The sequence below is a fragment of the Salvia splendens genome, chromosome 15 (assembly GCF_004379255.2).
Source record: "Salvia splendens isolate huo1 chromosome 15, SspV2, whole genome shotgun sequence".
Lineage (NCBI taxonomy): Eukaryota > Viridiplantae > Streptophyta > Magnoliopsida > Lamiales > Lamiaceae > Salvia > Salvia splendens.
The window spans coordinates 11,181,849-11,324,646 of record NC_056046.1 but is presented as its reverse complement, the minus strand read 5'-3'; the positions used below and the strand labels follow the sequence as shown (position 1 = coordinate 11,324,646).

The 142,798-nt window shown below is 39.7% G+C and overlaps 12 protein-coding genes and 2 non-coding genes across 32 annotated transcripts in view; 6 read left to right on the top strand and 8 right to left on the bottom strand.

Moving 5' to 3' along the window:
- Positions 1-22,607: 22,607 nt before the first annotated feature.
- Positions 22,608-22,693, bottom strand: LOC121769604. The gene has a single exon (XR_006043630.1). It is a non-coding gene; the product is annotated as a small nucleolar RNA SNOR75 (small nucleolar RNA).
- Positions 22,694-22,754: 61 nt separating this feature from the next.
- Positions 22,755-22,839, bottom strand: LOC121769642. The gene has a single exon (XR_006043662.1). It is a non-coding gene; the product is annotated as a small nucleolar RNA Z159/U59 (small nucleolar RNA).
- A 1,518-nt stretch (positions 22,840-24,357) lies between these two features.
- LOC121767849 (cyclin-SDS-like) lies at positions 24,358-28,111 on the top strand. Its single transcript, XM_042164172.1, has 7 exons — positions 24,358-25,418; positions 25,758-25,925; positions 26,199-26,365; positions 27,062-27,190; positions 27,334-27,514; positions 27,635-27,679; positions 27,803-28,111. Exons 1-7 carry the CDS (start codon positions 24,444-24,446, stop codon positions 27,830-27,832), a joined length of 1,695 nt encoding a protein of 564 aa, XP_042020106.1. The 5' UTR covers positions 24,358-24,443; the 3' UTR covers positions 27,833-28,111.
- Positions 28,112-29,530: 1,419 nt separating this feature from the next.
- On the top strand, positions 29,531-31,537 carry LOC121767551 (vestitone reductase-like). The gene is made up of 4 exons (XM_042163839.1): positions 29,531-29,769; positions 30,417-30,938; positions 31,021-31,216; positions 31,289-31,537. Exons 1-4 carry the CDS (start codon positions 29,619-29,621, stop codon positions 31,428-31,430), a joined length of 1,011 nt encoding a protein of 336 aa, XP_042019773.1. The 5' UTR covers positions 29,531-29,618; the 3' UTR covers positions 31,431-31,537.
- Positions 31,538-43,623: 12,086 nt separating this feature from the next.
- LOC121768642 (alpha,alpha-trehalose-phosphate synthase [UDP-forming] 6-like) lies at positions 43,624-47,886 on the top strand. Of its 2 annotated transcripts, none has more exons than XM_042165174.1 (4): positions 43,624-43,964; positions 44,074-46,382; positions 46,474-46,747; positions 47,507-47,886. In XM_042165174.1, exons 2-4 carry the CDS (start codon positions 44,374-44,376, stop codon positions 47,795-47,797), a joined length of 2,574 nt encoding a protein of 857 aa, XP_042021108.1. In that variant the 5' UTR covers positions 43,624-43,964; positions 44,074-44,373; the 3' UTR covers positions 47,798-47,886. The 2 variants fall into 2 exon arrangements, with proteins under 2 accessions (XP_042021108.1, XP_042021109.1); XM_042165175.1 differs by lacking the exon at positions 43,624-43,964 and having other exon boundaries at positions 44,678-44,819; positions 44,923-46,382.
- Positions 47,887-53,554: 5,668 nt separating this feature from the next.
- LOC121769341 (MACPF domain-containing protein At1g14780-like) lies at positions 53,555-58,080 on the top strand. Of its 2 annotated transcripts, XM_042166117.1 has the most exons (9): positions 53,555-54,005; positions 54,107-54,116; positions 54,162-54,348; positions 55,842-56,049; positions 56,139-56,216; positions 56,604-56,787; positions 56,898-57,067; positions 57,166-57,230; positions 57,371-58,080. In XM_042166117.1, exons 1-9 carry the CDS (start codon positions 53,730-53,732, stop codon positions 57,984-57,986), a joined length of 1,794 nt encoding a protein of 597 aa, XP_042022051.1. In that variant the 5' UTR covers positions 53,555-53,729; the 3' UTR covers positions 57,987-58,080. The 2 variants fall into 2 exon arrangements, with proteins under 2 accessions (XP_042022051.1, XP_042022050.1); XM_042166116.1 differs by having other exon boundaries at positions 53,556-54,005; positions 54,107-54,348.
- Positions 58,081-58,125: 45 nt separating this feature from the next.
- On the bottom strand, positions 58,126-60,731 carry LOC121769342 (aspartate-semialdehyde dehydrogenase-like). Its single transcript, XM_042166118.1, has 7 exons — positions 60,117-60,731; positions 59,236-59,322; positions 59,110-59,154; positions 58,902-58,997; positions 58,704-58,805; positions 58,429-58,583; positions 58,126-58,349 (listed from the first exon to the last, which is right to left on the bottom strand). Exons 1-7 carry the CDS (start codon positions 60,702-60,704, stop codon positions 58,268-58,270), a joined length of 1,155 nt encoding a protein of 384 aa, XP_042022052.1. The 5' UTR covers positions 60,705-60,731; the 3' UTR covers positions 58,126-58,267.
- Positions 60,732-62,035: 1,304 nt separating this feature from the next.
- LOC121768934 (phosphatidylinositol transfer protein 3-like) lies at positions 62,036-64,617 on the bottom strand. Its single transcript, XM_042165546.1, has 6 exons — positions 64,320-64,617; positions 63,988-64,243; positions 63,165-63,201; positions 62,726-62,843; positions 62,490-62,600; positions 62,036-62,375 (listed from the first exon to the last, which is right to left on the bottom strand). Exons 1-6 carry the CDS (start codon positions 64,389-64,391, stop codon positions 62,238-62,240), a joined length of 732 nt encoding a protein of 243 aa, XP_042021480.1. The 5' UTR covers positions 64,392-64,617; the 3' UTR covers positions 62,036-62,237.
- Positions 64,618-67,934: 3,317 nt separating this feature from the next.
- LOC121767507 (sec14 cytosolic factor-like) lies at positions 67,935-69,685 on the bottom strand. Its single transcript, XM_042163790.1, has 6 exons — positions 69,491-69,685; positions 69,173-69,428; positions 68,858-68,894; positions 68,615-68,732; positions 68,383-68,493; positions 67,935-68,280 (listed from the first exon to the last, which is right to left on the bottom strand). Exons 1-6 carry the CDS (start codon positions 69,560-69,562, stop codon positions 68,122-68,124), a joined length of 753 nt encoding a protein of 250 aa, XP_042019724.1. The 5' UTR covers positions 69,563-69,685; the 3' UTR covers positions 67,935-68,121.
- Positions 69,686-72,322: 2,637 nt separating this feature from the next.
- LOC121769316 (two-component response regulator ORR21-like) lies at positions 72,323-77,932 on the bottom strand. The gene is made up of 6 exons (XM_042166083.1): positions 77,519-77,932; positions 76,246-76,398; positions 75,772-76,173; positions 75,538-75,614; positions 73,264-74,385; positions 72,323-72,720 (listed from the first exon to the last, which is right to left on the bottom strand). The coding sequence occupies exons 1-5, from the start codon at positions 77,640-77,642 to the stop codon at positions 73,264-73,266; spliced, it is 1,878 nt and encodes a 625-aa protein (XP_042022017.1). The 5' UTR covers positions 77,643-77,932; the 3' UTR covers positions 72,323-72,720.
- A 21,578-nt stretch (positions 77,933-99,510) lies between these two features.
- Positions 99,511-102,193, top strand: LOC121767372 (adagio protein 3-like). The gene is made up of 2 exons (XM_042163627.1): positions 99,511-99,833; positions 100,459-102,193. Exons 1-2 carry the CDS (start codon positions 99,559-99,561, stop codon positions 102,062-102,064), a joined length of 1,881 nt encoding a protein of 626 aa, XP_042019561.1. The 5' UTR covers positions 99,511-99,558; the 3' UTR covers positions 102,065-102,193.
- A 1,718-nt stretch (positions 102,194-103,911) lies between these two features.
- Positions 103,912-110,935, bottom strand: LOC121767373 (phragmoplastin DRP1C-like). 2 transcript variants are annotated; one of them, XM_042163628.1, is made up of 16 exons: positions 110,707-110,935; positions 110,559-110,622; positions 109,685-109,789; positions 108,892-108,993; positions 108,328-108,378; positions 108,136-108,197; positions 107,309-107,399; positions 107,125-107,189; positions 106,793-106,987; positions 106,581-106,700; positions 106,420-106,490; positions 105,529-105,754; positions 104,878-104,928; positions 104,575-104,806; positions 104,353-104,492; positions 103,912-104,250 (listed from the first exon to the last, which is right to left on the bottom strand). In XM_042163628.1, the coding sequence occupies exons 1-16, from the start codon at positions 110,836-110,838 to the stop codon at positions 104,125-104,127; spliced, it is 1,833 nt and encodes a 610-aa protein (XP_042019562.1). In that variant the 5' UTR covers positions 110,839-110,935; the 3' UTR covers positions 103,912-104,124. The 2 variants fall into 2 exon arrangements, with proteins under 2 accessions (XP_042019562.1, XP_042019563.1); XM_042163629.1 differs by lacking the exon at positions 108,892-108,993.
- A 5,526-nt stretch (positions 110,936-116,461) lies between these two features.
- LOC121769066 (microtubule-associated protein 70-2-like) lies at positions 116,462-121,332 on the bottom strand. The gene is made up of 11 exons (XM_042165739.1): positions 120,778-121,332; positions 120,450-120,535; positions 119,687-119,752; positions 119,419-119,589; positions 119,158-119,328; positions 118,923-119,078; positions 118,673-118,819; positions 118,476-118,547; positions 117,862-118,392; positions 117,597-117,784; positions 116,462-116,958 (listed from the first exon to the last, which is right to left on the bottom strand). The coding sequence occupies exons 1-11, from the start codon at positions 121,025-121,027 to the stop codon at positions 116,919-116,921; spliced, it is 1,878 nt and encodes a 625-aa protein (XP_042021673.1). The 5' UTR covers positions 121,028-121,332; the 3' UTR covers positions 116,462-116,918.
- Positions 121,333-140,130: 18,798 nt separating this feature from the next.
- LOC121767594 overlaps positions 140,131-142,798 on the top strand; it is a 5,067-nt gene continuing 2,399 nt past the window's right edge. The window contains exons 1-6 of one of the 16 annotated variants that reach the window (XR_006043143.1): positions 140,131-140,365; positions 140,661-140,814; positions 140,894-140,940; positions 141,015-142,139; positions 142,217-142,345; positions 142,578-142,798. The exon at positions 142,578-142,798 is cut by the window's right edge and continues 56 nt beyond it. The gene's annotated coding sequence lies outside the window, so the exon portion shown is untranslated. The other 15 variants (XR_006043146.1, XR_006043144.1, XR_006043147.1 and 12 more) reach the window with 15 other exon arrangements.

Here is a 142,798-nt window from a genome sequence, read left to right as displayed (position 1 = left end):
GCAGTCCGTCTGAAACGAACTGCAATAAGCCAACGATTGTGAGTCCAAGCTTCCAAGGAGGATACAAGACCGCAATTCAGCTTAACAAGCACTTCGTCTGAAACGAACTGCAATAAGGGAAAGTCCGATCCACGCGATAAACCTCGCCGAATTAGGACGACCAAGTTCGGTCAAAGAAGTTTACCTCATAAGACCGGGGACGACCATGTCTGGTCAAAGAGGTTTACTGCATAAGACCACTTCGGTTAACTGGGAAAGTCCGATCCACGCGATAAAACTCGCCGAATTAGGACAAGGGAAAGTTCGATCCCGGCGACAAAAATCGCCAAATTAGAACACAAGCCAAGTCTGGTCAAAGATGTTTATTTCATCAGACCAAAGACGAGTCCGGTCAAAGATGTTTATTTCATCAGACCAAAGACGAGTCCGGTCAAAGATGTTTATTTCATCAGACCAAAGACGAGTCCGGTCAAAGATGTTTATTTCATCAGACCAAGGACCAAGTTCGGTCAAAGAAGTTTACTTCATAAGACCGAGGACAAGTACGATGAAATTTTTTCGCTAAGCTGTAAATACAGTGTTAGAAGCGAAAACAAAATTTCATTTTTCAAATCTTGTTCGGCATACAACTCAGCTACCCTACAAAATGGCGTTACGCTATTACAAAGGACTATTCTACTGTCCAGGGTTGCTGAAGTTAAGCCACCTATCTGCAAAATCCTCTGGAAGCCGAGTTCGGTTGTTCCGAGCAGATGAAGAATAAGCAGGTCGACGAGATGCTATCCTCGACCCAACGCCTCTTCCCCGAGCCCGAGAAGTCCTAACACCTCGGCGATGAAGAGTCTCTGCAATAATCATCTGCTGATCTTGCTCGCTCATAGTCACAACTCCTCGGCGAATGTCAGTCCGTCCCTGTCTTGACGATTCCGGTTGCTCCTGAGCCCGTTCTCGTCTTGACGTTTCCGGCTGTTCCGGAGTTCGTTGATGACTGGAAGTAGGATTTTGAACAAGGGAACCAGAGGCTTGATCTGGAGTGCGAGCATCTGTTGGCACGACATGCCGAAGGAATCTTTCTATGGAGGGGCGCCGAGAAAGAACAATGTCGTACCGAGAAGCCCAGCGCCGTAATGATTTCACAACTTGTTGGCAAGCCGAGCTCTCCAGCGCATTGTCCCTCCGGAGTACATGATATTCCTCCCACAGTTCGTCAACTCGACTCTGAACATCTGATATGGTCAAGCCCCCGCGCACACGGATGTAATCCTCGTACGCAGTCCTCTCAGCAATGGTCGTATTCAGCTCGGCCTCCAGATCCTTCTTATCGGACTCTAAGTCCTTATTATCGGCCTCCAGCTTCACTAAACGAGCCAGAAGCTCGTCATTCTTCGTCTGATCGGCTATAGCTCTTTTCTCAGCTTCGTCTAAAGCCGAAGAGTACAGCCGTTTCCAGTGAAGTATCTCCATCTCCTTGAGTACAAAGCAGCTATATTAGTTCGGCAGATGTACCGAGCAGATAGTAAAATACTACAGGAATAAAGGCGAGTACGAAAAGCTATACGAAGACAAGTGTAGAGAATTTTTCATTCACAAGGAAAATTTTTTACACTAGGGGGGCTTCAAGGCCATTTTACAAGGAAGAAACTAGACTAAGAGAAGGGAGACGAAATCATACTTCGCCAGCTTCGTCTCCGGCTCCTTGGTCTGGTTCAGCTTCTTTCTCCTGAACTACCTCAGCCCCGGCCTCGTCTCCTGCCGGCCTCGCCTCCGCCTCCTGATCGGCCTCCTTCTCCGGATGCCCGGCCCGCTCGACTTCGGCCTCCAGCTCCAGCGGCTCGGCCTCACCCTCTCCGTTGTAAGTCGAAGCGGGTGAAACGGGTCCCACGGAGGCAAAGATAGCCTCCAGGTTCTCGTCCCGATCAGCTCGACAACTCCGGACTCGGTCTGCAGAAAGCAGGACCGAGGATGAAGCGAGCTCCTCAAGGAGCGGCAGATTCTGAAGCCGAGCTGCTATCTCTCGGCTGTACAGAGGCAGCACGACGTCGGCCCCCTGCTCGCCCTTATCGGCAATTAGCCTTACCAGGCTACCGACAAAGGCCGAGAACTGGCTGCTCAAAAAGAGTTTCTCCGTGTAAACACGGAGAGCCTCCCCTTGGGCAACCACGGCAGCAGCATCGCTCCGCTTCGTCTGCTCTCGCTGGATGACGAGCTGGTTTTTGGCAAACTGAGCTTCATCCTGGGCCGAAATCCTAGCAGCTCTGGCCTTCTCAAAGTTAGCCTCAGCCTGTTCGGCCCGATGACAAGCAGCCGCCAACTTCCTCTGCATCTCGGCATAGTCATTGGACGCTTTGGAGAGTTCGACGGCGACGAGCTTGGAGAGCATATCGTTCCTCTGAAAAGGGATAAAGAAAAAAGTCAACAAAGGGGCCACAAAAAATACAGAAAAAAAAGCAAGGCCAGAAAATCAAGAAGAGAGTTCACCTCGGCGAAATCCGTGGGCCATAAAAACGGCTCACAGATATGTTCCGAAGGAGGCGCCAAGACCACATCTTTCTCTGGCACTCTCGGGGGCTTCTGGGCCCTCCCCTTCCCCTTTGCCGAAGTCGACTCCGCCTTCTTCGGATCCGAAGAGGTTTTTTGCCTTTTCGGAGTCCTCTCGGCATCAGACGCCGAGCTGGTCGTTTTCGGCCTCTCCGGCTCCTTGGACTCCGAAGATTTTCGGGTAGCCTTACTCAGCATGTACACTGCCAAAAAGCAAGAAAGCAAAGTCAGGTTTTCTTCGTTAAAGCAGTAGAGCATAAAGATAAAGAGAAATCCTCACCCTCGGCCTCTTCGTCCGAAGACGAGATGTCGAACACGACGTCGCCCTTGACGAGCTCAGACTCCGGGTATTGTTTCCCTAACTATGGGAATCTTGTTGAGCTCGCCATCGAGCTCGTCCAACGGTTCAGGCCGAGGGTGACGGATAACGGACTCCGGCCCTCTCCAGGGAAAACTAGGAGCCGCGGTCCTATCATAGTAGAAGAAGCGATTTTGCCACTTCGGCCACTTCGTTTTACAAAAGGCTCTAAAGGGCTGTAAAGGGATCAAGTAAAACCAAGACCCCTTCCTCTTAAATTGAAAGAATTTAAGGATCGCCTTCAAAGACAAATCCCTTCCTAACCTACGGAGTTCGGCAGCGAAGGCCGACAAGTGCCTCCAAGAGTTCGGAGTCACTTGGCCTAAAGGAAGCTGAAAAAAATCTAGTAAATCTATAAAGGCAGAAGGGAGGGGGAAACGAAGCCCGCATTCTAAGCAGGCCTCGTACACGGTGACGTAACCCTCCGGCGGGGAGTCAGCCCTGTGATCACCGTCAGGTACCACCGCCTTCCCCCCAGGAAAAGAGTATTTTTCGTAAAGGGATATCACAGTATCCTTACTCAAGATACTGTGAAAATACTCTACGGTCTTCTCCCCGGATTCTTTCCGGCTAGAAGACCCCTTACCCCCTTTCCTAACGCTACCCGACTCCGAAGAAGAAGAAGAAGACATTTTTCTTACTTTTTGAAGGTGAAGATAGTCTGAAAAAATTCTTGAAAGCGGAGAGAGAATTTTCGCAAGAAAGAGAGTATAGAAGACGCAACAGCAAAAGTGCTTCAATGATGAAGAAAGAGCGTATTTATCAGATACGGGAAAGATTTCGAAATCGTTGCGCCGTTTCGAATCCCACCTTTTCAGGAATCAACGGCCGGATTTTACTGTCGCATTTAATGCAGGCATGCGCTAGGCACGTCCCCTGACGTCAGCCTCCCCCTTACCGTTATCCAGAATGCCGAAGTGACTCACCTCGCCGAAGTGATCCACTTCGCTTTTCGGGGGGGGTAGTGATGGGGTACGAACTAAACCCTAATGGCAAGCCCAATAACAGTGACGGCCCATCAGCCCAGAGCCCAAGAAAGAGTATCTGTTCGGCACCAAAGAGTTCGGACTCAGCCTACAGCTCGGTAAAAGCCGACCAGTCAAGCTCTCCTCTCAGATCGGCAAGAGCTGATCGGTAAAGTCCAGCAGTTCGGTCTCAGCATTCGACCGAACTAGGAGTTGGTGGACTCACGAAAGGCCTCCACGACCTCCACTATACCCACGATCTATTTAGTGGTATGAAGCAGTTATTGAGCAGTTATTGCTCACCCACGATCTTGTTAGTGGGGCTGCAAACCACGATCCTAGTTCAATGTATAAATAGAACTTAGATCTGATAGAAAAGGGTTAAGCTCTCTAGAGATAAAATCATATAGCAAGTCTGTGTTGTAAGCTGTAATCCCAGATCAAGCAATACAATCTTGCCCTCCCTTCTTCCCGTGGACGTAGATTTACCTCAGTAAATCGAACCACGTAAATTCACCGTGTCATAATCTTCATTCTCTACCAGCATTTATTAACATCAATAATTCGCGGACTCATCAGTATGTGAGTTCATGTTTGAATTCAGACTTAATATTGAGATATATAATTAGTACTTCCCATGTCCCATTAAAGAAGACCTAATTTTATTTTTATTTTGTCCCACCCAAAGGGACTATTGCTATAAATAAAAATTTCTTTATTTCTACTTTATTCCATCTATCTTATTTTATTTTCTCCACCTAACACATAAAATAAAATTATACTGTACTATAAAATATCGTGCCGCTCAAGAAAGGAGTCATCTTTTTTGGGGTAGAGAGAGTAGTAAACTAGTAATAGTGTTTAAGAGATATGAGAGAGAAGGAGTGCGGCCTCAAAGAGAGGAAGTGGCGAGCAAGGTGGTCCATTTTTAGCCTGTACAAATAGAGACCAAATTGTTTTATAGTGGCGTGGGGGAATAATCCACTTTTTAAACATTACTTTGAATAGCTTGCAAAAAAAATCCATTTTGGCTTGGTTTACTTGAGAAAAAAGTTAGTGCTACAATATAAAACAGGTTTCAAAATTCTTAATGAGGACAAGGTGTATATTTACTTGTTTTTATAAAGAATGAAGCAATTTCATCTTATGTGATATGAGAAATGATGAAAATCGTTTGTGTTTTGAGGATGAGTGATGATATTTATAGATTAAATTAGATTTTTTTAAAATCCATTCATGTAAATTAATGGTTTTTGGAGAAAATCGTTTATTTTTTCAGCAAAGTTTTCCTCTAAACTATTAATGTGGATCCAATTTCTCTTAAATCGAAATGGTGAGTTGGTTCTGGTTTAATTTCTGGGTTACTATTGTCTTTGCCGATCGTGTGACATGATGAGCTGGTTAGACATATCACATTATCTTAAAACCATAACTTAACATGATTAAGCTAATTTGATAGTATTACATAATCGAAGTTCCAAAGACGAAACTTTTAACAGGTTATCTAGACAAACTTTTGAAACATTACACAAAAGTGCTAGTGACTTGACGGATGAACAATAGTTATCCATTTCGCGTGACAAAATTGAAACCTAATCTGCAGAGAGGAATATGGAATGAGTGAGCTACAACAAGCATAAAGAATATTAAATATATGACTACAATTCAAATGATTATACAGACATATTAACCCACTGATTTAGAGCCTCAACTATTTATATATCATCAATGATTTTATTTACTATGGCAGATTGATACTGAGTATTCTATTATTATTATTTTGTTTAGATATTATAGGCGAGTATCCCTTCTGTGGGCGACAATCAGGTGGAACCAAGCGGTGTGAGACGTAGGATGGTTTTGGCTCAGGGATGTGCGGCGCCTCCAGATTGTCGACCCACTATCCGTCGAATCCAGCCTGAACTCCAATTTGTCGATCCGGGCCATGATCTTCTCCAGTCCGGCGGAGGAAATCTCGCTCGTCCCCGGAAAGTTGCGCGGCGGATTGCTGCCCTCCGGGTTATCGCGCAGGGGCAGCCGCGGTTGGCCATCTCCTCGGCGGTTGATCGCCGACAAGCGACGCGACGGATCGCCGATCAATTCCTGTGGCGTCGAGCCTCTTAGCGGAGGCATCACTATATCCCGAATGTAATCGGTACTCGGCGGAACGCAGATTTGAACCCTCCATCCAACTCCGGTGTAGTTGCGTGACATGATGACGTTGAATGGTGGCAGTGAAGCACGACAGTGATCGGTGGTACTTTATTTTTTGGTGAAGAAGGTATCTTCTTTTTTTTATAGAATATGGAGGGTGAGATGCGGCGATGATGGTGGTGCTGCGGAGGGTGTGCGGAATGATTCCGTCGGGCAGCGGTGTGGATAGTTGTGCATGGTAGATTTCCATCGGGCAGCGACGTAGCTATGGTTCGATCGGTGTTGTGGAGGGTGAGCTCGCGAGAGAGGTTCTCGTCGGCAGCGGTAAAGACGGTTTCTTGATGCACAATTAATTGAGCCAAAATCGATAATTTCATAGATTGATTGACTAATTATTATGGAAGACTCCACACATATGTGTAGATACAAAAAAGATATGTTAAATCCCTATAATATCTAAACAAAATAATAATAATAGAATACTCATATCAACTCCCCCACGGTTAAAATCCACCTTGTCCTCAAGGTGGAAACCACGATGCAACGAAGAGTTGAAAGAAGAAGCTTTGGCGATTTATCTCCTCCTAGATCAAATGGACACTATCGTTGTTTCAATCTCCAATAACCTACTATTGCATATTCAATGTAAACATCCTCAACGAACTTCATCATGATCGTAACATGAAATGGCTTGTTATCAAGTTCCCCCATCCTCTTCACACCCATACAAGAGTATATTGACATGTCTTTCAACCCATTAACCGTATCTTCGCGAGCATCATGTAACTCATCTTTATACCGATTATGGAGCTTCTCTGGTATTGAAGGAGACACGAGGGACCATGTATCTGCATCCACTCCCTTCACAGATGCCTTTGCGAGACAACCATCGAAATCAAATGTTGCAATTTTACTTGAATCATGAAGACCATCATTGTCATCAATTTTATCCACCTCTATAGCTCATACTTCTTCGTCTACTAATTTCTTCTCATTGAGCCGCAAGTCAACTTGATTCAACACTTTTGAATCACCCTCAATTCCCAAGTATTTCTCTTCACAAGAAACAAGCTTCGTAACGGAGTGAAGGCTCGGTGTATGCAGGTAGGAGGGCGGGCGTTGGAGCAGGGGATGCTTCACAGTAGTGGGCAATTCGAGGCAGGCAGCAGCTTGACGGAGGTGAGTCGTAGGATGGCAGCAGGATGGCGATCGTTGCTGATCCATGTGCAGTGGTGGGGGCGGTGCAGCAGCAGGGGCCGGTGGCGCTGCTGCGCGGCGGTGACTTGGTTGTGGTTGTTGGTTGAGCACGTGCTGCGGCAGTGGCTTCTGGTCGAGAACGAGCTGTGGATGTGTGGGGGGTACGAGGGCTTAGGAATATGGGGTGCAGGTGTCAGTTCCGATTTTGGGGCTGCTCTCGCTGCTGGCCAGTATACGCACTAGGGTGAAACTCGTGACAGCACGGCTGAATCAGTGTGAAGAAAGCCCCAAGGGCCGAAAGAGGGGCGCGTCGTATGTTTTGACACGGGAGTGTCCGATGTTCCACGATGCGGCTGGCCATAGAACAGTTATGGTACAGACTGTGGCGGTTGTTCCGACAGCGGAGTAGCGCGAATCTCTCCCACACAACAACCAGATGTTCGGAAGGGCGGATCCCAACAATTCCGGCGACGCCTAGATCCGAAATAGAAGTCCACATAGTGCTGTTGTCCATATGCTGCTCTTGACGCCTGCAATTTTGTCACACGTCGATCGATTGCTTCCCAGCGTGATTCCAACCTATCGAACCGAGCAATGATCTTTTCAAACCCTAACGATGAGGCGTCGACCGTCCCCGCAACATCGCGTTGCTGGTTGCTGCATTCCGAAGTTTAGCGCGGTGGTAACCGCGGATTGCTATCACTGCAGCAGGTTACCATCGAGAAGCGGCGCGATGTATCGCCGCGAAACTCCTGAGCGTTGCCTCCGGTAAGGAGGCCGGCAGGCGAAGTGTTAAGGGTGTTTCCCTTAACAAGCACCAGCGGCGAGTTTCGCTCGGCGGCGGAGATAAATTTCCGGCGGCCAACAGGCTCGGCGGACGATGGCAGAGTTTCTGTGCGCGGGAGTCGCTCCCGTCGGACAGATAACTCGGCGGCTGATAGAATACTCCGGCGTCCAATTAGGATCGGCGGAGGGAATCCAAAATTAGGATTGGAAAACACACGTTATCTTTGGTGGAGAAAATATTTCATTAATTGATTGAATGAATAAAAAAGATAACAGTCTATCCTATTTATAATGCTACTGACTTAATGAACAAGAAAACAAAGATATAGAAAAAGATATGCTAAATCCCTATAATATCTAAACTAAATAATAATAATAGCTAAATCCCTATAGTGGTTCGTATCAACTCCCCCACGGTTAAAATCCACCTTGTCCTCAAGGTGGGAACCACGAAGCAAAAAGGAGAGTTGAAAGCAGAAGCTTCGGCGATTTATCTCCTCCGGGATCAAATGTAAATATGCACGGTCGCTGTATTCGAGCCAATGCAGATCCATTTCGTACCCCACCCTTTATCTCGAACTCCCATTGTGTTGGATCAAGAAGATCACCACTCTTGTCATCAAACACCGAATCAAATGTAAATTTCCTTTCATCAACAGCCAGTGAATCTTTGGAAAGTTTTCTCAACATCGCACCTTCATTTTCACCCCAAGAATTCCAAACATCATTTTTGGATGGCCCTCGAACAACATTGGATGAGTCGACGATATTCTTCCCTTCGTCAGTAGAATCGTCCCCCTCATCTTTGTCTAACGATTCCTCTTCCTCATTTTTCCTTACTCGTTTCTCACTAGGCAATCTAATGGCAACGTTTGATACATATCCTATATCCGGACTGACAGCAACACGATCCCCGGTCTTATTTGCTGTTGTCTCTAATATGGAGTCCTCGAAATCACCAAACTCCTTTTCTTCACCAATCTTCTCATCATATACCCCGACAAGCACTTGCAGCGGCGTATTGTCGGTCTTGACGATCTCTTCCATGGCCTCGTCGTTTGGAACATCAAGATTATCACCCCCATTGTTAGCGGCATTGTTGGGAACATCCTCAACTAGATTATTGTCATCAATATTCTCCTCAAACAATGCATTCACGCGGGCGAGAAGAGCGGCTTGCTCCATTCTATAAATCCGTAATTTCTCGTTGTAATCGTCTAAGGCCGCTTGTTGGACAGACGTGAGTGATCGAACCATGAGTTCGGGATTATTGGGGAGACCACCCTGTTGCCTCGAATCCCTAAACTGTCTGGACTTTTGAGGCAGGTTCACAGAGCCAGATCGGGTCCGGGCAGCTGCAGACAGCATCGTTGTGCGGTGACTCGGAGATTGGTCAAACTGCTGTGGCTCTCCAGACGGGTGCTAGCTGCGGCGGGGTTGGTTCGGCTGTTGCCAATCCAGGGGGTCGGTAGGTTGATTGGGTGGTGGCTGGTAGGATGGCAGATGGTGGCGCCGAGGCTGGCGGCTCACGTACGAGCTTCTATCAGGCTGATAGGGATATGACTTGTCCGGTTCCAAACAGGATGGTTGTTCCTCGCAGGTAGAACGACGCACGGGCAGTAGTGGACAACGACGATTAGTTCGATGTCTGGGCGGTGTCACGCCCGCATTTCCTAAGGATAGGAAGTACGGTGGACCGCGACTAGGGGAGGAAAAAAAGAAGCGGGGAAGAAAGGGGAGAACAGGAATATTTGACCCAAAAGCATTTATTAAAAAGAAGTTCACTTCAAACATTGTACTAAGAAGACATTTCTAAAGTTAATATAAACAGAGTTAAATAAAAACAATGTATCGGATTACAAGGCAGCGGAAAAGACCAAAAGACAGATGATGCCGGGTATGACGACACGACACCATCCAAAAGACCAAGTAAAAACACTCATTTGGCTTTCACTGCTCAACATCCGTCATCCCCATCGCCGCTCAATCTGCACATTAAGAAAACAACATGCAGGGCTGAGTACTTATTGCACTCAGTGGACACACGCCAAAATCATAGTTTGTCATGCCACATCAGTGTAACCTTGGGGTTTTAAGTGTAAGAAAGTAACCCAAGTACACAAAATATATTTCATAAATTCGACTGCGCAGTCATTTTCAGATATTGCCACCCTTATTCCCACTATCATACACTATCTGATCCAACCATGACAAGGGGCGTGGCCACACCCCGGGTCAACTAGACCGGCCAACTTGCTCTCAGATGGCTCCCGGTCTCGTGTACACTAGCCTGAGGGTTCGCAGCCCAACAGACCCGAATTCGATTAAACATATGTGGTAAACCACTTCAGATAGGTTTCAAAACAAAACAATTGGCAAGACAAACAGTTCACCTCCATAAACATTTCCGGAACAAAGTCCGTATTTAAAGATAACCCACATAAAAGTAGGGTAGAAAAGCCCACCTCGATTGCTTAGCTTTTAAAACAGTTCCCTTCAACCACACTTTCCTCGAAAAAGATCACCCTTTTGAAAGATAAATAAATCATGATTAGAGTCAGGGTAGACGATGTTTAAACGACAATGCATGATTCCTACGTGGACGACTTCAACATCTAGCACGTTACACGAACACACACTTAACAACATCTCATAAGCCAAACACACAAAGACACGCCCGAAAACACACCCCGCACGCACCCGACACGCATACGACGTACTCAAAACGCGCACACGACACACACACAACACTCAAACTCCTGGCATACCCTTACTGTGCAACGGCTCACTTGGCTCGGAAAAGGTTCGGAAAAAGCTCGGAAAAAGGATCGGCGTCTCGGCCTGGCTCGGTGTCTCGGCCGCCTGGCTCGGCACCTCGGCCGACCGTCTCGGCCGCCTGGCTCGGCACCTCGGCCGACCGTCTCGGCCGCCTGGCTCGGCACCTCGGCCGCCTGTCTCGGCACAGCTCGGCACCTGTCTCGGCACAGCTCGGCACCTGTCTCGGCACAGCTCGGCACTTGTCTCGGCACAGCTCGGCACATGTCTCGGCACAGCTCGGCACCTGTCTCGGCACAGCTCGGCACCTGTCTCGGCACAGCTCGGCACCTCGGCCGACCATCTCGGCCGTCCGGCTCGGCACCTCGGCCGACCGTCTCGGCCGCCTGTTCGGCACCTCGGCCGACCATCTCGGCCGTCCGGCTCGGCACCTCGACCGACCGTCTCGGCCGCCTGCTCGGCACCTCGGCCGACCATCTCGGCCGCCTGCTCGGCACCTCGGCCGACCACCTCGGCCGTCTGCTCGGCACCTAGTTTACACCCCTTTTCCTCTGACCCCCGATTCTCAAACCCTATACGACAAACACACCACGCATTCTACATCCCAAAACACACCCAAACACCTGGGATCATCCCTTCCAGACTCTCCACAAATCTGCCCTAGGCTGAACCCAACAACTCTCGGCCAACACACACGAAAACTCTCGAACCAAACACTGATTCCTCCGAGCCATCTCTTGGCCAAACACACCCACATACATCACAAAAGCACAACACTCAGAAACCCAACCATTGCACATGAAAACATCACCCAGAACACACCACACGCAGAACTGCGCAGTTTACTTGCAAAAATCATAGTAAAATCATACGACATCCAATGAAGCTGAAATTTACACACCACACCGAAGACACATCCAAGTTTATACGGTTAAAATTTCGTACCAAAAGGAGATCGTTTGCTCAGTCAAAACGGGGTCGGAACCCACTGTCAGTTACTAACAAAACATGCTCGACAACAACACATAATCATAAAACCTATTCAGCATCTAAACCTTCCCAAAACGTCCTACATGCATGTTTTTCGAATTAAACGAGAGTTGAGGCCTTGTATTACCTTTCCCGGATAGTTCAACGTAGTGTAAAAGCTTTACTTCCTCTTACGACTCCGATTCACGACGAAGGAGGGTATCACCTTGAGGAATCCAAGAAGATGATGAGAGGGAGTGAATGGAAGAAGGTAAAAACCGAGAGGGAGAAGGGAGGAAGCTTACCGGTGTTGAGATTGTGAGGGAGAAGAGAGAACCGATGATTGATTGTGATTGGGAAGGGAAAGATAACGGTTTTGTGGGAGTGGGGGGGGTTGAGAAGATCGTGGGGTGAGGGAGAGAACCGAGGGAGAGAGAGAGAGAGATATTTAATTTATTAATTAGGATATTAATTTGCTTTTCAAAAACCATAAACTAAAAATTCACACCCATAAATAATGTAAAACAAATAAAACATACCACACCATATCTTAAACAAGATATTCACAAAAAGCAAACACCCTTTAATTAAAAAAAACGGACATTACATTCCTCCCACCTTAAAAAAAAATTCGTCCCGAAATTTCCCTAGATTACTCAAACAGCTCCGGAAACTTCTCTCTCATCTTATCTTCTAATTCCCATGTTGCTTCTTCGACTCCATGATTCCTCCACCGTACTTTCACCGAAGCAATTGACTTATTCCTCAATTCTTGCACTCTTCGGTCCAAAATGGCCTCGGGCTTCTCCTCATAGCTTAGATCGGGATTTAGGACCATCATCTCTTCTTGGTGAACGATGTGTGTGGGGTCAAACACGTACTTCCTCAATTGTGACACATGGAAGACGTTGTGCACATTTCCAAAGCTTGGTGGTAGAGCCAACCTGTATGCTACCACGCCGACTCTATCCAAAATCTCGTATGGACCAATAAATCGGGGTCTCAGCTTTCCCTTCACTCCAAAACGAGTTATTCCCTTAGAAGGAGAAACTTTCAGAAAGACCTTTTCCCCGACCTCGAACTGTAACTCGGTCCTTCGAACATCCGCATAAGATTTCTGTCGATCTTGTGCCTCCTTGATCCTCCCACGGATTTGTCGGACAATCTCTATCATCTCTTCTACAGAGTCTGGTCCGAGAATTCTTCTCTCACCCACTTCATCCCAATAAAGTGGCGATCTACACTTCTTTCCATACAAGGCCTCATATGGGGCCATCTTGATAGTCGCCTGGTAACTATTATTGTAAGCGAACTCTACCAAGGGCAACACTTCTTCCCAACCTACGCCTCGATCTAGCACCACGGCTCGTAGCATGTCCTCCAATGCTTGTATCGTTCTCTCCGACTGCCCGTCGGTTTGCGGGTGGAACGCTGTACTGAAATTCAACTTAGTCCCCAACTCGCGCTGCAGGCTTGTCCAAAATCTAGAAGTGAATTTAGCATCACGATCAGATGTGATTGTCGCTGGAACTCCATGCAAGCGTATAATTTCCCGTACATATACCTTAGCCAACTGATCGGATCCATAAGTGGCACGAACCGGCACAAAATGGGCAGATTTGGTGAGGCGATCTATAATCACCCAAATCACCGTGTTCCCTCGCTGGGATTTTGGCAGTCCTACCACAAAGTCCATTGCAATATGTTCCCACTTCCATTCCGGAATCTCGAGGGGTTGCAATTTCCCATAGGGCCGTTGGTGTAGCGCCTTTACTTGTTGACATGCTAGGCATCTCTCCACAAATGCCGCAACATGCTTTTTCATACCGTTCCACCAAAACTGTCTTTTCAAGTCTTGATACATTTTGGTGCTCCCTGGATGAGCAGCGTATGGGGTTTCATGTGCTTCTCTCATGATTTCCATCCTCAGGCCTTCATCCTTAGGCACACACAACCTTCCCTTGTATGTGAGACCATTATCCGCTGCCTCACGAAAATTTCCGAGTTCACCCGTCCTCACTTCTGAGCGAATCTTTTCTAGTAACGTATCTCGCCGTTGAGCTTCTACAATTCTGGCTCTTAAGTCGGGTTCCATCACCAACGTGGCTACTATCCCTTCCACAGTCTCGGGCATTCTCACCACTTCCAAGCGCATCTTACTGAACTCTTGGATTATACTCTCCTCGATAGTAAGAAAGGTGGCCAGCTGAGATTGAGACTTCCTACTAAGAGCATCGGCCACTACGTTTGCTTTTCCCGGATGGTAATTTATACCACAATCGTAGTCCTTTACCAACTCGAGCCACCTACGTTGGCGCATGTTCAACTCCTTTTGCTCAAAGAAGTACTTTAGACTCTTATGGTCCGTGTATATCTCACAACGGACTCCATAAAGATGATGTCTCCAGATCTTCAAAGCATGTACCACAGCTGCCAGTTCCAAGTCATGCGTCGGATAATTCAGTTCATGGGGCTTCAATTGTCTCGATGCATATGCAATCACTTTCCCCTTCTGCATAAGCACACATCCCAGTCCCACCTTCGACGCATCCGTATATACCGCATAGTCAGTCTCTGGCTCCGGCACAGCTAGGATTGGTGCGGTGGTCAATTTCTCCTTCAACAACTGAAAGCTCGCCTCACATTCTGGCGTCCAAATCATCTTGACTCCCTTTTTCAGTTGTTGCGTCATTGGCCTTGCTATCTTCGAGAATCCCTCGATGAATCTTCGATAATAGCCCGCCAGTCCTAAAAAGCTTCAGATTTCGTTTTGTGTAGAAGGTGACTTCCACTCCTGCACCGCTTCTACCTTGGCCGGATCTACACGAATTCCATCTGAAGTTACTACATGTCCAAGAAAATTTACTTCCTTGAGCCAAAACTCGCATTTACTGAACTTGGCATATAGTTTCTCGTCCCTTAGAGTTGCTAGGACGGTTCTCAAGTGCTCTTTGTGCTCCTCCTCGTTCTTTGAGTAAACAAGCACGTCATCGATGAAAACCAGGACAAACCGATCCAGAAATGGATGGAACACGCGGTTCATAAGGTCCATGAACACTGCCGGGGCGTTCGTCAGTCCAAAAGGCATTACAACGAACTCATAATGACCATATCTTGTTCGAAAAGCTGTCTTGGGTACATCTTCTCGCCGAACCCTCAGCTGATGGTACCCAGACCTCAAATCCATCTTAGAGAAGACTCCTGCCCCTCGAAGTTGGTCAAACAAGTCGTCTATCCTTGGTAGTGGATACTTGTTCTTCAGCGTTAGTTTGTTTAGCTCCCGATAGTCGATGCACATCCTCATCGTTCCATCCTTCTTCTTTACGAACAACACTGGTGCTCCCCATGGTGACACGCTAGGTCTAATGAATCCCAATTCCAGTAGCTCTTGCAGTTGCACCTTAAGCTCCTCCAACTCTTTTGGCGCCATTCTATAAGGTGCTTTGGATATTGGTGCCGATCCGGGCTCCAGATCGATCGTGAATTCTACTTGCCTGTCGGGTGGGGGTCCCGGCAATGCATCGGGGAAGACATCGGGATATTCACTCACTATCGCCACATCTTCTATCTTCCTGTCTTTCTTCTCCTCCCCATTCAAATAAACAAGGTACGCTGGACATCCCTTCCTCATCATTGTAGTGGCTTGCAGCGCAGAGATAATGGACTTGCGTCGGCTCATTGGGACTCCGTGAAACTTCATCGGCTCTTTTCCGGGGGTTTCAAACGAAATTTCCCTTTCTCTACAATGAAGGGTAACGTGGTTCTCCGCTAACCAATCCATACCCAAGATTATGTCTACGCTACCCATCGTCATTACTTGCAAATTATAAGCCACTAAACTGAGTTCACCTATTCCAAAGTTCACACATGCACAAGATCGGGATATATCTATAGCCCCGCCTACCGGTGAGGTCACACTCATAGTGGGTTCGGTCTTAACAGTAGGTAATTCCAAAGTATCCACACAAGACGTTGATATAAAGGAATGCGACGCACCCGTATCAAACAAGACAACTATAGGCATATTGAGAAGTGTGCCCATACCTGCCAAGTTTCCTTGCTCAAAGGTTTCTTTCCCGTTTGCCGGCTGTTTCCCCTTCAAGGCGTACGCCCTTGCTTGCGATGGTAATCCTTGGCGGCGTTGTTGCGGTGGAGGTGCAGGTAGTGCCTGGGATTGTGGACGGAAACCTAGCTGGTTCTGTCTCGTTCCCGTTCCCATGTGCTTGTTTGGGCAATTTCGGATGTAGTGGCCACTCCCACCACAGTTGAAGCACCTAGGGTCTCGACACTCCCCGGCGTGGTACTTGAAGCACCTTCCACATTGAGGGTTCCTCGGCGGAAAGTTTGCCCTCGGTTGGAAAGTATTCTGTCTCCCGCCATTGTAGGGTGGGTTCCTCATGTGTTGTGGCCTCTTACCACCATACTGAGCCTGGTCACCATCCCACCTCCTCTTCTCTTGGTGGCCCGGCTGAGCTTGTAGAGGTGTCGCGTTTGTTGTTGCCACAACTCTTGGCTTAGGGAGTGCATCTTCCACGTCCAGTGCACAAGTCAAGATCTCCGAGTAGGAGAGTTCTCCTCGACAGGCCAATGCGGCCTTTATCTCATCTCTGAGCCCGGCCCGGAACTTCACCGCCCATTTCTCATCGGTGTCCATCAACTCGGGCGCATATCGTGCCATCTGCGCGAGGGCTCGGTCATACTCGGTTACAGTCATTCGGCCTTGGCTTAGTGTGTGGAACTCTACCACCTTGGCCCGTCTGTACGTCTTTGGAACATACTTGTTATCGATCTCTACTTTAAACTCCTCCCATGTTAGCGCCTCCAGGCGGGCAGGATTCATAGTTCTTTGCCGAGTCTCCCACCAGTAATCGGCAGCACCTGACAGTTGAAAGGTAGCACCAGCAATGCGCTCCCTATCTGTGCACTCCATGACCCTGAAGATACGCTCGAGGCCGCGTATCCACTCTTCCGCTTTGGATGGGTCTCCTTGTCCGTCAAATTTTGGGGGATTCTGCCTTGAGAACGTAACTATGAATCTTTCTTGTTGAAGCGGGGGTGGAGGTGGTGGTGGCGGTGGTGGTGGAGGTGGTGCCTCCACGTTGGGTCCTTGTCGTGGTTGGCGTGCACGTCTTGGCGGCATTCTGATTCAATATCCAAAAAGTGTTACTACAATTCTCATCCAAAATTACCACTTTCTCAAAATTTTCTTATAAAATCTTCATGTAGTATAAGATGCAACACATATGATATATATATCAAAATCCAAATTCTCATTAAAAGAAAGAAGGCCAACATTGTTCCCAAGAGTAGATCGTACTGAAAGCAAAAACTGAAAAGACAACGAACTATTCTAATTCTAGACTACGACTCTATCGTCCTCATCCATAGGCCCTTCCTCCGGGTCTTCGTCGTCGTCCTCCTCGGAGTTCCCTGGCAGAGCCTCCTCATAAACATCTTCATACCCTTGTTCACCCTCGTACATGCTCACATACTTGTCCTGATACACGACCCTCTCTTCCACCTCCTGTGGGGGCTGCTCCTCTCGAGAGTCCACCAGTGCACAATACACGGCTTTCCGAAAGCCAGCCATGTCACCCACCATGTCGTCGGTAGCGGGCTCATGCCACGTGTACCTCCTCGCCGTTCTTTCGGCCCACTCCTTCCAGCTATCGGGAAGCAAATCTATTAGCTTCTCAATGCCGTCATGCTCTGTCACTCCGAACTCCTGAGCTGCCCTCCAGAGGGTGTCGAAGTATGCCACGAACTCGATCAACGGTACGTGATCCTTCTTCCGGTACACTCTATAATCCCTGAGCACCCTCTGTGCCCTAAGTCTATCGCGATCACTCCGTCGCGGGGTTCGGAACATACGCGCCATCTATAGAAAAACAGAAACAACCGCCTCGCGTATAAAAACAGAGTACATAACCGAAGAAGAGAGAGAGAGAGAGTGTATGCACGTATCGCTGTTCTAACCCAAACCCGCTGGTGTTCAAAGGCCAAAAGCTCTTATCTATCATAGGTCCAAGAAGCACTAGTGAAATTCTATCACGTCTAAGTTCAAACATTCAAAAGGCCAACACATACTCACATAAAAGCTCACATCAACATTCACGTCATCATATCATCACACATCAGCCACATGCTTTCATATAAGTTCATCATCAACAGTTCATAACACCATAACAGTTCATAACTCAAATAATTTCCAACTTTTCCACATCACGTTGTACCCTTCCACATGTCTCAACATTTACTTAAACTTTACATAAAAATCATTTTCAACACCAAAATCACAATTTCCTCCACTTCCATATACTTTCCAAAATTTCGAAATTTTCATTACCTCATTTCAGGTTGAGTGCGATGAGTCGGATGTTGAGCCAATGACACTTTTGAAAACTTACTCCAGTCAGAAAAAGAATTTTTTTTTTTTTTTGGGTCCAGAGCAGAAAGAGAAAACCTAGGCTCTGATACCACTCTGTCACGCCCGCATTTCCTAAGGATAGGAAGTACGGTGGACCGCGACTAGGGGAGGAAAAAAAGAAGCGGGGAAGAAAGGGGAGAACAGGAATATTTGACCCAAAAGCATTTATTAAAAAGAAGTTCACTTCAAACATTGTACTAAGAAGACATTTCTAAAGTTAATGTAAACAGAGTTAAATAAAAACAATGTATCGGATTACAAGGCAGCGGAAAAGATCAAAAGACAGATGATGCCGGGTATGACGACACGACACCATCCAAAAGACCAAGTAAAAACACTCATTTGGCTTTCACTGCTCAACATCCGTCATCCCCATCGCCGCTCAATCTGCACATTAAGAAAACAACATGCAGGGCTGAGTACTTATTGCACTCAGTGGACACACGCCAAAATCATAGTTTGTCATGCCACATCAGTGTAACCTTGGGGTTTTAAGTGTAAGAAAGTAACCCAAGTACACAAAATATATTTCATAAATTCGACTGCGCAGTCATTTTCAGATATTGCCACCCTTATTCCCACTATCATACACTATCTGATCCAACCATGACAAGGGGCGTGGCCACACCCCGGGTCAACTAGACCGGCCAACTTGCTCTCAGATGGCTCCCGGTCTCGTGTACACTAGCCTGAGGGTTCGCAGCCCAACAGACCCGAATTCGATTAAACATATGTGGTAAACCACTTCAGATAGGTTTCAAAACAAAACAATTGGCAAGACAAACAGTTCACCTCCATAAACATTTCCGGAACAAAGTCCGTATTTAAAGATAACCCACATAAAAGTAGGGTAGAAAAGCCCACCTCGATTGCTTAGCTTTTAAAACAGTTCCCTTCAACCACACTTTCCTCGAAAAAGATCACCCTTTTGAAAGATAAATAAATCATGATTAGAGTCAGGGTAGACGATGTTTAAACGACAATGCATGATTCCTACGTGGACGACTTCAACATCTAGCACGTTACACGAACACACACTTAACAACATCTCATAAGCCAAACACACAAAGACACGCCCGAAAACACACCCCGCACGCACCCGACACGCATACGACGTACTCAAAACGCGCACACGACACACACACAACACTCAAACTCCTGGCATACCCTTACTGTGCAACGGCTCACTTGGCTCGGAAAAGGTTCGGAAAAAGCTCGGAAAAAGGATCGGCGTCTCGGCCTGGCTCGGTGTCTCGGCCGCCTGGCTCGGCACCTCGGCCGACCGTCTCGGCCGCCTGGCTCGGCACCTCGGCCGACCGTCTCGGCCGCCTGGCTCGGCACCTCGGCCGACCGTCTCGGCCGCCTGGCTCGGCACCTCGGCCGCCTGTCTCGGCACAGCTCGGCACCTGTCTCGGCACAGCTCGGCACCTGTCTCGGCACAGCTCGGCACTTGTCTCGGCACAGCTCGGCACCTGTCTCGGCACAGCTCGGCACCTGTCTCGGCACAGCTCGGCACCTCGGCCGACCATCTCGGCCGTCCGGCTCGGCACCTCGGCCGACCGTCTCGGCCGCCTGTTCGGCACCTCGGCCGACCATCTCGGCCGTCCGGCTCGGCACCTCGACCGACCGTCTCGGCCGCCTGCTCGGCACCTCGGCCGACCATCTCGGCCGCCTGCTCGGCACCTCGGCCGACCACCTCGGCCGTCTGCTCGGCACCTAGTTTACACCCCTTTTCCTCTGACCCCCGATTCTCAAACCCTATACGACAAACACACCACGCATTCTACATCCCAAAACACACCCAAACACCTGGGATCATCCCTTCCAGACTCTCCACAAATCTGCCCTAGGCTGAACCCAACAACTCTCGGCCAACACACACGAAAACTCTCGAACCAAACACTGATTCCTCCGAGCCATCTCTTGGCCAAACACACCCACATACATCACAAAAGCACAACACTCAGAAACCCAACCATTGCACATGAAAACATCACCCAGAACACACCACACGCAGAACTGCGCAGTTTACTTGCAAAAATCATAGTAAAATCATACGACATCCAATGAAGCTGAAATTTACACACCACACCGAAGACACATCCAAGTTTATACGGTTAAAATTTCGTACCAAAAGGAGATCGTTTGCTCAGTCAAAACGAGGTCGGAACCCACTGTCAGTTACTAACAAAACATGCTCGACAACAACACATAATCACAAAACCTATTCAGCATCTAAACCTTCCCAAAACGTCCTACATGCATGTTTTTCGAATTAAACGAGAGTTGAGGCCTTGTATTACCTTTCCCGGATAGTTCAACGTAGTGTAAAAGCTTTACTTCCTCTTACGACTCCGATTCACGACGAAGGAGGGTATCACCTTGAGGAATCCAAGAAGATGATGAGAGGGAGTGAATGGAAGAAGGTAAAAACCGAGAGGGAGAAGGGAGGAAGCTTACCGGTGTTGAGATTGTGAGGGAGAAGAGAGAACCGATGATTGATTGTGATTGGGAAGGGAAAGATATCGGTTTTGTGGGAGTGGGGGGGGGTTGAGAAGATCGTGGGGTGAGGGAGAGAACCGAGAGAGAGAGGGAGAGAGAGAGAGGGATATTTAATTTATTAATTAGGATATTAATTTGCTTTTCAAAAACCATAAACTAAAAATTCACACCCATAAATAATGTAAAACAAATAAAACATACCACACCATATCTTAAACAAGATATTCACAAAAAGCAAACACCCTTTAATTTAAAAAAAACGGACATTACAGGCGGATCCCAGCAACTAGGTGGACGCGGCGGTGGTTGATCATAATCCGAGTACCCCTGCGATGTCCGGTGAGGCGGTGGTTCCCAACAAGAGGGTTGTCGCGTCGGTGGAGGGTCATAGGGATCGAAATCCTGGAGTGATCGGTTACCGGGAGGATCCCAACAGGTAGGGTGGCGGATCTGGACCGACTCCATTTGGTGAGGCGGTTGCATATCCCGGTGGTATTTTGCACGGCGCCCAACTTCGGTGTAGCTGCGTGACATATGGTGGTGGTCGGTGTATGCGTATGACATGTTGATGGATTGAGGCGTGGCTGTGGTGGATGATATCGTCTGACTTCAATGCGGCACGCGGGAATCCTTCCCGTCGGGCGTTGCAGAAGTCGAGTTGTCCGGCAGACAGGCGGGACACGACAACCAAAGCAGTTGCTGTGCACGGAATGGTTTCCGTCGGGCAGCGGTGTAGCTTCGGTTCGAGATGGTGGGAGGGTCAGCTCTCAATGAAAGCACCAGTTGTTAAGGGTGTTTCCCTTAACAAGCACCAGCGGCGAGTTTCGCTCGGCAGTGGAGATAAATTTCCGGCGGCCAACAGGTTCGGCGGACGATGGCAGAGTTTATGTGCGCGGGAGTCGCTCGCGACGGGCAGATAACTCGGCGGCTGATAGAATACTCCGGCGTCCAATTAGGATCGGCGGAGGGAATCCAAAATTAGGATTGAAAAACACACGTTATCTTTGGTGGAGAAAATATTTCATTAATTGATTGAATGAATAAAAAAGATAACAGTCTATCCTATTTATAATGCTACTGACTTAATGAACAAGAAAACAAAGATATAGAAAAAGATATGTTAAATCCCTATAATATCTAAACTAAATAATAATAATAGCTAAATCCCTATAGTGGTTTGTATCACGAAGCCACCTCATCCGCGCCGTCCACTGAGAGCTCTGGATGAAAGAGCCAGTTGTTAAGGATATCAATCCTCAACGTCAAATTTTCCACACAATCAAGAAACGGTTGTCATCGTTGTCAAGCGCCCAACGTTTGGGTCGGTGACTTGAATAGCAAAAGGGGCGTCTGAGCACGAGATTTACTCGTCGGCAACCTTAGGAAAGATTTCTTGTTTGCTAAACAAGTGAGCCAAATAATGATATTTCGATTGATTGACTAATTATTATAAATATGTATGGGTAAAAAAAGATATGCTAAATCCCTATAATATCTAAACAAAATAATAATAATAATAATAGAATACTTGTATCACATATAGCGAATCAACTATGATTTACACCTGCGTTGCCTACAATAGCACAAACTGTACGATTGTACATTTTGAAGATTTTAGTTGAATTTTACAAGACTATATCATTAAATTTAAATGATCAACTTATATCAATACAACAGAAACAGTAACATGTCATGTTAACTATCATAGTAGTATCGGTACTAGAACTCATAGGATATCTGTAGTAGTGTTCGGAATCAAAAGATCAAACCAGATTAGATTAACAGAAATGTATATAAATTTGTTCCTTGATATGTCTAGTCGCAGAGAAGGCGAAAGTTTATTAATCATCAGAGTTAAATTTATTATACCGGCAACTTAAAAGCAATTAGAGCTAAATAAAAAAATTGATTTTCATAATAAAATGGGTACCATTGAACCTCTCAGACAAATGCCTCGAATTGTCATCAATATTGTTAAGAATGGACGTCAGACTCGTCATCTATGGTTCATCATCATTGAGAACAATCGAACCCCTTCAAATGTATAATAAACATAAAAGCATAAATGATTTAAAATTAAAAGCACTCTTCAGTTCAGGTCTCCATAAATCTTCCGCACGAAAAATTCTCAGAAGAACGAAAGTTATGTTGTAATCATCATCAGAGGCCAACACATAAAAGCAAAAATATCTGGAAATTTTCGAAAACAATAATATGATGCAAAAGAAAAAACTCATAATCCAGGATTTATATAACAAATGAATCTCCTCAGCTATGTAGATTCAGCACATAAATTTATCTCCTGGTCTTTACTCAAATACATCACCAGAGTAAGATCGAAGAATGAAGCTGAATCAATCAACGGGATTGAATCAAAGAAGAAATGAATCGAAAGTTGAAAGAGAAAGATAGATTGCGTGATGCAATGCTATAGAGTACTGCAATAACAAACCCTAGAACTAAAATTGATCATCGATTGGGCCGTTATGTTTGGCCCATGAGTAATTTGGGTGGGCAAAAGTGTTTGGCCCATGAGTAATTTGGGTGGGCAATGTGATTCGATTAGAATAAAGACCCAAACATGTTGAAAGAAACTATACCTCTTTTATTCCTTCAACATCATAACTTCAATTTCAAATTAAGTTGTTAATCGAATTTGAAGTTTGACTCTAAATTCCTCTCGCATCGCACGAATTACGCATCTATCTAAAAGAAAATTTATGAACCACACTCCACACACATAATATTGATGATGCTTATACAATTTTATTACTACTTCAAGAAAGACCAATAAAACGTGTAATATAGAAGCACAAGGCCACCACTCTTTACATATTGTTTTGTTTGGGTGATAGTCATTTTCACTCAATATTCATGGCACTTTCTACGTGAGCTATGACTACGAATATATAAGTGAGAATACTTACTAATTAATTGCATCTTTATTTAGGGATGGGTGCCTTATGTTGTTACATGTTATATTTATTCACTTCAAATGTTAACTAATTTGTTCTGATTTGTGCGTAGCATGTTTCATCTTATACTACTAATTTACATAAAACCTGTGTGGCGATGTTACAAGTAGTAGATAGATACTCCACTAGCCATACTCCTAATGGTACTAGTATAACATTGAATTGATCATGGATTGGATCGGTGGTTCAAGAACCAAGTATTAGATGGAAATGGATCAAATTAATGTTTTATTTCTATATATTACATTCAAATGAATGGAAAATGTAATAATATCTATTGTTTCTTTTTATGAAGCTAGTTTAGAACAAAGGGAGGTGGATCAGTTTTACTTTTGCCGTTCCAATCTTATCGACTAGCCTTTACTAGGCAAATTAAAAACAATTTTAAGCCTCATGCATAATTTATCCATGTATGGAATAAAAAGCAAGATTCAACATTAAATATCTTGCGAAATTTAGATGAGATAATAATCAGAAGTTGAACTATAGTAAATATATGGTACAATGCACTTAACAATCAAGCCATGTATTGTGTATAGGAAACACCATTAGTTCAACTAATAAGGATTAAATTAAATTAAATTAATAACAAAGGAATGTTATACTATTAACGTGAAGGTGGACGACAGTGGGGCCCGTCGTATAACCATTTCGTATAAATACCTCATCAACGATCCTTAACCGTCTCCCACAGCATTCCCCACACACAGGGGCACATTCAAACGCACGCGAAAAAAATATCTCCAGCAATTCTGATTCGATCACGTCTCTGTTGAGGCGAAACTCTTCCTTGATCGATGAAGCGCAAGCTCAGTTCTGATCATGTTTCAGAAATCGAATATCAATTGCTCTCGTTCGGACGGAAACAGCTCCGATCGAAGCTTTGTCGTCGGCGGCGGCTTCACATCTCACCTATCGTTGTATTTTCCGGAAATGATTCACATTTTGCAACAGTAAGTGAGGTCTCGGGTGACTCTAGCATCGGATCGGTGAGCAATCCGAATCCGCAGGAAATTCAGGACAAGTCTAGTAGAATTGTTACTAGATCATATTATAGGAAGATTTTTAGGAATGCGAGCAGAAATCACGATGAAACGGTGGAGTTATCGGATGTTTCATGCGTGGAATCGTGTTCAGGAACGAACAGAGACTTGAATTTGAAGAGTTCGAATGTGGAGGAACTAGAAGTTGAAGGAGTCGAGGTCACCAAATCTGAAGTTTCTAGTGCTTTGCGGTTTTCGTTTCCCGTCAACGACGCGACGGTGAAGGAAAATCAGAGCTCTGTTGGAAATGCTGTCGCCTTGGAGATTTCTGGCGTTGGCGAGATGTCCTGTGAAGAAATCACAAATTCCGCAGCTGAAAACGATGTCGTATCACTCGATTCCGCAGCGAATGCAACCAAAACTATTGAAAATGAAAAAGCGTCTGAAGAAATCCGACCTCCAAGCCTCGTCGCATTCGACTTCGATTTAGCTTGCTCGGAGCAGTTCTCCAGCGGCGCCGTTACTAATGGCTGCGAAGAAGTATATAATGAGGAGGAGCATAACTCCTCGTCGTCAGGATTTTTGTATGCGGTTTCGGATTCTGAATTTAGTTCCGACTATACGCCGTCAATCTGGAGTTGCACTTCCGGAAGTCAATTTTCCGAGAGGTCGTACGGAGACGAGAGTTCTTCGCCTACTTTTGAGTTATTCGGGCAATTTAAACAGCAGTTCTACAGATCGACCTTTTCCTTTAATGATTGTGATTATCATAATTCGGATGAAGTCAATGTGAGTTTCGAATAATTTTTTATACCACCTACCTTTAGATGACTGTCTTGATTTGCTGCTTCTGGATGAATCTCATATTATTATTAATCTGATTTTAGTTGTTTTTCGTATTTTGTGTGATACCAATGCGCATGCGCAGACATCGTTACTCTTCTGAGCAAATGGATCGATTTGTGTGCTATATTTTATACTATGATTTTAATTTAGGATTAGGCCTAATTAAGGGGATAATTTATTCATATCCATAATGAGAGGCATGCGAGCAGCAAATTAGACGTTAGCAGAGTTACTTTTCCGTTGCAATAATGATAATTCATTTGCCAATTGTTTGTGAATTAGGGATTGGGGCTAGAAGACGAAGAAGATGAAGAGAGCTTCAGGATGATGAGGATGAGAGAGAGGAGACAAGTATATGTGCATGATTATACAGAGGAATACTGTAATGATACTACTTATGGAGACCTAGTCATTCAGCAACGCTTGCATATGGTCCACTGGATTGTCGAGGTCTGTGCAGATAACTTCCGACTTTTCTTTGCCATTCATCCTCCATAACTGAAATTGCTAGAATTAGTAATAATATAAGTATGTTGGATTAATTATCTGTCTATCTTGGTTGGGAAATGATTTAGACTTTTAGGAGGTTCTATTTTTCAATCATAACTGTGAGGGGGCAATTCCATTGTATAATATGCCTGAATAAGTTCATATCAGAGGATTCTGCATTATTTTTTGGTGAATTATGTGGTCAATTATTTAATTCTGGACTTAATCATGCAGCAAGCTACCAAAGCGGAGCTTCAGCAGGAAACCATGTTTCTAGGAGTCAATCTTCTGGACAGGTTTCTTAGTAAGGGATACTTCAAAAGCGTGAGAAATCTTCAGATTGCTGGCATTGCGTGCCTCACTTTAGCCACCAGGCTTGAAGAAAATCAACCCTACAACTGGTAATGATTTAATGTGTTCGTTATTTTGTTATTTGTGTAGAGATTTGTGGCAGTCTGCAAAATTCCTTTCTAAACTTTAGATTCGATCATGTCTTTGACCGAAGATTGTTACTGTAGGACTAACGTAAAACATTACATAACAACAATTGAGTAATGAATAATATTCATGTCTTATACAGAGTAGTAAAACTTTCTCCAACAGAAAATATTTATCAGTACATATCTATATTTACTAGAATCAGGAGTCTGGTGTAGAAAATGTGAGAGTGTTTTATGGACACTGAAAATGTTTATTATCAAAACCAAGATAAGTGATACACTACAAACTCATGTTGCTTTTGTAATATGCCTCATTTAGGTTGTATTTCCTAGACTTGTAAAGTTCATATATATATATATGTATTATCAGCTATTTGGCTAATCAATCTTCTATTCCAATGTTGCTCTATTTTAAGAGTGGCAAGGAGATGGAATTGTTCCCAACTCAAAGCAGAACCTTAATAGATTTAACGCACTTTCATGTAGTATTATATTTTTATATCTGGATGAAGGTCTATGTACTGGATGTGACGATCTTTACCTTTTGTGTACATGACACACAAATATTCTGTTTATTAATAATGTAAAATCAACAGAAAAAGCTAAGCCTTGAGTGAGCACTGTTATGGAATTCTAACTTGAATAAAATTGTATCAGTGTTCGGAAGAAGTCATTTTACGTTGGTAGCACTGTTTATGCCCGGTGTGAAGTGGTGGCTATGGAGTGGCTAGTTCAGGAAGTCCTCAACTTCAAATGCTTCTTGCCCACTGTGTACAACTTCCTTTGGTACATATTTTTTTTCTTGCATTGTTTTCAGTTAATAGCCTTCAGATTAAGATGCCAGAAATTTTTACTTGGCCTTGTATCACTCTAAATCTTGGAAGCAAATTAGCATGTTCTCAGGCTGTATTGACTTTTAATGTGCACAGGTTCTACCTTAAAGCTGCAAAAGCTAACGAGAACTTGGAGAAGACATCCAAATACCTTGCAGTACTCACGCTGATGGGCCACCAGATGCTTTCCTACTGGCCATCAACTGTGGCAGCTGGACTTGTTACTATTGCTTCAATTGCAACTGATCAAGATGCTTCCTGCCACTTGGTCACAAAGGTAGTCATTCACAGTCTTGCATTTAACTCCTGAGTATTTAATTGTTTAATGTTATGAAATTCGATGGTTGTCACTATGATTAGAGTTTTTGTTGATGAATCTCATACCTTGATGATGCAGATTCATGCAAGTCACAATGATAAAGATTTACCAGAATGCATTAAGGTATTTGTTAAATTGCATGTACTATAAATTTCTCATAATTTGCTAGTATGGCAATTTGTTTTAGTTCTCATCATTAAGTTTCATCTTTCTGCACTTTATTCACACATTGTTTAACTGTGACAGAGTATGGAATGGATGGTGAAGTACCTCTAGTAGCTGTAGCATTCATGGACGAAATTTTGAGGGCCAATCACTCTTGTGCAGTAGTATCATTCTTTCTTGTACACCGATTGTCATAAATCGAGTAGAGTTTGTAAGCAACACATATAATTCTTACTGTAAGCAGCCCCGATAAACTGTAGGGTGATCTTATTCTTTTCAACTGATCATAAGCTAGTTACTTCTCATGTAATTGCAGTATTCCCAAAGGATGTAGTAATTCGTTACACGTTGTCATTGTTATGATAAAGAATGGCAACTTTTTTGTCTGTATGAAATTGTGCAATCTTCAAAATTTCTTCTGGAAAACTCAAACCAATAAGAACTGTTTGCTACTCACATAAGCTGAACTGACAGGAAGATCTGGAGACGGATGGGTCGTAACAACTGGCATTGGTGAATTGGGAATATATTGCATCCCCCTCTTTTCCTAGGCTATCTCTCTCTTCTCCTTCCCGGCCTTCTCCATTGCCATCGCCCCTACGTCCTTGTCTGCCTTTTAGGTGGCTATGTATTCCCTTTTGAGGCTATCCTTTCCCAGGACAAAGCCTTTAGCTAGCAAGTAGATCCTCACCACATCCTCAGTCTTTTCACAGCATTTACCTTTTACATGTTGTCACATTCATATACTATATGTTTCACATTTGAAATCTTGGATTGTGACTCTTCACTTCAACTTTTTATCTTTTGAAATCGCCACACAGACAACAATGGAATGAGATGCATCTCAAATCTCAACGAAGAGCAGAAATCTATATCTCTGTTTGAAGCATTTCCTAGTATTCGTGATTGGATCTAAGCTATCTAATTTCATCAACACTTCATATAGCTAGCAGTTTCACTGATCCATGAAATAAATAGTGATGCTCCCAGTTAGAAAGGCAGCTGCATCAGTTGCTTCACTTTCCCTGTATGCTTGTGAGACATTACTGACCTTAATTGTCCTAATCTGTCAATATCAGATAAAACTAAGCTCTGCTGAAACATCTACTGATCTACGACAAAACTAAGCTTATAGTTATAGCTAAACCAAGTTTGTTCGAGATACATAAGCCGCACATCTAAAACGTCAATTATTCATCCACGAGAAGTTGGCTGCAGTTCTCATTCTATTGTCTCGGTATGATCCATCAATGCTGCGCACTAACGTAGTGAAAAATAATTTGGAAAAATGGACAGAAATTGACCAAACGGATTCTAGATTCTAGAACTGAGCTAATAATAAACAATGGTTCACTGCGCTTATAGTAATGCATAAAATTGCGAATATGTTTTTCATTATATCGTTAAGCACAGCTGACCACACATAGCATATTTTACTTGTTTTAATTTCGAATTTTTAGTAGAAGAAAATTTGCAATTACCGGATCGGACAGTGCCAATTTTGCCGGCACAACGGTTGATTTTATTTTAAACACGGCTGGCCTGTATTTTACTAGTGTTCATTATAGTAAACTAGTAGTGATTATCAATTTATAAATTTATTCGTACTAAATTTTCCCCAAATCAATCCAAATAATGGGTCATGATCATGAATTTCATATTCTTTAGTCGTTACTTCACATGTCACAGTCAAAATTAAATGAAATCCATATTATGTTTTTATTAAAAAACATACATATAGATAGTACTATGGCTACTTACATACATTCATTTGTGGCAACAAAAAATATCCTCTTATCCAAAGCATGAATCTTCAGCCGGCTGGAACACTTGTCCAAGAGAAAAAGACACGTACGGCTCTCCTTCACCTCCCCAATATTTAAACATACATACATCCATGGCTCCATTTGAGAAAGAGAGCAAAATGATGAATGAAAACCAAAAAACAGTGTGTGTGACTGGTGGAACTGGTTTTCTTGGATCATGGACTATCAAGAGACTACTCCAAGATGGCTACTCCGTCAACGCCACCGTCAGGCTCCCCCCAGGTTCCAATTTCATATTCTAACAATCTCATTTTACAAAATTCATTATACTTACTAGGTAGGTAAGACAGGGACGGATCCAGGAATTTATATGAAGAGGGGCAAAAATATATATAGACAAAATTTAAGAGATTTAAGAGGGGCAATTAGTAAGAAATTAAAACAAATATATTTTACATGTATAGTTTATGTATATGTGATGAAATTTGAGGTGGGGCATTTGCCCATGCTAACTAGTAGCTAGATCCGTCCCTGAGGTAAGATGTGCTAACTTGATACATACTCCCTCCGTCCCCGTTAATTGTCCACTTTGGTTCGGGCACGTGTTTCAATAAATCTAAAGGAAAGTAGATTGAAAAAGTTAGTGGAATATGAGTCTCACTTTTGTATATTAGGTTTATAATAAAATGAGAGTGAAATGAGTTAGTATAATGTGAGACCTACTTACCATTTATGATAAAAAGTGAAAGTGGACAATTAATGGAGACGGACGAAAATAACAAAAGTGGACAATTAACGGGGGACGGAGGAAGCAACAAGTTATCTTGATTCAACATGTTAGCATAAAAAATGGCTTAGAGATACCATCTTAACTAAATTGTGCTACCGAATAGCTGTTGAGCCTAATATCTCATGTGATATTGTTTTAGAGGGCAAAAGGGACATTAGCTACATAACAAATCTCCCCGGCGCGGCGGAGCGCCTGAAGATCTTCAACGCCGACTTGGACGAGCCGGAGTCTTTCTGCCCGGCTGTCCAAGGATGCTACGGCGTCTTCCACATGGCCCACCCGCTCGACTTCGCCGACAACGAGGCCGAGGAGGTCAAGCTCAAACGAGTCACCTCCGCCCTACGCGGAATTCTGCGCATCTGCGCCGACACCAAAACGGTCAGGCGCGTGGTCTACACCTCCAGCATCTCCACCGCCGCCTTCAAAAGCGGCGGCGGCGTCACCGACGAGAGCTCGTGGACCGACGTCGAGGCCATCCGCAGCATGAAGATGTTCGGTGGTTCGTACATCGTGACGAAGACGGTGACGGAGAGAGCCGCCATTGATCTCGCGGCGGAACTCGGTTTAGACCTGGTTTCGGTGCTGCCGACGTGGATTACTGGGCCTTTCATTTGTCCTAATTTTCCGGACACCGTTTTAGCTTCGTTGGCGTTGCTCATTGGTATCAGTATTCTACAAACTATGTTTAATTAATAGAGTATCATAAACTAAAATGTTTATTTAATTAGAATAATTATGTATAGGTGAGAAAGGGTTCTATCGGCACCTGAAAGAATCGAGCGTAGTCCACGTGGACGATGTTGCTAGAGCTCATATTCACCTGCTGGAATATCCGGAGGCGAAGGGGCGATACATCGTGGCGGCGGCTGAGTTCACCATACAAGAGATTTGCGATTTTCTTTCTGCTAAATATCCCGAATATCCGATGCCGTCTCCAGAGTAATTAAATTAATTCTATAACTATTTCTTTTTTATTTACTTATTAATTAGGGATTATTAATTTATGGGCAGTTTGTGGAAAGATTTGACACCGGTGAAATTGTCGGGTCTGTCGACGAAGAAGCTGGAGGCAACTGGGTTCAAGTACGATAATGGATTGGAAGAAATGTTTGACCACGCCATTGCAACATGCAAACACAAAGGGTTTATGTAGTTTATATTGATGTTAAGGGCAATTGTTGAATCAAGTTAGTTTCTAGTAAAGTAAAAGAAAAAATAATATACAGAACAATCTTATTTACATTATTATTTTTTCTCTTATTTTACTTTCTCTCAACTTTACCTATTTATTATTATTTTTATGAAACAAGTGCGAAAAACGAAGTGGGACAAACTATCTGGGACTGAGGGAGTACTAGTAAATCATAATTCTCCCGATTGCAAAATTTAATTTTTGCATGCACTTAGCTTCAAAAAACCCCTCAATATCAATTGATTCAATTCCATTTATGGGTGAGCATTCGGGTTTCGGTTCGATTTTTTGCCAAAACCGAACCAAATCTGAAAAACCGAATTTAGTTGAAAACTCAAACCGAACCGAACCCGTAAAACCGAAAACCGAACTTCAAAAACCGAACAAAACCGAAAAAACCAAAATTTAAAAAAAAAACCAAAAAAATAGTATATATTAATATATATATATATATAATTTATTTTATTTTATAGTATATACTAATAGAATATAAATATATATAATATAAAATTAATAGAATATATAATGCATATTATATCAAATATATTAAAATAATATATATTATATATATGATATAATATAAATTAATAGAATAAATATATATAATATTATATTTACAACATAATTCGGGTTTTTTCGCCCGAACCGAACCAAACCGAAATACCGATTTTTTGTATTTTTAAAACCGAACCGAAAAACCGAAAAAACCGACCGAATTTCAAAATTTCGGTTCGGATTTTCGGTTTTTGGGTTTTTTGCTCACCCATAATTCCATTGAGAGGGAGAAATTTGGCTTGCCCTTGATGCAATTGTTATCTTGGGCCAACTATATGTTAGTAACATTTTGTAATCTTAATGATATGGTTTTTCTATTGTTCGTATATTTCTATTATATATAAAGCGTGCATCTTCTAATATTATTTAGGTTAGTTGGATCAGTAACAACCTATAAAAAAAATGTGAAATTATAAATTGTGTATGCAAAAGAGAGAGAAGACTTTTTATTAAAAAATGGGCTGAAGCCTGTTGATGAATTGGTACACCGTACATTTAAATTTATAATAGTAGTTCATTAATGAGATTACTTAGCCCAACTGCACAAATGAGCCAAGCTTGATACTTACTTGATTTCTTCTTTTTATCTTTTCTATAATGTGTAAAAACATAACTATCCGATGTTTTCTAGTTAATTAATTTGCTATGTGATAAAGACTTCAAATAAAATCCCATGTAAACGATAATCTCAAAGGCCAAAAGTAAAGTTGGTAGGAGTATTTAATATCTAACCATTTGATTGCCTTTTGTTTTTCTAACTTGCATAGCCAAAGGCCCAAGTAAACAAAACAATAATCCATGACACAATCCAAATTTTAGTAGGCTATGATTTAGTTTAGTTTTGTAGTAGTAGTATTAATTAGAACTGAGCAATCCAATTAGGATTTATAATTGTTTTATATTAAATATAAAAATTTTAATTAGATATATTTATGTGGGTTTATCATTTAAAAATCATCATATACTAGCATAATTTAGAAAATGGCTAATTGTCAGAAGAACTATAAAATTTGGTCAAATATTAATATCTTCGCAACTTTACAAATTAATTAACAAAAAATATGAAATTTAGATTTGATAAAAACTATCTCATCAAAAAAAAAATTGGTGAAATTATATTTGATATAAAAGCCGAAAAATCATAAGTAAATATTCGCAAACAAGTTAAATGCTTGCCAATTCATACGAAAACACCGCCATTTAGTTGAAAAACATCAACAATAATTCTATATTATACATAGACGATCAAGTATTTTCCTCGTAGAGTAATTGAGATCAAATCCAAAATTTATAATTTTCAACTGATATTTCAAGTTAAAAGACATAATACTAGAATCTAACCAAATTTCATATTTTATACCAATTTGATCATTAATAAAGTTAGTTTTTTTATAAAATAAATGTTAATTAACTTAATATTCTAATATTACTAATATTTATATTTCATCCGTCCTTGAAAAGTATGAATAATTTTCTTTTTAGTTTGTCCTTGAAAAGTACTCCCTCTGTCCCAAGATAAACGACTCACCTTTCTTTTTGGGACGTCCCAAGATAAGTGAGTCATTTCATTTTTTGGTATTCTCTTTCTTACTTTTTCTCTCTACTTTATTAACTCTCTTACTTTATTCACTTTCCACTTTATTAACAAAACTTCATTTCCTTAAACCTCGTGCCGAAAAGTTTTTGCTTACTTATCTTGGGACGGAGGGAGTATGGACATTCTAATTTTGAAATTTTTTTTATACTCTAATAAGATGGAACCCATTATCTACTAACAAAATTTGATTTTTTTTTTTCTATTTATAATTTACTTTATCAATTGTGTTAGTAGATAATGGTTTCCACCTTATTTTTTTTCTATTTATAATTTACTTTATCAATTGTGTATTAAAATTCATGTTAAACTAAATGTTTATGCTTTTTTTTTTGGACTAAGTGAGAATTTTGTAGTAAAGGTTTTTAAAATAGTGAAACTAAGGACATAGTACTCTTTGTGGTTAAGAAATACTCCTTTAAAGTGGATAGTTTAGAGCGGCACGCCCTACGCAGTATTGTTAGGTTGTCTCGATAGAATATCTATAGGTATAAAATTATCCAATATATTATACTCTTATCAACATGTCTAACTCACCTCCCATAAATTAGAAAAAACAAAATAGAACAAGATAAAAATGAAAAAAGTTTCCCCAACTTGCGGCATTTTCCTCCAAGTTAATAATGAATATAGGATACTATTATTTATGCGGTGACAGTTATCGGGACATGATTATAAATCGGATTGAATAATAAATATCCAACAACATAAAAAGAACTTGATAAGTATGATGGAATAATTTGTCTCGATCAAACCTAATTTCATATTCTCAATAATTTCAAGGATAGATTGCCTCCTTTTCGATCTGTATTAAACAGTATGTTCTTGCATCAAAAGAATAAGTAATACGATGAGAAATTTAAAATTTTAATATGCGTGCGCACAAAATACTCTTAATTAGTTCATTAACTTAATTAATTATGTATTAATTTAAATAATTAGATACTATTAAACGGGCTTCTCATGTGGCCCGCATGAAATGCGGCACACACAGGAGACCGATTCTAGATTAATTATGTGAAAGTGTGTATAAAGTAGATACTTATTTATATGACCTTTTATTCTTTTACATAAAGACAACTTACTTTTCAAATTTGGTCAACTTACAGTATCAAATTCTTACCTGTCTCAAAATAAATATCCCAACTTACTTATTAAATGGGATCATATCGGTAAAAAGGTACTTTTTTCAATTTTTTATTCTAATCAAACAATATCATTTCAAGTAAAAAAATTGAAATTTTGTGATTTAATATATGAGATTGATCAACTAAACATTATGATTTAAAAGATATTTATTCCTTTTAATACCATTTCTATTATTGAATAGTATAAGTGATTAAGAAGGCGAGAATATCTTTGTGTATATAGGTAGAAGATGTGAACTTGACACTGAATATACAATATTTACATCTGATTTATTTAACACACTTTTACATCCAATAAAGTAGTCATAGTCAAAGTCAAAAATCAAAATATCTGAAATCAGAAAAAGTAAATTAAAAATGTCATTTGCATGCTCCTTTTATCCAAACAAATCCTCAACTAGTAAAATACACGTGTCTAAAGGGCTTCCAGCCTTCCACACTACACACATGGGACATGAAATAGACCAATATCCATTATCCATTTCAATTACAGTTATATACATGTATATTGTAAAGAAAGTACTGTATTATACTAACCGAAGCCGAAGGCATACATACACACATAGGGTTGAGTGGATAAGGTATATTATACCGAAAATTTTGTATCGTTATCGTATCGAAAATATCAATATGAAAGAATTTCATATCGTTACCATATCGAAAATTTCAGTATACCGGATTTTAGTATATCGAAATTTCGGTATGGATAATATCTATACCGTTACCGTATCGAAATTTCGGTATATCGTACCGAATTTCGGTATACTGTTATGAACGGTATATCAAAACTAAATGGATATCTATTTATGATTTCAGGGTTTCCAATAAATATTTTTTGAATATATAGATAAAATAAATGGATATCTATTTATGATTTTAAACTTTTAACCTTTAAAAAAATATATTATTATTATAATCAGTATAAACGGTACGTAGCGATAATTCAATAGTATTGATTTCTGAAATATTTCGGTGTACAGATACGGTATTGTATCGTTACGAAAATTTGATATACCACAAATTCGATATTTTTCAGTACGATACGATCGATATACCATTTTTTCGGTATATTTATCCAACCCTATACACACATACCAAAAATATAATGTGATCAAGTCTTATTTAAATTTAGACGATTATAGTATTAATCTAGCTAACAGTTGAGACGGTCATATAAGTTGCCGCATTATTAGACTTTGTTTTTTCACTTCAATTTTAATTACTAGTCTTATACTACAATTATATATTTATATAGTGATATAGTTATAAGTACCAACAAAAACGGCTCATAGGGAATTCCATTTAAGTCCCAATTTCTTGACCATGTACTACTTCGACGCAAATTGGTCCATTGCGCTAGTCTTTTAAAATCGACTATAATTTGAATGAATGGTTGGAAAAGAAGTTTTGATCCAATGTACTGGGAAGGGACATTGTTCGGATTGGTGGGAATGAATCAAGACTGATTTCAGAAGCATCTTTGCCCCTTCATCAGTGTCATCCAAACAAAGTTCAAGGCTTTCTATTCGACATGGTCCATCAACCGAAAAAGCTCACAGTCGACGATCTCCAACTTCGACAGAAAAACAATGTGGGATCTCATACAGTTGATCCACTACACCTTGGATTATCGGTTCAAGAATACGGGTCCTTGTCGAGGTCGATGTCGAGGTCAACCTCCTTCCCTCCCACATGAGATCATATATTGTTGTCTAAATCAGTTGAGAGACAGATAATCATCTCTCATTATACTATGTTACTATCTATTATCCTAATCTTTTATCTACCTAAGTTTTATAGTATTGTTTTGCCGGTGTATTTCACCGATATTAAGCTCATTGCATGCACAATGGAATATGAATCCCGCTATCTTTTGGGAGCAGCTGCAGATTATGAAATTCCTGGTGATGATGCACCGTATAGTGTTTGAATGTGCAACTATTTTAATACCCACTCGTTTATTTGCTTAAGTTTAAGAATATTACCGAACTTTGGAAAATGTATCACTCTCTAATTACGTTGAAATAAATAGAACTCGTTACTTTTATTGTTATGTCTAAATAATGATAGTTCACTATCTACAAATGGAAGGGATTGGTGAGTGATAACATACTTGTCACACATAGAATTCTGATAGTAAACGAAGCACGGCATAAAAGAAGAGTAAGTTGACACCTTGAACTGGAAGTGTTCGAATACATATCAAACTACCCTCTAGTTACAAAATAAATTACACATGAGTTGATGAGAAAGAATTTAAGAATACAAATATGTGAATGTTGGGCCTCTCTTTTCGAGCCCAAGAGTCGTTCGGCCCGATGTTTTGAAGAAGCAGGCCGATGGGTCAGGGGCAACCAGCCCATGCCTCGGAAGGCCCACTTGGCAGCCCAGTTCTTTTTCCAAGGTCTGCAATATGCAAACAAGACAAATTAAATCCTAATGTACTAATATCAAGTTTGCCAAGTAAGAGAGGAATTTAGGAGATGAGACAACAATACCTTTCCAAAAGTGAACAAACAAACAAGACCGAGAGTTGCAATGAACAAACAAAACTAATAAAACCGAGAGCAAGTATACTCCTGCACTTTCACCCCCCAACCGAGAGCTGCAATGAACAAACAAAACCAATAAAACTCCTAAGGTACTAACACCAACAACCTCTCAAATAAATGGAATGGGACAACTTAGCCTTACCAATAAGAGGACTAAGATTTGCAAAAGAGGCAAGATCAGTTTGTTCGATTAAATCTTGGGCTCGTCAAAGTTAAACGACGTCGTAATTGATTCCATGAGAGGATTTGCTAATTAAATCCCGAGATGATAAATTAATTTCGAACAAGATACATGGAAAAATAAAGCTCCTAAGGTTAAACGAATAATTTCTTAAGCCTTCACAATAAATTAAATTTTCCGATTTAATTAATGATTCGAGGATCCTAGAACTTTTTCTAGAAAAATAAGAGAAAGAATAAATGATCACACACTTAGGATGTATTCATGTTTAAGTTTAATCGACTTCTTAAAGTCTAATTACAATATTTATTTTATTTTTTAAAGGGACGTCCTCGCACGTCGTTTAAGACCAAGTCAAGGAATTTTCGACTAAGGAACTAAGTTTTCGAGGTGGGCATTTCTTTCAAAATGTGAACTTTCCTTTTAACATGTTTATGTGAAAATTATGCTATTTATGTTTTGTCATGCCTTTTATGTTTTATGGAATACCTATCTGCTTGGCTATGCCAATTATGTTTAATCGAATTCGGGTCCCAGTAGGGCCACAAACCCTACTCGGACTAGTGTACACATATGGGGATCGTGAGCTAGCTTTCTAGTTGGCCTGTCCAGTTACCGTAGTGGAATGTGGCCACATTCCCGTTTCACATACGGTTCAGATATGGTATTTATGATGAACTTAGATTGCAATCGACTTTATGAACGAAAATATTTTAGTGACTCGAGCATTTTCAAGTTAAAACTCCGAGATCACTTAACTAGCTGACAAAACTTTTATGAAAATTATGTTTCGGCAATGTGCCCACTGAGTATACCAAGTACTCAGCCCCGCATGTTTCTTTTCTAACGTGTAGGTTAAACGTGAACGAGCGGATGGTGGTGTTGAGCCATTGGTGATAATAAGTTAGCATAAGATGTCCAATAGATCATGTCTTCATACATGATGTATTGTCCTGAACTCTTCCATTGCAGATGTATTTCCCTTTCATGTTAGGATATTCAGATTTTTGTCGTTATTGATCAAACACCAATATCGCTACTCTGATCTATTTTGTGATGAAACCCCTTGAGTTTGTCATGAACGCCCATTGCAGTCTTACTTGTCATATCAATGTTTCACTTTCACCTTTAACCTTATAATTAGTCATTATATAGCCAATCTTACCATAACTAGTAAGTGCGGCCGTGACAACTACAGAACTCACCAGAAATGTTAAGAAATCTTTTGGTGGTAGAACTTGGCTAAACGAGTGAAAAAACATGGTCAGATGAGATTGTGAAAGTCTTAAACTTTGGCATCCACCCGACGATCCTTGGGTGAAGCTGAACACCGACGTGGCCTTTATCACCTCGACGGGACAGGCAGGCGGTGGGGGAGTGGTTCGGGGCTCAGCCGGTTCTCTCTTGGGGGCCTTTTGTACGCCTCTCGTAGCTGGGTCGGCCTTCGAGGCGGAGCTTTTAGCTATTCTTCACGGGTTGACACTGGCTATGCAGTTCTCCTCGCAGGTTTGGGTCGAGATGGATGCAACAGCAGTGGTTGCGGTGTTCAGTTCAGGACGCGGAGGAGCAGCGGATGTGAGACACCACATGGCTCGCATTCGCACTTTGATCTCACAGCTGCAGGTTATGTTCTCTCACATCTATCGAGAGGGCAACCGGGCAGCCGATTTTTTGGCAGGTAGGGGGGTCCAGACCCCTGCCATCACCTTCTTTGATGCAGATTCAGTGCCTCGGTATTTGAAGTCGCTCGTGAGGATGGACCAGTTGGGCTATCCGAACTTCAGATTCAGATATCGAGATGGATGACTACTTCACATGGTTCGTGGTTTTGATCTATGGTTTTTTGCTTTCCTTGGGATTTTGCCAACTTTTGGCCATCATCCTTGTTTTTATTTTGATGTATTGCTTTGTTATGTTTGTTTTCTCGTTAGTTAGATGGTTAGTACCCGGTCTGTGGGGATATCAGAGTAGCTTTGTTAGCTCTTGTGATTTGTATCTCTCGTGCGGACCGAGTCACTTTTGGGCTTGGTTGATGTATGTTCCCTTGATGTTTTTTGATATAGACAGGTTGGGGGTCTGCCTTAACCCCCCTGCCGTGATGGTGTTTGAGAAAAAAAAAACTCAAAGCTACGTACAAAAAGAATGGATAAGCTAAGGTTTTGGAGGAACTGCATGGACTTATGGTACTTAGTATAAATGTTGTTACAGATTTTAACATTTTTTTTTCTAAATGCAGTCAAGTACTGAGATTCTGGGATTGACGGCTTGTACGTCCACAAGCCAATTGCAAATATGATCCCAGAGTTGGTTACTGAGGTCGTGCACGCGGTGCATGAAATGATAAATTGGTATAACTTGTAAATAAATTGATGTGTATGGGTAATGAGTTGGGTTAACTTTCCATAAATGAAAATGTCCATATTTTTATGGGACATATTAAGAGAGTGCACAAATTTTTATGGGACAGAGGGAGTAATTTGCATGCAACTATACCTTTTAAAAAAAACTCTTATATAAAGGAGGAAATTAGAAATGATGTCAAGAGGGCTCGAACTTGGCACCTCAAACAATAATGTCTAAGCTCCTTGTCACTAGGACAAAAGTTCTGGAATGCAACTATGCCTATTTTGTAAAACCACTATTTGCTAAGATGTAGTGGATAGTTTGATAATTAGGTAAGAAAAAGTACGACTGACAATTTTTTATCCGACACGATATTTCGACACGAATTCGCACAAAGTTAACCCGACACGAACACACACGTTTAGGATTTGGATCCTTGTAGGGTTGATCCAATAAGAACCCGAAGATAATGGGTTGGGTCGGGTCGGGTTTGGGTTATCTGTTAAGAATTCATTAAAAATTTTAAAATTTAATTTTAGTTAGCTTTTATCAATTAAAAAATATTATACTTTAATTTTATTTTTAAAAATAATTATTTTAATATTATATTATATTTTATTATTTTGATTTAAGAATAATTATATTAATTTTGTATTATCTTATTTTATCGTGTAATATCATGTTATAATCGTATAATGCAATGTTTTAGTCGTTATCATGTCGCGCCAAGCTACATTTTATAGTAACTTACTATCATTAACCGCGGGCAGACTTTTTTTGGATGACATGATAACCTGCACAAATCCGATACGAACCAGTTGGGTTGAGACCCGATAAAAACACGATGATTTCGGGTTGAGTTGAGTTTGACCTTATTGGGTTGGATCGATAACAAGTTGACCCGATAACTATCCAATCAGCACGATTTGACAACCTTAGAGAATAGGATTGAGTCATGTTTTAATGTAAGTGTTTTTTATTTAAAAATTTACTCTATTTTTAGAATATTCATTTAATATGCCACATTACTACTAATATTTTATTAATTGCATGCCAATTTTGTAGAACCACTATTTGCAGAGATGAAGTGGATTGATTGAGAAAAGGTTTGATATTCAGGTGAGAAAATGTTTGATTCATATGTTAATATACATCAAAAGATGGGGATGTATTCATTTTCTTTTTGTATCTTTTGTTCTATTGTTCTTTTTAATCTCAGCCCCACGATTTTGTCATCCGACGGTTAGATTGATGCCACGTGTTATTTAATAATGCAGATTTTTAGTTGAATAATGCACACCGACTAATAATGCACCATTATAGTGTAATAATGCAGATTTTCAGTTGAATAATGCACACCAACTAATAATGCACCATTATAGTGTAATAATGCAGATCATCACAACCATCCAATTCAAGGATCCAAAGACTGTGATTAAAAAGAATCTTGGACTGAAAAACTGCGAAGGACCTTAACACACCCCTTAAAAGATGTTCACTTAATATATTAGTATTTGAATATTGCAATGCTAGTATAAAAATTCTGTAGGACATCTATGCACATAGATGAATTGTGAATTGGAAGGTGCTATTTTTTTGATGGGGTAAATCCCAATATTGATGCTGATTTTTGTAAGAAATAATAATGTGATTGATTTCATAATATACATTGATAAATAGGTAAATGAATATTGTAGTTCATCCTCTTCGTCTTCCCCTCAGGCTGGGGTGGAGGCTCAAACGGCTTGACAACTTTCGCTTTCTCCTTCCCCTTACCCTCTTTTTTCTACTCAGTGTGGAGTGGGATTCTCCTTGGGAGTAGACGACTACATGTCCGACATCTCGTACTCGTCAGTGCTGAAGGTCGGATCAGCTCTAGCTTCGGTCTCCGGGACAATGTTGGAATCTCCCGAACCTGGGGGTACCAATCATGGTCGGACGATAAACTTTATCGCCGTAATGCAGGTCAATACCGTGTCCGTAGCAATAGTTGTAGAAAGCGGTTGTTGCCTGGGGATTCATGGGTCTCCCACCACCAAAGTAGGTTCCATGGAGTACGGCGGGGGCTTGCCGGAGCACGGGGAACACCGGAGTATGGGGAATGCTGTTGTATGGCAGTATGGGGAACCGCCGATGTATGGGGGACTTTCATCGAGATTCATTGTTTAATAGAGAGAGAAATATGAGAGAAAGAGAATAGAGGAATGGAGAGAGGTGAAAAATGTAATGGAAAATAGGTATGGAGGAGAGAAAAGTAGAAAAATAAATAAAAAATGTCGAGATCGGTGGTGAGATCAGCAGTCGCGCTTGCTATGGGCGTCGATCTCCCGCAACAGACGCGGATTGTATGTCAGGCTTTGGGTGGCCGCCGAGGATCGGTGCTTTCTCCGCAATGGGGGACGACTAAACCGCCGATCAATCTGCGGTTAGGATGTCCCCCATTGTGAATGCTCTAAGATGTCTCAACATTCCTGTTGGAGGCTGAAATCACACTTAGGCTCCTAAGTTAATTGACTTGTTTTTAATTCCGAACTAGTTCGCATGTGGGCCCAAAGAGATGAAAAAATAAATACCTACAAGTTAGTGAAATTAGTATTGATTGAGCATTAGAAATTAGAATAATTGATGTGCATAAAAAATCCGTTTACTCAACCCAAACCACAAATGCAATGCATTTGTCCACCACGTATGCAACATTTTCAACTTCAAAAGTTGCAATCAGCCAAACTTATGTTTAAGGCTACTCCACCACATCAAAATAGTTGATTGAAAATATTCTTGCATAAATAACATGTGGAGAACTAATCAAATTTGTTAGTTATTAAAAGTTTCAACCATTAGCTTCTATGACATCATGGCCACATAAATATGAATTATCTAGAGATAAATGTGTAGAGAAATCCAATTACATTGACATTAAGACTTCGTCTCGAATATGAATGTCAATTGGCCATAATCATTAATATTAAACTCAATCCTATTGGCTACTGTCAACAATAAATATGCTTTTCTTATATTTTTTTCTTCAACAGATTGCAACATTTGTGACGTATTTTTATACTTAAATGGATTACTACAATGCAAATTTTTTTTATAAATATTTTCTGACTAGTCACTTGATTGTTGTTTTGGATAGTAATAATTGAGTAAACAGCCCTACGAACATTTAAACAAGGCAGAACTTCTCACACAACACTTAATTCAATTGTATAAATTTTGATTTATTACACATAATTACGGTTTTAATGATTGAGTCCTTTGTCCGAGCATCTCCCATAGGGAAAGATATATTGAGAAGGTATATTTTTCATTTACCTTCTCAAAAAGGTTATTATACCTTCTTAAAAAAGTAAAGGACTCCAAAGAAATAAGGTAAATTAAAAAGGTACTTTTTACATTTTCTATCAAGAAGAGTTAAAGATACCTTCTCAAAATGAAAGAAGATATAATACCTTCTCAAATACTATTTCCATTTGAGCATAAAATTTTATAAATTAGAGGTAAATATGGTAGTTGTTTCTCTTTATCTCTTAATTTACACTTTCCCTTGAAGATAGCTCTCACTAAGTACTGCTCCATTTCGTAGCAAAATTTAACATATGGAAAATGAAAAACATTGGGAGATTCAAGAACAATTTAAAATTTTGTTAAGTTTTTTTTTTCTTGAATTTCTCACCCCATTTGAATAATAAGAGGAATCTAAGCTGCAACCGTGGACCCCAGCTATTTACTATAATTATTTTATATCTTTGTAGTATGGCATGAGATAGGTAGACATACTTCCGAAGTCCAAGCACATAATAAAATCAGAACCAAATTTTGATTGTTTTCTTTCATCAGTTGCACTGTACTATATTTCCAGTGTGTGTATGAAGATTTGATGCAACTCCACTAGAAATAAAGATAACAAAAAATACACAGTTTTGAGCACTCACCTCTTCCACTATTTTCCCATTTTCCCTTTTTCAATGCACTAGGGTTTCCCCCCACCTTTTATTTCTGGTTTTGTTTCTACTGAATTTGGATGTACTGGCTCTTGAAATATCACCAGTTGTTTGTCTCTTGCTATTCTTAGTGTCTCATCTTCATGTGGGATCTTGCTGTTTACTCCTAACAGATGAGGTATTATCTTCTTACTTGTCTCTTTTTATGTTTATCTGTTTTGTGATCTATTTCTTGAATTCTAAATCTGTGTTTGTTTGACATATATTTATTTACTTTTGTATTGCAGTCTGTAACTTGATTGGATCCTCATAAAGTTAAATCTTGAGCGCACCCTTCTTGATCTTATCTTGGTAGGCATAAGATTGAATACTTATTTCTTGCTCTACTTCAAATTAGAGAGTTTTTATCTTGGATGTTAACTGCTTGTTCAGTTTCAAGCATAATTTCAATCTGAAAAGGAGTCCCTTTTATGTTATTGAAAACTGATTTTTGAGAAAATAAGGCTTGAGGTTATTGGGGGTAGTGCTATTGAGAGAGAGTGAGAGAAAAAGAAATTTCACTTTGAGAGAGAGGGAGGGAGGGAGAGATGGTGTCTAGATCATACTCAAATTTGTTAGAGCTAGCTTCTGGGGAAGCTCCATCACCATCTTTTAGCCGTATGAGCCGGCGTATCCCTCGTATTATGACAGTAGCTGGGATAATGTCCGATATTGATGATGATGGTTCGGACAGCGTATCCTCGGATCCATCATCTTCGTCTTCTCATAAGGATAGGATAATTATTGTGGCCAACCAGTTGCCTATAAAGGTGCACAAGAAAACAGATAATAGTAAAGGTTGGACTTTTAGCTGGGATTATAATTCACTTTATCTCCAACTAAAAGATTGTTTAGGAGATGAAGACACTGAGTTCATTTATGTGGGGTGCCTCAAGGAAGACATTCATCCCAATGATCAAGATGAGGTCTCTCAGATACTCCTCGAGACATTCAAGTGTGTCCCGACCTTTTTGCCACCTGATCTGTATAGCAGGTACTACCATGGCTTCTGCAAACAACAGCTATGGCCTTTGTTCCACTATATGTTGCCTCTGTCAGCTGATCTAGGTGGTAGATTTAACCGCTCGCTCTGGCAGGCTTATGTATCGGTGAACAAGATTTTTGCTGATAGGATCATGGAAGTGATTAATCCAGAAGATGACTTTGTTTGGGTTCATGATTATCATCTGATGGTACTGCCTACTTTCTTGAGGAAGAGGTTTAATCGGGTGAAGCTTGGCTTTTTCCTGCACAGTCCGTTTCCATCTTCGGAGATTTATAAGACATTACCAATACGAGAGGAGATTCTGCAAGGTCTGCTTAATTCTGATTTGATTGGTTTTCACACATTTGATTATGCCAGGCATTTCCTCTCCTGCTGTAGTCGAATGCTGGGGATTTCATATGAGTCGAAGAGGGGTTACATAGGACTTGATTATTATGGCCGCACTGTTAGTATCAAGATTCTTCCTGTTGGCATTCATATGGGTCAGCTTCAGTCTGTTTTGAGCCTTCCAGAGACGGAGGCAAAGGTAGCAGAGCTCGTTAAGCAATTTGCAGGACAGGGGCGGACACTGTTACTCGGGGTTGATGACATGGATATTTTTAAGGGCATCAGCTTAAAGTTATTAGCAATGGAGCAGCTTCTACTGCAGCACCCTGAGAAGAAAGGAAAGGTCGTTTTAGTTCAGATAGCTCTTCCTGCTCGGGGCAAGGGAAAAGACGTCAAAGAAGTGCAGGATGAGATGTATGCAACGGTTAAGAGGATAAATGAAACATTTGGAGAACCTGGATATGATCCGGTCATCCTGATTGATCAGCCTCCTAAATTTTACGAAAGAGTTGCTTATTATGTTGCTGCTGAATGTTGTTTGGTTACTGCAGTTAGGGATGGAATGAATCTCATACCATATGAGTATGTTATCAGTCGGCAAGGCAATGAGAGATTGAATAAGATATTGGGACCCGAAGCATCCACCCCCAAAAAGAGTATGCTTGTTGTATCCGAGTTCATTGGGTGCTCTCCATCTCTAAGTGGAGCCATTCGAGTCAATCCATGGAATATCGATGTGGTGGCAGAGGCGATGGAATCAGCCATTGAAATGCCGGAGCCAGAAAAACAACTGAGGCACGAAAAACACTATAAGTATGTGAGTACGCATGATGTCTCGTATTGGGGTAAAAGCTTCCTGCAAGATCTGGAAAGGACTTGTAAGGACCATGTGCGACGCAGATGCTGGGGTATTGGATTTGGCTTGAGCTTTAGGGTCGTTGCACTCGATCCTAATTTCAGGAAACTGGCCATGGAGCACATAGTATCGGCTTACAAGAGGACTACAACTAGAGCTATTCTTCTCGATTATGATGGAACTTTAATGCCTCAAAATTCAATCGACAAGAAACCAAGCTCAAAAACACTTGATATATTAAATAGTTTGTGCAGAGACAAGAACAATGTGGTTTTTATCGTAAGTTCTAGACCGCGAAGCAAGCTGGATGCATGGTTTTCATCATGTGATAAGCTGGGAATTGCAGCTGAGCATGGCTACTTTATGAGGTATATAAGTTCACCTTATTTAGTGTTTTGGATTATACTTTCAAAAGTTTATGGCAACAAGGTTACTTAAAATGGTACATGGTTTTTCCAGGATGAAGCGAGACGAGGAATGGGAAACCAGTATTTCGGCAGTAGAATGCAACTGGAAGCAAATAGCAGAGCCAGTAATGCAACTGTATACAGAGACGACTGATGGATCAATGATTGAACTTAAAGAAACATCAATGGGATGGTGTTATGAGGATGCTGATCCTGATTTTGGATCCTGCCAAGCGAAAGAACTTCTTAGTCATCTGGAGAGTGTTCTTGCGAACGAACCTGTTACAGTCAAGAGCGATTCAAATTGTGTAGAAGTTAAGCCACAGGTATCCTGTCTTTTTTTCAAACCAGCCACTCATTTTCTTGTTGATGATAGAGAAACTACCTATATTCAACTGAAACACATCCAATAGTTGGTTTAGTAAGTTGCTAAAAGAATTAAAGCTACATGTCTCTTTTAGGGAATTTACATGATATAATATTGTCCACATGTCACATCGCAGTCTGCTTCTTTCGCCTTCGTTGATAATGTTTGGAGGCATGTAATTTAAACATTTACTGTTTATTTCTATACTCTGATATCAGTTGTTATGTTCCTTGCTTAAGTGAGTTGGTCTGAAAATTCTGCTAACTATTGCTGAATCCTATATCTTTCTGGAGGCAAAATACATTTTCTACATAATAATAGTCTCCCCCGTGACTGATTTTTGTGTCGAAACTATTATGATTTTATCAATGCTATAGTTTTGGTTGAGACTTAGAATAGTCATCCTCCCCGGCTGAGGCTTTCCGTGGCAAGGCCATAGCAACCTTAAGGCCAAATTTGCATAGGCCCTGTCGGAATCGGGATGTGTCGATTTCAAACATATAGTATTATATACTATATGTTTGATTTGTGTTAAACTACACTGACACAAATCTATTCTTAATCTAACCTTATGATATCTGTTTCAAATGTTGCCTCTAAATATTGCCATAAATCGTTTTGTTTAGCTACTTATCCCAATTTAGTGATTTAGGTGAGATATCAGAACCGGACTTAACATAGTGAAATTATCTCTTACAATTGTGGCTGCTGAATGCAGGGAGTTAGCAAAGGTCTTGTAGCGAAACGGCTGCTGTCCTCAATGCAGGAGAGAGGAATGCTGCCCGATTTTGTGCTGTGCATCGGAGACGACAGGTCAGACGAAGATATGTTCGAGGTAATTAGCAGCTCCACGACTGGTCCGTCCATAGCTCCGAACGCAGAAGTGTTTGCGTGCACAGTGGGGCGCAAGCCAAGCAAGGCCAAGTACTATCTGGACGACACGGCCGAGATAGTGAGGCTGATGAAGGGACTAGCTTCTGTTTCGGAGCTTATGATACCCATTTTGTAAGCATGCATCTGCTTGTCTCTCATTCCTGGCTTTGGTTGTTTGTCAATTGAAAACTATGGACTCGAAAAAAAAGGCACAAGTTTGTGGTATACCTCGTTTTAATATTTTGACATCGTTTGGAGAACTTTGGGTCTGCTGTATATATAAGAGCATGAATAACGCTACGGGCCGGGCCGCAAATCGCGAGTCCCGGCCCGTCCCACACGTTAGACGGACGAGTGGCATGGCCTGGGCCGGTCCCGGGGCCGCGTTCCCGGCCTGGTGACCGTTCCGCGGCTCGGGACGTGACGCAACGCGGCCCGGCCCAGGGTTATTTGTGTTCGGGCCGGGCCGCAACCGATTTTTAAATTTTTTTTAAATTCGAATTTTTTTTTAAATTCGAAATTTTTTTTATAAATACTACTCTATTTTCATACACATTCAACTTCAAATCACTTCCTATAATTTAAAAAAAATGCCTCCTCGTCAATGAATATTCGAAGATCAAATGTCCCGGGTGTTAGCAGAGTCGCTACCGGCAATCCAAGAAGAAATCAACAACGAAGTTGAACGCTACCAAGCTGCTATTCAAGCTTGAAACGAACAACAAACCCGAGTGCCACGTACCCGGATGTATATTCACCGAGACTGTGAACAAGCTGCCTTGTGGCTTTTCACGGATTATTTCTCTAGAGATCCGCGATGGAGTGATCAGATGTTCCGTCGCCGGTTCCGGATGCATAGGCCTTTGTTCCTACGCATCGTCAACGCAGTTGTAGCTCATGACATGTATTTCAGCCAAACTACCGATGCTGTGGGCGGGCAAAGTATATCGACGTTGCAGAAATGCACGTCTGCCATTCGTCAACTCGCTTACGGAACTACATCAGATATGTTCGATGAGTATCTCCATGTAAGCGAGCCTACTGGACGGGAGTGTCTCGCTAGATTCTGACGGGCAGTCATCGAAGCATTCAAGGATACGTACTTGAGAAAGCCAACGACCGACGACGTTAGGAAGTTGGTCGACATGCACGAGCGGGCCCACGGCTTTCCGGGGATGCTTGGAAGCATCGACTGTATGCACTGGCAGTGGAAGAATTTTCCAACGGCTTGGAGAGGACAATACACTAGCGAGCACAAGGGCACACATCCCACGATTGTGTTGGAGGCCGTTGCCGATTGCAGATTGTGGATCTGGCATGCCACTTTGGTGTCGCGGGGTCCAACAACGACCTCAATGTGTTGAACGAGTCTCCATTGTTCAACGACTTGTGTGTCGGGCAAGCACCGAACGTAGAGTTCACGGCCAACCACTGTCGGTATAGTATGAGGTATTATCTGGCAGACGGGATCTACCCTCGATGGCCCGTGTTCGTGAAGACTATCACAGCTCCGACAACCGATCGAAGGGCAATGTTTGCCCAAAGGCAAGAGGCAGCTCGGAAAGATGTCGAGCGTGCATTCGGAGTCCTCCAATCACGGTGGGCTATCGTGAAAGGAGCGGCCCATGGTTGGCAGCGGTCACACATCGCCGACATCATGTATGCATGTATCATAATGCATAATATGATCGTTGAGGACGAGCAAGATAACGTCACTTTGTGGAGCGACGATCTGCTCGCCAGCACCGGGAGTGACTACGTTGTCACCGAGCCGTCCGTGCAGGCCTTCCTCCCGACATCCCTAATGTCATGGCCCGTTCAGCTGCGATGCGCCAAGAGGAACAATACACTCGCCTCCAAGCCGATCTAATCGAAGAAATTTGGACTCGCACCAACATTTTCCAGCATTGACGATATTTTATTTTATTTTCAGTTTTAAAATTTCTATGTTGTACTTTTGCAGTATTCGGCGAAATTAAATTTTCCATGTTATAAATTTCCGGCGTTTTTAATTTTACGTTTAAAATAGGTTGGAGTTGTCAATAGTGTCATTTATTAGTTGCGGCCCGAGTTGCGGCCTACAGGGTTAGAGGAGTTGGGGCCTGGGCCGCAACTGTAGAGGAATGATGACGTGGAGGGGACTTGGGGCCGGAAATGGGGACGGGGTTATTCATGCCCTAAGCCTTAGAAATATTTTATTCTCTCTTTTATATCCATTGCAGCATAGCCTAATAGCTCTGATATTTATTTATGGGTAGGTCAAATCACTAAAAAAATCATCAAGTTTGGTTAAATTATTATCAATCCTTCACTAAAAAAATCATCAAGTTTGGTTAAATTATTATCAATCCTGTAATTTTAGTAAACATTCAGCCATATGATAACTTTGATATTTTTTTCTTAATAGCCTTTGACGAACAATTTTAACATGCTATGTGTCTAAATTTATTGACGTGGTGCATACATTAATAAAAATGAAAACCTGGACTGACTAATTATAGGAGTACTAAACGATATTGTTTAAGTAAGTGAACGTTTTGCTCACATAATATTTTTCGTTTATCTCATCATATTCTTAAATATGAAAATATGAGATAAATATCCTAGTTATTATATAATCAGCTATTTTTAAAAATTATGATATAGATCATAATTTGATCAATGTCATCATTCCAATTGCAGGAAAAATTAGGGAAAATCCGGTTAGAGAATTTAAAAAAAAGTGAAGTGGAAATTGCAAAACTGAGTATTCATGATTTTGTAAATAATAAATTTCAATTAAAGTTAAATATACAACAGTGGTGCATCATCAATTGATCATAGTTGAAATTTGAGCAGTTTGGATGAATTCTTGTCTTTTAATTTCAGTAATCTTGACTAGAAATTAAGATATGAAGACCAGGAGAGAAATAGAAAAGAAACTTTGTGTGTTCATACTTCATGATTGAATTCCAACACGTAAACGTCTCTTTCTCCTTACCCACACGCAAATGGCTCTGTCATCGTAAACTCTAATTATTAATTGCATTGATTAAATTATCAAGATTCAGTACTTGGTTTTTTTTCTAACATTCACACTTTTTTTTTTGGATAAAATTTTTTAAGTGAGAAATTAGAGGGGAGTATTTGGCTATGGCCTCAACCCTTATCCATATCTTTCTTAAAGTTTTATCGAATCCTTACGATTTAAATGTGAAATGAAAGAATTAGGCTAGAGCATGAATCATCGTGTGTGGTTGGTCGGAAGTGATAGTTTAGGAATGATTCAAGCAATAAATGGGCACGTTCTAGCACGGGTGAATTGAAATCACATACTATCGTGGACGAGTGGATCAATTTTAAAATGTCAAAATTAGGTATTTATAAAGCTTTTATTTTAATTAGTTTTAAAGGTTAGATTAAACATGGTTTACTTGGTTTTAGGCTAATTTCTCATGTTTTTATCTATATATCAATCAATAAATTGTTCTATTGAGTTTGCCAAGTTTTACACTAAAATAGAATACAAATATACTCCCTCCGTCCCGAGCTACTCGCTCATTTCCTTTTCGGCACGGAGATTAAGGAATGAGTGTATAGGAAAGTAAAAAATGACGGCTATAGGTGAAATTTTTTACTAAAAATGGAAAGAGTGCAAGTAACTTGGGACGCCCAAAAAGGAAATACATGCGAGTAGTGCGGGACGGAGGGAGTATCAAATAATATAATTAAAGATTTGGAATTCACCAAATTTGGTGTAAATTGCAACTTTGCAAGTGACTCGATTGAGTGAGACCGTGTAACCAAATCAATTGGCCGAGTGAGAGCCGTTTGAGAAGTCCGAAGAGCATCACTTACACATGATTTTCTTTGTTATTTGTCTCCGAGGAACTAATTATTTTAGATTTTGAACTTCAAAGTAATCCGATTATATTATTTTGATTATGAATATGTTGTTCAATTAAAGTTTTTTTTTTCTCACTCAATGCCTCCAATGTGTAACAGGCTTATAACTTTATTGGGCTTAATACACATGGGAATATTTAACATGTTAAGTCGGTCGAAATACCTAAAATTTAATTTGAGGGTATTGATCTTAGGTGCTACCTACTCTCTTCGTCCACCATTTGTAGTCTATATTGACTCGACACATGTTTTAAGAAATTGTTTGACTTTGTGAAAAAAATACCACTCCCTCCGTCCTAGATAATTCTCTCACTTTGACCGGGCACGTGTTTTAAGAAATGTAATGAAAAATGAGTTTAAAAGGTTAGTGGAATTGTGGGTCCTACTTTTATATATTAGTTTTATAATAAAATGTGAGTATGAATGAATTAGTGGAATACGAGGTCCACTACAAAAAATGATAAAAAGTGAAATGAGACAAATTATGTGGGACGAACTGAAATGGAAAAATAGGACAAATTATCTGGGACGGAGGGAGTAGTAAAATAAGTTAGTGGAAAGTGAACTCTACTTTTACATATTGGTTTTATAATAGAATGTGAGTGTAATGAGTTATGTGAATGATGAATCCCCTTATCTAAAATGAAAAAAAAGTAAGTGAGACTTTAAATTACCGTGATATCCCAAAGTGAGACATTATTTCACTACCAAACGAAGTATTTATTAGGTGGATGCATCTAGTACGGTAAATGCAGGTCACTGGTTTAGACACCCCCATCCCATGGCCCCATGGGGTTTAGAAGAAATTTAGTGACCGCCTTAGTAAAACTTGATGTTAATAAACAATTAGTTGATAATTAGCATAGTTATGAGCTGATGAAATCTAGAAATCTTTGTTTGAGTTATTCATCCTAGCATTTAGCCATTTTCTTAATTAGGTTTAGAAACCAAAATATCCAAATCAATGATTTTTGTCTATATATAAGAAGTTCAAATTGCAATACTTAAAATTAGATTGCAATCTATATAGCTAGGCTAGATTATAATCGCATTGTTCACTTATAATTGATTATAGACTACAAGATAGTGTATCAGTTATAATAGGGTAGAACATGATTAGGAAGCATGTAACATGTAATGAAATCCCGTCTTGCTCAAAATGTGTCATCTCTTTCAAGTTGAACGGTTTTTGCTATTCTAGGAAAAAGATGAAACATTTGACCAATCATGTACTATATATATGACAATAGTAGTATGAATTGTGATGTAATGCTTATGTTTCACAAATTAGAACTTCTGTTAACGTGGAATTTTGACTTTGAATCTTTTTTAAGTGAAAAAGAGTGATTAATTGTCATTCCACCTCACGTATTATACATATCAAATAGTCAAGAAGGAAAATCTCCATTGCATTTTGACAAATAATAGCAAAATTAGCAATTCAATAATTTTGAAATTGGACTTTCAATCTTAGAAGAAGCCTAACTTCTGAGAATTTGTTTCGGACCTTCGCGCTTATATTATAGCAATTGGGAAGATACAACAGAGAAATTAATCATCCGAATTTCCCTTGAGCTCATTATTAGCAATTTAGAATCTATTTTTAATTGGAGATAAAAAAAAAACAAATTATCAGCAATTAGTTGAGATCACAAATCTGTAGTATTTTATCATTTTTTGTTTTAATTTAATAATAAATGTATATGTAATATGATACTCCCTTTCACAGTATAAAAAACTAATACGAAAATATCACAACAATATCATATTTTGTCCCTTTCACGTCAAACTATAGGATTGCATACCAAAATAAACCCAAATTTCCGGATTAATTATAGCTTTGGCCAAATTAGCTTTCGTAGTTATTACACGCACGTAAAAAATCGTGGGAAATGACTAAAATAACCTCAGACAAAGAATTTATGTTTTTAAGTGTGAAGGCAAGTAGTTTACCGAATCAACAACACGGAAAGGAGACACAGTTTCATCAGTCAAACTTCCCATATAATTTTAAGATAAATCTACGCATTTCTTCAACCAAGACAAGAAACCGAATGTATTGCATTTGCATACAATCAAATCTCATCCAATTTTTAACTCACCATCATATTCATATTTATATGTATTAGCCAAACTCCCAACACAAAATCTCTGTGCACAAAATCAATCATCATCATATATATATGGTTGAAAAAGAGTATACACTTACTAATAAAAATAGAATGAACGATGGAATTGTGCACAAGGCTCTCTCCAGCCTCGGCAAAGGCTTCGATTTATCGTCGGATTTCCGGCTCAAATACTGCAAGGGCGACGACCGCCTCGTCCTCCTCAACGAGTCCGACACCCGGGAGCTTCGCGTCCCGGGCTTTGGATCCTTAGCTGACGTGTCCAACGACATAAAATGCGACAAGGGTGACCGTACGAGGTACCAGACCGACATCCTCGACTTCAAGCAGGTTAATCTAAATACTTAGTGCCTGTTTGGTAGGAAAGATAAATAAACAAACTCGGATTCCGGTTGTAAAAGGTCAAATCCTAAAATTAGTTATTTTTTTAGATGTCGGAATTTTTCAACCAGAAAAGCTCGGTGCCGGGGAAGATCCCGTCCGGGCTTTTCAACTCGATGTTCGGGTTTCAGAGCGGGTCGTGGGCTGTGGATGCTTCGAACACGAAGAATTTAGGGCTGGATGGATATTACATGGTGCTGTTTACACTTCATATTGATCGGTATCCGTTGATTCTTGCTGATCAAGTAAGAAATGCAGTTCCTTCAAAGTGGGACCCAGCTGCTCTTGCCAGGTAACTGGTTTACCTGATTTTTGGGAACTAATTACTTCTTCTTTAAGCAATCAATCCGCGTTAAAATGATACAGTTTAAATCAGTATCGTTATTAATTAGTTTTCAACTCTATAAAATTGATGGAGTTGCATTATTTGGCTTTATATATTAGTAATTTTAATATTTTAATTGCTAGTAGTGAAAAGGACAGTTAAAAATATTACTCTAATGAGACAAGGAAAATTGTAAATGTGCTGGGGCCTGGGATGATTATTGATGGTGATTTTGTCCATTTTAAACTTTATTTGGAGGCTAAATTGGACGGAATATTCGGTGGAAACTTCACAAGAAATGCTAGCTTTTCTTTAGTAGTTGGCTTGGCTGATTTTATGAATACAAGGGTATTTGGCTAAGCTTATTTTAGAGCCATAATTAATTTCAACGGCTTATAGGATATAATGTGTGTTAAAGGTTTATAATTTGTTCAAGATATTTCGTTGATTGAGTTACAATATAAGTAAGATAAGAGTAAGAATGAGTTAGAAATAGAAAATGAAGAGAGATGAAGTTGGACGAGTATGAGTTGTAACTAGCAAAGCAATTAAATTATTTTTGTAGATTGATTGGTGCTTATTAAACTAAATGTGGCAAAATATGTTGGGATAAAGGAACTTTTTTGGCAAAAAAAGCTATATATGCTTATTTTTCAAAGTAAACTACAGCACTTTTCTATTTATTTGAAATGTGGGACATAATTTTAGGTTTTTGAATTTAACAAAAATAAAAAGTAGAACATGTGAAAAAAGTTGAAGTCGTGTGAAAAAATAGAATTAGATACCATTATTGGATTTTCTCCAAATTTTGATACTTTTCCAGTTTACCTTGAAAACTTCTTACTCGTTCAATTGCTCTAGAAGTCGGCTATATCAATTTAAGAAATAGACACTACTCTAGAAAGCGTGATTAACATGATCATAATACAGCATTAAATTCATAATTGATTATTATGTAAAGATAATAACTATAGCTAGCTAGGCCTTTTTGGTCATTTTAGCATGGTTAACATTGACTGCAGTATAGTTTTTATACATATGAATTGAATCTAAATAAATTTTCGATGAGAACCTGTCAAACCAAAGACTTTTATACTAGTTTAAAAATTAAAAATTAGAACACTTCTTTATGGTTGGTGTATAGTACTATATAGTCACTGTGTATGACAATAACAACTAAAATCAGTGTCAGTTCGAAATGATCTTTTAATTGAATGGATAATCTTAAGACCAAAGTTCTCAAATTTAACTTTTTTTTATGTACATATAAGTTGGTAATATTTAATTTAATTTTAGTGTGATTTATCATAGTCGGACTTCACATGTTCTATATATATGCACAAAAAATAACGATAAAAATGCAAATTGGAAAATAATTGGTACATTGTTGTTGGGAGCAAATGATTGCCTTAATTAGTGGGATTATGGTGACGTTACTGAATAATTTCGGAATGTGACAGATTTATTGAAAAATATGGTACTCACATAATTGTGGGGCTGAGCATAGGTGGAGAGGATGTGGTGTTAGTAAAGCAAGAGAAATGTTCAAACATGGAGCCATCACAGCTCAAGAATCATTTGGATAATCTTGGAGATCAATTATTCACTGGAGCCTGCACCTTTTCTCCAAATCAATGCACCAAAACTAATAAAGAACAAAAGAACAAGGTTTATTTTCATTTAATTTCCTTTAATTAATCTATCTAATTTCCCTTTTGACATTGAGTTAAAGAAAAATAATTTGTCATCTAATCCAGGCACCCCAGGCTTTCACTGAGATCTTTGATCCACAGCCAAATCTCTTCAGCCACTACGCCTCTGCAACCGCTAAAGATGTAGGTTTCTTTCATTTCCATCTCCTCTAATTCTTCATGAACAAGTAGTAATTAATAAGTGCTATATAGTATTACAAAAAATTGAAATAATGCTAATTGAAATCCCTATGTTGATTTGGTGAAATTTTCAAGTATCCCAGTTGCCAAAATAAATGAATGTTAATGCAGCGCCCATAACTTGGACTTTGCATACATACCTACTCTGACATTTTATGTATATATAAAGAAATACCATCCACATACATGCATCTTGTAATTAACTCTACCAACGCAACACAATACAATACACTACCCCCAACCAATTTAGTCAATGTAGTTATCTTAATTATGTAGAAATATAAATTAATAATAAAAAATGTAGTAGTAATTGTTTTGGTATGTGTGTAGGGAATAAGTGTGATATGTTCAAGAAGAGGAGGAGATTCAACAGTGGGAACACATTGTGAATGGCTGCCGACAGTTGCATCAAAGCCTGACGCCATTCATTTCAACTTCATTCCAATCACTTCTCTTCTTCGAGGTGTCCCAGGCAGCGGCTTCTTGTCCCACGCCATCAACCTCTACCTTCGTCGTATGTTCATTTTTCTTACACAAACTTTGCATCTTTAATTAACCTAATTATTAATTAGGGATTTAATTAAATTTTCACAGTACACTGGTGTGATTAATTTTGATGGACAGATAAGCCTCCAATAGGCGACTTACAGTACTTCCTGGACTTTCAAGCCCATAAAATATGGGCCCCGATTCACAACGACCTCCCATTGGGCCCCAAATTGAATAAGGCTTTTCAAACACCATCTCTGAACTTCAACTTGATGGGCCCAAAGCTATATGTCAACACAACTCAGGTGAATTTAATCGCATTGTCCAATAAAATTTAGATAATTTATTTCCTAAGTCGAATGATTTATTTTTAGCAGAGGTCTCAAAATTACGTTGTGAATAGGTTACTGCAGGAAACACACCCGTCACTGGCATGCGGTTATATCTTGAGGGTATCAAATCTAACAGGTTATTTTCTATCATGAATTTATTTTCCAAATCAACTCTAAATCTTGAATTTATCACAATTTTAAAAGTACTGTATTATAAAACCAAAGTTTGAGCTATAATTTAAAGATGATAGTATGTTTTTGGACATGGCTATTCAGGTTAGGCATACACCTTCAGCAGTTGGTGAACCCGCCGGTGCTTCTAGAAGGCAGGATGGAGCTGCCGGGGATGTGGCGGAGCACGGAGGAGACACCGGATCACCACCGCTACCTGGAGCCAATCCAGTGGAAGAAATTCGCCAACGTGTGCACGGCCCCCGTGAAGTACGATCCCCGGTGGGTGAAACCGGGGGACGAAGCCGCCTTTATCGTGACCGGAGCCCAGCTCCACGTCACCAAGGACGTCCTCCACCTCCGCCTCCTCTACTCCAAGGTCTCCGCCGCTTACATCGTCCACTCCAACTGGATGCAAACCGCTTCCGCCAACCACTCCCTCAAGTCAGGGTTTTTCTCCTCCATCAGCACCACCATCACCGGCACTGCCGACAAGGAGAAGTCGGTGCCGGTGATAGTTGACTCCGGCGTCTACCCTACTGGCCCACCTGCGGCAGCACAGACGCAGAAGCTGCAAAAGTTTGTGGACACGACACAGCTGTGTCGGGGGCCATCAGATAGCCCCGGGCATTGGCTGGTCACCGGGGCCAAGCTGGATGTCGAGCAAAGGAAGATATGTTTGCGGGTTAAGTTCGCTTTGCTGAACCTGTCATCGCAATGACCGAAGCCAAACACTGCATTTGCATCTGTAAAGAAAACCATTTCTTCATTCTTTTATTACTGTCTATGTTTATAGTAAAAGATAAATATGAATACGGCCACTTTTTTTGTGAAACTTAAAAATAGATGATCGAACTAAATTTCCCAAACCAAAATACTCTGTATTGAAAAAAATAAGGCAGTAAACTACAAAACACAGGAGTTTTTGCTACATAGCAGAAGAAGTTAATCCACATACAAAATTTCTCACCATAATTTAGTAAAACAAATACAAGTACAATTCTACAGTAACAATTCAGCAATCTGGACGGCATTTAGTGCAGCACCCTTGCGTATTTGATCTCCACAAACAAAAATGTCCAACCTATTTTCACAAGAGACGGAGTTCATGTTGATATTTATACCACATTTCATAAACAAGTTGAATAGAAACTGATTCTTACCCGTAGTTCCCTTCTTGAGACACATCTTGCCGTATTCTTCCTACTGCAACATCATCTTTGTTAGAAACTTCTAGTGGTGTGGGGAAGTTGTTCGCTGAACGATCATCAATCACCACTACACCTGGGGCTTTGCTAAGAATCTCCCGTGCCGCATCCTAATGGAAATAAGAGGTTAGCAAAGAAGAGGAATACAAATTCTTGCACAGTATTGGTAGCTAACTGAGCTGCAGCAGCACCAGATGAGAGAGAGAATTATTTGAAGTGCCAAGTTTTACCTCATCTAGAGGCGTCGCGAATTGAAGATTCACACTCTCAGCATGAGCACGCATGACAGGTACTCGAATACAAGTGGCAGTAACTTTGACATCCTTATTGTTCTGCAGCAGATGATAGAAAAATAGATTACATAGCTGATATCATATGCTAATGCATCAAATCAAATCAAATCTGTAGAACTAAACCAAAAATGTTACCCATATCTTCCTTGTCTCTTTCACTAGTTTCATCTCCTCTTCATTGTATCCATTTGAAAGAATGGGTGCGTTATGTGAGAACAAATTGAAGGCATACTGTAGATTTAAGAAACCTATTAGAATAGTAACATTGAGCAGATGAAGAAAAATGGTTTCTGAACCCAATAAGAGTTACGATATACAAAAGAAGGAAGAGAGATTTGTTAACCTGCTGCCTAAAGATGTTACAGGTGGGCTCTTTGCCTTCCAGTACCTGTTAAATAACATGTTGTTTCATTCATCCACAAATTGGCTCACGGACTAGACCAAGACACTGGGGGGGAATGGAAAATACCTCACGAGTCTGCAGTTCCAGCTCTTCCATTGCTGCGGCGCCTGCGCCACTTGCTGCCTGGTATGTACTGACAACCATCCGTATTACCTGCATAGCATAATTAGTATAGTATCCAAGAATAGGACATATAGTCTCAACGAGAACATTTCTAAAATAATTGAAGTCAAGAATTTGGAAAGCATTCTAGGACCCCAAGAAAGGGTGAAGAAACACAAAACTGCCAAACAAGTGCAACTTAGGACAATATTCCAGGACTCTGCAGCAAATTTGAAGTTTCCACTGAAGCAGTAGTCCAGATTGTGCTGTTTTATTAATCAAATGGCACAACCAATCACTTCCATGAATCAGGATTATTAGCCTGATGTACACTTCTCTCTGATGTACATTGATCAAGATTAATAAGCCTGATGTAGACAACACACACTGTTCTCAGAGGCTGATGCACGATGCACTAACAATCTACATAAATTTGCTATTATGATCAATCATCATAGTCTTGTTCATCTATCGAGTTTTCCATGTAACGCTACTTAAACTGAACAATGTACCTATATCACAGCACAAAACCTGTTCAAGAATATCGCCCAAAGTTATAATTTGAGGCCTATTGCCAATAAACAGATACAAATTGTCGAAATTCTTCCAAACTCCTTTTACAACCAACAACAATACACCCCGCCCTTATCTTCATCTACTACCATACAATCTTCAAATCCCACTTCAATTCAATCACTGTTAAGGAGCTTTAGATTCAAAGCACGCAGCAAATTTTGGCGAACATTGGCATTAGTTATATGTCTAGAAACACACAGTTAGCTAAAACGGATTCATTTAGGCCATATCTCTCTAAGCAAACAGCACAAAAAGGGGAGGAACTATACATTTGCACGGCGATGCAAGGGCGTGGCAGCCATGAGACAAATAATCGTGGAACAATTCGGATTGGCAATGAGCGCCCCTTTCCCACTCCTGAGCTTGATTCCCTCCATAGCCTCCGGATTAACCTCCGGTATCACGAGCGGAACCCCCTCGTCCATCCTGAACGCGGAGCTGTTATCCACCACAATGGTGCCCTTCCCCGCCGCAATCGGGCCAAACTTCTTGCTTATGCTACCTCCGGCGCTGAACAGGGCAATGTCAACATCATCGAAGCTGTTCTCCGTCAATTCCTCAACGACGTAATCCTGATTTTCGTAATTGACCGATTTGCCGGCGGAGCGCTTGGAGGCGAGCAGCTTGAGGGAGCGGTAGGGGAAGTCTCTGTCTGAAATGACGGAGAGGAACTCCTGGCCGACGGCACCGGTGACTCCGACGATGGCGACGGAGGGGCCGTCCTCGCGGAGGGACATGCGGACGGCGAAGGGGGCATTGGCGACGGGAGCAGAGCGGGAAACGGGGAGCGTGGTGGTTTTGTGGAGGAAGGGAGTAGTGAGGTGGATGTGGTGGAGGGAGAGCGCAGGGAGCTTCATTTCTCACGGCGGCGGCGGCGGAATGAGGATATTGGTAGGTGGTTGTTGTTTTAGTAGGGTTAATTATAGATGCCCAAGGTTTTCGGTTACGGCGGTTAACCGCGAAACCGTAATCGCCGGTACCGGTTTCAAACCAGAACCGTAATTTTTTCTTGAACCGGAATCGCCATATTTTGAACCGCGGGCCGGTTCCGGTTCCGGTTCCAAATTTTACGAACCGAAACCGTGCCGGAACCGGCGGTTCTGGACGGTTCCAAACTGGAACCGTGAAAAACCGTCGGAAAACCGTGAAATCTAGTCGGAACCGCGAAAAACCACCGGAAACCGACGGCTCGGAACCTTGAAAAACCGTAAAAAACCGCCGGAAAACCGGCGGTTCGGAATCAGAACCGGAACCGTGAAATAGCCTCATGGTTCGGTTCCGATTCCACATTTCTCGAAATCGGAATCGCCGGTTTACGAATCGTGGGCATGTCTAGGGTTAATGAATAGAATAAACGACCTTAAATGGATGGAACAGTGGAACTGTGGAAGTGACCCTTTATATAAAAAAATTACTGACATTATTAGTAACCATTTCGATTAGGTTCCATTTTTATTTTATGTTGACGATTGCAGGCATATTCATGATTTTATAAAATCCACTCTTTTGGGCTTAGAGATTATCTCAATCGATTGGCCAATTCAAACGCGCAAAATTGTGAATTTCTTGTTATAGATAAGTTGTTTTATGTACTAACATTTCTTATAGACGCATATGCATTCACATACATGAAGTAAGGGATTTATAAAATGATATCATTCACTCTTAATTAATTGTGTCATTTTTCTATTTTGAGAAGTTCTAAGATAGTTGAGTTATTTATAATTTTAGTCTTTTTTAGTCTGTCCTACAACACAAGAATATACATTTTCTAATTGAAAAGTCTTTTCACCCTAATCTAATGAAATGAGATTCATTCTTCATTAACAATACTTTAATTACTTTTTCTCACTATCTCTTTCTTACTTTAACAATTTTACATTAAAACTCGTGTCAAATCCAAAATGTATGTCCTTTGAGGACAGAGGAAGTAATATTTTCTCATTCTTTACTTTCTCTTCATCTTCATTAACCTTATTTTTTCTCTTACTTAATATAGTTAATACTGTACATTATATTGCATTCTTTTTTTAATCTCCCATGCTAAAAAATTGACTCAATTACTAAATAACAGATGAGATAACTTTTTAGCCATTTTGCAATTACATATAGTAACTTTAATTTGTTACGTTTTCAATTGTAACACGACCCAAATAGCTTTTTGGATATATGTTACTCGGTTGCAATATAGGATAATAGGACCTCGTATTTGCATAGACATGACTTTGACAACATATAAATATACTACTACTACTACTACTTAATAAATAAGTGTGACTATTACATAATTCATCTCTTGATACTTGCATGCATTCCTATCTCATTCTTCTTCATAGATGGGAAGTAGTAAAATTAGCATGAGGTTGGATAAACTCAAATATGTTAGTCAGTCATTCCGTTAATGGCTGAAGCTCCACATCTTGAACAAGTATCAGCTTTGCTTTCCCACCATACTCCTCCGGCAACACTTCCTCTCCAACTTCCCTAACAAATTCCTCTCGTTCCTCCTCGTTTGTCACAATCACAATCTGAAAGTATATGGAATGCCTGTTCAGTACTTCTAAACAAGATGTCTACTCTAAAACCAGATGATTCCTTATTATCATAAAAGATTAGGCCTTCCTCATTATGCCATTCTATACCTTTTCCAAAGTTGCTTTTTCAATGAAGCGTGAGACCAGTCTCCAAACACGCACGAAAAATCCAGGCATGTGTAGCAGGTAACATTTGGCTAGGCGCTCGGGATAATATGCCTATGCAGACGAATCATAATGAGACAATCAGTATACATATATATGGTAGTGATCGTACCAGAAAATACTTTAGTTTTTCTACATGAAAAGATTTCAATCCAGAAAACAGTAACGGGAGCACTTACTTGCAAGAACTGAAAACAAGTGATTAAACCACGAGCATCAACGTTCTTGTACCCAATTTGTTGTAGATCAAGAATGGCAATCAACTTCTCATTTCCTATTTCTTTGCCTCTAAAGCCACTGAAATGAAGGAAATGACTTAGATTTCAAACATAGATCGTAGCCAAATGAATGCATTTCATGAAACATTGAATTTCTTTCATAACCACAACCAACTTAAAACCAACAGTAACGAATAACATTCATGGCCAGCAAATAATGAACGAGGAATATACTATCATAGGCATAGACATAGTTAGTGTGGCAACTCTCTTCTGAGTCATTTTCCTTCTCCAGGCCAGTTACTGGAATGCCTTGAAGAGAATTGCAAAATTAACTTTCGTATTTAACTCAGCTACCAAATTTATGGTTTCCTTGCCCGGAGTTAACTGAAAACTATACCTTGCGATGGTTTTGTCAAGCAGGTGAACCACAAATTCTGCACCACGAGAAACGTTTGCATCAGAAACACAGTTTTTAGTCACCTTATTCAGTAAAGGGTTGGGTTCGGAAGGTATTGACCATCCCTTAACCATTGTTTCGTTTAAGAATATATCTCGAAACTCATTCAATACAGCTATTGGTGTTTATCATTCTGTGCAAAGTAGGTTTTCTGAGGCACTACAGCATATAAGTATACAATTATGAGAGGACACGACATTCCCAAAATAGATCATGATATGTATCTCTCATAACATGTGCTTATGTCTAGCAAAATCTCATCTTGTAAAAGCACTCAATTAGGCCCACATACCTATCCAACAATAGTCGACATCCATTCAACAACCCTCTCTTAAACTCTCAACCAATGATCAGGACTACATTTTTTCCAAAGTTCAGCACATATTAATAAAAGGTATAGAAAGCTAGTCCAAAACAGCAACCTCCACCACCTATTCATGCACACAATACTAACTAATCGGCAAATAGCCTTATCATACCAAACCATCTATTAACAAAACAAGTCCAAAAAGTTCATCAAGATACTATTAGTAGGTGTTTGATTTTGCCTAATCATGGACATGGTAAACTTCTCCATAATTCTTTAACCCATCAATCCATCATCACCCCTCCTCAGCAACAAAAAAGATAACCTTAACTATGCATTAGGCCAGATCACAACACGAAAAAGCTAGGAAAATGCATCACCCCAAACTCCATGATCAAATCAATACAAACTAAGAAATCAAATTCAAAAACCTAACAGCAAAAAAAAGTGACCAACTCTTAAATTGAAGTGCATCCTTGGAAGGAAAATGCTTGTTAGCTTTGCAAATGAGCACAGGGTGCCCTTTTGTGGAGAGGCCCTGCAAAAATATCTTTTCTCCGCTGAGTTCATCGGGAATTTCAGATTCAGGGATGGAATTTAGGGGCACAAAGGAAGCCCTCCACTCCCTCCACTGCACAAACATCTTTGCAGTCTTGTCTATGTCGAATGATCTTGCAATCAAGAATCTCATCAAGGTTATATCTCCATATGTCTGCACAAAATTGATTATCCCTTTTTGTCAAATAAAAAAGTAATGATTTTTAATTTTGTGAGAGATGAAAGAGTACCTCAGTGGAAGAGCCAAGATTGTGAACGGCTCTCCTCAGCTGGGCTACTGCAAGTTCTTGATTTTGGTCCATTTCTTGCTCTTACACTTGAGTGTTTGCTGCAAAAATGCTACAAGCACCCAGTCTGTGAAGGGCACGAGAGAAAACAAGAGAGGGAGAGAGACCTCTTCGTTTTAATGCCAAAATTGCCAATAATCTCCATACACATACACATACTATATACCAGTATTGTACGTTAAGCCAATGTCCCTGCAAAATGTTAAAAATTATTTTGATTTTTCTTTCATTTTATGTTTTTTTGTGGGGCGGAATAAAGAGTGGAGTGTCATTTACATCTACCAATGAAAGGCTGAATAGTCTTATTCGAATTTAATTGTATTTATTACGTAATAATTTTCTTTTCTTTGTCTAATTGTAAGGGCGTGCGATTGAGATTGATCACTTACACAGAATACTACTCCATTGAAGTAGCATAATACGTGGGACTTGCGTCTAAATAAAACTCTATTACCAATGCAATAAAAAAAATCGGATGGTCATCATTTATACTTATACTATTAATGTTTTATCGGATGGTCATCGTTTATACAGTTCATGATATCTTAGACTATTCTTATAAATTTAACTACAGCACATCTTAGACTATTCTTTTATACTCTATAAATTTAACTACTACCTCTCCACGTGTTTAAAATAATTGGATTTTTAAACTTTGAATAGTGCCGGAATGTTTTTTGTGTTCAATATTATTGACAAAAGTAAATAAGGATCATTGAATTTTGCGTTTTCCAATAGTAGTAAAGTTAAATTCAACTCAATTATTAGAATAAGAATCACTCTCTAAGAGCATCCGCAATGGCGGACTTCGCCGCGGAATTCCGTGGCGGACGTCCGCCATTAGGCACGAATGGCACGAATACGGAATTGAGCCGAGGACGTCACAGGTCCGCGGCCTTCCGCGAAATTCCGCAGGGACATCCGCCATTGCTTCGACTCCCGCGGAATTCTGATTTTTTTTGGTAATGTCTATATATACGGCTCGTTGAATTTCACTTCATTCGCACCACTTGTTTTAACAAGTTCCTCTCTCTCTAAATTTCTTTTATATAATGGTAATGGCTGGTAGTAGTAGTGGTCATCACGAAGACCCTATGGCTCAGATTTGGGCACATGTGCGGGAGGCCGCGGCGAGAGAGGAACAAGCGGCTTTGGCGCTGGCAGTGCCTCGACCCATCCATCGTCGCACTATAGTATCCCACGACCATCTCGCGGCCCACCGTCGGTTGTACGATGACTACTTTGCGCCGGAGCCACGGTTTGGGGAGAACCTATTCCGGTGACGGTTTAGGATGCACCGGCCGCTGTTTATACGTATCGTTGGCGCTTTGGAGCGTCGATACGGGTATTTCAGGGTGCGGGAGGATTCAGCGGGTAAACCCGGCCACACGCCGATCCAGAAGTGCACTGCCGCAATCAGGCAGTTGGCGTACGGAGGTGCGGCGGACATGTTCGACGAGTACCTCCACATCGGCGAGTCGACAGCCCGCGATTGCCTGAAGTATTTTTGTCAGGCGTGAGGGAGATATTAGGGGATAGGTATCTTCGGAAGCCTATCCCCGAAGATTGTCAGGCTCTGCTGGATATGCACTGGTCTCAGCACGGCTTCCCGGGGATGCAGGGCAGCATAGATTGTATGCACTGGGAATGGAAGAATTGCCCCGCTGCCTGGAAAGGGATGTACACTACCGGTTTCAAGGCCAAGAATCCTACGATGATCCTTGAAGCGGTAGCTGACTACCGGTTGTGGATTTGGCACGCCTATTTTGGAGTAGCCGGGGCGAACAAAGACATCAACGTCCTCTAGTCGTCGCCCCTTTTCAACGACCAGTGCATGGGCGTCGGTCCGGCCGTCAACTTCGTCGCCAACGGCAACCAGCACGACATGGGCTATTATTTGGCGGATGGAATATACCCGATGTGGCCCGTCTTTGTGAAGACAATCAGATGCCTAACGGATGAGAAGAAGGTATACTTTGCGCAACGTCAGAAGGCAGCGCGCAAGGATGTGAAGCGGGCATTTGGTGTGCTCCAAGCTCGATGGGCGGCAGTGAAGGGTCCGTCACAGCTGTGGTATGTTGACAACATCGCCGACATCATTTACGCATGTATTATCATGCACAACATGATCGTCGAAGATGAAGGCCCAGCACTGACCGATTGGGCCAATGATGATACTGACGCTGCGGGTCCAAGCCATGGCGTGGCCACGAGCAATGTACGCATGGGGATACCCCATGACGACGTCGATCGAGTCCGTGCATTTGCCGACATGCGCCAAAAACAAGCCCACGTTCGACTCCAGAGCGATATTATTGAAGAAGTGTGGCAGTCTAGGGGTCGTCGTTGATGTAGTTTGTAATTATTGAAATGTATTTTTTTATTTGGTGAAGTGTACTTTTCTTTTTTTAATGGATTTTTTTCCCTATTCGCGTCGAAATTTTTTAATGGATTGAAGATTACATACGTGCATTTAGTAATGTCTACGTACTATACCCTAGCCCCTAAGCTTATTAAACCCTTAGGGGAAACAAGAAACGTGTGTCAAACATCATAACATGGTACATCTTATTCGTATGCATTGCAGTTCACATATTGTGCATTATATAGTTAATAACATCCATTACTCGTGACAATTTGGTGAATTATTCGTATCGTTTTATAATTTGTTATTAATGCGTACGTACTATACCCTAGCCCCTAAGCTTATTAAACCCTTAGGGGAAACAAGAAACGTGTGTCAAACATCATAACACAGCACATCTTGTTCGTATGCATTGCAGTTCACAAATTGTGCATTATATAGTCAAATATATCCATTACTCGTTACCATGTGAAGATTACATACATGTCTACGTACTATACCCTAGCCCCTAAGCTTATTAAACCCTTAGGGGAAACAAGAAACGTGTGTCAAACATCATAACACAACGCATCTTGTTCGTATGCATTGCAGTTCACATATTGTGCATTATATAGGCAATTATATGCATTACTCGTGACCATGTGGTGCATTATTCGTAGCGGTTTCCAGCCATTATTAGATTACTATTGTACCCTCATAATGCACAAAATAGGACAAATAATGCAACACGGGATTAATTACCCAATGTTGATCTTGACCGTCCATTTCTCTAATCTAATGGTTGATATTAAGAAGGAAAAAGGAGAAAATATAGGAAAAGGAAATGAATACATCCCTATATATATATATATATATATATATATATATATAGGATTGTGATCAATACCAAACCACTCTTAAACCTTAAACGGTGAACAACATCATTATATGATAACCTGGAGTTCATTATAATGAACTAATAACAAACTTATAATGAACTTCAGATTTCTAAACTATGCATGATGATGTCATTGTTTTAAATCTCAGAATTCCCTATAATGAACTACAAATAAAACTGTAATGAACTCTACGTTATTATATAATGATGTGTTTGGCGTTTAGTGTTTTAAACTAGTTTAGTATATAATACAACCCTATATATATATATATATATATGCTTACCAAAAGTGTAGTACAAAGATCAATAGTTTGGGTACATAGAAAATAAAAAGAGTCACTTCATTAGTAAGCAGATTTTACTGATGAGTCACCATTACATCTCTGTATATATATATATGATCATCTTCATCCTCATTAATTTGTTTGGCATACATTGCATTGCAGTAGAATGAAGGGTTATAGGCATACGTTAGTTAGAGTGGCGATGGAGAGAGACTATGATCAAGTGATCAATAGAGTTTTTTCTTCCGAAGGCTTATCGAGTTGAAAATCTTGAAGAAGGGTGAATTTAGCTCGCCCACCGTACTCTTCTGGCAAGGCGTCCACGCCAACTTCCCTGATCAGTGCACGTCGTTCTTCTTCATTCGAGACTATCACAATCTGCAGTGGATGCCTCAAACTTAATGGTCTAGTATGTGAAAATCATATGTTGTAGTGAAAATATGAGGCCATTTGCTCTTCATAAACATGGGAATGAAGTACCTTTTCTAAAGTAGCCTTCTCAAGAAAGCGAGAAACCAATCTCCAGACGCGCACAAAAAACCCGGGCATGTTTAGCAGGTAACACTTTGATAAGCGCTCCGGGTAATAATCCTACACAGACAAGAAGAGTGCTCACTTTATCAGAATCAGTAATAGTTTTTGGCCTAAACAAATTGATCAATATAAAAGTAAATCTTAATCGAGCATTGAATCGGTCTGTTTGTGAGCTTACTTGCAAGAACTGAAAGCCAGTGATCAATCCACGAATGTCTATGTTTTTGTATGCAAGCTTTTGCAGATCAAGAACGGCAACCAACTTCTCGTTTCCTACTTCTTTGCCTCTAAAGCCACTGCAATCAATGTATGCACAAATCTAAATCAGAACACGTGTGTATTTACATCACTTGTAATAGCTATTACAATGCCTATGTTTGGCAAGACCAAAGCTACATAGCTGAGTTTCCTATCACATTACCTTGCAATAACCTTGTCCAGCAGATGAACCACAAATTCTGCAAGACGAAAAAAATTAGCATCTGCGTAACCACAAAACCTTACGATGTGTACATCAATTGTCTTAGGCATCCAGTAGAAATATATCATGTACTAGTATATTAATTAGGCTTAGGCTAATTCTACAACGACACATCAACATGTATCTTGAAGAGTTTAATTAGATCATTATCTCGAATGGTAGAAGCCAAATACATACACTCCCATGTTGCAACCAAAATGTTCTTTAAGAGAGCATGATTAGTAAGCAATCAACAAAGCCAAAAAAAAAACATACTCTTGAATTGGAGAGGATCCTTGCTAGGCACATGCCTATGGACTTTGACAGCAACAACAGGGTTGCCTCTTGCTGCAAGCCCCTGCAAAAATATTTTATTCTGTTGCAGCTCAGCAGCAACTTCAGAGTCGGGAATGTAACCGAGGGGCACAAACGAAGCCCTCCAATTCCGCCACTGCACAAACATCTTCGCAGCCTTGTCAATGTCGAACGATCTTGCCACCAAGAATCTGATCAGAGTTATCTCTCCAAATCCCTGCAATCACCACATGTTCATCATTTTTATGATTCCACCTCATCTAATTTTATTGTTATTACCTCTGTGGAAGAACCTTGCTTGTGAACAGCTCTCCTCAGCTGGGCTACTGCAAGCTCTTCCTTCTGGTTCATTTTGATGGAGTTTGACAAGAAATGGATGTATGTAGCTGTTATAAATATAATTAATCAAATTGAATACTATACAGAAGGTGGTGAGTTTTGACCGAAGAAAGACATCATATAATATGAGTGTACATTATTATTCTTGGCGTTAGATACCATTATTATAAATATTCAACTCAGAGAAAATATTGTTGTTCAATTTTCTATTTAGGTTAGGTGACGAGAACTGACCGCTGTTTTAGCAATATATTTTCTGCAACGTTATTTTTTTTGTTATTTATGTGGTGCAAAAAGGTTTTATTTTTATCATTTTTTTATTTTTTTATATTTCTTTCGCAGGACGGCTTTGTATATCAAATAAAGTAATTAACGATTTTTTGAAAATTCAATATAATGAGTCAATGACATTAGTTCGTATAAAAAAAATTCAACAGAATCTGTTCTTAAGGTCCATTGTGGCAACTTAATTTATAGCTCCGTCATCGTGGTGTTAATAAATAAAATAAAATAAAATAAAATAATTGATGAGTCAATTTTGATTTCGTGAGAGAGACATTTTGGGCAAAATGTTGTTATTTTTATGCAGTTCTATATTAGTATTAGAATATTTGTGTGAATGGATGGTTGATAAAGTTTTTAAAATGATAAAGATAAACAATCAATAGATTTCAACTGAAACGGTGGAGATACTGATTGATTAATATATTAGCAAATAGCTAAATTAGTTAATAATCTAATCAAAATATCTCTCAAGAACAAATAATTAGATATTTTGGCCTAGTAATGCTTGTTAAAAGTAGCTATTATAATTAGTTTAGTACTCTAACTTTTTTAAATATACTAAATCATTTAATGTCCCTTAAATTTTCAACCAAATTTCCTGTCAGTCTATGACCGATGGTTTATTTTTATTCATTTCAAAGAATATATTTTTGTTTGGTTTCTTTTACTGAAACGTGTTTGGTTCTTGATTTCACATCTAAAATATTTCATGATTTTCATCTCATATTCCAAATATACAAATAACTTATAAATATATGTTGATAAACTCGTTGTCACGAAATATATGTTCTCTCATAGTAACTAGTACTCGTAACAAAAATAATACTTCCTCCGTCTCACTCTAGATGTTCATCTTTCCTTTTTAATTTGTCCACTTAAAATGTCTATTTTCTATATTTAGAAATAAATCTCTCTATCCTCTCATTATTAAAATATTCAACTATATTTTTCTCTATACATACTCCACCTAACATTTTCACCTAAAATTCTATGTCACTCAAATATATAGACATCTTGAATGAGACGGATGAAGTATTAGTGATAACATCCGGTTAATGTTCATCAGTTCATGGTCAAGAGAAGTGAAAGAAACAGTTCTAAATTTCCAATACTACTTAAGTCGCCAACTTTTAAATTTTTTTTGGTTTGACTATGTTTAGACGGAGAGTTTTCCCATATGCTGGAGAATATTATAAATATGAATTTTAATAAATAAATAAAAATTCCCCTCTAAAATTAACGGATTCAGTGGTGTAGAATTGAAAAAAAGGGCAAAGTACTAAGTATATTACTACTAAGTTTTAGTCAATAGTGAAATAGGCATCTAAAGCATGGAAGAAAAATAATAAAGTCAAGTTTGCTTCTGATTATTTAAACTGGGGTAAATTAACCAAAAATAAAATGCGTAAGCTCGTGATTCGCTTTGATTTTGTATATGGATTTTCGATTTTTTTTTTCAAAATACACAGAATATACGTATTTATTATTATAATTTTCACAATTTAAAATTTTAACCATTGACTTATAATACCAAACCACATCGAAATCTTGTTAGTTTTGATTTAATCGTTTTATCATGTTGCAAGAAATGTAAAGTTTATGTGTTTTGAGTAATAAAAAACATGGATATTAATAATACTAATAATGATATAAATTTTATAGTTTGAGATTTCTTGATTATTCTAGACTCTAGAGCCGCCTTTCTAAGCTAGAAAATAAAAACAAAAACAAATCAATAATTACCCGTTAAGTGGTGAGTGCCAAATCCTAAAACTTAGACATGGTTGTGGGTACATGATGTGATGGTCGCATCTTGTTTCTTCTTTTCAAAGAGTGAATGTATCAAAAGAAATTGAAAGGAAATGAAGAAGAGAACGCAAGAAAATACAATACTTTCATAGAAAAATAAAATTCCATAACGCCGGAAAAGTTATTCATGTTGGACTAAAAACTAACGTACATTATATTTAATTAATCCTTTTTCTTTCCTCAACTTTGATTTTCGGTCCATGTTTTAATTAGTATTAATTTTGTATTTTGGTCCATGTTTTAATTATTAATTTTGTATTTTGGTCCAATTATTAATTCCATAACACGCCGGTCCATATTTTCGGTCCAACTTAGACCATGGAAAATTATTGCAACGCCTTCTGATGGATAGCAACAAAATTAGTTTTACATATCACGTGGATACATTATAGATTCAAATACTTTCCTACATTTGGTAATTACTACTATATGAATAAAAATATAAAATAAAAGTAAAATGAGGAGTACCATTGCATGTTAGTATTTTAGAGATTTAGCCAACAGAAGTGGTGCCATAAGCCATAAAGCCAAACACATGTTATGTTTCTCTTCCTTTCCTCATCTCAAGTCTAAACCCACAAACTGAGATTATTTACTTATGCAAAAATTATCATCTTCCAGTATACACACTATTTTTTCTTTTCTTTTTAAGTAGATATGTAATTTTAACAGCAAATATCATACAATATAGATCCTATCCAATCTTAAAGAAAATTGATAGTTCCCTTCAACACATGATATACGGAAGTCTGAAAGCCTAGCTAGAGCTAAACTATACTGCTACCGAATAAGTAAATGAATAAATTACAAATTCTAAGACCAATATCCAACCCAGCAACTACACACTTCACAGCCGGCTGCTACAAGATTAATAGGAGTATATATAAACATTACAAGCTAGCGAGATTTTCAATTTATTCCCTAAATTATATAGGTGGGAAGCTATACTTACTTGTGCATCCAACATATTGTGTTACTTCACAAATCCCACCAGGTTCTAATCTCTGCCAATACAGCACTCGGCTTCGTCATGAAACCTGATATTTCGTTCTGATATGCCTTCACAGCCAAATTACCTTTTTTCAAGTAATATCAGCTAGTCAGTCTACTACATAGTAAGCAAACAAAATGGCATGTTCTGGCTTCAGCAGTTCAGCGGCATAGATAACAAACACACAGCAATAGGTTGAAGGATCAGAGATGCCAAACCATTTTGGCAAGTAGTCTTTATGGGACTAAACTAGCTGTTTTAATGGGTTAGGCAGTTATTCAGGTAAAAAGGAGGTGATCTGCTTAGGGGTCAGGATCGGGGATTAAGTCAATCCGATTATTTTAGCTTGTATTCATTATGTTGTGAGGAGCTTGATAAGCTTGGTAACTATATACATGTCAAATACACAAAATGAGCTAAGAAAGGCTTCAAATCATGCTCAAGTATTGAGTAGCAAGCTCAAACTCAAGCTACACCACCAAAACCTAGATCATGACACAGCATACAGATCTTGCATTTTTTAGTTGCTGTAACAAATGATAAGAAACACAAACTTCAACATTTTTACAAGATAATCAAAAGTTTTTATAGATCTAGATATAATGATTAATGCAAACAGAAAATTTACCTAGTCCGAGAAAACACTCATCAGATCATTTTGGGAAAAGTGCTGCTTTACTGGGATTCCCAATTTAACATTTTCCATCAGATCCATATTTGGCTCCTGCTTCACTTTGTTGCTACTACTCTCAACATAAGATCTCACTTGACTTACGTTGCACATTCGCAATTCTTGTTCATTGACAGCAAAGCGACTAGGTATGGACGTTCCTGTACCTATGTATACAGGATTTCCTGCTGATCCTTGCACCAAATTCAGTTTACCATTGTAAGAACCTTGCAAAAAGGTCATGTTAGGGGGCTGCATGACAGCATTGATCGCAAAGGGTGAGCTCCGAACTCTTTGACAAGAGCTTTCTTGTATATTTATTGAGCAAGATGATGTAGACGAAACAGAAACTACAGCCCCAAACTCAGAAGGCACACTAACTGCTTTACATTCCGCTCCCAAGACTTGCCCAATATCTAACAAATTATTTGATTCAATAAAGGGATTATTGTAATCAACTGCAGAATTTCTAGAGCTGCAATTTTGATTGATAGAAGCAGGACTATTTCCTGTTTGATGATTTGGTAAAGATTGGGACGGAACTACTAGGCAAGAAGGTTGCACATTGATTGAACGACTTGGTTCTGGCATCATAGATTGTTTCTGGTGTTGCTGTACAAAGCTTAACAAACTGTTTGTTTCTGCTACTGTGCCAATATTACAGGCTGGTACCATGTCACCAAGGTTCTTTGACGGGTAGGCTGCAAATTCTGGTTGCACATCGCCATTGGACCTAAGAGGCTGAGGACTTTGTTTTCCGATGTTGGGTGAACATTTTATCAGAGGTTGATCCTGAGCAACCCGATCGACAGAAACACATTTAGACCCTTGAAGGGAGGCATGTAGCAGAGTTCTCTGATCCATCCCTGGCAATATTAAGTTTCCGGTGGGTCGAGAAAGCTCAGCATGTAGAGCTGCTAATGTCTGTGGAGGAAATTGGCCAGAAGCTGCCAATGCTTGAAACTCTATCCTTCCAAGTGAAGCAAGTTTCAGGTTCTGATCTACTGGCCCACAATAAGAAGCAAGGCCAGCCTGTTGATGAGCTACTCCACTCAACCTCTTCAAGTACAGTCTAAATTTCTGTAGATTGACATATAAATAACCAGAAATGAGATCATTATAATGGAAGTCATTATGCAGAGTTGTGGACGTGAAGCTCTGACACAAGAAATTTCTTATGAGACAAGATGCAACTGATCATATAACAATGGTAAAGCAATGACCATCAACATCAGAAAAAGTTGTCTGAGATATCATACCGCACTGGCACAGATTTTTCACAAGTGACATAAATTTTGTACAAATATTTGTTTTAGATGACATAATGCACCCAGTCCTACAAGAGATTGGAATCATGAGTCAAGGATACTAATGAAACAGACTACATTCTTTTGCAATCCTACTACTCAGCTCAATTTAGGAGATTGTATACTATCCTTCAGAACGGCTGATGATGACATACTTCTGATTCCCTCAGTTCTAATTCTGGTGGTAATTTGCCAAAAAGGATATACCCCCAAGCTCCACAGTGAAAATGTAATATACAAAAAAAGAGGAAAATATGAATGAATATATATAAATTCGTGATTGAGAATAATCATTTGGAAAGTAACATCTGCTGCATTACATGGTTATATGAGAAAATAAACCCATGACACCAGAAAAGGTGAAATGTTATACTTCTTATGTCCACAAAGCAATGTCTCATTCTGCCATTTTGATCCATCCACAACTTATTGTCTCGTCCTATTTTGAGTAACTATACCCCAACAACCCACCTAATTATAACCCTCAATATTATCTCTTATTTACCAATATAGTCAGTATTGAACCCACAACAATTATTATTACTACAGTAAAAGTGGAAATCATATTCCACTCAAAACATATCCAACCAAATTAATCAGTTTAAATTAAAATAATAGTGGGACCCTCATTCTACTCCAACTTATACAAACAATTTATTACAACTAGCGCCAAACACAAATGAGACAGTACATTGTGGACGGAGGGAGTATATGATTATCCAAAAATCGGAAGTAAATGATGGAAAATATATAAGCTATGATTACCAATGACAATATTTAGCTTTGAAACTAGTCATTGAATAGTTAGAGATAAGATGTTCGCACTTCAAAATTACCTTTCTCTATTTACAAAACGTGTAACAGGACAAAAATATAGAAGACAAAAATAGGTAAACAAAGACTAGATGTGAGGAAGTAATGAGACCTGTAAATGACTAGCGACATTTTCCCTCGTCAACCCAGGAACATTCATCAATTCAAGAATTCTCTTTGGTACAGCCTCTGAAAAGGATCCAAAGATGATAACCAATGTCAACAATTACATAGATAGATTCATAAGACAATATTCTTCAGAGAAAATAATGATCTCTATGTGCAATTAATGCTCCAGTAAGTTTAAATTTTCAAGAATATAAGAAGACAAAGTGCAAGTCCATACTGTCAATCCCAAGCTGATTTACAGCAGTGACGAATTGCTGATGGAGCTCTACTGACCAGACTACACGAGCCTTCTTTGATGTGGTAGGGTCATCATTATCTGTTTCATCATCTTCATCTTTAGAGTCTCTTCTTTTCTTTTGTGCTTTGTAAACCTCATCAGCCCCTGCCCCTTCATTCACAGAAGAAGCATATTCAGTATCATCAATTGCTCGTTTTGGACGATCATGGTCGTCCATGCTACACGAATGGTCATGTTCTTTCATTTCATTCTGTTTTTTCCTAACAACATGCTGCCAAATATTCTTTAATTCTTCATCCCTGATAGGCTTAATTAAGTAATCACAAGCTCCGTGTCTTACTCCACGCAAGACCAGATTAGTTCTTCCATCGGCTGACATCACTGCACAACAGTATATGATGTCAAGTAATGATAACCAAATTTGAAGCCTTAGCCACATGAAGCATTACTCACTTATTACAGGAAGACCCATTTCCAGTCCAACTAGCTCAAGAAGTTTGAAGCCATCCATGTCAGGCATGTGAACATCACTCAGAACTATATCAAAAGAGCCTTTCCTTTCCCGCAATAAGTTCAAAGCAACTGTAGCTTGCGAACAGCTGGTAACTGCAAGGATATCAGCACTTTGAGATAAATTCAACTGAACCCACTGCAATGCTGAATCATATAACAATATATTTGCAGAAAATTCGTATTTACAAAATGAGTAAAGAATCATAAACATGAGTGGTGAGATCGTCTTGACAGGTATAGATTCTGCTGTCAGTTCTACAAAGTCATGATTGGGGCTAGTATCAAAAAATTCCCTTCAAACAATCAATGGCCACATTAATCAGCAGATAATAATAACTCCTCCCTTATATAGGAGTTAATTTTTGAAAAAATAATAATAATCAGCAGATAATAAGGGAAATTAACTACTCCTTAAACAATAGCCCAGACTAGTGGAGGCAATAAGAATTATCTAGTATGAATTAAAATAGTTTAGAGAGTTAATGGCAGGGGCACATGTCTATCCTAATAGCTGTAACTAAGTTAAAACTGGAACGGGGGAAACAGAATAAGAATTCAATAAATGTCAGCAAATTAACCAAATCTGAGCACATTTAATAGCATCAGCTGTTTGCAGAAAATTTTCACGTTTTACACATAAAACCAGGAGTTCGGAACATATAGATCATAGAACTGAATTTTAACCAATATCGGTTGATGGGTAAATTTTGTGTGTATGTGTAGCATTTTGCTGGCCAGGAACCAATGCCCTGGTTTTTATGTAATGGAACGGAACGAATTGCAAATCTGTGCGGGAGGGTTATCGGTGGGAGTGTCACCGCATACGTGCAGGAAGGGGTGAAGGTGAACGATGAAGTAGCTAAGACAAAGTAGTTGGGAGTGAAAGGAACCCACCACACTTGTCCATGTTGTCGATTTGCAGGCTCAAAGATAGTTTGTAAGCATAATTATTCACATCAAGGATAAAAGAAGGAGCATAAACAGACAAAGTCATGTGCTCAAAATCTGAATAAGCATAAAAAAACTAATGCTCTAGCCTGCTCTGAATTAATTAACAGAATAATTTCAAAATTTTAAAAATTCAAGTCAATGATCTGGAATAAACGCACTATATTTCCACAGCAAAGCTCACCACTCACTCAGCGTTTCTAAAATCGAAAAGCACAAATCAGCAGCACAGCACACGCAGACGAAAATCCTCAAAATTACTAACCATTATACATGCACTTCCGTAGCATTTGCTCCACAACACGGAGGCAGATGACGTCATCATCGACCACTAAAACCCTCAGCCCCTCCGGGAACTGCTCCGATTTACCACCGCTCGCGCACGCCATTATCTCCCCTGCCAAAACCCTAACTTCAATTCGCGCGCGCACGCATAACCGAAACCGCTAAAAGATCATTCCGCCAAGCGCCGTGGTTAGTATTTGGTGGCTTATGTAAGTATAACGCCTCCGCAAGAGAGAGATCTGGAGGCGGAAAGAGAGGCAATGATTGAGGTAGGAGTGGCTGAAAGGGGAATGGATTTGGAGGGTAAACTATAGCAGAGAGAGAGAGAGAGAGAGAGAGAGAGAGAGAATAATGGTGGAATTGAGTAGGAAAGATTTGAATATGAAAATGGATAACGCGGAAGGAAACTGCATTAAAGATGTTTGTTTTTTATTCTAATTCTATACAAGCTTTGTACGTATCTGTGTCTGCCGTCATTATTGCAATCTACCCATAATCATAATAATCAAATTTATGACTAAATCTAAATGCATATAAATATGGAAAAAAGGGAATGTCGGGTTAGATGCGGCCATACATTAATCACATTAATGTTTAATTCAAATCTAATTTTAAATTAGTAAAATCCTCTCTGTGCTTTACTCCTGATTAAAATAATGTTTAGCATTAATTTAATTTGGAGAACCATATTTTAAGTTATTTGTCTTTTTCAATAAAATCTTCTTCCTCTCCCAAAAATACTTCACTTGTATTGTGCTTATAACGGGACATTTTATAATGACATGAGTATAATTTGAGACAAAGTTCACGAAAACATAAGTATTCCATTAATCTTATGATAGTTAGAAGTGTATTTTTTTGTCCCATTATAATTGAGAGCATCCGCGGCGGGCGTCCCGGCGGACGTCGGACTGGCGTGCTGGACGTCCACCATTAGGCGTGTGACCGGCAGACGAGGACGTCGCTTGCGGACACCGGAGTTTCGCGGCTTTCCGACGACGTCCGTCCGCCATTGCGGTGCCACGACGAACGTCCCGATTTTTAATTTTTTATTTTTAAAAAACTCTATATATACGGCTCGTTGAACTTCATTTCATTCGCACCACTTGTTTTAAACGAGTTTCTCTCTCTACGTTTCTTTTAGTATATCCAAAATGGCTAGTGGTAGTGGTAGTGGTGCGGGTGGTAGTGGTGCTAGTGGTGGGGGTGCTGATGACTTACGCCGGCGAATTAAAGAAGAGGTGAGTGTCGTTACGTCCAGGGAGATAAATCGCTTGATATAAGCTCCCTTGCAAGAGCAATAGCAGCCGACGGTACCTCGACCCATCCATCGTCGAGCTATAGTACCTCGGGACCACATCGCTGCACACCGTCGGTTGTAGCCGGAGCCGTGTTTTGGGGAGAACATGTTCCGGCGACGTTTTAGGATGCGTCGTCTGCTATTTCTGCGTATCGTGGACGCTTTACAGCATCGATACGAGTATTTCAGGATGAGGGAGGATACGGTTGGTAAACCCGGCCACACGCCCATACAGAAGTGCACTGCCGCAATCAAGCAGCTGGCATACGGAGGTGTGGCCAACATGTTCGATGAGTACCTCCATATCGGCGAGAAGACTGCCCGCGAATGTCTGCGGTATTTTTGTGAGGGCTTTAGGGAGATATTCGGGGATAGGTATCTTCGGAAGCCTACCCCCGAAGATTGTCAGGCTCTGATGGATATGCACGGGAGTCAGCACGAATTTCCGGGAATATTGGGCAGCATAAATTGTATGCATTGGGAGTGGAAGAACTGTCTCACCGCCTGAAAAGGGGTGTACACTACCGGTTTCAAGGGCAAGAATCCCACGATGATCCTTAAAGCGGTAGCTGACTACCGACTGTGGATTTGGCATGCGTATTTTGGAGTAGCCGGGTCGAACAACGGCATCAACGTCCTCTAGTCGTCGCCCCTTTTCAACGAGCAGTGCATGGGCGTTGGTCCGTCAGTCAATTTCGTTGCCAACGGCAACCAGCACAACATGAGCTATTATTTGGCGGATGGGATATACCCTTTGTGGCTCGCCGTTGTGAAGACGATCAGATGCGCAACAGACGAAAAGAAGATCTATTTTGCGGGTCGTCAGGAGGGAGCGGGCATTTGGTGTGCTCCAGGCTCGATGGGCGGCAGTGAAGGGTCCATCACGACTGTGGTATATTGACAGCATCGCTGATGTCATGTACGCATGTATTATTATGCACAACATAATTGTCGAAGATGAAGGTCCAGCACTGACTGATTGGGTCAATGATGATGTTGATGCTGCCGGTCCAAGCCACGGCGTGGCCACCGCCAATGTACGTATGGGGATAACCCATGAAGAGGCCGATCGGGTCCGTGCATTTGCCGACATGCGCCAACGACAAGCTCATATTCGACTCCAGAACGATATAATTGAAGAGCTATGAACGCGGAGGGGTCGTCGTTGATATTTATAATGTAATTTGTTTAGTATTTTTTTTGTTGAAATGTACTTTTTTTTATTTAATGAACTTATCATTGAACTTTCTTCGTCCGTATTCGTGTCAAAATTTTAATTCCGTAAATTGTTTAATTCCGTAAATTGTTTAATTTGGTGAATTTGTGAATTTTTATTATTGTGGATGTCCGCCGGGATGTCCTTGGGGATGTTCGTCATTGTGTAGTGGGATGTCCGTATGACGTGGCAGTGGGAGGTCCTTATGACGTGGCAGAGGGTGTTTTTGGTAAGTCCGTCGGGATGTCCGCCGGGACATCCGCACCACTGTGAATGCTCTTATGTCAAAAATTAATATACTAGTATTTAATTTCTGCCTAACCTTAAACTCTATACACTTTTAACAAAGTTATCAAGGAAACCACCTCCTATAATATCATTAATTATTATGTAATTAAAACTTCCACTAATTTATTTTCATTGGGCCGAAGTGATTTAGCCTGGCCCGTCAGCAGTGACACAACTTGGCCCAATTCGGATGTCAGCATAAAATTGAATAAAATGTTTATTTTATTTTGTTTTTTTTAAAAAAAAGCATTAATACTTTCTTAATAGAGTTATTTTTTAGTATATTAATTTGATAAATATCAATTAATTTGATGCGCACACATTGTATTTGAGTCCAAGTAGAAATGGAATAAGCATTTCATTCGACATTCATGGATATCCATTTCTCTACTAGACCACCAACTCATCATAGGACAGTCATTAGTTATTTAGTCATATATTGTGATTTGTGGGTGATGAATAATTTTTAGTATACGAGGTTTTTAAACCTAAAATATTTTTGTTGGTGCAAGGAATGAATTCCGTGGGAAAGTAAAATAGTTGCTGTTGAACTATTTGACATGATCAATATACTGAATTATAATTTTCACTTAATTTGGAAGTTATATAAACTTGTTGAAAGTTAAGAATCCAAAACCTCATAAAGTAAAATTTGAAAGTTATAAAAACTTGTTTACTTGTCTAGAAGGTGTCTTGTAATCAATATGGGCTGAGTGTTAGTGAAGGAAAGAAAATGGGTATTACCGATGGGGTAAATCGGGTTTATAGGGTACTTTACGTTTAAAATAACGTAAATGTACTCATTTTGTTATCTCTTCCATATATGGGAAAAACGCTACCCACATTGGTGTGTTTATTAGTGAAGACGCCACCCGCATTGGCGTTTTACAATTTAGAACCGTATGTCGTCGTATTGTATTGAAAATGCCTTCTCCGCTGGCGTGTGATAAAAATGCCTTCTCCGCTGGTGTGTTTCAATATATAGAGACACGCCTTCCGTACTGGCGTTTTTGGTTGGACACGCCAACGAACATGGCGTGTTTTGTTAGACACTCCAACGTCACAGAAAACCATTGTTCCAGTGCTTTCCATCCTTTGGAATAGGGATTCTCGAATGCGTCAGACATTAAAGAAGACAATAAGAGTGTCCACAATGGTGGCCCTTGAAGGCCACCATTTGTGGCCCGGCCACCATTCGTGGCTCTCATGTGGCTTCCGTAATGATAAAGTCAACAAAACTATCAAAAATAACAAGGGCCACCAAATGTGGCCCTCTTTAAAAAAAATTAATTTGTTTATTTTTTTAATATTATTTTTTAATTTAAGTCTAATAAATTTTATTAGTTTTAAATTTATGATATTTATAAATTTAATTAAAGTAAAATAATGTGGATTGTAAATTAGAAAATTCACAACCTAGAAAAAATGTAACTCTAGATCTACCGCTTGTTGGAATTGTTCATCGTCGGAATCCATAATTGCAAGGTTAAATTGAAGTTGGAAGGGAAGATTGGAGGAAAATGGGAGTAAAATGGAGTTGGAAAATGGAGTGGAAATGTAGTACGATTCTCAGCGCTTGCAATGGGAGGGCCGCGGCTCACACGGCTCAGTCGCGTGAAGGCCGCGGCCGCGGCTCAGCCACGCTTCTCGCCTCTCCGCCCCGGCTCTCGGCCTTTGCAATGGGGGGCCGCGCGCCGAGCCGCTGGCCGCGGCTCCCCCATTGTGGACACCCTAATAAAGAAGTTACGTATTCGCAGAGAAGCTGAAGCTCGTCTTCGGACAAGTGCCCTCTTTCACCTTAGCTATCCACTGGTCCAAATCCATCCCCTTTTCTAGATAGAAATCGACTGAATCTTGATTCCGGAAGGATTTTACAGTGAATCAAGAACAACGACAATAAATACGTGTATTGATGAATCCGCGAATTTTTGAGGGTGATGAATGCTCGTAAAAATAAAGGAAGATCAACACACAGAGATTTACGTGGTTCGATTTACTGAGGTAAATCTACGTCCACGGGAAGAAAAGAGGGCAGAGTTGTATTGCTTGATCTGTTTTCTACAGCTAACAATACAGACTTGCTATTTGCTATTTTCTCTCTAGAGAGCTTAACAGAAGTTAACAGAAGTTATTTATCTGACCTAGGTTCTATTTATACATTGAACCAAGATCGTGACATGCAGCATTTATTAGGTAGTGGATGTCGTGGAGGTCGTGGCGACCTTGCATGGGTCCACTATCCTGTATGAGTTAATGACTGCTTGACACCACTAAATAGATCGTCGGTGTAGCGGAGGTGGAAATCTTGCATGAGTCCACTATTTCCTAGTTCGGTCGAAAACTGAGACCGGACTGTTGAATTATTGCCGAGCAGCTTTTGCCGATCTGAGAGTAGAGCTTGATGCCGACCAGAGAGCGGAGTTTGATTGGTTGGCTTTTACCGAGCTGTAGGCTGGGGCCGAACTCTGTGGTTGTGCCGAACTGAACTCTTGAGTCATGCCGGACTGATACTCTTTAGCCATGCCGAACTGATACTCTTTCTTGGGCTTTACTGCTGTTGGGCTTGTTTAGTATTTGTTTAGTACGTACTCCATCACTACCCCCCCCGAAAAGTGAAGTGAATCACTTCGGCATTCTGGATAAAGGTACGGGGTAAGTTGATGTTTGTCCTCGGTCTGATGAAGTGAACTCTTCTTTGACCGGACTTGGTTTGTGTCCTAATTTGGCGAGTTTTATCGCTCGGATCGAACTTTCCGTTGTCCTAATTTGGGGATCGGACTTTCCCTTGTCCTAATTCGGCGAGTTTTATCGCGTGGATCGGACTTTCCCTAGTCCTAATTCAGGCAAGTTTTATCGCGAGAATCAGACTTTTGTTGCAGTTCGTTTCAGACGAAGTGCTTGATTCTTAAGCTGAATTGTGGTCTTGTATCCTCTTTAGAAGCTTGGACTTCACAATCGTTGGCTTATTGCAGTTCGTTTCAGACGAACTGCTTGTTTAAGCTGAATTGTGGTCTTGTATCTTCTGTAGAAGCTTTGACTCACAATCGTTGGCTTGTTGCAGCTCGTTTCAGACGAACTGCTTGTTTAAGCTGAATTGTGGTCTTGTATCTTCTGTAGAAGCTTTGACTCACAATCGTTGGCTTGTTGCAGCTCGTTTCAGACGAACTGCTTGTTTAAGCTGAATTGTGGTCTTGTATCTTCTGTAGAAGCTTTGACTCACAATCGTGTGCTTGTATATGTTCTAAGAAGGGGATCAGCCTTCGAAGAACAAGATACCTCAGTAACATTTGTAAGAGACGACACACACAGAGACAGACAAAACACACAGACAAAACGCACAGAGACAAATAAAGACCAAGCAAACAAAATAAAGCACATTGAGCAAACAGGACTCAAGACTGACTGACCGGACTGTCTCTTACAAATGGAACTTTTTGAGGTTGGAAATGTGCCATGTTCGGGGTACCTGTTCTCCTGACATGTGAGCCAATTTGTAAGACCCTTTGCCGAGGACTTCTGACACCCGATACGGACCTTCCCATGTGGGTTCGAGCTTGCCCAGCTTTTCTGCTCGGCTTACTTCGTTGTTTCTCAGGACGAGATCTCCCACTTGAAATTGCAGCTTCTTCACCCTTTGGTTGTAATACCGGGCTACTTGCTCCTTGTACTTGGCTGCTTTTATGCATGCCAATTCTCTTCTTTCTTCGGCAAGATCTAGCTCGGCTCTCAGTCCGTCGTCATTCATTTCTGAGGAGAAATTTAGAGTTCGGGGACTGGGTACGCCGATCTCCACCGGAATCACGGCTTCAGTGCCGTATACCAGACTGTACGGAGTTTCACCGTTGGAGGTTGTGGGTGTAGTTCGGTAGGACCATAGGACTTGAAGGAGATTTTCTACCCATTGTCCTTTGGCTTGTTCTAACCGAGCTTTTAACCCTTTCACCAGGATACGATTTGTTACCTCCGTTTGTCCGTTTGCTTGTGGATGAGAGACCGAAGTGAACCGCTGTTGAATATTCAGCTCTTGGCACCAATTCTTGAACGTCTTGTCGGTGAATTGAGTCCCGTTATCCGAGATGAGGATGTGGGGTATGCCAAATCGGCACACTATGTTCTTCCAGACGAAATCCAATGCCTTCGAGCTCGTTATCGTAGCTAATGGTTCAGCTTCCACCCACTTCGTAAAGTAGTCCACGGCAACGATTAGGAATTTCATTTGCCGAGGAGCTTGAGGAAGTGGTCCCACTATGTCTATGCCCCATTGCATGAAAGGCCAAGGGCTCTGCATAGTGGATAGATCGGTTTGCGGCATCCTTGGGATATTTGCATGGATTTGGCACTTCGGGCAGGTCTTGACGAGCTGCACTGCTTCTTGTACCAAGGTTGGCCAATAATATCCCCATCTTAGAACTTTTTTAGCTAAAGCTCTAGCTCCGATGTGGCTGCCGCACGATCCTTCATGAACTTCTCTGAGGATGTAGTCCGTCTCTTCTGGTCCTACGCACCGCAATAACGGCTGGAGGTAAGACTTTCTAAAGAGGACTCCTTCATGAAGTTCGTACCGAAGTGCTTGGCACGTGATCTTCCGAGCTTCTCTCTTATCCTCGGGCAATTGTCCTTGATCCAGATACTGCAAGATCGGCGTCATCCAGTTCGGCGAGCTGGATACTGAATGTACCTCGGCTTCATCAATGCTTCGATGCATTAATTCTTCCGCCTTTGAGCTCGGATCTGAGGCCAACTTACTTAAGGTATCTGCTCGGCTATTTTCCGCTCTGGGAACGCGGATTATCCGAAAATAGGAGAAACTTCGGCTGATGCTTTGCGCTTTGTCCAAATACTTCTTCATTCTCTCGTCACGAGCTTCACTTGTACCCAACATGTGATTTACTATGACTTGTGAATCACAATGGACTTTGAGAGATTTGACGAGCAGACTTTGCGCTAACTGGAGTCCGGCCAGGAGGGCTTCGTACTCGGCTTCATTATTAGTAGTGGGGAATAGGAACCGAAGTGAGTAGGTTACCTCGTGTCCGTCGGGAGCGACGAGTAAAATACCAGCTCCACTTCCCATCTTGTTTGAAGCTCCATCTACAAATCCGCTCCAGCAGTCTGGCGGCTCTACTTCGGATTCCAAGGGCTGTGCTAGTTCGGCATTGGCAGACTTTTTCTGTTCGGCAATGACAGGGATTGCTTGATCGAACTTGGCTTCTGTAAGAAAATCTGCCAAGGCTTGTCCCTTGATGGCTTTCCGAGGTAGGTACTCGATTGAGTGTTCTCCCAGCTCTATGGCCCATTTGGCGATTCTGCCTGATGCTTCTGGCTTGGTCAAAACTTGCCGAAGAGGCAGATCGGTTAAGACGCATACCTTGTGAGCATAGAAGTATGGCCGCAGTCTCCTTGCTGCATTTACTAACGCCAGAGCAATTTTTTCCAGAGGTTGATACCTTGTTTCTGGACCTCTTAATGCTCGGCTTGTAAAGTAGATGGGAAACTGCTTTAGGCCTTCTTCTCGTACAAGCACCGCGCTGATGGTTTGATCTGATGCCGCTAAGTATAAGAATATTACTTCGGCTTCGGTTGGAGCAGAGAGAATAGGAAGCTCGGCTAGATAACTTTTGAGCTCGTCAAAGGCCTTTTTCTGCTCGGCTCCCCACTCGAACTTTGGTGCCTTTTTCAACACCTTGAAGAACGGCAGTTGCTTTTCGGCTGCTTGGGAAAGGAATCGATTCAGTGCGGCTAGACATCCGGTTAGCCTTTGCACGTCATGTATGGACTTCGGCATTGCCATGTTCTGAACGACTTGAACTTTTGAGGGGTTTGCCTTGAGTCCGTCCTTTGAAACCCAACAACCCAGAAACTTTCCCGAATCTACCAAAAAGGTACACTTTTGGGGATTAAGTTTGAGGTTGGCTTTCTTGAGCACGTTGAGAGTGGACTTGAGGTTGAGCTCGTACTCCGAAGTGCTTTTGCTTTTGACGACTATATCGTCAACATACACTTCAACCTGCTTTCCGATTAGGTGCCGAAAAAGCTTGTCTACCATCCTTTGATAAGTTGCTCCGGCATTCTTTAAACCGAATGGCATCTTTTTATAAGCGAAAATGCCGAAATCGGTAATGAAAGCTGTTTTCGGAGCGTCGCTCTCATCCATCAATACTTGGTGATATCCTTTGTATAAATCAAGAAAACAGAAAATTTCGAAGCCGATCAAAGCTTCTACTTTTTTATCTATATTCGGAAGGGGATAGCAATCTTTAGGACAGTGCTTGTTTAGATCGGTGAAATCTATGCACATCCGCCATCCTCCTTCCTTTTTCTTGATCATGACAGGATTGGCCACCCACGAAGGATACTTCACTTCGAATAACACATCCGCCTTCAATAATTGACGGACTTCGTCATGGATGACTTGACTTCGTTCTGCCGCAAAGAGTCTTTGCTTCTGTTTTATCGGCCGGACCGAAGGATCAATATTTAACCGATGAGTGATTACCTCGGGGGGCACTCCGGTCATGTCCAACGGAGACCATGCAAAGACATCTTTATACTCCTTGAGGAGCTGGATGGTTTTTTCCCGAAGTAGGGGCGTTCCCGCGAAGCCGATCTTAACCGTTCTGGATGGATCGTCTTCGTACAGCTGAACTGTCATCGAGTTCGGCTCCGGTATGACTTCGGTCATCGCCTCTGACTCCGGCTGCTGTGATTGCTATGCTTGGTGGTGCCGATCTGACTGCTCGGCACTTTTAAGCGCAATTTGTAGACATTCCTTTGCTCTCTTTTGGTCACCTCGGATGGCCGCTATCCCTCCTTTAGTAGGGATCTTGATGGTGAGGTGATAAGTAGAGCAAACGGCCCGAACTGTGTTGAGCCAGTCTCTCCCCAGGATGATGTTGTACGGGGACCGAGCTTTCACCACAAAGAACTCGATCATCGTATTGGAGCTTGTAGGCGCTTTTCCCACCGTGATTGGAAGGCTGATAATACCTTCAGGGCGGGTGTCCTCCTGGGCGAAACTTTTCAGAGGAAGCGGAGCCGGACTGAGTCGAGCTGGATCCACTTCCATTTTATCGAAACATTCTTTAAAAAGAATGCTGACTGACGCTCCTGTATCCACAAATACTCTGTGGATCAGTTTGTTTGCCACTCCGGCTTGAATGACAATAGCGTCTTGGTGAGGAGAGATGGCTGGGACGGGATCGGCATCTGAAAATGTAATCACTTCGTCTTTCTTCAGCCTTTTATGTGTTGGCTCCTCTTGATTGGAACCTCTGCGTTCTGCTTTTAGGGACGACTTAGTCTTCCCGGCAGGGAGAGCATCAATAGTCAGGATTACTCCATCGTATTGCGGCTCGTCGTCGTCTTCGGGATCCTCATGCCTTTTCGGATCTTGAGGATTGCAGTTCGCACCTCTCTGTCTTTTGTTCTTTTTCGGCTGCTTGCTTTGGTATTTTTTTAATGTTCCTGTTTTCACAAGAACATCAATACCTGCAGCCAAATCTCGGCACTCCTCGGTATCGTGTCCGTGGGCTTGATGGAAGGAGCAATATTGATCCTGAGGTCGCCGCACGGCTGATTTCGTCATCCGCTTTGGTCTTTCGAACATATCGGAATGTAGTTCGAAAATTTCCGCTCTTGACTTGTTCAGCGGTACGAACTGAGCGGGCGGCTTCTCGGGGTTGAGACGTGGTCCCAATCTGCCTTGTACCGGTGCCCTTTGAATTCTTTCAAAAGGAGTTCGGCGAGGAAGCCTCTGATCGCTATGATCGGGCTTCTTTTCGTCTCCTCGGGATGAGCTGTCTAAAGACCGTTTTCGACGGTCTGCCTCATCCGCACGGGAAAACTGGTCCGCAATGTCCCACATTTCTTGAGCTGTTTGCGGACCGCACTCCACGAGCTTTCTGTAGAGAGCTCCGGGCAGGATTCCATTTTGGAATGCCGAAATGACAAGTAGATCATTGAGATTATCTACTTGTAGGCATTCCTTATGGAATCTCGTCAGGAAGTCGCTGATCTTTTCGTCGCGACCTTGACGTATAGAAAGCAGCTGAGCCGAAGTGATCCGGGCTTCTGCTTTCTGAAAGAACCTCCTGTGGAAAGCATCCATTAGATCTCGGTAGGATCTAATGCTGCCTTGAGGAAGGCTGTCGAACCACCTTCTGGCGTTCCCGATGAGCAGCTCGGGGAACAGCTTGCACATATGGACCTCATTGAGACCCTGGTTCGCCATATTATATTGATAGCGTCCCAAGAAGTCATGAGGATCCTCTAGCCCGTCATAAGTCATTGACGGTGTCCGGTAGTTCCGCGGCAAAGGAGTTCGGGTGATGTCGTCCGAGAACGGAGTCTTTAATGCTCCGTACATGGCGAACCCGACATCTCTTCGGTACGGAGGAGATGGAGTTCTCCTGTGGTTCCGGTACCGAGGAGGAACTGGAACATGTCGGGGTTGAGGATTCTTTCTCCTGGAAGACACGTCACTACTGCGGTAGTGACTTTCATGTCTGGATGAGGAGGGAGAATCCGCCGTTGTCTTCTCCGGCTGTTGGCTCTTCTGCAGGAAGGTTAAGAACTCCTCCTGCTTCTCGGCCAAGAACAGCTTGACAGCTTCATTTAAATCGGGCTGCTGGGAAGACTCGGTGCGATGACTCCTGGAGTGGCTTGTTCCTCCTTCGTGAGAACCGGAGGTAGATGTCTCCCGAGGCCGTTTTTCAGACCTGCGAGCTGGACTAGCTTCCTCACGGTGATCACGAACGGTATTACGGGTGGTATGTGATCTGGTATGCATTTTTTTGGGGTGGAAAAAGGGTAAAAAATTCGCTTTATCACAAATTTGGTTCTCTGATTCCCACAGACGGCGCCAGTGATGAATCCGCGAATTTTTGAGGGTGATGAATGCTCGTAAAAATAAAGGAAGATCAACACACAGAGATTTACGTGGTTCGATTTACTGAGGTAAATCTACGTCCACGGGAAGAAAAGAGGGCAGAGTTGTATTGCTTGATCTGTTTTCTACAGCTAACAATACAGACTTGCTATTTGCTATTTTCTCTCTAGAGAGCTTAACAGAAGTTAACAGAAGTTATTTATCTGACCTAGGTTCTATTTATACATTGAACCAAGATCGTGGCATGCAGCATTTATTAGGTAGTGGATGTCGTGGAGGTCGTGGCGACCTTGCATGGGTCCACTATCCTGTATGAGTTAATGACTGCTTGACACCACTAAATAGATCGTCGGTGTAGCGGAGGTGGAAATCTTGCATGAGTCCACTATTTCCTAGTTCGGTCGAAAACTGAGACCGGACTGTTGAATTATTGCCGAGCAGCTTTTGCCGATCTGAGAGTAGAGCTTGATGCCGACCAGAGAGCGGAGTTTGATTGGTTGGCTTTTACCGAGCTGTAGGCTGGGGCCGAACTCTGTGGTTGTGCCGAACTGAACTCTTGAGTCATGCCGGACTGATACTCTTTAGCCATGCCGAACTGATACTCTTTCTTGGGCTTTACTGCTGTTGGGCTTGTTTAGTATTTGTTTAGTACGTACTCCATCATGTATGTAGATGGAGGGAATGGAGCGGCGATGGAGGCCGGGGGAGGGAGATATTTTGATTTGGAGCTAAAAAAAATGGTGAATCTAATCAATTTCAACGACCCATTTAGATTCAGACGCCCTCATTTTCTTATTTTTCATGTTAATCACATTCGCAGATTATTATTTTTTTTTGCGATTTAAAACACATTTTTTAATTTTTACAACAATCGAGAAATTGAATTAACTGCATAATTGAAAAACTGTGGCGCCATCCACAAAAATTGCACTCCATATTTATTTGAACATTTTTTATAATTACTAAAGATAGCTAAATTATTTTCTTGAAAATAAAATATTCATTGAAGAAAAGGGCAACGACTATCCTTTTTGAGAGTTTTGTTCCAAAATCAAAATCACGAAACTGGGCACCGGCCGTGAAAGTAATCTTTCTGCTCTCAATAAAATCTATGGCTTCTCCGGAAATCTCTTTCTCTTAGACTGAAGGTAAGCTCTCTCAACCTCATCTTGATGTATTAAAATTGGATCTTTTTAAGAAATTTTCAGTTTAGGGATAGATTGAGACGTGAAATTGAGACACGCCTATACCGTTGGCGTGTCAATCAAAAACGCCAATACGAAAGGCGTGTTTAACTTGTACTATTCAAACACGCCAGTGGAGAAGGCGTTTTTATCAAAACACGTCACCCAGCTTGGCGTGTTTTAACAAATACTGTATTTCAATACAATACGACGACATATGGTTCTAAATTGTAAAACACCAATGCGGGTGGCGTCTTCACTAATAAACACGCCAATGTGGGTAGCGTTTTTTCCATATATGGAAGAGATAACAAAATGGGTGCATTTACATTATTTTAAACGTAAAGTACCCTATAAACCCGATTTTCTCATTACAGATGGCCCGAAGACAAAGGTGTATCATGTAAAGAACAAGGGCCAATAGTGAGTGTTAGTGAAGGAAAGAAGATGGATACTAGAGATGGCCAGAAGACAACGGTATCCAATAAAGAACAAGGGGTACAACTGTATCTAATAATTCAATAATATTATGTTGAAATCTTGTCTAGTAAGTAGATTATATGTTATCAAAATGGTCAACCGGTAGGACTTAGGAGCCTTCAATGTTAAGGCTGAATGAGTTGGTTAGATTCTCATTCACCCATATTTTGCATGCCAGTTGTTTTATTTATTTTTTACACTTTTCTTTCTTATCCTCTTATGACTTTATATTTTAATTTTTACTCTTTTTTAATATCAATCAACTTCTTTTCAATTTTCACATTTTAACCACTTGATTTTTATTTTCTGTACACTTCTTTTATAATGGAGTACATTTTTCTTTCTTACACTCATGTAGCTCTTTCATGGCTTCGTTTTCTTTAATTTTTATTTTTTATTGAAGAATATATATTTTAAAATCAAACTTTTCCTCGATGCTCATTTTATAATCATACATAAAATATGAAAATTATTTTTAACGTAAAACATCAGAAATAAATTATATAAAAATGGTAAGGATGCATTATGTCTTTTTTTTTAAGTAATTGAAGTTTTTGCCTCAAATAAGTCAAAAGATGATTTTTTTAATTAAAATAATACATTCTGCTAAATTTTTTGTTAATCCATTTTTATATATGATGAACTTTCTTAAACAAAAAATTAAAAACAAAGATTTTATTTAAAATCAAAATAAAGAGAAGAAAATTGATCTTTTAGATTTTAAAGTTCTATATTGTTGTAATAATTAAACGCATCCCCAAACTAAAAATCCTGGATCCGCCATCGCCCGAAGAAGTACAAGATTTAGGAGAAGATCAAACGAAGGCAATGACACGGGATTTTTCGGCTGCAACACCGGCTCGCCGTCGTCTCGTCTCGATGAGGCGAGTTGCGTTGCCAATGCTCTTAGGATTATCGTAAATCTTAATTGTGAGACGAATTTGAAGTAAATCTTAATCATGAGTTAGTATGGTAAGGAATATGAATCGTAGATAGTCAAACAAATATATATATATATATATATATATATATATATATATATATTGAAAAAATAAATTTGAAGTATCTAATGTACAAAGGTGAATAATCATCAGTGTCTTTCCATGTTACAATATCAAATAAACAAATTACAACTTACTACAGTATTTATCTTTTGCCCTAATCTAAACCATGTTCTATGGTCTATCTATTCCATGTTTTGACACGTGATTTCCAGTTAACCCAAAATTTGAAAATATTTTCATTTCATAAAGTGGTACTATATGGTTTCTCGCTCGAATAATTCGCATTGTTGATGAATTTTAATTTCATTATTTCAAATTTTCAATCTATTCTAAATTGATCGGTACACATTCGAAATTCACTCGAAAAGATATAGCTAGATAACTCCATCAACTATAGTCCCACAGTCCACAGACCATTTGCAATCTTAATAAAACAAAATGTATATTTATATGTTTTCAGAGTGTTATATATATACCCCTATATATAAGGACCACATTTATGCAAAAGTCCCATTGTAAGAAATATCCCAAAATCTCTTTCCAGAAACTAGCTATTCCATATTGATATAATTTCTTTCCTACTTGAGTAATTGTGCAAAATAACAATTGTATGCATGTTTTTGGTACACGTATATGAATTCAATCGTGTTGATACACAAACACAAAACAAGTGGACTGTGGTGGTAAAATTAAATCTTATTAGTATTATGGATTGAGACATGTGGTGGTAAAACCGCATATGCCTCAAATCTATTCAAATATTAAATATATTTTTGGTAAGCTAGTAGTATTTCAAAAAATATGTTTCTACCAAATATATTTTAAAAAAAAGACCACCTAAATAATCAATTAGGGTTATCACGATTAAAAAACAATTGATTAATGTTCGGTGAAACTATTAATCCTATCTGGATAATCAAGAGTGTTGGCAATTCTAATTTCGGATCGAAAACCGTTAGTTTCGATTCCGACTAGTTTTTTATAGTTATTTTTTTTATAGTAGTAACAATTAATTTTAAAATAAGTAAAAAAAAAATAAATCCGCAATTTATTAAATTCGTGTTTACACTCCAATAAAATATCTTGGGTGGTGACGTGGACGATCTCATGTTCTCAATGAGATATTTTTGATATTTTACACCCAAACACATGTGACAGTGACACGACACACAACAAATATCCCAACCTTCGTCCTCATTCATTCCATTTCCACCCACTTTCCATCTTCGGCCCCACAAAATTACTTCTTTACCCCTCTACACTCCACCTATTCACCAAATTAACCAATTCCCCGCCAGTTCGGTTATGCACTTTTTTTTAACTATAGTACTCCTATAAAAATGACTATTTTTGTTATTCATAATTGTACGATCAACTTAACTCAAATTTGCTAGCAGCAATGATGATAAAATAAAATTATCGAGGTGATATAATATGTTGCCGTTTTATTATTTCATTCATACTAATATTTGGACGTGACGATATTTTTTTCGAATCAAGTCAATAAAAATAAAATTATAAATTGATCACATTTGATGAGATGATTTGACCACTAAACAAGACTTTCCAACTTATGCTACAATAAGTCTTTCAACTCAAATAATCTCAGTAGTTCAACTGCACAAGTATTAAACAAATTCTCTTGATTAACAATGGAAATGATGATGAAATTAAACTAATAAAGCATTTATAGTAAAGGCATGCAAATCAGTTTTATTTTTAGGCAGCAATTCATTTTTTCTCTGTAACATTAACATTTTTTATTTCTGCATTTGTTTTTATGTCAAAATATAATCTATCTAAGAAAATTGATGTGAATTTATTTGTTATTAACACACCATTTTAACCAAACATCACAACACATTCTATTATCGTAATGGAATCAGGTGGTACCATATATTTTCCATAAATGTAATTATTGACATTTTTAATGCACTTTATGCTCCATAGTTTCACTATAATTTCCTACATTTTTCGTAACAAGCATGTGGTCTGTAATCAAACTCTTTGCACAAAAAATGAGCTCTTTCCAACCTCTACTAATAATAAGTGGTGAAAAAAAGTGGGCAAAATAATTTGAGGCCGGAGATAGAAAAAAGTATATACAAAATAAATTTAATAAATCTGCCGTAAAGTTGTTGTATTTACTAAGTATTAAACTAAGTAAGAAGATACAGAAGTAGTAGCTTAGAAGTAAATCAAAGCATCATAGTTGGGGGTGTGACATTACCAAAGTTTAGTTAGTTTTTTTTATTGAAATACCAATTCAAGCAAGTATCGCGCTCACATGTGATCACTATCACGTTTCAATTAATTATGCATATCCAACTATGATAATTAAACAACCATTTATTTCGGTTGTACTCCTATTTAATTAAGCAACCACCTACCAAGTCCTATGTTTCCCCACTAATTCTACTCTATCAAATGTATTTTATTTCTTTATTCAATATACATGAAAGTGTGATTGGACGGCACAACGACAAATGCAACGGCATCTCCAGTTGCTTTCGCCCAGCAATAGCCCAGTCACAAACTTCTCATGTCATATCATCAGGACAAGCAAATAGCCCAGCAATAGCCTAGCCACATCACCCCTAATTATATAAAACAAATAATTGACAATCACACAAAATACGGAATTAAATTTACGACACAGATACGGGAAAATCTAATTATTTTATTTAAATTTTTAAAAAAGTACATTTTAAAAAATTACATAATTAAAAAAAACTAACGCCGTGCAATCCTCCGCGCCCACAACTCTTCAATTAAATCCTTCTGGAGTCGAATATGAGCATCCGTTTGGCGCATGTCGGCATGTGCTTGGAGGAAGCCGGCTTCATCGTGCGGGACCCCATTTCGTACGTTGGGGGCGGGTATGTCGTGGCTTGGACCGGTTTCATTATCGTCGTTGGCCCAACTACTCAGTCGTACACCTTCATCTTCGACAATCATGTTGTGCATGATAATACATACGTACATTATATCAGCAATGCAGTCGATATGCCACAAACGCGTTGGACCCCTAATTGCCGCCAATCGAGACTGGAGCACACTAAATGCGCGCTCCACGTCCTTGCGCGCCGACTCCTGGCTTTCCGCAAAGTAGGCATTCCTCTCATCCGATGCGCATCTGATCGTCTTCACAAAGACGGACCACCTAGGGTATATCCCATCCACCAAGTAGTAGCCCATATCATGCTGGGTTCCGTTGGCGACAAAACTGATGGCCGGACAGACGCCTTGGCACTGCTCGTTGAAAAGGGGCGACGAGTTGAGGACGTTGAGGTCGTTGTTCGACCCGGCTATCCCAAAATACGCATGCCAAATCCATAGTCGGTAGTCAACAACGGCCTCCAGGATCATCGTGGGATTCTTTCCCTTGTAGCCGGTCGTGTAGAACCCCTTCCAGGCAGCGAGACAGTTCTTCCACTCCCAATGCATACAATCTATGATGCCTAACATACCCGAGAACCCATGCTTCTCCCCGTGCATCTGCATCAGATACTGACAGTCTTCGCGATTAGGGCTTAGAAGGTACTGATCACGGAAAATTTCAATCACGCCCTGACAGAAATACTTCATACATTCAAGGGCAGTCGACTCACCGATGTGGAGGTACTCGTCCCACATGTCTCCCGCGCCTCCGTAGGCCAACTGCCTGATTGCCGCAGTGCACTTTTGAATAGGTGTGTGGCCGGGTATGCCAGCCGTATCGTGCCTGAAGCGGAAATACAGATATCGCTGCTCCAAGGCGTTAACAATACGCATAAACAGGGTTCTGCTCATCCTAAAACGGCGCCTGAAATGGTTGTCGTTGAACCGCGGCTCCTGTGCGAAGTAGTCTGCGTATAGGCGCTGATGTGCAGCTACATGATCACGTTCAATCACTGTTCGGCGGTGGACAACTGGCCGTGGTTGAGGTACCGCCTGCTGCAAGGCCTTCTGCAGCAGCCGATCAATCTCACGGTTCGTATAGGCCTCTAACGCTTCGTTCATTCGACGATCGTACTCCTCATCATCCCCACCACTACTACCACCAACGTTGTTCATTTCCCGTTGTTGATCTTGAACAGAAATTAAGATAGAGAGTACTCGTTAAAACAAGTGGTGCGAATGAAAATGACATGCAAATCGCGTATATAGTGTTTCGAAATTTTTTTTAAAAAAAACATTAAATTCACTCGCCGATTGCTCGCCGGTCCTGAGCCTGCAATTGCGGCGAGCTCATCGGCTAGCGCTCGCGAATCGGTCAGAGCTCGCCGATTTTTTCACCGAAATAGCGCTCGCCGGTTCCAATGGTTCGGCGAGCGCCGGAAATCGGCTAGCCTGCCCGCTCGCCACCATTGGAGATGCTCTTACGGAGCAAACCTGAAATTACACGTAACATTGGTCGACTAATGCTAAGGCCATCCACAACGCTGTTCCTATACCGTTCCTAAACCGTTCCTTAAACTACTATTTGCGCTCCACTGTACTTTTTTACACCATTCCTTAACTAAGGAACGGAACCTGCAACCCTCCGTTTCTTATCTGTTCCTTAACCGTTCCTTAAATTACTATTCATTCAATTTCATTTCTTATTTTTATTTCCAACCCAATTCAATTAAAACAAACACACTTTATTAAATAAAATAAACTTACAACATAAAATTCGTAAAAAAACATAATTTAATAATTTCCTAAAAAATAAAAGTACACAATTTTAATAATTTATTCCGCCAAAGTTTGCCCAAATGTGCTCAATTAGATCCTGTTGGAGTTGGGTATGGGCGCTAGAGTCGCGTGTCCTTGCACGAATAGATAACCGTTCTTGTATAGACGGATGCGCTCCACTTCGAGGCGGACTACTTGCGGTTGAGCTTCCAGGGATTCAGGGTCGAACCAATTTCCCGCCTCGGGTCCTTCGTCTTGGACAATCATGTTGTGCAAGATTACGTACGAGAGCGTCGTTGGGGCGGCGCAGCTTCTTCCGCCTCCCATCGTTGATCTTCTTCAAGTGATTGTTCCAATATTTGACGCATTTGTTCAAAAGGATCCATTAGTTTGATTAAATTTGGGAGAAGAAAAATAGAGTTGATTTGAGATGAAAATTGGGGTGGAAATAGAGAGGATTTGAGAGGAATAGATGTGTGTTTGTGAGTGAAATTAGTATGAAATAGGAGTATTTATAGAGTAAATAAATTAAAAATAAATAAATAATAAATAAAAACGGATACAAATAAATGGTAACAATACCGTTGCAAAACCTTTTTTTTTATTAAATTTGATTTTTTTTAAAAAAATGAATTATTGCGTCATCGTGGCGAAACCCACTCGCGGGGCAGCGGGTGGGCGTCACGCGTCGAATGAGAGCCTGCCACGTCGCCTCGGCGCGTGGCGAAACGTGTCGTGCCGCGTGCCGCGGCAACGACACCCGAAATGGCATCGGCACCGAATGGCGGCTGCAACGCGTGCCGCCGCGGAACCGTTCCTCCGGAACGGCATAGGCACCGCAACAGCACAGCGGTGCGGGTGCTCTAAGACCATCCACAATAGGAATAGCCCAGCAATAGCCCAGCAATAGCCCAGCCACTGCCACATCAGCAGCACTAAAAATCCTCCTGCCACATCATCAAAACAAGCAAATAGCCCAGCAATAGCCTAGCCATAGCCCAGCCACATAATATCCACATCACTATTAACAAATATATACAAAATGAAATAATTAACAATCACACAATATGCGAAATTTAATTTACGACACAAAAACGAGAAAATTCACTAATATTAATAAAATTCAAAAAGTACATTAATTAAAAAAATTACATAATTAAAAAAAACTAACGGCGGTCAATCCTCCGTGCCCATAACTCTTCAATTAAATCCTTTTGGAGTCGAATATGAGCCGCCGTTTGGCGCATGTCGGCATGTGCTTGTAAGAGGCCGGCTTCATTGTTAGGTACCCCACTCCGTACGTTGGGGGCGGCCACGCCGTGGCTTGGACCGGCTTCATTTTCGTCGTTGACCCAATTGGTCAGTTCGCCACCTTCATCTTCGACAATCATGTTGTGCATGATAATACATGCGTACATGATGTCAGCAATGCATTGGACATCCCACATACGCGTTGGACCCTTAATTGCCCCCCATCGAGACTGGAGCACACCAAATGCGCGCTCCACGTCCTTGCGCGCCGACTCCTGCCGTGCCGCAAAGTAGGCCTTCTTCTCATCTCCTGGGCATCGGATCGTCTTCACAAAGACGGGCCACCTAGGGTATATCCCATCCGCCAAGTAGTAGCCCATATCATGTTGGCTGCCGTTGGCGACAAAACTGATGGCCGGACCGACGCCCTGACACTGCTCGTTGAAAAGTGGCGACGAGTTGAGGACGTTGAGGTCGTTGTTCGAACCAGCTATCCCAAAATACGCGTGCCAAATCCAAAGTCGGTAATCAGCTACGGCCTCCAGGATCATCGTGGGATTCTTTCCCTTGTAGCCGGACGTGTAGAACCCCTTCCAGGCTGTGGGACAGTTCTTCCACTCCCAATGCATACAATCAATGCTGCCTAACATACCCGGGAACCCATGCTGACTCCCGTGCATCCGCAACAGATCTTGGCAGTCTTCGGGGGTAGGCTTTCGCAGATACTGATCACCGAATACTTCTATCACTCCCAGACAGAAATTCTTCAGACATTGCAGGGCAGTCGTCTCACCGATGTGGAGATACTCGTCCCACATGTCTGCCGCGCCTCCGTAGGCCAACTGCCGGATTGCCGCAGTGCACTTTTGAATAGGTGTGTGGCCGGGTCTGCCAGACGCATCGTGTCTGAAGCGGAAATACAGATATCGAGACTCCAAAGCGTTGACAATACGCATAAACAGGTCCCTGGTCATCCTAAAACGACGCCTGAAAAGGTTGGCGGTGAACCGAGGCTCCTGTGCGAAGTAGTCTTCGTATAGGCGCTGATGTGCAGCTACGTGATCCCGATCAATCACACTGCAGGCGGTGGACCACGGGGGGAGGTCGAGGTATCGCCGGCTGCAAGGCACTTTCCATCCATTGGTTTATCGCGTTGGTCGTATAGGCGTCCAACGCCTCGGCCATACGACGTTCGTACTCCTCAGCATCCCCTCCGTTACCACCACTACTACCACTAGCGTTACTCATTTTGCGTTGTTGATCTTGAACAGAAATTAAGATAGAGAGAGTACTCGTTAAAACAAGTGGTGCGAATGAAAATGCCGAGCAAAGCGCGTATATATAGTGTTTCGGAAAAAAAAAAAAAAAATTTCGCGCTGGGCGGTGCGCTGGGCGATCCGGGAGCTGCAATAGCGCCGAACGGACCGCCCAGCCGACCGCCGAGCGCCACGCCACCGCCCAGCGCTGCGCGATTTCTCTCTCCACTCAGCCGCTGGGCGGCTGCAATAGACCGTCCAGCGAACCGCCCAGCGCTGGCGCTCGGCTGGGCGGTCGCTGGGCGCCTACTGTGGATGGTCTTAGATAACGTGACAATGCCACGTAAAATCCACCATCTTTATGGTGAAGACAGGCATTTTGGTAATTAAGCGACGAAAGAAGCCCAATCTGATAAGCCACCCGGAACATACATCTACATTGTTCTTCTCTGTAGGAAGCGACAGAAGAATACAATTTTAGTGAGAGAGAGAGAGATGAGAATGGATGATAGCGAAGAAGAGGAGGAACGCGACCGCATGTTTCGGAAGAGGCTCAAGTGCGGCGACGAGCCCGATTATATGGAGCAGGACGCCGGACCGGATTTATTTCCATATGCGGCTGCTGACCGACTGTTCTACTCGCCGGAGCTGTCGCCGACGTCGATCGTTGTGTCGGATGTGATGGAGCCGGACTTCCCGGTCATATATGTCAACAGAGTCTTCGAGTTCTCCACTGGATTTCGCGCCGACGAAGTCCTTGGTCGCAACTGGTAAATCAATTTTGTCTCTGTCTGTGTGTACTGTTCATGTATGTTGAGGTTTTTGATTTTAGGTTTTCATGCGTTGCTTTTCTGGAAATGGAACTATGCTGTTGAGAATTGAAAGTTTTGTTGCAGACGTGTCTCTTAATTTTGCCTCCTGGAATTAACTATTTTCCGTCTCTTTCCTTTTAGACTTAGTACATTTTTCGTTGGGATGAATTGCTGTGGTTCTCCTCTGATATTCCGTACACTTTCTCTGTTACTATTTAGGTTTCGTTAAATGGAATTCCTCAAAAATTAATAATGTCCTTATATTACACGGCTTGTTAGTGAAAACATATATGCGATTTCTACGGAGCTACGTCTCCTGAAATGACTGGTAATCACTCTTAGTTAATTAGTTCGATTCATTTTGTTATCAATTTTCTGATCTAGATCTGTTGCTTTCGAATTATGCGTAAAATGTGGGTTTGGTAACTTGAGCAAACTTGCGTATGTTACCATCGAGTAGTTTATAGTTGCTATCTTGGCATCTGTTCAGATTCAGAGATTATGAATAAACGTCATTTTTTCAAATTTTCTTTGTCATGGATGAATTAAGAATCTATACTGACATTGACATTGTCTTGACCAGCCGCTTCCTGCAATTTAGAGATCCACGCGCCAAGAGGCGGCACCCTTTGGTTGATCCAGTGGCTGTGGCAGAGATGAGAAGATGTCTTGAGGAAGGTATTGAATTTCACGGAGAGCTGCTTAACTTCAGGAAAGATGGTACTCCTTTAATCAACAGCCTAAGACTCATGCCAATTCACAGCGACGATGGTGTGGTCACACATGTTATAGGAATTCAGCTATTTACTGAAGCCAAGCTAGACTTAAATAATGTATCGTATCCTGTGTTCAAAGAAACATATCAGCAACAAAGCGACAAGTTAGTCGAACCCTTTCAAGTGGGCGCGGGTATGCTTCGCAGCAATCAACAAAAACAACAAGAAGTATGTGTGCTTCTGCAGCTGTCTGATGAAGTTATAGCTCAAAATATTCTGTCACGCTTGACACCAAGAGATGTTGCTTCAATTGGGTCTGTCTGCAGAAGAATCCGGCAGTTAACCAAGAATGAACATGTAAGGAAAATGGTATGTCAAAATGCATGGGGAGTAGATGTCACGGGCGCACTGGAGTTGATGACGAAGAAGTTAGGATGGGGACGTTTGGCCAGGGAACTTACGACTCTAGAAGCAATTTCTTGGAAGAAGTTCACCGTGGGAGGTGGAGTAGAGCCTTCTCGCTGCAATTTTAGTGCATGTGCTGTCGGAAATAGGTTGGTTTTGTTTGGGGGGGAGGGAGTAAATATGCAGCCAATGGATGATACATTTGTGCTGAACCTTGATGCCAGACATCCCGAATGGCGTAGGGTGAGTGTTAAGTCTTCTCCTCCAGGGCGTTGGGGCCATACACTCTCAAGCCTGAATGGTTCGTGGTTGGTAGTTTTTGGTGGTTGCGGAAGACAAGGATTGCTGAATGATGTATTTGTTCTCGACTTGGACGCTAAGCAGCCAGCATGGAAAGAAGTCGCTGGCGGAACTCCTCCACTGCCTAGATCTTGGCATAGTTCTTGTACACTAGAGGGTTCTAAATTGGTCGTCTCAGGTGGATGCACAGATGCAGGAGTACTTCTGAGCGACACGTTTCTGTTGGATCTAAACATGGAGAAGCCAACATGGAAGGAGATCCCGACTTCCTGGACCCCATCATCCAGATTAGGCCACTCACTATCGGTTTATGGACGGACAAAAATATTGATGTTTGGTGGCCTAGCAAAGACGGGGCACTTACAGTTGCGGTCAGGGAGTGCATACACCATCGATCTGGAGAAGGAGAAGCCAGAGTGGAGGCAGCTTGAATGTGGGACAGATGTTGGAGGACAGAACGCTGTGGTTCCACCTCCGAGACTTGATCATGTTGCTGTAACGATGCCCTGTGGACGGATCATAGTATTCGGCGGGTCGATAGCGGGCCTTCATTCTCCATCGCAGCTGTTTTTATTGGATCCATCTGAAGAAAAGCCGTCGTGGAGGACGCTAAACGTGCCTGGGAAGCCACCGAAGTTTGCTTGGGGGCACAGCACGTGCGTTGTTGGGGGAACCAGAGTTTTGGTCCTTGGAGGTCACAACGGTGAGGAATGGGTTCTGAATGAATTGCATGAATTGTGCTTAGCTACAAGGCAGGATTCTCCATGACCATGACTCAATTACTTCTTCATATTCTGTATTAGCTGAAATTGGTTGTGGTGTGTGTGTGTATATGTATTTATATGTATGCTATTGTTATTCATATTTTAGCCAGGCCCAGATTTGGTGGTTTTGTGAGTGGCGTGTATTCTTCTTCACCATCTTTAGGGTTCGTTTGTTACCCATGTTGGCCTAACATGGGTTAAGAAGATGTAATATCCAATAGCAGGTTTAGTGATGGAGTTAGTAATCTTTGCCCTATGTTTGTTTGGACAGACACATATCCCCACCTCCGTAAACACGGTGTTTGGTATGCATTTGCGAAACTAGAGATACACGTGTGCATTCCCGGTTTTATCCTCATTGTTTTTTCATAATGCCCATATTGCCCTCATCCCCCATTTTGGCGCTGAAATCCAATTATTCGTCAACGAACACCCGGGAACAAGGCGTTCGCGTCCTTGAAGCAGAGAATTGCGGGTGTGCTAATATATGACGGGAAGGTTCAAAACTCATCGGATGCATTTTATTAGTCGACTGCGACACACTAAATGGGATCTCTTCATCCGAATCAAGGTCTATCTTTTCTTCAACTGATCCCATCTCTAGAAACACTCAGCTGCAGAAACTGGTAAAACAAACTACAGATTTCAAACAAACATCAATTTGATTTGAGTTAAACCATTGGCAGATAACAATGAAACAGAAATTAGGGGAAAAACAAGCATTTGAGTAAACACCTAAAAATAGGCACATTTACACACAGATCAATCAACATCCTCTAAATCAGCCCACTTGAAAAAATCCAAAGCCAAAACAAGACAAACAAGTGTTAAAGATCGAAGCTTTCACCTTATTACTAAGTAGATTTCTGCTTTTTCTACTGATGCAAATGGATTTGAACTCAGAAACTGTCTCAACTGAAGCAAAGTATCCCAATTTTTTAGAAATTAAAGAAGGGCTATAGTCTTACTCAGAAATTATATATGTATGACAAAAGCAATCGATTTTGAAAATCTTCAGTAGAAAATTAGGCAGATATTTGAGATACTCAGATTTCTTATGTCCAGACTTGAAAAGAATCAAATTTCACTTCAGTGGGCGAGATATGAGGAACCAAATTTCACTTCAGTGGGCGAGATATGAGGAACATACCTGCTGAACAGAATCGTTGTCGGCCATGGCAAGCACGGTGTTCGAATTACCCAGGGCATTAGCTGGCAACCTACAAATCGACGCAAACGCGGTCAGAAAATCGAATTGGTTAAGCCCATTATGAAATTATAATTCAGACGACCACCAACGGCAACCACGATGTTCGACCCAACAATTTTGTAGATGAACGCGTCGCCTAACAGCAAGTGCTAGTTGATTGGGCAGGAATTTTGCCGATTCATGGAGTAAATGGAGAATCAATGTCAGGGGTATTGAAGTCAATTGGGTGAAATGCCAAAGCTTCAACGAATTTCTTCCTCCCTATCGCATGTGTCACTAGAGATTGAGTTATCTGTATTTTGGTTTCCCGTGTCTACGTTTCAGTCGGGTCATGGGATGGAAGAACCGGGTCAGGTAGATAGCTAACATGCCAACCAAACAAGGAAGTTGGGGTAGATGGGAGGCCTAACATGGACTAACATGGGTAACAAAAGAACCCTTATAGTTGGCTTTTTCCTACAATTTTTTTGTATCTAGGAACATAAGATTTCTCCATATTTAAGTTCATTTCTCTCCCGTTATTGATTATTTGATTTATACAGTATACTATTTGTGACTCGTAATTCAATATTGTGCACGTGATGTCTAATAAAATAGGAGCAGAGTTTTAGTGTGTGTAAATCTAAAAACAACTACTACTATAAAGAACAATATAGTTGCCTCTTTTCATTTCTTAAACGTCACAATACAACTGAGTGTCGGAACGGAAGGAACATACATAATTGCAGAGTAAAGGCTTTTCCGGTGGCAAAGCCTGTTCCCCCCTCATCTCAAGGACTATGCCGTGAATCTGAGTGAGATTCAGGGACATTGGCATGAAAGAATGATGTATATATGAGAGATGGGATGGTTCATCATTTCCATGCAACTGAGTCTATTTCATCACGTGCTGCCTTGTATAGTTTTAGCCTCTTGGCTATGGATTCCCTTTTTGCCATAAGCCATGGATCTTCATTCAACATCTTACCCAGTTGCTCCTTCTGTGAACATTTATTAGAACACATTACTCTTTCTTGTTATATAAATTAGGCATTATAAAATTGAACTTTTGCATGCACGAACTAAAGTTTATGACCAAATACCTCTTTCCTTCCAATTTGAGCATAGAATTGATTCAGCAGCGATCTTTTAGCCTCTCGAACTTGACAATGAACAACGGCCTTTGGAAGAGTATTCTTCATCGTATCGCATACCATATTAACATACGCAGACACATTTGTACCTATTGTCAAGGATTGAATTGCACACGTCGCATATAACATGATAATAATTAGTCCAAGACATAGAATTTAGTGGAATATTACCAATTCTCCGTAAATGATTGTCAGTATAGCGGTCTGCATTTGGACCTGGTGATGGATTATTGCCTTTCTCTCGTTCTGTGTTTAGCTTCCTGAAAAACTCTACTGTCAGATAAGATGACTCCATTTCCACCAGCCGTGAAACTGTTCTACGACTTTCGTCACGAAATCTCTCCAGTGCATCATTTGCAGCTGCTGCTATATCAGATTGGAGTGACGGGAATCGTTTCAGTTCCTATATGCCCATTTACTGAACATTAGGAAAGAAACCTTTGGGCTAACAATGTTCATAATTGAAAAGCTAACCTCTGTTTCAGCAATCGACTTCCTTACTAGTTCTTTCAGAACGAAATGCACCTACAAAAACCACTATTTGACGTTAACATCACCTTTGCATATACTGCAGCACACGACAACACATAATTCCTTAGTAAGAGCGAGTCATGCTCCCAAGATTTAGAAAATCTATGGTCATCATGATATCAAGATTTAGAAACTTCTGTTTAGACATGTTTCCCAAAGATCAACTGTAAAGCTTCACACTCATCCATCAAAGAGTAGATAGTATTGTAAACCATTTAAAAATAAGTGAAGATAGAATATAGTAGATGAATCCAGCTTACATATTTTTAGGAACAAGGTTCATAAAGGAAATTTTGTACTATATGGTATACTTTCTCCAAGTACATGAAGTATAGCTAACGTATTGGAATAGCTCTTAATGATCAATATTATGGAAGTGTAAACTTAGGCATATAGATGAATATTGGGCCGCCTAAGAGAGAATGAAGCGATACAGAAAACCAAAATAGTGTTATTGGTTCAAATAAGGCAATGAGGAGGTGTCAGGCCAACAATTTTCAATTATACTAAATTAAGAAGGAAAAGCAACACATATATCATAAAATCTTATATCATCTGATTATTAATTTATAATAAAGAGATCAACGAAGGTACCGCATCAACTGAAGCATCAGCTGGCCCTTTGAAATAGCCAAGTGATCCCTCAATCAGCCTCCTGTATCCTTGCTCCGGAGCAATCAAGTGAGGCTGATACCCATCTGCTTCTGAAATGACTTTCTTAACATTACTTTGAGATAGATGTCGATCAAATGGAAGTTTCTTAAGAGCAGCTGGTAGTTGATGATTAAAAACGCTGTATATCTTATCTCCACCTGGCCTCCTGTGAACAAATAAATAAAAAATTAATACCTTAATGTTTTCCATGAAAGATGTAGAAAGAACTCACGAAGCCACTGCAGAAACTTGCAGATTAGGAACATTAATTTCTAGAGCTATGGAATCTTGAATATTACTATCCCTTATAATCTTATACTGCACTTTTTAGTTATATTCACAAAGTATTAGGTTAAGTTATACTTTTCCTTCGAGTCTTGTTACATGAAATTCAACTCAGTTTGGCATAGCATGTAGGTTAAGTTGATATCATCCAGTTGCCTGGACATTACTATCCATGTAACCATATATTAATAAACCTTTTCATGTCCTACTATGATGCAGATAGCATTGTATAAGTCAAGGTGTCCCATTAAAAAATTGAATCCTTGTTCCATGAAGAAGCCAAGTATTGCTTTTATCATATATCACTAAATGATGGGAGAGATTTTGTGACACTGTCACTTCTTTTTCACCAGGTATCTAACTAGATATATTCCACCAACTGGAAACTCAATTTTTGTACGGTTCTCATCAAATAAAAATAAATAGCCCAGTAATGAGCTCTTAATCAACTTAAAAAACACCCAGTGAAGTGTGTTTGATCATATGAACTCTAATGGCTATAATTCTAGGAGACCCTGTGCACATAAGAAAAACATTAAACCTTACCCTCCATCCAGATGTTCTTTAAAAATCCGATCAAAAGCACGGCACATTTCCAGAATTGTGTAGAGCTGCGCCTGAGAAACAATGCAAAATATTAATTAAAAATTACAGAGCGTTCAATCTCATCTTGTCTAAAATCATTTGAATATGTTTTTTGGTATTACCCCTCCATCCACCCCAACGGGCGTGCCTATTCGGTCCAATTCAGCATTCAGCTCGTCGATTGTCTTATTTATTAAAGCAATAATGCTGGGAATGCGCTGCCTGATTACCTTCTCCAAGTGCTGATGTACGCAAAAGGATAATGAACTTTAGCTACCAAAACGTTTTGTTCACTAATAAAACCAGAGGACAAGATAATTGTAGGTTTAAATACCTGAGACAAAAGTTTTGCCAAATACTCTGCACCCATTTTGTGACTCAAATGTCCATACTCTGGGCTGGACTCGAAATATTCCCTTTCCTTCTGACGGGCTGCTATCATGTCAACATTCTTATTGATATCAGCTTGTGAACGGTTCACTATGCCCACCCAGGGATACACAAGCCTATACGATCTCCCTTCAATTACCTTACCAAAGAAAATATTAAGTACTATATCAAAGGGGCATAATAGTTGCGAGAGGTGGAAGCTGGCAGAGAATGTCAACTCTCGAATGATGAAAATAAGGTTCTATTTAGTGTGCGATAAGAAAGATAAACTCATACATCAAGTGCATTAGTTCCTTTATCCATCAAATCAAGTTTAGTCAACACTCCAAATGTCCGTTCACCTGAAAGTGAAAGAAGGAACAGATTTACCTTTAGTTTTTGCACTCAAAGATTGTCCAGAAACACCACATACACACGGACAAACAAACAGAGAATGAGCTCGTAAACCATTGAGTGGTACCTGTTGCATCAACTTCTCTTGCAAGCTTTATAGCATCGGAAGTTGCAATATCTTGATTAGCAGGAGAGATAGCCAATATAATGCAATTTGGCTGCAAAACGACATTCAAAGAAAATATGAAAGATAAGTGTAAGAAGTAGAGTGCTCACTCAGTTGCAAGAAGAGAAGAAAGAAGAGAATCTAAAGGCTGATCAAGGAAAGAAGCAGCCTAGAAGAAACTAGCCGTTGGAGCAGCAGTTAGTTAGTTAAGATGTAGCAGTTATTCTTCTTGGTTTCTTGATTCTTGGGGTAGTTAGTTAGTAGCAGTTGCTACCTGATTTGTAGAGCTTTAAATAGCTCAGATTCGTTTTGTATGTAGCTAGATGAATTCATTCAATAAAGAGATTCCAGTTTCTCCAAGAAATCACCTACTTTCAATACTAAAGTGTTAGTGTGAGTTTTCTGCATAAGTGTGTGAGTACTTCACATTACAGTGAGTGTGTGTGATCTATTCAAGAGTGTGTAAGCCTTGTGTGTTGATCCTAACAATAAGGAAAGAATTCAGGTTCTCACAGTATTTCATTATCTTTAGTTGGAAAGGTGGAAACCTTGATCAAGTACTGTTAAAACAATATGGTGCTTTCAGAAGTGAGTTAAACAAATTTTCTTCCGAGCAAATAAATATTACACATGCATATTTGATGCAGTATGTCAGAAACCTTAATAGAAATATTATGAGTGGGGGGTTGAATGGCTGACTGCTGACAGATCTAGCCATCCTAGTTTAAAGAAAGCACTTAAACAAGATATTATGTGCTCAAAGTACGGATGTTAGTTTAGTGTTTTACCTTCTCAACATAAGAACGAACCATCATTTCTATATCTTGAACGATACTCTCTGGCTGTCCGTCTGGAAAGTAAAGAGTTTGTCCCACTCAGTTTTTAATTTTATCACAAAAATATAGAACCCAATTCAGTTTTTATATACACGTTATATACTCATATATTATATGTATATGTATTGGTGATTTAGAGCTCACCTACAGCTACCTTTGTCAGTCCTGGAAGATCAATGAGGGTTAAATTTACAACTGCAAGAGAAACAGAACGTATGCTCAAGGTGTTGTCAAAGCAAAAAAATGATTAAGGAGTGAATGACAGAGAATGAACAGAGTAATAACAAATCAAAAGAAAATCAGTAATTAATGCAATTATTCCAGGAAGTATCTGAAACTCGAGCAGTTCAAAAATTAGACTAGAGGATGATTGGAAAGAGTATGTTAATTTGAGTATGCTAAAAGTAATATGGTACTTATAATAAGATGATAATGTAGAAAAAATTAGATCTTTCACCAGTCTCCGTGATACATGGATGCATAGAATAAGCTACTATTTAGAGCATTCATAAAAAATCACATGCATCTGTTCTTCAAGAGTACGAGTATAAGTTGTTGGCTAGCATTAAATCAGGCTAAACGTAGCACAGAAATTCCCCCTCCAGGTTCATGATACTCCTATAACAGATTTACAAAAGAAATCATTTTCATCCAAAAGGGGAAATAGGCGTGAGGCCAAGAGAAGGAAAGCAAAGGCAAGCGACAAACCATTAGGTGAATAAATGCTCAACTGGATAGGAATATTGGAAATTTGTTTGGTTTGCCCTGTTATGCGATCTGTCTCATCTGCTATCTCTTTCCGAACAGCAGCTGCACCACCCAACAATTCCTATTAATGAATTACGATCTTGAGGCAATATATTGTTCAGATACTTATGCAGTCCAAAAATGAGAAATCTGAACAGAAGTGAAAAGGTACAAGCAATAGCTGATAAAATGCAAAAGAATCATATCCGGAAACTGCTTTGAGAAACCTGCCCGAGTATTATATCTTAAGGCAGATGTATCAAACACAATGGTATTCTTTACATGTTCCTTTGGTGACTCTCCACTTCCTTGTACTCCATTTTACATCAACATTACATCTTGGTACTCTGTATGGTGTGAAAGGGTAAATGTATTTGATTATGTCTCACCGGTTTACCAACTATTTACCAACTAGAAAATATCTCATTAGATACAGACCATCATAAAAAATCAGGACTCAGTAGTTTCCTATAGTATTGCAAATGCCTACACGCATGCCAAGAAAAGATTTAAAAATTTAAAGGCTTCTGTAAAGGTGACCGTGCTGTTACTATACTTGAGGTTCTATACCCTTCTAAGCTCCCCAAACTACGCAGAAACAGAATCCTCCATGAAAAAAGGAAGAGAAAATAGAAGAAAAGTGAATGGCGAATAACTTGAACTCTACTCTGACACAGAATCTAAGTTAATGGAGTTATACGATAAAAGCCATAAATGACACTAAATAAACTTTTCTTTCCAGAACTGGACATACCAAAGTCAGCAAATTTCTTCCTTGGGGCATGTAGAAACTCTGCATAGTCTGTCCCTCCCTCCGTTTTATGGAGTTGTAACACCAATGGCCTCCTCGTCACAATGCCTTAATCACAACAATGAACATATGAAACAATAGTTGTCCAAATGATACGCCTGTATAACAATTCTATATGTTCCAATAGCATAAGCTGCATTTGAGTTCAGCACAAAAGTTAAATACAATACATAATCTCTATACAATTTCAAGGGTTTTCGGTACTTCTTCCCTCTATGAGACAAGATAAGTCATGTGATGCAAAGTATCAGTCAGCAAAGGAGGGTAATATAACCTACACAATAATGTCACCTCAAATCCAAATAGTATAAACATTAAATTTGCATTATCGTAATAATTGATCTCTTAATGTTCTTTCTCGTTTTGCATAGTGGCGTGGCATAACATGAATCTCCTTTAATACTATAGGATTGACACAAATTATACAATATCGTAATGCACAACCCCTCGATCGACCATGGCATTTAAGCATAAGAAATTATACATCTAAAACGTTGCGCAAAAAGTTCCTGCTGAAAATTTTACCAATCAAATTACAACATGTCCAGCTTTAAACTGTTCTCCTAGAGAGACAAGACAAAAATGGAAACTACATAATGTAGAATCGACAATGTCTAGTACTTATAAGTTCAGTATAATCACTATCTTAATTGCTTCCCCTTCCAATTCCTTATTCAGCTCCACAAATCATAACATTAATCAACACGCATTATGACCACTTATTTCATCACTTTCATGTCAGAAATCAGAATGCTGATCGGTGCACGGCGTTAAGAAACGAAACACGAATAAACAAGTAGAACGTTAGAGTTTTTACCCGATCCACGAGGCAGAAAATCTCGCCCGACGACGCTCTCAAGGACCGATGATTTGCCCGAACTCTACATTACATCAACTTAAACACTAAGGAAACAGGAAAACATTCAAAACAAAATCTGATAAAGTCATATAGATATATGAAATACCTGGCCGCCGACGACGGCGACGGAGGGGAGGGCTTCCCACAGAGACATGCCTTCGCCGCCGTGATCGCCCAACACAGTGCATGCTCTTTGAATTCTGTTAACTAAGCCGATTAAGCTTTCCATCGTCGCCATGTTTAATCGGAGATATGGCAAATTGGAAGTGAATGTTGTGAAATCGGGATCCGATCTTCGTTTGGACTTGATCACAGAGATAGAGAGGGAAACACGAAAAAAAAACTAAATATACGTTTATACATATATTTTTAAAATGTTTGTTGTTATTTACGCTAAAATTTAGGGCTGACAATTTTTGACATGACACGAATCCGCATGAAATTATTGGGTTTGGATCATTGGGTTCGTATCCTTATCAGGTTGACCCGTTAAGAACCCGATAATTCCGGGTTGGATGCGGGCTTCATGCGGATAACCCATTCAGAAATAATATTGTTATTTTTATTATTATTAAAAAATATATTTTACTTTAACTTTTAAATTTATTGTAAATCGGGTTTAAATCATATAAAACAGATTTTAATCGTGTAAATTAGGTTGAAAAATAAGGTTTGATCATGTAATATTAGATTTAATCGTGCAATATCAGGTTCAGGTCGTTATCGTGTCGTGTCAACCCAAATTATATCGTGTCATTAACGGTTCGTGTCGGATGCGGGTCGTGTTCAGGTTTAGAATTTTCTTAACAGATCGGATTCGAGTTAGGCCTTATTGGGTTGGGTCGTTATCAGGTTGAGCCGATAACGATCCAATCCGCACGATTTGCCACGCCTACTAAAATTAATATTTGACCACTACATAGATCTTTTTTTCATTTTTGCTCTAAGTCAAATCAATATATTCCAATCGATCGGATCTTCTACAATACGATTCGTGTCATTTTTGTCAATAGTAAAATAACCCTTAGTATGTGATAAAGTGAGGACAAAAATTTAATTTACTTGAATAAAAATACATCCAAAATATTCGATAATAATAGAATTCGACTAAAAAAAGATCAAATTTTCAAAGAAATGAATGATACAGTTGCAGCAATCTTGATTCAAGATGGAAGGAAACACATATATTTAACTTCAACTATCATGCCAAAAATGAATAAATTTGATAAATGATCCATAACTTTGGAGTTTATCAAACAAATGATCCAATTCTTTAACTTCGTATGAAATGGGGCTAAAAGATCATTAGTTGATCCTTATTGTAGAAAAGAATGATAAAGTTTCACATTCTAGATAGACAATGTACAACCTATTGTATTAATGGTTGCAATGTTTGAGAAAATTACATAATCTTTAGGTTGATGAATGACATTGATATGATATAACACTAAAATGGTTTACAAATAGAAACGTTTTTCATATTGCTTGTTGGGCCAATTTGTTTGTCAAGATCATTTTGAGCTATGTGAAATAAAATTGAAAAGGGAAAAAGAAGATCTAAACTCCAAAATTTGAAATTACGCTCCATCATCTTATTTGTAGTTCTAAACTCAACTTATTAATATAAACTCTCTTTAAACTAATTTAAGCAGATCTAGTATAGAAAGAACGGTGCATTACAAAATATCTAATTTTATCTGATTTTTAGTAGCCGGCTTTTGAACTTCATAAAAACTATGTATCCAAATGGTGATATTTTCAGTTGGAAGGGAAAAACTCACTTATTTTAAACCCTCAATCTCTACAAAGAAGAGCAATCACTTGTTGTGAATGCATTTCGCTATATATTTCCTGAAATTTCATATTCTTGAATGTCACTAATAACTCATTTTCTAGGGTCCCAAATTTAAATATTGTACTATGCAATTTGGGAATGAACAATATGTTTTCTCTAATTAATTAGTCGGAGGTTCGAATACTTAGGTGGCGTTCGGTTGCCATGACTAATATCATGAGACTATCCATCTAGGATTAAGTTGTATGATTATTTTAGTTGGAGGGGGAGGCTATGCCTAATTATCATGAAACTATCCATCTAGGATTAAGTTGAAGGGTTCAATCTTATGAACCAAACATGATACATATTTATTCATGAGATTTAATCTTGTCAACCGAACACCGTCTTAGTACACATGAGTATAGGTGTATGTGTAACTCTTAAAACGAGTTATGGGTTGTCTACCAATACATCCAACAACTCAAATAGAAGTTTTGCATAAAATATTAAAAAATTACCCAAAATTTAAAGAGTGTGTGGCCCAATTATGCAGCCTAGCCCAAAATTGAAATGGGTCGTCCACAAAGCCCAAATAAATTTTCTAATATACGTTCTGGTAAATCCAATTGTAGATATAAGTTGGAAAGAAGCCTGAGCAAAAGTAATGATTGTTCTGTGTGAATTTAGGCAGCTGTTATTTTGGTTGATTTGAAGCTCACCTAATATTTAGGCATTGGAAATCATTAGAGCATGGACTCTCTCCAAATATAGATACATATATGCTCAAATCCATGTGCAACTTTGGACTTATATTGTACATTTGATACGAAAGCATTACCAGAATTTCAATATTCAACATTGTATTTTCATGTCATTTGTGATTACGATGGCGTAAAACATTATTCTTTTTAACTTTTAAAAAGCACTATACAAAGAACATGAACTTCGAAGGCTTAGAAACATGCCAGTAATTGGTTATACTACAAAACATGTTAGTAATTGATTATATTAAAAAAATGTAATAGCTGAATGAAACTTTTTTCTAAGAAAAGAAGGGTAATATATTACTAGTATAAAAATAAATTATCTGACCAAAGGTAAACTAACATAGAAAAGTTACGATAATTCACATTTGCTGGTTCATATTCTAAATAATAAGAAGCATTCTTATGCGAATTCAAAATAATTAGCGTACAATTGATTCGAAGCTAATCGAAATAAGCCTTATTTAATTACGAGATACTTCGAGGTTCATGAGTGTAATGAGCTATCTAAATTTAAATTACTTAAAATATTAATTTTTAAATGGATAAATTATTTTATTCACTCTAATCTTGCAATAAACAAAGTTAGTTAGAAACTTAATACAATTATTATTAATAATACTAGTAAAAACACAATAAATATATTTATTCCAGTACTTTTAGATAACTAAATGACTTGAAGCATAGTTTGTTTAGCTAACAACTCTCACTAAGCTATTTCACAAATAGATAACTAATTTACAAGGTCATTTTTTTCCCATCGTCATTACATTTTACCATTATACCAAATGAGATATTAGTATGAAGTTATGAACGAGACGAAGCTCCCCCCGTGTGAGAGAAAATCTGAGGGTATTCTCGTAAATGTACATATGATCCTTAAAAATTAATGCACATTTAGGCCATATTTGGTTGGCGGGAAAGTAAAGTTGACAAGGAAATGATTCCTGGGAAAATGAATCCCGGGAATATGATTTCTAATAACTTTACTTCCCGTGTTTGGAAAATATCAAGATTTGAAAGTATATATTTGATTTAAACACTAAACTAAAAATATACTTATCATTTTTTATTTATAAAAAATAATAATACATATTATTTAATAAATTATTAATTACAAATGATAATAATTATATTATTTTATTTATTATTACGATGGATAGTTTAAATATGGATTATACATCATAATATATAATAATATAATAATAAATAAGATTATTACTATTATTATTATCATTATATTTACTTAATTTTTAATTGAATAAATTTTATAATTTAAAATTTCACTACAATTTTATTGTTAATTACTAATTTATAAATTAATAATTATTATATTATTATATAGTTATAATTATATTTAAATATTTAATAAATTATTATTATTATTATAATAAAAATAAAAATAAATATTAATAATATAGTTATAATTATGATAATTTGAATTATAGTTATTTATTATCCTGAAATTAAGTATGGTTTATACTTTTAAATTATTTTTAAAACATTGAAATAAATAATAACAATAATAATGATGATAATAATAATAATAATAATAATAATAATAATAATAATAAACTGTACTATATTGCATTAAATATGTAAGAATCCTAAAACTGGGAAAAATAATACCTAAGAAAAGTTAGGATTCAGAATCCTGGAAAGTTGTACTCCTAACTTTCCTTGTTTAAGGATTTTGATTACTTTCCCAGTTTGATTAAAAATGGAAACAAACACAGGAATTTAAAATTTAAGGAATCAGATTATTTTCCCAAACAGAATCCTGGCAACCAAACATGGTCTTAGTACTAACTACTAAGTAATCCGTATTCCTCAGTGCACGCAAGCTTCTGTTTTTTATTTTATCAAAAATTTAGTGTAAGTATTTCGTTATTTCATGTTAATAACAGTAGTATACTCTGTTTGAGACCGTTACTTGTTTTTTTTTCATTTGATTGGTTGTATTATGCTTAGGCGTGCTTGATTTTGTTTGCATATGTATTGTGTCTTTGTTCTTGTTTGTGTTTTTCGTGTGCTAAACGTTATCTAATTGTATTTCAATGTTCACCAAATTTTGATCAATTTAAGCCTTTTCTTTTGCTTTATACTACTACTAGATTTCTCTGATTCGGAAACAAAGATGGAACTGATAGGTGCTGCCCAACTAACTGAATCAAATGAATGCAGCAAGAAAATTAAATAGCCAAGTAATAGACAATGATTACCAATTCTGTTAGAATTTAGAAATATTTCCGAGTTAGATTTGTAATGCCGACTGCAATAATGATGTCCCTTCCTCTATTGCTATTGCTATTGCTATTGCTATTGCTATTTCTATTTCTATTTCTATTTCTACTATGAAAATACCGCCGCGTGCCAATTGATAACTCAATCCCACCAAATCCCATTTTTTTTTATTTTCCCACTCCATTTTACCGTATTTTTTGCGAACAAAACCATGGAGATACGTGAACGTCTCCATACCAAATTTATATAAAATCTTAGCTTTATTTCAAAGTATCTTGCACCAAAACAATTTATATTCACTTTAGTATAAGAAAATATAAATGATGCAAGGCTCGCCAACCAGCCAACAATGACATCTCACATCTGTGTATCTACCGACGATTAGCTGTATCTTGTTTTTCATTTTTTTAAGAGACTGAATCTTTACAAAATAGTATGTGAATTTAACATCTATACTAGTATAAATTATTAGAGCCACGGAGGAGATTAGTAAAATTTGTTTTTTAATAAGATTTCAAGTTCCTTATATCCAACAAATTGCACTTCCTCGCAATTTAAAAATCTCTAATCTAATTAATTAACATCACATTCCATTACCTCATTTTACTTCTATTCCACTATAAAATGAATGCTATATAAAAATAAACTTATATTCCAATAACTTTTTTTCTATTTACACATTTGCTTAAAAGACAGTGCCAAGTTAAATGAGACTGGACAAAGTGAGTAATGTTTGAAGGAAATTCCAAGATATGAGAACGAGAAGCAAGATAAAAGAAGCTTGATTTTCACCCCAAGTAAGATTCCAATATGAATGTATGATCATCTCTTTATTCTGTTCATCGAATGTGCAAGAAGGTGACAAAAGTAAGTAAATCATTCAGAGTCTGACACATACACCAAAGCCCAGAGTCTAGTAAAGAATATTTTGACCACGAGGCCATGGACAGCACACCCACCTACCAACCTGGATAAGATAATGTACACAGTCTGTATTCATACATCTCACTACTCTTGAGACAATAAATAAATCAAACCAAATCAGCAGACACACAACAAATAAATTAGAGCTAGAATTCAGATCCAAAAAAAGAACATCAAGATATTTTATCGGATAACAAGAATATCGACAAACCTCGACAAATACCAATCACACTAAACTGCAGATTCAAAATAGACTGCAAATAATAGAGAGGACGACAATATGGCAACCCATAAGCCAACAAGCTACCTATACAACATATTAAACTGCCACTCAAATATATCATCAGCCAAAAAGTTAGCTCCACTTTGATGCCTTCGTGTTCCTTGCTGATCCCTACGCAGACGAGGGACATAGTAGTAGTCTAAGTCAGAAGCACACCCACAGTTTTTTCCACTAAACCTCATCATCATTGCATCATTTTCTTCTCTTCCCACGACCAAAGAGCCATTGGCATGCTTGTTACAATTATACAAACAGTGAAAGGGTAAAATTAGAAAATGAGAAGGACCAAACAACCAAATCCCTCAATGCTGTGAATGGATTATCCGCTATTGTGTACTGCGTGTCAGCCCACTTCTTGATACAGTCCTGCAGATGATAATGTGTTAATTGATCTCAAATAAAGACACACGACGGAAACAGAAAGGGGGCTCTCATGAATATTGGAAGGGGAAGTAACAAAACATGATGCAAAGAGCAGCATATGGATCTCTCAGAATCATGACCAGTTCATACACTTCAAATAAGATGATTAAAGGATTCCATAGAAAAATTAAGTAATGAATCCCCATCGATATTTATCCAAACCACATCAGCCAAAGAAGACTACAAGCAGCTTTAATGTGTTAAACGCAACAATTAGTAAATACCCAAAGCCACACACTGAGCAGAATCTAAGGCATGGTTTCCATGAAGTAAATCTTAATTTGAGACAAACTTGAAAAACATTAGTTGCTACAACAAACAATAGTTAGCCAGTATCATGATTCAACACAAGAAGTCGACAAACAGACTGTATCTAACATTGGCATACTTAGTGAGGTGAAATCATGTAAATTCATCGATGGGACAAAATCAGAAAATCAGGATATATCATGTGACAATACCAGTTTACTAAGGAGAAGTGGAGAACGTGAGAAAGACACCCCTAGTATCAATAGATTGTGTAAATATTGCACCCAAGTAACTAATTAACCCTTGTCGAGAACTACTATAGCAGAAAATACCTCCCAGGAAGCATCTGAGAGCTGTTCATTGAACTCTTCGAATTCCCCAATCTTTTTGACTTATTTTCATGTTCCTTGTCCACCCGCATTGCAGCCACTTCCTTCTCCATAGCAGCCACCTCCCTTCTCATCTTTTTGGCCTCCACTTCCATTGCTTTAGTCAAAGTTTCTACCTTCTTTGCTAACATCTGATTGTGGAAGCAACCGTAAACCTTTAGCATTACGACAATAGCAACCAATGACTGTGAAAAGGAAAGAAATGAACCTCAATTGCATCATCCTTGTCTTTAAGGCCTTGATCCTTTTCGTGGCAAGCTTTCCTCAATGAAATCACCTCTTTTTGTAACATATCATATAACAACCCCGGCACACTATCTTCTTTCTCTGTAACTTGTATGTCACTAGGTTTTTCCACTTGAGTTGCTTTCCATGCACTACTTTGTGTCTCAGTTTCTTTAGTTCCATCACACGACTGACTTTGTTTAAAGTTTGGTCCTAGTCCATTTAAGAGAACTTTGGACCTGTCCAAAGATCTTGAACCACCATCAAAGGACTTTGATGTCCCTTTTGCATGTTTCAATACTGAACTGCTTCCAGAAGATCTTGACTGGAAGGATGGTGATCTCTTAGGTAAGAAGCCATTGGAAGTCAATTTTGAAATGTTATCAGCTCCACCCAGCGACTGGCGTCTTGAAGGACCATTGCTTGGGCTTCTTCCATCCGATGAACCACGTGTTGCAGTGTTTGGCGATCTCAAAGTCTCTTCAAGAACTTTCAAACGTAACTGATACTTTTCCTGGTGAGAGATAAATAAATTTTAGATTCATTCTATTTTAGTTAAAATTCCGATTTTAATAATGATAAAAATAAGCCATTTACTTTCAGCTGGGCTTCGGATTTTGCTGCCCTCTCAGTGATAGCTAACTTGTCCTTAAGTTGTTGCATCTCCCCCTTGAAGACAAAGAAAGATATTATGAGAAATTTCTCAAAGATTTGACTAGTGCAACACTACTACTTTCACTATAGCAATATAGCATACAAAACACAATGACAGGCAAACAAGGATGCAAAAATACCTGCAAAAACCTTCTTTCTTCTAGCCATTGTTTGACAGGCATTACTTTGTCATTAGCATCTTTCCATTCATTGGCTACCACGGTCGCTACCCTATTAGCCGTTACCTTGGCACGAGCTAGCTCCCGGTCAAGCGTTTTTCTTTCTTCCTGAAACAAAATTAGTATTTTACTCACTTATGGAAAGAAATAATGGAATAGTTTTGTATAAGTAGTGATGGTTTAATTGGGGTTGGTGTGTACAGAACATTACATTCATCTCCTGAACCTTCCGTTGGTAGTCACGTACAGCATTGGCAGCTGCGCCGCCAGCAAGCACAGCCTCTTCAAGTTCGCGTACAGTTTGGGTAAGTTTTTCAACCTCAGCAACCTTCTGCCGATGCATTTTGTCCAGTATCTTATTTTCTTCCTGGTAAAACATATATGATTTTTTATTATATGAAGAAGATAAATGGTGCTTCAGAATGACAAATAAGAATATCTAAAACCTGGCAAATTTCTATCTGCTTCATCAATTCTTGGTTCTTGTTTTGGAGGTCATCAACCATGGAAGCTTTTGCCAGTGCTACCTGTACAGTTCTCTCTGCTTCTAGTAGAGCAGCCTCTTTTGACTTGGTAAGACGGTCCAGTGCTTTGTTATCATCCTGCAGCTTTGAGATCTAAAAGGAACAAGGCAAGGTTATTTCAGTAATACCCTTAAATGAGTGTACCTCTTCAACTACAAGAGCAGAAGCATAAAAGGCACAGACCTCCTGCCGTGCAAGCTTGAGCTCAGCCTCCAATGGAGCCAAGATTGCTTCAATAGGAGGCATGTCATCATCCTTTTGGGCTGCATGAACTCTCCGAAGAGTGGCTTCTGCAGCAAATTGAGCCGCCATCGAAGCCTTCTTTTCATCATTAATTCTTTTGATTTCAAGATTCTGCCCATGATTGTTAATTAAAGAAAGAACATTGTCAAAATAATATAAACAGGCAGAAAAGAAGAAAAGTGGGAAAAAGAAAATCTAGAGTGAGTACCTTGCTTTGCAAAATCGATTCTGTTAATTTGAGCTTCTCATCCACCTTTCCTAATTCGTCAGTTAGCTACAGGTAAACAAACAAAAGTCAGATTTCAGACATGATTCAAGTTCGTCTAGGTACTTGCTGGGACAGAAAAAAAAGGGAGAATGTAAGGGAAGAAAATGAACATGAAAGGATTAGTTCAGTTCAGATGAATGGCTCAAACCAAATTATTTCAATAGGGAGTTCTTCTGAAAATGGAAGAATATTTAGTCATATGAAGATTGAAATACATCATCTATTGAATAGATATGGGTTTGCATATGTTGTAAAACCCAAAAAGGATAATAATAACCCCATATCCTTCTTCCAAAGTTTTTAAAACTTGGCAACTTAGAAACAGACTTATGAGAATATTAGTTCTAAAAACAACACTATCTCCCTCGTTTTAGGGCAAGAAAAGAATACTCTTCCAACACTTGTATTCTTATAAGGAAAGTCAAAGAAATCTAACAGCAAGCATTTCAAGAATAGTGAATCGAGTCACATTACCCACAACAATCAGGGAATCACAGTATCATCAAGTATTACATCATGAAAAATATTAAAATTGGATTGATGTACATAGATATCACTAAACTCATCCCAAGACCCTCCCGAAATCACCCCATTTCCACTTAGCACAAAAGATAGATTAGGCGTCAGTTTCCAGGTATGAAACTCAACTGCAATGAAGAAGACATATCCACGAAAACAAATTTAAAGTGAGAGCAAAAGAAACCTCTTCAACAGCTTTTTCACGAAGTCTCTCAGACAGCTTTAACGCCTTGATCTGGGAATGAGCTTCCCCCAACTCCCTATCCTTATCTGCAAAACAGCAACTCTCGCTAAAGTTTCCATTTTCATTCATAAGTTATTAAAGCATAGCATAGTGGTCGATTAAAAATTAAAATAAACATAAAATGGATAACTAAACTAGGATATGATTTTGTTCGGAGCTTGCAATTAAACACAATTATTTCCAAATTTACAATGCCCTAAATAAATGGCGCATCATAGCGGCACCGAATCAGAGCGATAATCTAGTGGATCCAGCGGAAGAGACTCACCTCTGACTTCGTTCTCCAGTCGATTGAGCTCCAACTTCACCGGATCCGAACCATGGAGCAGATTTATAAATTCATCCGCGTCGAGGCTCGGCCGCACCGACGCCCTCCGCCGCGACGAACCCTTGCTGCTTCCCTCCTTGAACGACGCCGACACGGTTAGCGGCGTCGAAGCCTGCGCATTGCCGCTGACCTCTCCGGGTATCCGCTCCACCGTAAAGCCCGCACTTCCCTCGCCGGAAACCTCCTCCATCACTGATCTATTTCCTTTTTGCACCGCGCATCAAATTTCCGAAGACTTCCGTATTAATTATCGCAATGCCTGTGTATAGATACAAATATTCGAGCGGGTATCGGTAGAGAGAGAGAGAGAGATTTGGGTGAGATGAGTTTAAAAACAGTGCAGGCTGCAGTGGGGGTATAATTTGAGTGAAGATGATAGAGTTTTTTTTAGAGAGTGGTGGTTTGAGTTCAAATTGACGCGATTTTGTTTCTCTCTCTAGAAAAATGGAAAAGAGAACATTACAACTCTCTCGGCGCTCTGAAACTCCTTTCTTGTGTGTGTTTGTGTGTAATTTAGTGAAGAAATAATCCAAGAAAAGAAAAAGAAAAAGAAAACGCTCGACCACAAAATGACTAATAAACCCTCAGCAAACGCCACGTATTGAGAAGAAAGTCCGAGGAAAGACCTGGGTAGAGTTGTCATAGAAATAATTGATTAGACGAAATCACTCTCTGTTGCTGTCTCTGTGTGCGTGTAAGAAAGGGAGAGGAGGATGAGTGTTAATTAAAATTAAATTAAAGCATTTTCATTACAATTATTAAATGACAACATACAAATAAAAATCTCAATTAATGCCTTTTTTCTAATAAATCCATCGCATCTACTATAAACAAAACCTTCAATAGTAAAATTGGTGGTTTAGAGCACCCGCAACGCATCTCGCGGGTGTCTCTTATCTCGTCCCTCTGAGACGAGACCCGCGCGAGAAGCGTTGCAGCGTCCCGTCTCGTCACCATCCCGCCGAGACGAATGGCGAGCCAGCTCGCCACGCGCGCGCGCTGGCGCCACGCATGACACCCACTTGCCGGCCCGCGAGTGGGCTTCGTCACGCTGACGCAATAAATTATTTTTTTTAAAAAAATCAAATTTGATAAAAAAATCAAACGGTAATATTACCATTTATGACCGTTTTTTTTAATTATTTTTTATTTTTTTACTCTATAAATACTCATATTTCATCTCCATTACACACATAAACACACATCTATTCTTACCAAATCATCTCCATTTCCCCTCCAATTTTCATCTAACCTCTCTAATTTTCATCACAAAATGTCCGGCGACAGAAACGAGGGCGGCTCCGACGGGTTTGACATCAACGCGTTTGGCGACTGGGGGGCATGTACAATGTATTGGGTGGTTGGGTTCCGGTTCGTCGACGCCGGGCACCCAAGGCTGTTGACGCCGGCGGGGTACCAACCACCCCATTTTGATGTAGATGCATATGCTCGTCCCTCCGCCCTGAGGTATTCGCAGGGATTATCCCAAATTAGGGAGGATTATCCGGATGAACCCACTCCAGAAGGAGGACGAGGCGGCGGAAGCTCCAAGGCATTCGAGGCCGAAGAGGATGAGGATGTAGGCCGTCATCCGTACAGCCGCAAGGACACGATGGCTGTGTACAACGCCCGGATCAGCGTCTCGTATGATCTCATCGTCGGGAATCAACAAATCCGGAAGTGCTTCTCGGAAAAGGTCACTGAGGCCTACAACGAGATAAGCCGAATGGGTCCCGCCGCCGCACATTGAAGATGCTCTGGGCTCACTTTGACCGAGTCGACAAAGAGGTCAAAAAATTCTGCGGCAACTACAAGACTGAAGCGGCTCATTACCAAAGCGGAGCCACGAGAGCCGACATTCTGAAATCGGCTTTGCTGGTCTATTTCGACGACACCGGCAAAGAATTCAAACATGTCGATGTTTGGGAGGTCGTCAAAGACGAGGCAAGGTGGGTCGGCGGTGTCCAGTCCAGCACGGGCTCGACCTCGAAGCGCACGAAGCGCACGGCGGGTGGCCAATACTCATCTAGTGGGGGTGGTTTAGGTAGCGCCGCACAAGAGGTTGCCTCGCAGGAGGTTGAGGGCATTGTGGACGATGCAGGGGGTCCTCCCGTGGGCGCCATCGGCCGCAAGGGACCAAGGCGGCGAAGGCAACTAGAGGGAGGAGGGGCCGAGGCGAATCAAGCCAGTCGGGCACCCAAGGGCCGCCCTCATCCTTAATGTCCTTGTAATTCACTGTCACGATGTCGGACACTTCCAGCATGACGCCTGCCCAATTTCAAGTCCATCATGTCGGCATTGTGTATCTGGCGGGACAACTTGGTATTCCGGCTCCATCGCCTCCGGGGGATGATTCGCCGGCGGAGTAGTTTTTATAATTTATATAAAATTGTATTTTAAATTATGTCTTTTTTATTTATTATGCCACCAATTTAATTATGTATTTTTTTAGGATTTTAAGTTGTAATTTTTATTTTATTTAATGAAGTGTTTTTTATTAATTGAATTTGTTGGAAATAAAAATAAAAAATGAAATTGAATGAATAGTTAAGGGATGAGATGGTTAAAAGACGGATAATAGATGCAGGGTTGCAGGTTCTGTCTCTTAGTTAAGAGATCGAGTGAAAAGTACAGTGGACCTATGAATAGTTAATAGATGAGACGGATAAGACACAGCGTTGCGGATGGATGTAGTACAATGAATACGTAGCATGTGAAGCTTAAATCGGATAGGTAATACAGATGATTATGGTGGTTTCATTTAACTCAGTTTAATTTCATTAATTTTGCATCATTTAGATCCTACAGAATCCAAGTTCTAAATCCATCGCTTGCAAAACAAAAGGAATCAAATATTGATGCAAATTATTTTTACGATTACAAAATAAGAATGCAGTTTAATGCAATCAAATAATTCTTTTTTTTTTTCAAATGCAAGAGTTTGGACATTATTGTTGGTGTTGTTTGTTACTCCACTAGTTAATAAAGCACATGTGATGTGTCTTGTAAATATTGTATTCTTTCAACCTTAACACAAATTAAAACAAAAACAAGTGCAAGAATTATTTCGTCGAGACATTCACAAATATTAGGTCATCCGCAACGCTGTCTCTTATCCGTTTCTTAACTGTTTCATCTCTTCACTATTCATGGACCTCACTGTACTTTTCATCTCATCTCTTAACTAAGAGACAACACCTGCAACCCTACATCTCTTAATCATCTCTTAACCATCTCATCCCTTAACTATTCATTCAATTTCATTTTTTATTTTTATTTCAACAAATTCAATTAATAAAAACACACTTCATTAAATAAAATAAAATTACAACTTAAAATTCAAAAAATAAAAAAAGCCTATAATTAAAATCCTAAAAAAATAAAAATTACATAATTTAAAATACAATTTTATAGAAATTGAGTAGAACTACTCCGCCGGCGAATCATCCCCCGAAGGCGGTGGCGGTGCACTCAAGCTACCTGGAGGCGGAATACCAATTTATTTTGCCATATACTCAACTCCGGCAAGATGGGCTTGATATTGGGGAGGCGTCATGCGGGAAGTGTCAGTCATCGTGGCAGTCAAGTACATGGACAATAGGGTGTTCGAGCCCGAGACCGAGCCCGAGCCCGCCTGGCTTGATTCGCCTCAGCCCCTCCTCCCTCTAGCCGTCTTCGCCGCCTTGGTCCCTAGCGGCCGACGATGCCCACGAGAGGAGCCCCCTACATCGGTGGTCATGCCCTCAACCTCTTGTGAGGTGTTGCCTGACCCGCCCTCACTAGACGAGTATTGACCACCTGCCGTGTGCTTCATGCATTTCGAGCTCGAGCCCGTGCTGGACTGGACACCGCCGGCCCATCTTTCAACGTCTTTGACGGCCTCCCAAACATCGACATGTTTGAATTCTTTGCCGTTGTCGTCAAACAAGACTCGCATAGCCGCTCTCATAATGTCAGCTCCATTGGCTCCACTTTGGTATTGAGCCGCTTCATTCTTGTAGATGCCGCAAAAAAAATTTTACATCTCTGTCGACTCGGTCAAAATGACTGCGGAGCATCTTCATGGTGCGGCGGCAGGACCGAGACGGCTTGTTCTCGTTGTTGGCGTCGGTGACCTTTTCCCAAAAACACTTGCGGGTTTGTTGATTTCCGACGATAGGATCATACGAAATGCTGACCCAAGCGTTGAACAAAGTCATCGTGTCCTTGCGGTTGTATAGATGACGACCTATATCCCCCTCCTCCTCGGCCGCCTCCTCCTCTTCCTCCACGGCGTCGAATGCGCGAGCCCTGGAGCTTCCACCGCCTCATCCTCCTTCCGGATTTGGGTCATCCAGAAATCCTCCATAATTTGGGATAATCCCTGAGATTGCCCATACCTCGGGGCGGAGGGACGAGAGTATGCATCCACATCAAAATAGGGTAGTTGGTACGCCTTGGGTGCCCGACGTCGACGAACTGGAACCGGCAGCACCCAAGACATTGTACATGCCCCCCAGTCGCCAAACGTGTTCAAGTCATATCCGCCGAAGCCGCCATCGTTTCCGTCGCCGGACATTTTGAGATGAAAATTGGAGAGGAAAGAGAGATGATTTGAGAATAATAGATATGTGTTTGTGTGTATAATGAGGATGAAAGATGAGTATTTATAGAGTAAAAAAAGAAAAAATAAATAAAAAATTACCGTTGAAAATGGTAAAAAAGCGGTAACATTACCGTTTAATTTATTTATTTATTTTTAATTAAAACCCTTTTTTAAAAAATAATTTATTGCGTCAGCGTGACGACGCCCACTCGTGGGCCGGCGAGTGGGCGTCACGCCTAGCGCCAGTGCGCACCACGTGGCGCTGGCGCATGGCGAGCTGTCGCGCCAGCCGTCCCTCCGGGACGAGACACCCGCCGAGACGAGACCGAGACCGAGACGTATCCCTGCAACGTCGTCTCGCTGTCGTCTCATCTCTCCGAGACGAGATAGAGACAGCAACGAGACGCGTTACAGATGCTCTGTTGGAAATATTGTAGCCTTTACACGGGAAAACTCTTGCTATTACAAAAGAACAAAACTGGAAGGTAAATATAATAATATAAATTACAACGAAAGTAAAGAGATGCAAACTATAGTCTTCTTAAGTCGAGTCGAGGTGACCCTCTCTCCGCAAGACGAAATACGCCCCGGCTAGTGCTCACGGATTGGCGTAATGTCCCCAAAGATGAAACGACTTTCCTCCTATCGAGTTGAAGCACCTCAAACTCGTAGGCTCCGGCGAACTTGAATTGGAGGCGAGAACCGAGCAATGCAATGCTCCTAAGATGCGAACTAGAGTGCTTGAGCTATGAGAGAAGAGAGAATGATTGTAGATTGTGTTGTGTTCTCAACTCTCAAGACTCCACCTATTTATAGGCTAGGAGTGGCCACACGAGAGGTCTCGGGTTTAAGGCACCTCATAAACACATGGACGTTGAAAAGCCAAAAGACTTAGGAAAGGAAAGGTTTTGAGACCTTTCTAATTTCCCACATGTTACATGTTTTTTCTACAATCCCCCACATTGGTTAGAGCGCTGCAAGCTCAAACCAACACCAGACACAAATGCATGTATGCAGACTCTTTGCTCAGTTCTCGAGAAACAATACTGTATTTGGAGAGGTAACTTGTGGTTTTGAACCTTCCATAGTCAATACTATCGGACATACCGGCGGGCTAGTGGACGCGATGCCTTGAACTATTCCTCCTTAGTGTATGCCTAGTCAATAGTATCAACACAATATAGTCTCAACTCCATCAGTTCTCACGTTTGTGTCCGTTTCGGCCGTGGAACACCTCTTTGGAATTCATAAGTGACTTACTCTCACGAAGCGGCCTCACTTCTCACTTATATAGGTGATTCTTTCATGAGTATCCTGCCATACTGCATCTCCTTGAGATTTCAAGAATCATTAAAAGTCAAAAGACTTAACCTCTTACCACCTGCAGGTTACAACACTCAAAGCTTTCTAAAGAATGGGCGAAGATTAAAATCTTCTAAGTGTTACAGCTAGATTTGTATAGCTTCGTTTTCCCATTGAACCAATCCCATGGGATCTCCAATCGTATGGTTGGGTTACCACTATACTCATCTTTTAAGATGTGGTTTTCAGTCCCATTCCTTTTAGCAATTTATGCATTTGATCACGGTTTAAACCTTTTGTTAACGGATCCGCTAAGTTATCCACTGACTTTACATAGTCAACTGAGATAATGCCACTTGTGATCAACTGCCTTACGGTATTATGTCGTCGACGAATATGTCGAGACTTACCATTATAAAAGCCACTTTGTGCTCTACCTATAGCTGCTTTGCTATCACAGTGTATCAATACTGCGGGCACTGGCTTCTTCCAACATGGAATATCTTCTAGGAAGTTTCTAAGCCACTCGGCTTCTTCCCCTGCTTTATCCAAAGCGATAAACTCAGATTCCATGGTGGAACGAGCAATACACGTCTGTTTCGTTGATTTCCACGAGACAACACCACCCCCCACAGTGAACACATACCCACTTGTCGAAAATGAGTCTTTTGAATCAGAGATCCAATTTGCGTCACAGTACCCTTCAAGTACTTGGGAATATCTTGTGTAATGCAACCCAAAGTTAATAGTATACTTCAAGTATCTCAAAACTCTACACAGAGCTTTCCAATGTTCCTTGCTTGGGTTGCTCGTAAATCGGCTCAACATGTTTACAGGACAAGCAAGATCAGGTCGAGTACAGTTTGTGATACACATCAAACTTCCTATGACCTTTGCATACTCTTCTTGAGCAACGGAATCACCCATATTCTTGCTTAGATGGACATTGAGCTCCAAAGGAGTCTTTGCTGGCTTACAATCAAACGAGTTGAATTTCTTAAGCATTTTCTCAACATAATGAGATTGCGTTAAGGCAATTCCCTCATTAGTCCTCAATATTTTGATTCCAAGAATCACATCAGCTAGACCCATATCTTTCATATCGAAATTTCTTTTCAACATGTTTTTTGTCTCGTTAATAATGGCACTATTGCTGCCCATTATCAACATATCATCAACATACAGACACACAATAACTAAACCGTTATCTGTGTTCTTAATGTAAACACACTTATCGCACTCATTGATAGTGAATCCATTTGCCAACATCACGTTGTCAAATTTCAAATGCCATTGCAATGGTGCTTGCTTCAACCCATATAATGACTTTACCAGTTTGCATACTTTACGCTCTTGCCCAGGCACAACAAACCCTTCGGGTTGTTCCATATATATTTCTTCTTCCAGATCACCATTCAGAAACGCAGTTTTCACATCCATTTGGTGAATCTCAAGATTCTGCAAAGCAGCAATCGCAAGAAGCACCCGAATGGAAGTGATTCTCGTAACAGGCGAATAGGTATCAAAAAAGTCATGCCCTTCTTTCTGCTTAAAGCCTTGGACAACTAGGCGAGCTTTGTACTTATCTATAGTACCATCGGGCTTATATTTCCTTTTCAGAATCCACTTGCACCCTAAAGGCTTACAGCCTTCAGGCAAATCTACTAACACCCAAGTGTTATTTCTCATGATGGATTCAATTTCACTGTTGATAGCTTCTTGCCACCACGCCGCGTCTGGGCCAGACAGAGCTTCTGCCAATGACTTTGGTTCGTCATCAAACATAAAAGTTATGAAGTCAGGACCAAATGTTTTAGCAACTTTAACTCTTTTACCACGTCTTGGTTCAACATCCTCAGGACTTGACCTCGTCCTTTTTGGAGGATTAGAACTAGTGGATTCATCAATCATTCTTTCACTAGAACGATCCTCTTGCCTCTTGCAAGGGTATACATTCTCAAAGAATATAGCATTCCTTGACTCAATCGTTGTTCCTTCAGCCACGCCAGGCACAGCTGACCTATGGACTAGGAAACGATAGGCACTACTATTAAGTGCATGGCCAATAAAGATGCAATCGACTGTTTTAGGGCCTATTGCAACACGACAATTAAGTTGATTTTCGACTTCATTTTTGAAGTCTTTAAACGCTTCAATTGCCTCATCTTTACTTCTTAATAAGTAAAGGTAACAATACCTTGTGCAATCATCTATAAATGTGATGAAGTACTTTTTACCACCTCTAGTTTGCACAAATTTTAAATCACATACGTCTGTATGGATTAACTCTAGAGGTTTTGTGCTCCGTTCTACCGAGCGAAACGGTAGCTTGGTCATTTTTGCTTCAACACAGACTTCACATTTTTCTTGTGAGTTAAACTTATCTACTTTTAGTAAATTAAGATTTACTAATCTTTTTATAGCATTTAGATTTACATGTCCCAATCTTTTATGCCGTAAATCAGAGCACTCAAGCAAATAAGAGGATGTGTCATCTTCCTTATTTCTTAATCCTTTTCCACGGTGAATGACCGTAACATTCAGCTCAAAAAGCCCATTCACTAGGTGACCTTCACCTATGAACTTTTCATACTTGGTCAATATAACCTTTTCACACTCAAATTCTAGTGAAAATCCATGATTTACTAGAAGTGAGCCTGACACCAAATTATTTCGGATGTCTGGGACATGCAGCACATCCTTGAGGGTAAGAACCTTTCCGGATCCTAATTTTAGGAACACATTACCCACACCAACCACCTCGGAAGAGGCTTGGTTTCCCATACGTACTTTTCTACCTCCAACAGATTTGTAAGTAGAAAAAACGCTTCTCTCGGAGCACACATGACATGTGGCACCCGTATCAACAAACCATTCATTTGGATTATTACCATGGTCCACGTCGGAGACCACTGCGATCACCTCGTGATCTTTGTTGTTTATAACAACACGTTCAAATAATTTGTACAGTATTGTTTCCAACAATAAGTACACAATTATATTGAACCAAATGTGCATTGACATATTCATCAACCCATGCATCCCAATTACTACTACCAAATCTAAATTGGTCTTGCTTGTCAAATGACAAACGATAAACATCATTCTCAAGAGAATAGATCTCAAGGAATTAACCACTCCATAGCGCATCGACATTGCGACCGTTCGTTGCTTTATTCCAGCTTTGACTTTCATGTTTCCTCCAGCATCGGTCGACATGATTCAGCAAGAGTACAATATTTCGTCTTGCGATTGTTGGAAATATTGTAGCCTTTACACGGGAAAACTCTTGCTATTACAAAAGAACAAAACTGGAAGGTAAATATAATAATATAAATTACAACGAAAGTAAAGAGATGCAAACTATAGTCTTCTTAAGTCGAGTCGAGGTGACCCTCTCTCCGCAAGACGAAATACGCCCCGGCTAGTGCTCACGGATTGGCATAATGTCCCCAAAGATGAAACGACTTTCCTCCTATCGAGTTGAAGCACCTCAAACTCGTAGGCTCCGGCGAACTTGAATTGGAGGCGAGAACCGAGCAATGCAATGCTCCTAAGATGCGAACTAGAGTGCTTGAGCTATGAGAGAAGAGAGAATGATTGTAGATTGTGTTGTGTGTCTTCCATCTCTCAAAACAAGCCTATTTATAGGCTAGGAGTGGCCACACGAGAGGTCTCGGGTTTAAGGCACCTCATAAACACATGGACGTTGAAAAGCCAAAAGACTTAGGAAAGGAAAGGTTTTGAGACCTTTCTAATTTCCCACATGTTACATGTTTTTTCTACATGCTCTTATTGGTCTTGAACCTCTTGGTCTTGTCATCTTCATTTGGCGAAGAAACAGGAAATGAATTTAATTTATTTTTGGAAAGATGTAATTGAAATTATTTTCTAATTACAATTGACACTACTCTCACACACATGCCACAGCAGGCACACAATATGACTCCAATTCCTAGCATTTTGATTGAAGTAAAGACTATTACCAATTAATAATAATAACTTTTCATTTTCCAATTTGTTTATTTTCCACTGTCAATTTCAGTTGATAGATGTTTAATTTCATATCATTTTTAAGACATAATTTATCAAAGGTAATTACATGATTATAATTTATACTTATTTCTAATGTTTAATTTAGATTGTAATTATTTCGTTCATGTAATCAATGTTCTACTAGAAAAGGTTAATATAAATTCTCAATTTAGTAATTGTTACTGAAGGTTAACGTTTTCCAAGTTTTTAGTTAGTTCCCATTTTAGCTCAGTATCGGAAATGGATATTCGATTATTAAGGTGTACAATTTATTAACCATTAATATTTGAGAGCCTCTCTCATGCCCTCTCTAGGTTGTGCATGCCAAAAAAAAGAAGAATTAATTAATCATTCTTATTAGCACTTATTTTTACCTTAAATAAAACTTAGTCATCGTAATTAATTTACAAATTCACATAATTATTGATAATTAATGACCGTGTACATTGCGAGTACATTACAAGAGTTTGTGTCTTAATATTTGACAGATATTGTACCACGTATTATTTGTCTATCGATATATTAACTTTTAACGAATTGTGTTAATTTAAATAATCTTATTTATTGTGCTCTCTTCTATCTTCCTTACAACTCTACTCATTCTACTAATTACTATAGATCCCAACTCAACAAATGAGATTAATATAATGCAGACTCATTTTACTACCTATAAGGGGCGTTCGGTTGCCATGATTAATATCATGAGACTATCCATTTAGGATTAAATTGTGGGATTATTTTAGTTGGAGGGGGGCTATGACTAATTATCATGAGACTATCCATCTAGGATTAAGTTGAAGAGTTCAATTTTATGAATCAAACATGATACATATTTAATCATGAGATTTAATCTTGCCAACCTAACACCCCCTAAATGACATCATTTCGTGTGATGTTAGATAATGTCATCCTAATAAGAAAGTTTAACATACCAACCAAACACCTAGCTAGGAATGTAGTAATAGATAAAACACACTACAATTTTCCGTACAACCTAAAAGGAGAAAACTTTCACTTAAACTGGAGATTCATCCCATTTATGCGTAAATCATCCTTAGATAATTTAGCACAGTAATATTTTCCCTGTTAGTTAAAGACATAAATTAGAGCAATAGCTATGTTATGACAATTATCTATGATGGGCCTAACACAAACTTGTTAAAACATCAATCACTAAGCATAGTATTAATAAGTATCCTGTTTTAGCAAATTTCGCCGAATATACTTTTCTAGATTTTATTTGATTCAATATATCTTTTATTTTAATTAGTTATCATTATTTATTTTTCATATCTTTTATTTCAGTCAAGTTACTTATTTATTTTATACTGATAAATGATTGTCAAAATGTTTGTGTCGAATATGCTTTGATTGAGTATTGCTTGCTATTCGTGACTAGTTTGTTACGAGTTAATGAAATTGGTTAAATTATATAGATGTTAAAGCTTGTGTCTATTTTGTTTGAGTGTTTTACTCCCTCGTCCTACAATATTGTCACTCTTATTGTGGGCACGAGTTTTAAGAAATGTAAAGAAAAGTTAGTTGGAAAAGTTAGTGGAATGTGAGACCCACTTTTTTATATTGGTTTTATAATAAAATGTTAGTGAAGTGGGTTAGTGGAATGTGAGACATACTTACCATTTATGGTAAAAATGAAGTGCGACAATTATTGTGGGACGGATCAAAATGGCAAATAGTGACAATTATTGTGGGACATAGGGAGTAATATTTTATGTTTTAGATGTTCTAAAGTTAGAAAGACATGCTTAAAGTTTAAGTTCGGTAGTTTATAAATTAAATTTAAATAGTATTGCTAGAAGTGGTGCTTCCAAGGTTTGAGGACGGACAACCGAACCAATCATGAGAGATTATTTTGGATTGCAGCATTCGAGATGGAGATTACTTTATCTATAAGCATAATTGTTACATGGTTATAATCATTGTTATGTCGTGCGTCATTCATATGAGCTTATGTGGCCCACGAGGGGTCCAATCCACAAGGGATCATATGAGTTTATAGCCCTCGAGGGACCGAGACTAGTCTCACATGGATATCAAATAAGTTGAAATAGTTTGTTTTGTTATGATTCATTACACAATTGTTATTACTACTTGCAGTGTATTTCCATAGAGTGTGCTTGCATACTGACATCCCAATTTTTACTATTTTTCAGGTCAAGGAGCCAGTAACGAGGCAGCAGTCAACGTGGTCCACGACCTCCGCACTAATAGACCATTTTGGTATGTTTGGATAAAAATGAATTGTTTTGAAAGAAAACTTTGATGCCATTATATTTTTGAATTGTTTAATTGTTTACGATCATCTTTTGCGGGCAGTGGCCCAACTGTGCAAGATCTTTACTCTTGATCAACGTAGTGGACGAATTATATTTTTTATACCCATGCATCTTTTGGTACTCCATAATATACGAATGTTGTTGTAGATGAAATGATTTTGAAGAAACGTTACTCTCTCCGTCCGCCATTAGGAGTCCCTTTTATGGGCGGCATGAGTTTTAAGATATGTTAAGAAAAGTGGGTGGTAGAAAGTTAGTGGAATATGAGTCTCACTTGTATATAGTACTTCATCCGTCTCAAGTTACTTGAGTCGTATTCCATTTTGGGTTGTTCCAAATTACTTGAGTCATTTCTCTTTTTTGGTTAAAAATGAAACATCTAATCACACTTACTTTATTCTTTCTTTTACTTCATCATCTCTCATCTCTCTTACTTTACTCTCTTTTCTACTTTATTTAACTCACTAAATACAACTTCTTATATCCTGTGACGAAAAGAAACGCCTCAAGTAACGTGAGATGGAGAGAGTATTAGTTTTAAGTGAAATGTGAGTGAAATGAAGGTGAGACCTTATTACCATTTATGGTAAAAGTGAACCGGGACTCCTATTAACCGACAAACTAAATAGAAAAATGAGACTCTTATTCGTGGACAGAGGGAGTATTTGTAAAGTCGTACAGGAACTAAGCTAAATTAATGGACATTTTATTCACTATTATAGAATGATCAAATCTTTTTTTCTTTCTTTTACTGAAATAAAAATAGTATACATGATTAAGGGATTATCAGCGTTTTCCGTTCTCTAGGAATGAGGGCGTTACACATAATACTATGAACTAAAGAAATAAATTTATGGAGATTTTGTTTAGTAGGCATACAATGGAAGAAGATAAATTCAAAAATATAAATAATTATCTTATTTATTTTTATATGAAAATGAATGAGTAGACCTCTTTACAATTAACAAAAATTATATTACCTTCTCAAATATCATTTCATTGAATTTTGCGTTCTTAGAAATAAATATACTAATACTATAGTATTTTAATTTACATCTGCTATTAGGAGTTGCTCTCACCTAAAAAATTTCTATGAAAAGAAATGAAGAATAAGATTAATAGACATATTGTTATGGACTCAATTTTAATTGGTTGTGAGAATTGATGTGGGCTATATAGACGAGCCCTCTCTGCTAACATGCTAGTGGCCGGGCAACGAACTCGTTGTGACCAACGAGTACGTTTGGGGCCGACTCGGAGTGGTGACCCATGGAGTGGTGGCCGGGCAAAAGAATCCGCCGTCGTGGCTGTGACCAACGAGAACTCGGAGTGGGTTCTTGGTGCCGTGACCAACGTCCTCCTGACCAACGAGGACGTTGACCCTTAAAGGAGGGTCGAATGTATGTTTGGTCTGCATCACATATCGACTCCAAAACCTCCGCTTTAAATTCAGAATTTTGGCTCCATTGAAGAAGGCGAGCCATGGAAATCGACGAGGGCGCTCCTATCGCTCAAGCATTCGACACTTTGAAGCGAAACAACAAACTCGCTCGGAATAAGGAACAACCGCTGCCCAACCCGAAGAGCCTTCTTCGCCGATTTTTGTTTCTGAATTCGACTATTCTGGCCGTTGATACCATCTCCAGACTCTGTGGATATGCCGAAACACTCGACGTTAGTGAAGCGGAGACTAGGCGCTTATCCAATTCTATAAATTTGTTGAGGTATCAGAGTATTTCTAGTTTCTTTTGTGTTAGGATTGGTATACTGAAAAACATATTTCGAGCATATTGCACGGATAGAATTGCTTGTATACAATATATTCTACAATCCACTTTTAACCCAAGGCGAGAAGAAGTAATTTTATCGCATTGGTGTTTGCTTGTGCATTTATAAGATGTTTCTCAAACATTTAAATGTATAAGAAGCAAATAAGTCCAATTCTTCTGCATAGTAGACTGGTCGTGAACGATGTTCACAGAAGGAGAAATAGAATTTCACAACCTAGATAGGCTTTGACTACCTATCATGAAAGGTTGCAGTGTCAGTCCGCATGTTTCCTTACCTTAGGAAATAAACGACACCGGTGTGGTATAGCACTGAAGGATCTAACAGTTGAGATAAGTCTTTCTTGCTATTTACTGAAAGACGAGGTCTCGGTGATTGTTATTTCTTAATCATTATTGATATAGCATTGAGCATACAGTATTGATTATGCACTACTTTGATTTATCAAAAGGTGTGAATTTTTCACAATCTAAGAATCCTGATATCTTGGGTAGTGGTGATCAATGTCTAGAGGTGCTAGTAATGTTATTGCAATGAATCGTGTGCTGGGTGAGTCCAGTTTGATAATATCCTCCAGAGGTGTTAAAAAAGGTTTTATTATACAGAAAGCCGACCGATTAGAATTTATTCCGGAATAATAAATAAAGATTTTGAACTAGACAACTCTTGGAAAAGATATTAATTAATTAAAGTCAAATAGCATACTTAAATTAATTAATGGACATTTATATCTTAAACACGGGAAATAATAAATTAAAGAGGTAAAGCCCGGATTACTCATAATTTGGGATTTGATGGGCAGTCAATATTATTATACTATAGTGGATGATAATAATATTCTGTTTGGACTTGTATTAAATTGGGCTCAATTTAATTAGTAAAAGTCCAACAGGTTTGGCCAAGTCCAACCTCCATGATCCCTATTCTGACCCATAATAACTCTATATAAAAGGAGATTAGAGAGGAGATTAACAATATTTTTTATTCATTAATTTCGTTCCCTGAGTGGACGGCTTCAGTTCTTCACATATCGTTCTGTGTTCTTTCTAATCAAGCCATTTTTTTATTCTGACAAGCTTTGTCCACCCAAAGGTCAGAATCTGAGTTCGGGATACAGATTAGAAGATTCTTGGTTGAGTACGAAGAACATCACGTGAGAAGCGCAAGCAATCGACGATTATTTGGAGAATCAGATCGGTAATTCTAAACCGTAGAATTCATGAATTAAGGTTTAATTTCCTTAAGCATGAATTTATGTGTGTTCTAGAATGCAATTGATTATTTAACATGGGTTAATTGATCCCATAATCAGTCAAATAGATCTGTATGCATGATTTATTTGTTTATGCATGACTTCCGCTGTGCAAAGGGCACCAATCTCCAACAATTGGTATCAGAGCCACTTTTTGGCTCTGATTATGTGGATTAATTTCATGTTATTTGAATTGTTTGAATGCATATTTTTCTTTGCGCCTGCGTGTTTGTTGATTTCTCGATGGTTGTGAGAATCCTTTCTCACGAAATGGCGTGATTTTTTGTTCGTGATTGTTGGAGGCGTAATTTTCGGTGACTAATTCCAAAATATGTAATCAGTATGCGTGAATGTGAATTCAGTGAATATATATTGGGAGCATTACGTGGACTTAATTAGTGATAGATTCACTTAGTTTTGTTTTAAACGCTATTCATATTTGTATGAATACGTAATGCTTGTACGTTGTTTTGGAGTCACCATGGGTGCGCTCGGCGAACAAATTGCAAATCAGAGGGATCCGCAAACCTTCGGGCAGCAGCAGCTCCGACGACTGTGTGCGATGAAGAGGGTAGTCCAATGGGCAGTTCCGTAAACTGGCCAATATGGCGAGCAGTTTACGGCGATACAGCGCCGATGGCTAGTCGATCTCGTGCAGCAGCGTGCGTAGCAAGCAAATGAGGTTGTGGAGAAGTTACAGCATCGGTGGCGGTTCGAGTGGGAGCCCTTCGTGGGCAGTTCCCGGGCTCGGAGGAAGTTGTTGTCACAGCAGCTGCGAAGCGGTGGGAACGACGCGTCAGTGGGGAAATGATGCAGCGAAGACGACGCAACAGCGTTGACGTCGGGCAGCAGCGGCATCCCTCCGTGAGCAGCTCCATCAGCAACGCTGAATTAGGGTTTTTCCCTATCAAGACTTTCCAAAATTGAATTAGGGTTTCCTAACCCTAATTTTGGAAATAATATTAAATTAGTTAGGGTTTCCAACACTATAGAAACTAATTTGGTATAAAAAAAATTTGAAATTAGTTAGGGTTCTCCTCAACCCTAGAACTAATTTTGGATATACTTTCAAGATATTCTTTTAGAATAATATTTGAATATATCTAAGTGGATTATCTAAAATTTATTTTTTTTAAATTATGGATTAATTGGATTTTTATCCTAATTTTATGGATATAGATGGATTAAATTCTATCTAGATAAATCCTAGATAAATTCAGATAATAATTAATTTTATTTTGTCTTATGGATTTATGTAGGATTTAATTCTATGTACGGGAATCTAAGATATACTAGATAAATAATCAATTAAATTTGGATTTTATCTTTATTTTATGGGTTTGGATATATTTAATTATATCTAGAGAAATCCTAGATAAATTTGGATAATGTTAATTTTTATTTTGTCTTATGGATTTATATAGATCTAATTCTATGAGAATAAATCCTAGATAGGCTAAGATAAATTTTAATTATGTTTATCCATATCTTGTAGAGATTGATAGATTTATATCTATCTAGAATATATTTTAGTAGATTTGGATAATTAAAATCCATATTTATCTTTATCTTGGGATGTTTATAGAATTAATTCTATTTAGAAAATATCCTAGTAGATTTAGATAATTAAATTTAGGGGTGCGTTAAAATGCTAACTTCTTTTAAATTGCTAACTTGCTAACTCATCAATGCAGTATATTTAAAATGTCAATACGATCACATTAAAATGTCAACATATATTTGTGTTGACATTAAAATATTAATGTCAACATAATGCATTAAAATATCAACTTAAGTTTATATTGACATTTCAGTATCATTGTATTGATATTTTTAATACATTGCGTTGATGAGTTAGCGATTTAAGAAAAGTTAGCAACGGATCACACCCTATTAAATTTATCTCTATCTTATAGATATTGATAGATTTACATCTATCTTAAAATATTTAGATAATTTAATCCAGTATTGTAATTATCTTTTTGGATTTAAGACAGATTTAGTTATATCTAGATAAATCCTAGTTGAATTAAATTAACATTAATTCTAGATTATCCTAACCTTATGGATATAAATAGATTTATTTCTATTTAGAAAATATCCTAGATTGATTTGGATAAAGATAATATAATATAATCTTTATCTAATAGGATTTTGATAAAAATAATTTTATCTAGAATAAATCCAAATAGAGCTGATATATCCTAGATTCATATTCTAAATAATCTAAGATTTCCTTAAATCTTAGAATGGTTGGATTTTATCTTCATCTTATGGATTTGGAAAGATTTGTTTCTATCCTGAAATATCCTGGTATGATTTAGATAATGATAATTCAAGATAAGTTTTATCTTGAATTTAGGATTTGATTTTATTCTTATGAATCTAAAATAATCCTAAAAGGGTTTAGATAGATTCAACTCTATCTAGATAAATCCTAAATTAATTTGGATAATCATTATCCAAGATAAATCTTATCAAATCCGAAATTCCTATTTTAGATAAGATAAGAATTAATTATTTAATTAAATCTCCCTTGATTTATTAAATAATTTCAATAATTATCCAGTGTGATTAATTGCCATGAACTAAATGGATTTATCTGTTTATTTGGTGTTAATATGTTTTAAGTGGATTATCTGCCTTATCTACTTATGTGATAATTATGCAAAAATCATGTTTAAAATGACTAAGTTATAATTACAATAGTGCGTTGTATATGGTCTCCATAAATTGGTCTATATATGAAGCAGTTTCTAATATTATCGCTACCCACCTTAGTGGGAGCAATAATCCTACGAAATAGCAAGTTCATAAGATTAGACTTCTTAATAGTAAATTGTTTAAACTAGAAGAATGTTTCTAATATTATCGCGACGTTAGTGAAGCGGAGACTAGGCGCTTATCCAATTCTATAAATTTCTTGAGGTATCAGAGTATTTCTAGTTTTTTTTGTGTTAGTATTGGTATACTGAAAAGCATATTTCGAGCATATTGCACGGATAGAATTGCATGTATACAATATATTCTACAATTCACTTTTAACCCAAGGCGAGAAGAAGTAATTTTATCGCATTGGTGTTTGTTTGTGCATTTATAAGATGTTTCTCAAGCATTTAAATGTATAGAAGCAAACAAGTCTAATTCTTCTGCATAGTAGACTGGTCGTGAACGATGTTCACAAAAGGTGACGCAGTCGGTTCCTTGTATAAGAGAAATAGAATTTCACAACCTAGATAGGCTTTGGCTACCTATCGTGAAAGGTTGCATTGTCAGTCTGCATGTTTCCTTACCTTAGGAAATAAACGACACCAGTGTGGTATAGCACTGAAGGATCTAACAATTGAGATAAGTCTTTCTTGCTATTTACTGAAAGACGAGGTATCAGTGATTGTTATTTCTTAATCATTGTTGATATAACATTGAGCATACGATATTGATTATGCACTACTTTGATTTATCAATAGGTGCAGATTTTTCGCAATCCAAGAATCCTGATATCTTGGGTACTGATGATCAATGTCTAGAGGTACTAGTATTGTTATTGCAATGAATCGTGTGCTGGGTGAGTCCAGTTTGATAATATCCTAAAGAGGTGTTAAAAAAATGTTTTATTATTCTGAAACTTGGCTGGTTAGAATTTATTCCAGAATAATAAATAAAGATTTTGAACTAGACAACTCTTGGAAAAAGATATTAATTAATTAAAGTCAAATAGTAGACTTAAATTAATTAATGGATATTTATATCTTAAACACGGGAAATAATAAAATTAAAGAGGTAAAATCCGGATTACTCGTAATTTGGGATTGGACAGGAAGTCAATATTATTATACTATAGCGGATGATAATAATATTCTGTTTGGACTTGTATTAAATTGATGCTCAATTTAATTAGTAAACGTCCAACAGGTTTGGCCCACGTCCAACTTCCATGATCCCTAATCTGGATCATAATAACTATATATAAAAGGAGATTAATAGTGTGTTTTATTCATTAATTTCGTTCCCTGACGGTTTCTTCAACTCTTCACATTCCGGTCTTCTTTCTAATCAAGCCATTTTTTATTCTGACAAGATTTGCCCACTAAAGGTCAGATTCTGAGTTTCACGTGAGAGAAGGCGCAAGCAATCGACGATTCTTTGGAGAATCAGATCGGTGAGTTTCACGTGAGAAGGCGCAAGCAAATCGATGATTCTTTGGATAATCAGATCGGTAATTCTAAATCGTAGCGCAAGCCATCGACGATTATTTGGAGAATCAGATCGGTAATTCTAAACCGTAGAATTCATGAATTGGGGTTTAATTTCCTTAAGCATGAATTTATGTGCGTTCTAGAATGCAATTGATTATTTAACATGGGTTAATTGATTCCATAATCAGTCAAATAGATATGTATGCATGATTTATTTGTTTATGCATGACTTCCGCCGTGAAGGGGCACCAATCTCCAACAGCGGAGACTAGGCGCTTATCCAATTCTATAAATTTCTTGAGGTATAGAGTGTTTCTAGTTTCTTTTGTGTTCAATGATTAGCGGGATTCTCCTTATTATATTGTTAGTGGTTGGTGACTACGGAAATTGCATTGGAGGCATTGGAGAGATTTTAATTATAAGCCGCGAACTGTGAGATTTGCTCGTCAGCATAATTCGGAGAAGAAAGATGTTATAGGCGAGGTAACCTTACCTCAATTTTCAGCTGCAGTGATTCCTCAGGTACTAGTTTTTTTTTTTCTTCTTTTCATATTTTTGGTGAACGTTCTTCATGTTGAGTTGTCTGTTTTCAATTCTGCAGAAAGAGATTCGGAATGTTAGTGAAGTTGGTGTGGAAGTGGAACCTATGTAAGCTATCTTGGAATTAGCTCGAGTGATATTATAATCTGTTTAGTTACTATTGATTTCTTATAATCTTTCAGCAAAGATTTTGTAATGCATGTCGGTGGTGCAGTCTGGGCATTAGACTGGCGCTCTGGAGTCGATCGAAATCCTGAGAATTCCATTAAGTCTGAGGTATTATTATGCACAAAGCTTTTGCTTGCGTCTGTTCTTTGTATTTCCTTCACATGCTTTAAGAAAACTTTAACTTGTAACCACAGAAAAAAGGAAAAAACTGAATAGATTTACTTGGAAGAACTGGCACAAACTAATGTACTTTAATGTGATGGAAAGCACTATCCGACTTAGAACTTGGTTCAATGCTCTTTACTCTGGATATCGTGTTTATGGCATCTCAGTACATTGTTTACAACAAACATATTACTGATACTGTTCGTGATTTCTTTCCTTCTAAACTTTGATTCAGTAGTTTATCGCTGTTACTGCACATCCTCCTGATTCCTCATTCATAAGATTGGCGCTTCTCTAACTGGAAGAGGAGTAATCCAGATTTGTTGTTTCTTGACTATCTATGAGAAGGATGTACCTTCTCAAGTGAAGAAAAAAACACCAGGCAAACCTAAAGACCTAACTCTGGTTCAAAGGCCAAGAGGAAGGCCAAGAAAGAAGCCTCTTCTTGGTGACACTGTGGAGAAGATAGATTCTGATAACCAGCATGTTCAACCTCTTTCCATTGAATACCCAATGGGCTCATCTGGAATAAATTCTTCTGAATGAACTTCTGGAAATACCAGTACAAGGATATCGTGGCATTGTCAAGACTGTGAAGGACATCTTTTCCTAACTGGTCCTAAAGGAAGAGGAAATAAACGGTACGGAAGGCAGTACAAGGAAACAAGATTCACAGTAACAGCTTGCACATTCTCAGGCATTGTCAGCAAGGAGAACCACCTCTTGTGGATCCACTAACATTAGAAAGTTTCAGTTTAGATTCTACGAGGCCAGATAACAATATAACTTCGATTAGTTCTTCTGTGGATCCCATTCCAGTTGATGTTGCATTGCCTAGAATGGTCATGTGTTTAGCTCACAACGGAAAGGTTGTGTGGGATATAAAGTGGCGGCCAGCCAGTGCTTGTTTCTCTGAATCCAGAAATATAATGGGGTTATCTTGCTGTATTACTTGGAAGTGGTGTTCTGGAAGTGTAAGATTTATCCTTAAGTGATCATCTAATGTGGTATTTTCTGCAATGTTTATTCAAATGCTGAATGTGGCATGCAGGTGGGAGGCCCCTTTGCCTCGTGCTGTGAAACACGTGTATCCTACTTCCCAGAAGCATATTGATCCTTGCCCCATCAAATTGCAGTCAGTTTTTAGATCTTCGGTGTTGAAGTGTGGTGATAGGCAAAGGTAATTTAGCAGTAGATACTCTTGATGGAATCAGTCCTGGACTAATACTCCGATTCTTCTCTCGGAGTAAATTCCTGTACAACTGACATAGACAGTGCTGTTTCAAAATATTATGAATTGGCAATTCGATGCTTTCCATCACTCGCTTTTCTTTAACTACTTGATGTTTGAATTTGGACTGTGTAATTACTTTTTGATTCTGACTTTTTACTTGCCACTCCTTTGGTAATAGCATTCCTCTAACGGTCGAGTGGTCTGTGTCATCTCCCCACGATATGATTTCAGCAGGGTGTCATGATGGAATTGTAAATTTCTTTATGTCCTTGTCAATCTCATAATGATGAAAAACAAGACCAACAACAGTAATTACTTTTTTTCCTAATGTTTCCTGCAAAGTATATAGTTTTCCTTTGGCTACTTTTACCCGCTTCTTAGGCCTGTAAACACATTCTT

Coding starts and splice junctions, on each gene's coding strand:
- LOC121769066 (XM_042165739.1), bottom strand. CDS start 121,027: ATGGAGGAGGTTTCCGGCGAGGGAAGTGCGGGCTTTACGGTGGAGCGG. Junction 120,536..120,777: donor ACTGGAGAACGAAGTCAGAG/GTGAGTCTCTTC, acceptor GCTGTTTTGCAG/ATAAGGATAGGGAGTTGGGG. Junction 119,329..119,418: donor TCAAGCTTGCACGGCAGGAG/GTCTGTGCCTTT, acceptor TGTTCCTTTTAG/ATCTCAAAGCTGCAGGATGA.
- LOC121769341 (XM_042166116.1), top strand. CDS start 53,730: ATGGTTGAAAAAGAGTATACACTTACTAATAAAAATAGAATGAACGAT. Junction 54,006..54,106: donor ACATCCTCGACTTCAAGCAG/GTTAATCTAAAT, acceptor TTATTTTTTTAG/ATGTCGGAATTTTTCAACCA. Junction 57,231..57,370: donor GAGGGTATCAAATCTAACAG/GTTATTTTCTAT, acceptor ATGGCTATTCAG/GTTAGGCATACACCTTCAGC.
- LOC121767551 (XM_042163839.1), top strand. CDS start 29,619: ATGGCTCCATTTGAGAAAGAGAGCAAAATGATGAATGAAAACCAAAAA. Junction 29,770..30,416: donor CACCGTCAGGCTCCCCCCAG/GTTCCAATTTCA, acceptor ATATTGTTTTAG/AGGGCAAAAGGGACATTAGC. Junction 31,217..31,288: donor TATCCGATGCCGTCTCCAGA/GTAATTAAATTA, acceptor ATTTATGGGCAG/TTTGTGGAAAGATTTGACAC.
- LOC121769316 (XM_042166083.1), bottom strand. CDS start 77,642: ATGGCGTGCGCGAGCGGTGGTAAATCGGAGCAGTTCCCGGAGGGGCTG. Junction 76,174..76,245: donor AATGGGTCTTCCTGTAATAA/GTGAGTAATGCT, acceptor ACTGTTGTGCAG/TGATGTCAGCCGATGGAAGA. Junction 74,386..75,537: donor ATGTCGCTAGTCATTTACAG/GTCTCATTACTT, acceptor GTCAATCTACAG/AAATTTAGACTGTACTTGAA.
- LOC121767507 (XM_042163790.1), bottom strand. CDS start 69,562: ATGAACCAGAAGGAAGAGCTTGCAGTAGCCCAGCTGAGGAGAGCTGTT. Junction 68,733..68,857: donor CTGGACAAGGTTATTGCAAG/GTAATGTGATAG, acceptor CATTGATTGCAG/TGGCTTTAGAGGCAAAGAAG. Junction 68,494..68,614: donor CTGGCTTTCAGTTCTTGCAA/GTAAGCTCACAA, acceptor TTGTCTGTGTAG/GATTATTACCCGGAGCGCTT.
- LOC121768934 (XM_042165546.1), bottom strand. CDS start 64,391: ATGGACCAAAATCAAGAACTTGCAGTAGCCCAGCTGAGGAGAGCCGTT. Junction 63,202..63,987: donor GGATGCACTTCAATTTAAGA/GTTGGTCACTTT, acceptor CTCGTGGTGCAG/AATTTGTGGTTCACCTGCTT. Junction 62,844..63,164: donor CTTGACAAAACCATCGCAAG/GTATAGTTTTCA, acceptor CCTTCATTTCAG/TGGCTTTAGAGGCAAAGAAA.
- LOC121768642 (XM_042165174.1), top strand. CDS start 44,374: ATGGTGTCTAGATCATACTCAAATTTGTTAGAGCTAGCTTCTGGGGAA. Junction 46,383..46,473: donor GAGCATGGCTACTTTATGAG/GTATATAAGTTC, acceptor TGGTTTTTCCAG/GATGAAGCGAGACGAGGAAT. Junction 46,748..47,506: donor GTGTAGAAGTTAAGCCACAG/GTATCCTGTCTT, acceptor TGCTGAATGCAG/GGAGTTAGCAAAGGTCTTGT.
- LOC121769342 (XM_042166118.1), bottom strand. CDS start 60,704: ATGAAGCTCCCTGCGCTCTCCCTCCACCACATCCACCTCACTACTCCC. Junction 58,998..59,109: donor GTAACATCTTTAGGCAGCAG/GTTAACAAATCT, acceptor TTAAATCTACAG/TATGCCTTCAATTTGTTCTC. Junction 58,584..58,703: donor TCGCGACGCCTCTAGATGAG/GTAAAACTTGGC, acceptor TATTTCCATTAG/GATGCGGCACGGGAGATTCT.
- LOC121767849 (XM_042164172.1), top strand. CDS start 24,444: ATGAAGCGCAAGCTCAGTTCTGATCATGTTTCAGAAATCGAATATCAA. Junction 27,191..27,333: donor ACTGTGTACAACTTCCTTTG/GTACATATTTTT, acceptor TAATGTGCACAG/GTTCTACCTTAAAGCTGCAA. Junction 27,680..27,802: donor ATTTACCAGAATGCATTAAG/GTATTTGTTAAA, acceptor TAACTGTGACAG/AGTATGGAATGGATGGTGAA.
- LOC121767373 (XM_042163628.1), bottom strand. CDS start 110,838: ATGGCGACGATGGAAAGCTTAATCGGCTTAGTTAACAGAATTCAAAGA. Junction 106,701..106,792: donor TGGCAAAACTTTTGTCTCAG/GTATTTAAACCT, acceptor TGCGTACATCAG/CACTTGGAGAAGGTAATCAG. Junction 104,493..104,574: donor CAATCATTTACGGAGAATTG/GTAATATTCCAC, acceptor CCTTGACAATAG/GTACAAATGTGTCTGCGTAT.
- LOC121767372 (XM_042163627.1), top strand. CDS start 99,559: ATGAGAATGGATGATAGCGAAGAAGAGGAGGAACGCGACCGCATGTTT. Junction 99,834..100,458: donor GAAGTCCTTGGTCGCAACTG/GTAAATCAATTT, acceptor TGTCTTGACCAG/CCGCTTCCTGCAATTTAGAG.